The sequence below is a fragment of the Ahaetulla prasina genome, chromosome 1, assembly GCF_028640845.1.
Source record: "Ahaetulla prasina isolate Xishuangbanna chromosome 1, ASM2864084v1, whole genome shotgun sequence".
NCBI classification, from domain to species: Eukaryota; Metazoa; Chordata; class Lepidosauria; order Squamata; family Colubridae; genus Ahaetulla; species Ahaetulla prasina.
Window position 1 is genome coordinate 321,451,077 of NC_080539.1, and position 144,179 is coordinate 321,595,255.

General features: G+C 40.3%; 1 protein-coding gene and 1 long non-coding RNA gene across 8 annotated transcripts; one reads left to right on the top strand and one right to left on the bottom strand.

Annotated features, from left to right (window-relative positions):
• Nucleotides 1-28,651: 28,651 nt before the first annotated feature.
• Nucleotides 28,652-31,407, bottom strand: LOC131190254 (uncharacterized). Its single transcript, XR_009153274.1, has 3 exons — nucleotides 30,639-31,407; nucleotides 30,465-30,527; nucleotides 28,652-29,052 (listed from the first exon to the last, which is right to left on the bottom strand). It is a non-coding gene; the product is annotated as an uncharacterized LOC131190254 (long non-coding RNA).
• Nucleotides 31,408-31,588: 181 nt separating this feature from the next.
• On the top strand, nucleotides 31,589-78,787 carry GPATCH2L (G-patch domain containing 2 like). Of its 7 annotated transcripts, none has more exons than XM_058162416.1 (10): nucleotides 31,589-31,747; nucleotides 33,030-33,695; nucleotides 41,767-41,831; nucleotides 43,050-43,226; nucleotides 43,824-43,903; nucleotides 51,246-51,313; nucleotides 52,953-52,992; nucleotides 54,995-55,080; nucleotides 63,678-63,775; nucleotides 71,260-78,787. In XM_058162416.1, exons 2-10 carry the CDS (start codon nucleotides 33,040-33,042, stop codon nucleotides 71,319-71,321), a joined length of 1,332 nt encoding a protein of 443 aa, XP_058018399.1. In that variant the 5' UTR covers nucleotides 31,589-31,747; nucleotides 33,030-33,039; the 3' UTR covers nucleotides 71,322-78,787. The 7 variants fall into 7 exon arrangements, 6 of the variants coding, with proteins under 6 accessions (XP_058018399.1, XP_058018397.1, XP_058018398.1 ...); XM_058162414.1 differs by lacking the exon at nucleotides 52,953-52,992 and adding an exon at nucleotides 53,044-53,098; XM_058162415.1 differs by lacking the exon at nucleotides 52,953-52,992 and adding an exon at nucleotides 53,044-53,098 and having other exon boundaries at nucleotides 71,263-78,787.
• Nucleotides 78,788-144,179: the final 65,392 nt, after the last annotated feature.

A 144,179-nucleotide genomic window follows, 5' to 3' on the forward strand; every position in this document is an offset into this window, starting at 1 on the left:
AAAATTCAGATGTTTGGCATCTGACTCATATTTTTGACGATTCCAGGATCATGTGATCACCCTTTATGACAAGCAAAATTAATGGAGAACTCAGATTCACTTAGCATCCAGGTTACTCATTTAACAACTGCAGGGATTCACTTAACAATTGTAGCAAGAATAGTCGTAAAATGGGGCAAAATTAACTTAACAACTGTCTCAGCAACAGAAAATTTGGGTCAACTGTCATAAGTTGAGAACTACCTGTATTTACCTCATTTTTCTATAATCCAGTGTTTTATACAAAAAGTAAACTTATAGCATAGCTATTCAGGTTGTAAAAATGCCTGGGATTGTTGGAGTCACTGTGGAAATGTGGCAAGCCAAAAAAAATCTAGCAGTTTCAAGTAAAAAGCACATTTCTCTATCTTAGCAAAGAAGTGATTTTCCTTCTGTCAATTCAGGATTACCCAACATGGTGATTGTGCTGAGATTCATCTTCAGAATAGATCAGGATGTCATTCAAGTACGCTTGGTTCGCCAGTTGCGTCCCTTCCTTGACCGGGATGCCTTATGCACAGTCACTCACGCTCTGGTCACTTCTCGTTTGGATTATTGCAATGCTCTCTACATGGGGCTGCCCTTGAGATGCACCCGGAGGCTGCAGTTAGTCCAGAATGCGGCTGCGTGAGTAGTAACGGGAGCCACTCGTTGCTCCCACGTAACACCACTGCTACGCAGTCTGCACTGGCTTCCTGTAGTCTTTCGGGTGCGCTTCAAGATTTTGGTTACCACCTTTAAAGCGCTCCATGGCTTAGGACCCGGGTACTTACGGGACCGCCTGCTGTTACCTTATGCCTCCCACCGACCCGTACGCTCACACAGAGAGGGTCTTCTCAGGGTGCCGTCCACCAAACAATGTCGGCTGGGGCAGGGCCTTCTCTGTTGGAGCTCCTACACTCTGGAACGAACTTCCCCCTGGCCTATGCCAAGTGCCTGATCTTCGGACCTTTCGCCGTGAGCTAAAAACATACTTATTTATTCAAGCAGGACTGGCTTAATAGTTTTAATAGTTTTATTAATTTTAATTGGGGTTTTATTGTGTTAGGGTTTTTAAAATTTTTAAATTTTTAAATTTTTAATGTCGGCCTTTTTGTAATATGCTCTGTTTTAAATTTTTGTTTTAATTGTATATATATTGAGTTTTTATCTTTTTGGCTGTACACCGCCCTGAGTCCTTCGGGAGAAGGGCGGTATAAAAATCTAATAAATAAAATAAGAAATAAAATTCAGAAAGAGCACGACAAATTTAGCAATGACATCAGAAAAATATGATTCATAAATCTGGAAAACATTGCTCCATAGCTGATCCAATCCATACAGAATTAAAGTATGCTCAAACTTGCCATACCTGGTATCAAATGCAGTTAAGTACTCATAACGTTCCTTGATTCTACTGAGATTGTATGCGCTATGAAGATTCAACTAGGTAAAAATGCATGCAGTTTGTAATGTGTATAGTAGTTGATGGTGTCTCACAGTCACAGATTTGAGAATCTTAAAGTTGTGTACACATGGAAACCTCCCTGTTTGCACTGCTTGGATTTTGTTTTTTGGGGACAAAAATGGTTATTGCTGAGGTTCAAAAGTCTAATAAAGCCCTTCTATTAAGTTAGAGTCCAAATATTGCTTTAAAAGTGCTATCTCCTTAGTTGACATGACCAACTGGAATATTGTTGCTGACATATTTCCCACCTCCTGGTGCCAGAGAAGTGTGTCCATCCCAGTATTGTCAGCTGCTGCTCCAGCCTTTGCGTCCAATGCCATCCTGTGTTTTGGGAGTTGACTAAATTAATGTCAGGCACAAAGGATGAGGACCACATGTTAAACTGCAACTCAGAAGTATTTATTAGTCAAGCCTATACACAAGAAACTAGCCAATTAAGTTTCAAATCTGAATCAGTATCAGATAAGGGTCAATGGAATTTGAAGGGGGGGCTGGACTTGTTTAATTCCCCTCCTCCCAGCTCTGCCTGCTCTTCTTTGAAGGACAGGTCTGCAATTAGAAGATTAAAATAGTCTTTTGAAGATTACAAATCTCCTGTTGAGGTGGATCCTGACACTTACTTTTGTATTCTTTTTCTTTTGGTATTAGCTTCATCCCTTTGGTCTCCAATGAGTCTGAGGTAGTTGGGAAAAATCACATCACCAAATATCTGTGAATTACCGTATATACTCGAGTATAAGCCGAGTTTTTCAGCACGTTTTTTGTGCTGAAAAGCGCCCCCTCGGCTTATACTCGAGTCTACGTCTCGATGTACTTCGGGAACCCCGCACAGGAGACGCCAGAGGCGGCGAGATCGTCCGGCGGGATTTGTCCAAGGCTGAGCAGTTCGCCGCGCGGACCTGAGCCAAGCCGGTCCCAGTCCAGCCGAACGGTGAAAGCGACATGCGGCGCCGCTCGCTTTCACCATTCGGCTGGACTGGGACCGCTTGGCTCGGGTCCGCAGTAACTCCGCCAGGCTGTGCGCGAAGAAACCATTTAAAAGCCCCGCCAGGGCTTTCTTTCTTCTCCTCCGTGCTTCAGAAGTTGGGCTTTTAAATGGTTTCTTGGCGGCACAGCCTGGCGGGAGTTACTGCGGACCCGAGCCAAGCGGTCCCAGTCAGCGAGCGGTGAAAGCGACATGCGGCGCCGCTCGCTTTCACCGTTCGGCTGGACTGGGACCGGCTTCTTCGCAATAACTCCGCCAGGCTGTGCGCGAAGAAACCATTTAAAAGCCCAACTTCTGAAGCACGGAGGAGAAGAGAAAGCCCTGGCGGGGCTTTTAAATGGTTTCTTCGCGGCACAGCCTGGCGGGAGTTACTGCGGACCCGAGCCAAGCGGTCCCAGTCAGCGAGCGGTGGCGGGCGGCGCTTGGCATGTCGCTTTCACCGTTCGGCTGGACTGGGACCGGCTTGGCTCGGGTCCCCGCGGCGGGGCGGGGGAGCCGACTTTGGCCCTTTAGCAAGGAGGAAGGTGGGAGGGAAGCGGAGCTGCCGGCTGTGGCGCTCCGCTCGGAGCCGCCGCCGCCGCCGCCTGGAAGAGGGAGGAGGTGACCTTCACGCGGGGAGAGGGTGAGGGATGGGGGTTGAGGCGTGCAAGAGGCGGCGTGGAGGAAGAGGAGGAGGCGACGGCCCCGCTGAGACAGCGCGGCTTCTAAGACCAGCCCACGCTCCGAAGAGGGAAAGGGAGTGAGTTGGTGGGTGGCTGGGACGAGACCCCCACCACAAACACACACACAGCCGGTCGGACGGCGCGGTTCCATTCTCTACTCTCTCTCGCTCTGCGTCAAGGCGCTGGAAGGGGGCGGAGAGCGCGAAACAGCAGCAGGAGCAGCCGGCGCTCGCCTTCGCTTCCTCCTCCTCCTCCTCCTCCTTTCGTGGCGGGCTGCTTCCAAGTCTGGAAATCTGTTTTGGGAAGTGGTGGTGCAGCGCGGCAGTTCAGCCCTGTCGGCCGGGGGAAGGAGGCGGTGGATCGGATTCTCGCGCCACACCGAAGTCGGCTGGAAAGCTTGCTGCTGCTTCTTCTTTTTTGCTTCTCTCCCCCCACCCACTCTTTTCTGCTCTCTTGCAACGTTGCTGCAGCTCCTCGGCTCCTTTTCCCGGCGCCCCAGAAGGCTCGAGCCTCTGCTGCCGATTGAATACTAAAATAAAATAAAAGAGCGGAGAAGAGCAGGCGCCGCTTTTGGTGTCCGCGTCCCTGTCGCCGCCCGGCAGGCAGCGTTTAAAAAAGGCGGGGAGTTGAAAAGAGGCTGCCTCTTGGGTTACCTCAACATCCATTCCAGAGCCGCTAAAGAGCGGCTGCTTGGCCCGCCCTGGTTGGGAGCAGGCACAAAAAGGTCCCTGGTGACCCAGATTTCATCCTAGCCCCATTGACTGGCCTTTGACTCGATAGGATTTAGCTGGCGGGATTGTTAAACAGCGCTCGCACCTTTCTTCTGGGAGAAGTCACTCTAATAAATATTGGGAGGTGTTTTCAAGGAAACATAGGGGTCCACCTTCTGCCCACAAGAAATGTGAAATGCCACCATTCCCAGCCTTCTGAGCACATCAGCTTATCCTGGCAGAGGATGAGGAAAGTCGCATTTCAAAGCCTTTGGAAATCACCAGCTTGGAAAAAGCTAAATTATGTAGGGCTATTCAGCTACAACCGTGTTTAAGTTTTGTCTTTTGAAGCGAGATAATGATAGCTAGCTAGCTAGCTAATTAGATAGATAGATAGATAGATAGATAGATAGATAGATAGATAGATAGATAGATAGATAGATAGATAGATAGATTAGAAAGAAAACAGAACAAAAAAACAGAATAATAGAGTTGGAAGGGACCTTGGAGGTCTTCTAGTCTAACCCCTGCTTACGCAGGAAACCTTATACCACTTCAAATGCTTATCCAATATCTTCTTAAAAACTTCCAGTGTTAGAGCATTCACAACTTCTGGAGGCAAGTTGTTCCACTGGTTAATTGTTCTAACTGTCAGGAAATTTCTCCTTAGTTCTAGGTTGCTTCTCTCCTTGATTAGTTTCCACCCATGCTTCTTGTCCTGCCCTCAGGTGCTTTGGAGAATAGTTTGATTCCCCCTTCTTTGTGGCAGCCCGAGATATTGGAATGTTCCTATCATGTCACCCCTAAACTAGACATACCCAGTTCACATGCCCCGTGAGACGTCTTGCTTGCATGTCACACACACGCACCGCTCGCTGGGAAAAAAAAAAAGGATGGATGGATGGATGGAAGGAAGGAAGGAAGGATGGATTGATGGATGGGCGACCGCTTTGAAGCGCAACCCTTCTCCCGCAACTAAGGGGGGGGTCAATGTTTTCCCCAATCCTAGGGTGTGGTGAAACAGTCATTCTTTCTTCCCCCCTAGTCTCTCCCGAGATCGCACTGCAGCGCCCATCATCCCCAGCCGGCAATCTGAGCTCGTGCCATCGATGTGGTCCTTGAACTTCCCCTCCTTGTTTCTAACCCAGCCTAGGATGGCGGCGTGGAGGGTATGGTGGTGGTAAAGCGACCAGGAGAAAGCTTTCGCTCTTTTCGAGAGGTCCTCTTGGAAGGCTGCCTTGGAAAGGAAAGTGGGAGGGGCAGAGATTTCTCCTCAAGGTCCCCTTGGAAGGCTGGGTTGGAAAGGGAAAGTGGGAGGGGCAGAGATTTCTTCCTCTCGGGTCCCCTTGGAAGGCTGGGTTGGAAAGGGAAAGTGGGAGGGGCAGAGATTTCTTCCTCGGGTCCTTCTAGAGTCCTTGAGAAACTGATATCATACAAGGTTAATAAATTATACTCCTCCTCCTCATTGATGAGTTTTCATCCTGAAATTGATTGAAACATTGTACCATCATATGCTGCCATAGTATAGTGTTAACAACATCTGTAAAGATGATATATGAGCATGACACTAAGTTTTTCTATATTTCCCCTTTATTGAAAAACTTCCATCATGCTTCTTTCTGAAAACAAAGGTCATTATAATATACCTCATTATATATTTGATTTGATGATATTTCAGTTAATAAATACCATTTAAGGTGTTAAGCTTCCTTTCTTTTTCAGCAGCAAAGTGAATTACAACTTTAAAGAACTTTATTACTTTATATTCATTTATTTTAAGTATAGATTTTAGATTTTTAAACAAATATGTTTAGAGCTTTTATATCTTTCAAGTTATTCAAATTATCCCCTCAGCAGGTATATAATGGCATCCAATTCCAATATCATGTTGGGGCTTTTGAGCAAGGGAGGGGGAACGCGAGCACCGCCTTTCGCGCTGGCATTCCGGGATTTCCCTTTGTTTAGAGCTGGGAATCTTCCTTCCCCCTTTTGCACTTTTATTGTTTTTCGTTCAAATAAATATTCATGTTATTTTACTTGGCTCTATCTTTATTTTTTACATTGACCAGTAGCTGCCTCATTTCCCACCCTCGGCTTATACTCGAGTCAATAGTTTTTCCCAGTTTTTTGTGGTAAAATTAGGTGCCTCGGCTTATATTCGGGTCGGCTTATACTCGAGTATATACGGTAGATGAAAACTCTTTATTAATTTCAAATTTAATTTTTTATTATATTTTTATACTATACATACATTCTTTGAAATGAATGTTGAAATGAAAATGAAAAATAAACATAGTGCTGGGGAAACTTACTACCTGTCATTTTCATATTTGTAAACAAAATAATCCTCATTCCCATTCCCAAGGTCATGAGAAAAAAAGAAGAATTTGGAAAGAAAGCCATAACAGCTAAAGTGATGAACGACACACTTCCTTGCATGATTGAAAAATAATATATGAAAAGCTAGAAGATTCAAAATGAACTTCAGATTGAATGCATTGATTCACAAGTAACACAGACATAGAGAGAAAGGTTGAAATGCCCTGCTTCCTATATGGCAGGGGTCTCCAACCTTGGTCCCTTTAAGACTTTTGGACTTCAACTCCCAGAGTCCCTCAGCCAGCAAAGCTGCAAAGCAGCAAAGGGAGTTAAAGTCCACAAGTCTTAAAGGGACCAAGGTTGGAGACCCCTGCTATAAGGCTTTCAAAGCCAGAGATGAGCTATGACTTCCAAGCAATCCTGTAGCTCTGGTGGTCAGCTGGACTAAGGACAGGAGAAATCAGCTATGAGGTGAAATAGCTGGTCCTCCCCAGATTCCTCAGCATTCTCCTGCTCAGCCTGATAGCTCCTTCAAGTTCTTTAATCACCTTCCTGCTGTAATGAGTCTCTCATCTTGCTGATGGAAATCAGGGTATTTGGTTATGAAAGGGACACTGTTAATAACACGATCTCCCTCCTTCTCTACCCCCTCCCTGTTTTTCACACAATTCTCTCAATTAACGATAGGCAGAAATTAATTTTTCCTTGGGACTGGAACAATTGCCTAGTGGAGGATTGCCAGTGCTGATCCAGATAGGAACCTTTCCCAGCAGAGTCTAGAGAAAAGAGGAGAGACCAAGGCGATAAGTGGGGGCCCTATCAGCAACCACAGGACACCGTAATACAAATGTTATCCTTAGAAATGTATTTAAAGAGGATATGTTTATAATTCGGAAGAGATTGTCAAACTCCTCTCTGCCCCTCCCAGCAGCAACTCTGTCCTGCTGCAGCTCAGCTCTTTCGTCTTCCATGCTGCAGCTTTTTCTAGCCTTCATGGAGCTTGGCCATGGCAGTGGCCAATAAATAGGTCCCTTTGACCTACCCTAAATGGAAAGGATGAATAGCATATGCCTAAGGCATAAAAAGGGCACAGAGGCAACTCAATATCTTTCTGCTTACAAATCCTGATAAACTGAGGAAGAAGCTAGCCAGATGGCTTCACAATGAAACTGAGTGGAGTTCCCCTGTAGGTGGTCCTTGTAGGGTTTTAAACAGAAGTGGCATCAGGGTTGAGGAGAGTCACTTTTGAGAAACTGAGTCTGGCAACATTAGAAGTGGGTGTCTATTTTTGGTTGAGTTCCAGTCAGTTGATTCCCACAGGCAGCAGGATAGCTACTCTGGATTTTAGTACTCAGCCAGGAAGGGAAGTAGAAGTCGCTTATGTTGTGCCATGACTGTGAGGGTGTTGCAAAGCTCTTTAATGAGGGAGAATAAAAACTGGCCTTAATGTGGAGATAGCAGCTGGCTTTGCTCAGATTGTGCTTCAGGGGTCAGTTTCAATCTATCTGGAGAGTCTTCCAGAGCTTTGCTGATGCTGGTTGAATATGAGTTCTCTCAAATGCCTTCTCTCCTTTTCCTTCACATGACACCTTTCTCCTCAGGAGCCACTCATGGCTGAAGAGGTTGAAGTCTATAAATATATCACGAAACCTCAGAGCTGCCTTAAGAGTTTCTGACCCTCCAAATTCCAAAGTATCATCATGAAATCTCTTTAGGGAGGTGAGGAAGGACACAGTTGTAATTCTGCCCAATGTCTGCTCCTTCCTTCCTTCCTTCCTTCCTTCCTTCCTTCCTTCCTTCCTTCCTTCCTTCCTCTCTGTCCTTCTCAATACCAAGGAAAGATTAACTCTTCTCCTGTACCAGAGAAAGTTATTATCATTAATGAAGAATTAAAAGAGAGTGATTAATAAAAGGGCCTTATCTGGTAACGAGGAGGAGTCTGGACAATGGGAGGAAGATGGAGAAAATGAAAAACAATAAATACGGAGTGTAAAAGGAGGCGAGTGCTGCTCCCGCTTGCTGCTCGTTAGATCCCAGCTGCATCTCCTGAGGGGGGAAGGCTCCAAATTGCTAATTACTGCCTCTGAAAAGACCTCGCTCTGATATGTTTGCTGCTGAAAGGCTCCTATTAATGAAGCAGCAATGATGCCGTTTCCCTTTGACTTGCCTTCAATTCCCTCTCGGAGCTTCCTCCCAAGCCGGGAACAATGAGGCCCGAGGAGCTGGTGGCTCCCACAGGCCTTGCAGAGAGCAGGCCAGGGGCAGCCGAGAGAGTGGAGCTGAGCTGGTTGTGAAATATGGAGGGGGGAGATAAGGCAAAGACAGAGGAAAGAGGCTCACTCCCAGGAGCCCAGGGAAAATTTGCAGTTATTATGAAGGAGATGAGACAGATTAAAAGCCCTTGTGTTCTGCACTGCCCTTTTATTTAGTAGCTTCATCTCTGAGATGAAAGAAGTTGGAAATGACTTTCTCTGCATTTTGCTGGGAGAAGCTTCACGGCACATTTTTTGACTTTATTCCTCTCTTTGTCTCTTGTCCCGTCTATCTTGTTCTTTAACCCCTGAAAGGGTTAGCGGAGAAGCAGCAGGCCTTTTTCCAAAGCGATAGTTGAGGGAGAGCAAAACATCCCTAATAAAAGTTGGACCATAGCTGAGCAAAACCAAGAAGATGGTATATTGTTGGAAATTATCCCCTTCATTTTATTGATATGGTAACTTGCATACGCCAAATGAAAATAAAAATGCCTTCCAAATTTAGCACAAACGCAAATTATTATTGCAGGTCCAATCCGGGTCGGTCACTGGGACCAGAGAATTTGTCTTCTAAGCTTTTGGACTCATGCTGGATCCCATCCAAATTATTATCATTACAGTTCATCAGAGAGTCAGCCAGATGTTTAGACTGAATTTGTCTCCATTTATGGTGTCCAGAGCTGCTTTATGGGCCATAAAACACCCATTTTATAGTCCTCATAATTTTGGTCATAAAACAACTGGTTGTTAAGAAAGGACTACCTGTAGGCTGTTCCAGGTAAAACTGTCTTTTGTAATTGATTGATGGTGCATCTTCAAGTGGTACTCCAGATATTTTGGAATTGCACCCAAGGTATATATTACTATTGTTACTTATCTTTATTTTCTTTTGCCACAGCCATTCTACTTCTATTTGCTTCTACTTTATATTTTGTGATTTTCTCCGATTCTTGCTCTTCCATTCTGCTGTCTCCAGGTATTGCAATGTCCATTAGCCAGACTTTTATTATTATTATTATGGACATTTAACATTATCAGGTTTCACAATCATGTATAAAGATCAATCAATATAATAATATGTTTCCTACAGACAAAATCAGGGTCAAAGATTTGGTTTCTAGGTATGAGTAAAATTTATTTGTCTAGCTCACAAAAGGAAATTTTTCCAAATATGTGGATGTTCTTAAACAGGATACTTACACAATTCTGTAACTAAGGAAACATAGGGCCTGCTCTTTTTTCTTTCTGTCTCCTACATATTTCCTCATCCATCTCTCCTGCTCTTTTTTTCTTAAACAGCAATGATTCATAATGGTTACTTCTTCAAACTGTAATCCTGTAAACTTCAATGATTATTGAGAAAAATCAGTTTAAATATAAAATATTCAAGATTCTAACTGGAATAATTGGAGAAATGGGAAAAATTATGGGAAATAAATATTAAATTGACCCTATCAACGGCTTTCAAAGAAAATCAGCTAAAAATGTTCTACAAATGGTATTTTACACAAATATGGCTTGCTAAAATGTTTCCTAATAATTCTCCAGATTGTTGGAAATGCAAAAAAGTTCCCGGAACATATTATCACCTCTGGTGGACATGTCCTAAGGCGAAAAAATATTGGTCCAGAATTAGAAATTGGATAGAAGAGATAAGTGGACAGAAGGTGGACTTGAAACCAGAGACATTTTTACTAGGGATATTAAACAGAGCTTACAGTAAAGAAACTCAATATTTGATATTACACATAATCACTGCTGCAAGGATTGTCTATGCACAGTTCTGGAAAAATGAAAAGGTACCAACAGAGGAAGAAATAATCAAGAAAAGTCTGGACTGTGCAGAGATGGATAAATTAACGAAAGAACTAAAAGAAAAGGAAGAGACAGAATCCTATCAAGTATGGACTAAGTGGTATGATTAGTTAGGGAATAGGAAAAGTAAATATGAATAAATGATGGCAAAGAGAAGGTGATAAATGTATAAAATATTGTAAATGAATAAAACTAAAATCCTACGGCATCTCACGATCCCTCCACAATTGCATAACAGCTTTCCTATCAAACAGACAACAAGTGGTCAAAATTGGCAATGCTCTATCAAATCCTGTTCCTGTCAAAAGTGGCATTCCCCAAGGCAGCGTTCTTGGACCAACACTCTTCATGTTATACATTAATGATCTCTGTGACCATATTACAAGTACCGTATATACTCGAGTATAAGCCGAGTTTTTCGGCACGTTTTTTGTGCTGAAAAACGCCCCCTCGGCTTATACTCGAGTCTACCCTTGCAGAGCCGACCCAGGGAGAGGGTTTTTTGCCCTCGGGAACAGCTGGGCCGGCAGGACGAGCCCAAATGCTGCCGGCATGCTTTGCCAGCTCGGCCGGCTCGTTTTGGGGCGGCGGCTGGCCTCCGGCGTTTTCTTCCGCCGCTTTTTGATGGCGGCGGCGGCGGTGGTCGGCGGAGAGGGCGGGGGGCGGAGGGGGCGTTCGACATTTTCGCCCCCCTCTCACTCGTCCTCCTCTTGCCCGCGGTGGGGGCGTTTGTCACCCTCGCCCTCCTCTCCGAAAAGCCGAAATTGAGTGCGGCGGCAGTGGGGGTGGGTGGGTGGGGAGGCCGCCGTGAAGTGCCGGCTGGGGGCCGGGGCCAATCCCGGGCCCCCCCAGCCGGCACTTCACGGCGGCCTCCCCCCACCCACCCACCCCCACTGCCGCTTCGCACTCAATTTCGGCTTTTCGGAGAGGAGGGCGAGGGTGACAAACAAATAAAGAGAGTTCTTCTCGCCCCTTGGCGTTTGTCACCCTCGCCCTCCTCTCCAGCCGAAATTGAGTGCGGCGGCAGTGGGGGTGGGGAGGCCGCCGTGAAGTGCCGGCTGGGGGCCGGGATTGGCTCCTGGGCTCCCCAGCCGGCACTTCACGGCGGCCTCCCCTGCCGCCGCACTCAATTTCGGCGAGAGGAGGCGAGGGTGACAACGCCCCTCCGCCCCCACCGCGGGCAAGAGGAGGCAGTGAGAGGCGAAATGTCGAACGCCCCTCCGCCCCTCCGCCGACCACCGCCGCCGCCGCCATCAAAAGCGGCGGAAGCGCCGGAGGCCAGCCGCCGCCCCAAACGAGCCGGCCGAGCTGGCAAAGCATGCCGGCACTTCAATCCCGGCTCCCCAGCCGGCACTTCACGGCGGCCTCCCCCCCCCCTGCCGCTTCGCACTCAATTTCGGCTTTTCAGAGAGGACGGCGAGTGTGTCAAACGCCAAGGGGCGAGAAGAACTCTCTTTATTTGTTTGTCACTCTCGCCCTCCTCTTACTCGTCCTCCTCTCGCCCTCGGAGGCGGAGGCGTTGTCCTGAATACATCCCAATAAAATGCAAAGGTTTCAAAGCATGTTTTGGAAAAGCAGCGAGGGATGGGAGGAGAATGCTGCCTTGAATGTGAAAGAAACGTGGAAAACTCCAACTACAGTATAAAAAAAAAACATTTGCACTCAGTACTTTTTATTTTATTTTATTTTTTGCCAAGTTTTCCCCAGGGTTTTCCCCTATGGAAATTGGGGAGGTGGGGAGAAAGAGGTGAAAAGAAAAGCCTCTTGGAAAGCGGAGAAATACGGCAAGAACAAACAATTTCTCCCCGAGAGAGCAGGAGGAGGAGGAGGAGGAGATGGGGGCATTGCAAGCTAGGGTGGGAAGAAGGAGGAGGAAGAAGAAGGAGGCAAAAGAAACCGACCCTCGCGCAGATCAGCAAATTAGCTTTCCTTCTCCAAACCAATTTTTTAAAAAAAAACCCGTTCTACCCAGAGCAAATGGCAAATAAGCAGCCCGTTTTGAGTCTGATTATTGTTTCGGTGGTTGCCCTCTCTGATCTCCTTGTACATGACAAGGCACCTCTAACCCAGCGCTTTGTGTTTGTTATTGGTAATTCTCCTCTCCTTCTTCCATTGGAGTCCTCTCCCTTCCTTTCGAGCAGGCGGGCGATTTACCTTCTCTGCCTCTTTTTATTTTCCTGGAGGTGGAGGTGTATTCCTAAGGATGCCTTCAGTGCTGGGAAGGAGCCGATCCATGGAGGGAGGGGCGGCGCTGCCGAGCCGCTGCTTACAGAGGCGAAAGAGCCAGGAGACCTTGGCATGGGTGGGCGGCTGGTGTAAGGCAGGGCAGAACCTTCGACCCGCAAGGATCCCGGGAGGTGGGGGCGAAGAGAGGCAGAGAAGGAGGGAGGGAGGGAAGGAAAAGAAAAGAAAAGGGGGAGTGAAAATAAGAGCAGTCCGAGCAATAAATAAATATTGCTGGGCTGCTTTCCAAAAATCCTCAGCACGGAACTAAAAGTTGCAAGTGTTTTGTGAGTTCAAACAGTCCCTTCCAGACTAACACGTTTCATTAAAAGATACAAAGTTTGGTAAACTGAAGCTCGCTCTGTCCAATGCAAAAAAATCATCATCATCATATAATAATAATAATAATAATGATAATAATAATAATAATAATGATGATGATAATAATGATAATGATAATAATAATAATAATAATAATAATAATGATGATGATAATGATAATAATGATAATGATAATAATAATAATAATAATGATGATGATGATAATGATAATAATGATAATGATAATAATAATAATAATAATAATAATGATGATGATGATAATGATAATAATGATAATGATAATAATAATAATAATAATAATGATGATGATGATGATAATGATAATAATAATAATAATAATAATAATAATAATAATAATAATAATAATAATAATAATAATAATAATAATAATAATAATAATAATAATAATAATAATATTCAGCCGTGCTTTGATGGCAGCCTGACGTAAAATGGGGGCAGGGGATACATACAGGGTTAGGGAAAAATAACAAAACAATGTTTTGGGCTCAATTGCAGTCTTAAATTGAGGACTACCGGTACTTGCAATTTGAACCTTATTGGACACTTCATTCCTGGAGGGTTTTTAAAGAACAGACTGGACAATCCTTTGTCTGAAACAGTATAGGATCTCTTGCTTGAGGAGTGGGGACTGGACTAGAAGATCACTGTTAGTTTGGGATATGTTCAGGGCCCACACATCTGATGACATAAAAATTGGCAAAGTCATCTCAAGTCACTTTGGCCGTTATTCCAGGTGGGCTTACATCTGTATTGCAGCCCCTAGATGTCAGTTTAAATAAACCTTTCAAGGACCATGTGCGAAGGATGTGGCATGAATGGATGACATCTGGTCAAGCTCGTCTGACAAAAGTTGGAAATCTGAGAAAGCCAGACATAGAACTAATAGCACAGTGGGTTCGTGATGCATGGGAAGATATTCCAGAGGACATGGTGCAACGTGCCTTCAAGAAATGTGGCATTAGTAATGCTATGGATGGCAGTGAAGACAGCGCATTGTATGAGAGTGACAGCAGTGATGATGGCGACTGTGAACTCAGTGATGACGACAACGTATATGCGGATAACATCACAGAAGCTGAAGTAGCTGAAGCTCTGTTTGGACAAACAGATGATGAGGAGGAGAACTCCAGTTTTGAGGGATTTTAGCTCTCGTTAGCTTGGTTGCTGTTACTTTTAAAGATACTGTATTTTTGATACCATATTCTTTTTGGGGACCCCCTTTTGCACTTTTATTGTTTTTCGTTCAAATAAATATTCATGTTATTTTACTTGGCTCTATCTTTATTTTTTACATTGACCAGTAGCTGCCTCATTTCCCACCCTCGGCTTATACTCGAGTCAATAGTTTTTCCCAGTTTTTGTGGTAAAATTAGGTACCTCGGCTTATATTCGGATCGGCTTATACTCGAGTATATACGGTAATTGTGTTCTCTTTGCTGACAATGTCAAACTATTTAACACCACCAACAATACAGCTACTCTTCAAAAAGACCTTGACTTTGTATCTGAATGGTCTAAAACTTGCAACTCCAAATCTCAACCAGCAAATGCTCAGTCTTACATATTGGAAAAAAGAACCTAAACACTAAGTACAAGCTTGATGGACATTACCTTACTGATGACCCCCACCCTGTTAAAGACCTTGGAGTTTTCATATCTAAGTGCCAAAGCCCACTGTAACTACATCGCAAAAAAGGCCTTAAGAGTTATAAACCTAATCTTACGTCACTTCTTCTCCAAAAACACTACACTACTAACCAGAGCATATAAAACATTTGCTAGACCAATTCTTGAATACAGCTCAATTGTTTGGAACCCATACCACATTTTTGACATCAATACAATTGAACGTGTCCAGAAATATTTTACAAGAAGAGATCTCCACTCCTCTGAATAAACAAAATACCTTATGCCACCAGCCTTGAAATCCTGGGTTTAGAAAATTTAGAACTACGCCGTCTTCGACATGACCTGTGTTTAACTCATAGAATCATCTATTAAATGTCCTTCCTGTCAAAGACCACTTCAGCTTCAATTACAACAATACACGAGCACACAATAGATTTAAGCTTAATGTTAACCGCTCCAATCTTGATTGCAGAAAATATAACTTCAGTAACAAGAGTTGTTAATGCTTGGAATACGCTACCTGACTCTGTGGTCTCTTCCCAAAATCCCCAAAGCTTCAACCAAAAACTGTCTACTATTGACCTCACCCCATTCCTAAGAGGTCTGTAAGTGGCATGCATAAGAGCACAAACGTGCCTACCGTTCTTGTCCTATTGTTTCCTTTCGTTATATCCAATTAATATAGTTATTACATACTCATACTTATATATATGCTTATATATTGTATAGTTATTTCATGCTTATGCTTATAGATACTGTGTGACAAAAATAAATAAATAAATAAAATAAAAATAAATAAAACTAGATATAAAGGGACAATAAAGATAAGAAAAGAGGGGAAAAATGGGGAATACATAAAGCAGAAAGTATGTGGAATGAAACTGACATGTAAATAAAAAACACATATTATGTGTTTGTGTTATATATGTTTGTGTTGTGTTGTTGTAGTATAATCAATAAAAATTTTGGATAAAATTCCAGAAGAAAAAAAAGATTCTAACACGGGAAGCAAGAATAGTGAAATAAATGATGGTCAGAGTGAAATAGTGGATAAAGGTTAGACTAGGAATGAGGATACCCAAACTGATGCCTGCCTTCAGTCACGAAACTTACCTGGGTGATTTTGAGCCAATGACTCTTTCTCCCACAGCCCAGTCTAGCCTCACTTTGTTGCTGACAGGAGAAAAACTGGAGGAAGGAGTTCTATGTAGTCTACCTGAAGCTTCTGGAGGAAAGCTGTGTCTAACAATAAGATAAAAGTGGTTGTGCAGCCTTAAAACGTATCTACACTCTTCGTTTATAGATACTTTCATTAGAATTATGAAAAGGATTATGCAAAGATCAATTAACCTGTGAGAATCTTTATACCTTTTTAAATAAAAGGAGTTCAAGCTCTTCCCCCATCCTTTTTACAGAACTAGTGCAAAGCAGAAATAGAGCAAGGAAGTCTCTGTGTAAAGTAGTAGTAAACAGTTATGAGGGTCTTCATCCCAAAGTGCATAGCTAAATATTTATGGAGATTTTCAGTCATCCAGGTCACCATTGTCCCAAAGATGCATTTTTTCCAAAAGGCAACTGGACTTTGTTTGTTCTTGAAGACATTCTGCTTCTCATCCAAGAAGCTTCTTCAGTTCTCAATTGGACTGAAACAGTCTAGTTGCCTTTTGAAAAAAATAACCTTTGGGATAGTAGAAAGTTACCTTGTTAAGAGTTATTTGTGACATAGTGATGGTGCATACCTGTGCAAATGGGAAACATAAAGCTAAATATCACTGAGGAGATATTTTGTCTAATTCATAACTGAATTACAAGGAAAGGAAGAAATCTTATTCAACTGACATTTAGTTAAAAATCATGCAGTTAAATATTTTAAAATGGCAAGGAATAATATTTAAGTATGAAAACTGAACATGTAAATTTTATTTAGAAAGCTTTTGAGCATGTGGTAGGAAAATAGAGAATTTCAAGCTGAATATTCACTTATGGTGAAAATTGAATAGATTAAAAAAATTAGAAGTTAGAGAGGATTGAATCATGGAATATCAGGTTATACGGACCTTAAAGCAGGGGTGAAATGCTCCCGGTTCGCACCGGCTTGCCCGATTAGGTAGCGATGGCAGCTGGTGGTTCGGAGGACCGGTAGCAAAAATCCCTGGCCCCGCCCCCCTGCCTCTGCTGAGCCACACCATCAGCAAAGGTTTTTTTTTTTATTTTTAAAAGTTTTTCTTCAGCCGAAACATGCCTTTAAAAGTAAAAAAAAAAAAAAAAACCTCTGATGATCGCAGGGCTGAGCAGAGATCATCAAAACCCTTTAAAAGTTTTTTTTTTAAAAAAACCTCTTCAGCCGAAGGGGAAAAAAAACAAGAAAAAAAACCACGAGGTTTTAAAAGCCTCCTCTGAGAATCCCAGAGGAGTTTCCTGATCCTCACAGGCTTTTAAACTCACTTTTTAACAGCCCCCACTTACAAGAGCCCCCACCCATGCCCAGCCAATTCCCCCTCCTCACTTACCTATAATTACTGCTCTTTCAGGCTGGCAACGCCATGCTTTATCAGCTACTGAAGAAAAAAAAAAAGCTTGCTTTGACTTCCTGCATTGCTGGCTAAGGAACTCTGGGATTTGAAGTCCACAATAAAATAAAATAAAATAAAATAATAAAATAAAATATTTGTGCAGCTTTCTAAGATTTGGTATGTTTCTGTAGTGTTTCACTCTAACTACACAAACACACAAATCTCAGAAAGCTGTATGTGGCATGTATGTGTGTGTGTGTATGTGTGTGTATGAGGTGTGTGCGTGTAAAGTGTGAAAGTTGGTTTTTTTTGTTTTGTTTTTGTTTACATTTATACCCCGCCCTTCTCCGAAGACTCAGGGCGGCTTACAATGTATAAGGCAATAGTCTCATTCTATTTGTATATTTTTTACAAAGTCAACTTATTGCCCCCCCAACAATCTGGGTCCTCATTTTACCTACCTTATAAAGGGTGGAAGGCTGAGTCAACCTTGGGCCGGGCTCGAACCTGCAGTAATTGCAGGCTTTGTGTTCTAATAACAGGCTTCTCTATTGCCTGAGCTATCCCGGCCCAAGCTATCCCGGCCTGAGCTTTTTGTGGCTGTGTGAAGTGTGAAGTGCAGCTGCTTTTACATTGTGTGTGAGTCAGTTGTGTTGTGTGTGTGTAAAGTGTGAAAGTTGGTTTTTGATACCTCTTATTGTTTTTTATACTTTGTTTATTATTTTTATTATTGTTATTGGCCATGCCCACCCAGTCATCTGGCCACCAAGCCACGCCCACCAATTAAGCCACGCCCACAGAACTGGTAGGGAAAATTTTTAGATTTCACCCCTGCCTTAAAGGTCTTCTAGTCCAACATTCTGTCCAAGGCAGGAATTGTCGTGTCCCACTCCTCCGCTGACGGCCGGGTCAGGGAAATCCGAATCAGGCTTGCCTCTGCAGCTCTGCCCAAAGTCCTAGCAAAGTCCTCAGAGCAGGCAGGAGACCAGAAAGTGACTTCAGCAAGATAAGTTCGACTTTGCCTGACTCAGAGACTGCCAGAAAGCAGATCCTTTATATAGGCCATGGGGTGTGGCTCCATGACTCAGCACTCATTAAGGCCTGCCCCTCCCTTCCTTCTGTTGCCTCCGCCTCTCCAGTCTTCTGATGCGAGGGTCACTCCAATCAGCTGTTGGAAGTAAACTTTCCTCAGGCTCACATGCTGTGGAGGAGGGGGAGGGGTCTAGCTGCTCCGTTTGCCTGGGCATGGAGCGAGGGCTGGGGCCGGGGGATGCTCCCTCCTCTGCAGCCTGCTTGGGCATGGAGCCAGGGCTGGGACCGGGAGGTGCCCCCTCCTCTGCAGCTTGTCTGGGCATGGAGCCAGGACTGGGGCCGGGAGGCATACATTCCTCCGTGTTCGGGAGCAGATAAGCAGACCCCGGCTGCGGTGAGAGCGGACAAGACACAACAGGAATCCTCATACCATTCCAGGCAAATGGCTGCCCAGCTTTTGTTTGAAAATATAGTGATGGGGCCTGCACAGGAAGCAGGCTATTCTACTGCTTAATGGCTATCATGGTTCGGAAATTCCTTTTTATTTTTGCTTTGGATGACCTTATTTAGAGCTTCTACTTGTAGGTTCTTGTCCTATCTTGAGGAGCTATAGAGAATAAATCCCTAGTTCTACACTTCCTGTGACAGCACTTCAGATATTACTGCCTTCCCATAGCCTTCTGTCAATGGAGTAATAGTTATACTATATTCTGCATTGATCAGAGCATATGTTGTGTCTTGCCCGCCCTCAGAGCAGCCGGGGCCTTCTTACCTGCTCCCGAACACTGAGGAATGTATGCTTCCCGGCCCAAGTCCTGGCTCCATGCCCACACAAACTGCAGAAGAAGGAGCATCTCCCGGCCCCAGCCCTGACTCCATGCCCAGGCAAACGGAGCAGCTAGACCCCTCCCCCTCCTCCACAGCAGGTGAGCCTGAGGAGGGTTTACTCCCAACAACAGCTGATTGGAGTGACCCTCGCATCAGAAGATTGGAGAGGCGGAGGCAACAGAAGGGAGGGGCAGGCCTTAATGAGTGCTGAGTCATGGAGCCACACCCCATGGCCTATATAAAGGATCTACTTTCTGGCAGTCTCTGAGTCAGGCAAAAGTCGAACTTATCTTGCTGAAGTCACTTTCTGGTCTCCTGCCTACTCTGAGGACTTTGCTAGGACTTTGGGCAGAGCTGCAGAGGCAAGCCTGATTCGGATTTCCCTGACCCAGCCGTCAGCGGAGGAGTGGGACACGACAGCATACCACAAGTTCTGTGTCTGTAAATGTCAGTTAAATAACATGAGGTACAGGAAATAAACAGGATTGAGATAAACAGATAAGAAAGATGTAAAAGAAAAAAGACAGAAAGTAATGGAAAATTAGTAAAATAATTTATATCAAAAGATATTGGAGGAAATTACATATCTACTTTTCTTGTAGTATCTGAAGAACTATATTTAACAGCGGTGACAAATATGCAGCTCTAAAATTTAATGTTAATTGAAAACATGAGAAGTCAGCATATGTTGGGGCATTTTCTGATGTGACAAGTCTGTGTAACATAATCTGTTTGTATTAAAAGTAGAAATCCTCTGGCAATCTAAATGAATTGATTTGTTAATTTAAACATGTATCTTCCTAGATACTCAGTTTGGTATATTCTTCATGCTAAGTCACAATGTGGCTTATTTTCTAATTAGCAAGGTGAATGAAACCTGCCACTGTGTAATATTAAAAAAAAGGAATTATGAATTAATGTAAAATGTGAGTTCAGCCATGACTCCTAAATTAGAGTATTATCTTTAGGTAACACTTATCTTTTATAATTTTCTGCCAACCTAGCAGTTCAAAAACATGTAAAAAATGCAAGTAGAAAAATAGGGACCACCTTCGGTGGGAAAGTAACAGTGTTCCATGCGCCTTTGGGGTTTAGTCATGCCGGTCACATGACCACAGAGATGTCTTCGGACAGCGTTGCTCTTTGCTTTGAAACAGAGATAAGCACCACCTAGGGGTGGGCTCTATTTATCTTTACTATCGGTTCGCAATGGGGCTGCGCGTACACAAGCTTCTGCGCATGTGCAGAAGCTTCCTGATTATGTCCGGGTCAGTAGGAGGAGCCTCCCGCTGGTTTTACTACCGGTTCTTGCGAACCAGTCCGAACCAGGGGCAACCCACCACTGGCACCGCCCCCCTAGAGTCGGGAATGATTAGCACATATGTGTGAGGGGAACCTTTACCTTTACCTATCTTTTATAATACTGAGGTAAACCAAGGTTGCTATTGGTAGATTCCATTAATTACTATTACAAATATTAAAAGTTGTGTTATGAATAACTAAATAGATATTTAATGCTTTTTATTTCATTAAGGAGTTTCTGTAATCCAGTCATTTTGATTTTGAATTAGTTAATGGTGATTTAAACCAGTGGTCACCAACCGGTGGTCCATGAGAAAATGTTGGTGGTCTGTGGCGCACCCGGGTGGAGGAACTGCTCCAGGATGAGCAATGGCCAATCCTGTGGCTAGAGGTCTGGAATATGGGGCTGGCCAGGCAGCTCATGGTGGGGCTGGAAATCTCAGGGTTTTTTTTTTGGAATTATATCAATTTTATTTGAATTTATTTGCACCACAGCCCTCGCCAGCCAGAATGAGGTAATGGTGCAAGTAGGGGGGGAGGATGGCGGTGCAGGCGGGCCGAAGCAACGGGTGGCGGGAACCCCGGGCTGTTTCTTCCCTCTGCTGTAGCTTCCTGTCAGCTGAACCCACCAGTGGCTGTCCCTGCGCCCCTCGCCCTCCCTTCCTAGTCACTCCTCGCCTGGCAAGGGGAGGGGAGGGGGGGAAATGGAAATTCGCTCCATATTCACTCCAAATTCGCGGGAGCGAAGCTTCATCTCTTGCTGGATCTCGCTGGCCCTTGTTGATGCTCCGTGCACTTCGGTTTCTCAGGGAGATGCTTGACTTCCTCTCAGCCCCAAGACACTGGCTGGCCCATTAGATGAGAGAGAGAAAGAGAATGAGAGGGGGGAGACAGAGAAAGAGAGAAAGAGAGGGGGAGAGAAAGAGAGAGAGAAGGAGACAGAATGAGAGAGAGAGAGAGAGAAAGAGACAGAATGAGAGAGAGAGAGAAAGAAAGAGACAGAGGGAATCAGAGAAAGAATGAGAGAGAATGAGTGGGAGAGAGAGGGGTGGGGAGAGAGAGAGAAAGTGAGAGGGGAGAGAGAGAGAGAAAGAGGAGGGAGAGTGCCTGAAGGACCCCATCTCATCACTGGGAGTCCAGGGGTTTCAGCAAGTGGCGCACTGGATTTGTATTAGTGGTCCGCAGGATTTAAAATTATGAACTTTGTGGTCCCTGAGGTCCAAAAGGTTGGGGAACCCTGATTTAAACTGTTTGATTTTAAAAAAAAGTTGTAACTCACAAGCGCCCTTTTTGCAGAAAGATGGAATATAACAAAAGCAACCATCACCACAATAATTGTAGATGTACCATAGCTATTTTGGAGATATCCTTAATGAAAATAAAATATTTTTTAAATGCAAAGAACAATCTACTGTTTGGATTTATTCTGAATCAAGACTTCATTTTCAAATACATTACTTTGTGGAAAGTTTAATAATGCATCATTTCATATTTATCTGATGCACTGCGGAAGAATACAATGTGAAAGATTGAAACAACATCTCTGAAATATTATGCAACCATTAAAACAACCTCTAGGCATTTGCTGCTCTGCACTAAGCCAGTATTATTCCTGTATGAATTTCTGTTCTTATGGAACAGACAATCTCTTTGAGTGAACCTGAACACATTGTATATTAACACGTGAAGCCAAGCCAGAAGACCAATGGAATATATACAGTATATTAAGAGAGTAAGAAGCTGATACAAATACAGGCCTGAATTCCTAATGTGGATTTTAAAACAAAGCTTGTTAAGCCAATCTGATTATTTTCTTTGACTAATACTCCCAAATTAGTAGATGAATAAAAAGCTGTGTTTTTAATATTTAACATCTAAAAAACAGATTGATGCAATGCCTCATATATTGTTAACCACCCTCCACTCTTATCATGAATTGATATTGCTTGCTACTATTACATGGATTAAAAGTTAACAGAAGGGTCATAAAGAAGAATGAGAAAGCAGATATTTTAAAAATTTATTTCAATTTGTATGGCCACCTATCACAATGTCATGACTCTGAGTGACTAGAATATTGAACTGCAGTGAAAATAGTCAATGCCTGGAATGCACTACCTGACTCTGTGGTTTCATCCCGAAACCCCCAAAATTTTAACCTTAGACTTCCTACTGTTGATCTCACCCCATTCCAAGAGGTCTGTAAGGGGCGTGCATAAGAGCACCAGTGTGCTTACTGTCTCTGTCCTAATATTCCCTTTAATGTATTCATTTTATGTATTCAATTCATGCTTATACTTATATAAATTATCTAATATGTACTTGACAAAATAAAATAAATAAATAACTAAAATAAAATAAATAAAAATGAATAAAGCAGAAGAGGATGCACAAAACTCATTTTATTTGACATTTCAGATAATCTGAATGGATTAGATCAAATAAATTTGTAGATAAAAGAGGAATTGAAAGAGGGAGTTGCAAGTATTGTTGCGCAATAGGAGAAGGCATAGCTAGACATAAGAGCAGAAAAAATACAACTATAATTATATTACGCAGGCATGGCAGCCAAGTGGTTAAGATGGCTGGGCTTGTTGGCAGTTCAAGATCTAAATACTGCATGACAGAGTGAGTTTCATTACTTACTCCCACTCCTAGCAACCTAGCAAAAGCATGTAAATACAAGTAGATAAATGGGTACCACTTTGGTGAGAAATTAACAGCATTCCATATTTTGCATATAGTCATGCTACCCACATGGCCACGAAAGCATCTTCAGTCAACATTGGCTCTATGGCTGTGAATAAGTGTTTATCAAATGTGATAAGCACTGCCTTGTAGAGTCGGACATGACTGGCAGGGGAAACCTTTACCTTTATTTTTATTTATTTATTTATTTATTTATTTATTTATTTATTTATTCAAATTTATATACCGCCCTATCTCCCGAAGGACTCAGGGCGGTGTACAGGCATTTAAAAGACATATAAATACAATATAAAACAATTAAAAAACTGATTCTAACAAGCCCGTAAATTTAGAATTAAAATATCAAATAAAACCCAATTTAAAACCAATAATTTAAAATCTAGCTCAGCCCTGCACAATTAAATAAATACGTTTTAAGCCCGCGGCGGAAGGTCCGGAGGTCCGAAAGCTGACGAAGTCCGGGGGGTAGTTCATTCCAGAGGGTGGGGGCCCCCACAGAGAAGGCCCTTCCCTGGGCGTCGCCAGGCGACATTGCCGCGCCGACGGCACCCTGAGAGACCCTCTCTGTGAGAGCGCACGGGTCGGTGAGAGATATTCGGTAGCAGTAGGCGGTCCCGTAAGTAGCCCGGCCCAATGCCATGGGCGCTTTAAAGGTGGTCACCAAAACCTTGAAGCGCACCGGAAAGCCACAGGTAGCCAGTGCAGCCTGCGCAGGATGGGTGTTATCACGGGAGCCACGAGGGCTCCATCTATCACCAGCGCAGCCGCATTCTGGACTAACTGTAGCCTCCGGATGCCCTTCAAGGGAGCCCCATGTAGAGCATTGCAGTAATCCAGGCGAGGCGTCACGAGTGCGTGGTGACCGTGCATAGGGCATCCCGGTCCAGAAAGGGGCGCAACTGGCGTACCAGGCGAACCTGGTAGAACGCTCTCCTGGAGACGGCCGTCAAATGGTCTTCTAGAGACAGCCGTTCATCCAGGAGGGCGCCTAAGTTGCGGACCCTTTCCATCGGGGCCAATGACTCGCCACCGATGGTCAGCCGCGGATTTAGCTGACTGTATCGGGATGCCGGCATCCACAGCCACTCTGTCTTGGAGGGATTGAGCTTGAGCCTATTTCTCCCCATCCAGACCCGTACGGCCTCCAGGCACCGGGACAGCACTTCGATAGCTTCGTTGGGGGGGTCCGGTGTAGGAAAGTACAGCTGGGTGTCATCCGCATACAGCTGGTACTTCACACCGAAACCACTGATGATCTCACCCAGCGGCTTCATGTAGATGTTAAACAGAAGGGGCGAGAGGATCGACCCCTGCGGCACCCCACAAGTGAGGCGCCTCGGGGCCGACCTCTGCCCCCCCGTCAACACCGACTGCGACCGGTCGGGGAGATAGGAGGAGAACCACCGATAAACGGTGCCTCCCACTCCCAATCCCTCCAACCGGCGCAGCAGGATACCATGGTCGATGGTATCGAAAGCCGCTGAGAGGTCTAATAGGACCAGGGCAGAGGAACAACCCCTGTCCCTGGCCCTCCAGAGATCATCCACCAACGCGACCAAAGCCGTCTCCGTGCTGTAACCGGGCCGAAAACCGGACTGGAACGGGTCTAGATAGACAGTTTCATCCAGGTGCAAGGGAAATTGATATGCCACCATACTCTCTACAACCTTCGCCGTGAAGCGAAGGTTGGAGACCGGACGATAATTACCTAAAACAGCCGGGTCCAAGGACGGCTTCTTAAGGAGGGGCCTCACCACCGCCTCTTTCAAGGCGGCCGGGAAGACACCCTCCACCAAAGAAGCGGTCGTAATCGCCTGGAGCCAGCCTCGTGTCACCTCTCGAGTGGCCAGCACCAGCCAAGAGGGGCACGGGTCCAGTAAACACGTGGTGGCATTCAACCTACCCAACAACCTGTCCGTGTCCTCGGGAGCCACAGGGTCAAACTCATCCCACACAATGTCACCAAGACCGCCCTCACACATCTCGCCCGTATCACTGCAATCTTGGTCCAGACCATCCCGAAGCTGAACGATTTTATCGTATAGATAACCGTTAAACTCCTCAGCACGTCCCTGCAACGGGTCATCCCGCTCCCCCTGGTGTAAGAGGGAGCGAGTCACCCGAAACAGGGCGGCTGGGCGGTTATCTGCCGATGCAATGAGGGAGGAGGCGTAGCTACGCCTCGCTTCCCTCAATGCCACTAGGTAAGTCCTAGTATAGGACTTCACTAGTGTCCGATCAGCTTCCGAACGGCTAGACCTCCAAAGACTCTCCAGGCGTCTTCTCCGGCGCTTCATCCCTCTCAGCTCCTCGGAGAACCAAGGAGCCGGTTGGGGGCTGGGCCGGGTCAGAGGCCGCAAAGGCACGACACGGTCCAAGGCCCCCGCCGCGGCCTGTTCCCAGGCCGCAACAAGTTCCTCAGTCGAGCCGTGAGCCAGACCCTCAGGAAATGGCCCAAGCTCCGTCCGGAACCCATCCGGGTCCATCAGGCGCCTGGGACGGAACCAACGTGTCGGCTCCGTCTCCCTGCGGTGGTGAATGGCGGTCAGAAAGTCCAGGCGAAGAAGAGAGTGATCTGACCATGACAAAGGTTCAATGACTAATTCCTTTAAGTCCAGATCTCTCAACCACTGACCAGAGAGAAAAATCAGGTCCAGGGTGCCACCCCCAATGTGAGTAGGGCCATCAACTACTTGGGTCATGTCCAAGGCCGTCATGGAAGCCATGAACTCCCGAGCTGCCGTCGATGACGAGCCGGACGATGGCAAGTTAAAGTCCCCCATGACTAAAAGTCTGGGGGTCTCAACTGCCACCCCAGCCAGCACCTCCAGGAGCTCGGGCAGGGCAGCTGTCACGCAGCAAGGAGCCAGGTACGTGATCAGCATACCCATCTGACACCTATGACCCCATCTCACAAAGAGGATTCGCACCCGCAATCTGAGGTACAGTGGTCTCCTCGGCTCTAGACTCTCTAATCACAACCGCCACCCCCACCCCTACCCTGGGCCTCGGCTGATGGAATGCACGGAAACCCGGCGGGCACAACTCAACCAGGGGCACGCCCCCTTCAGTGCCCAACCAGGTCTCCGTAATGCCCATAAGGTCCGCGGAACCCCCCTGTATAAGGTCACAAACGAGGGGGGCTTTATTCACCACGGACCGAGCATTGCACAACATCAGCCGGAGGCCCAAGCTCTGAGGATCCTGACCATCCGGGAAACGGGGGAAGTCAAGGGGTCGGAGCGCGTGATCGCTTTCAAACATCGAGCACGCGCTCCCGGAACTTGATATGACCCCTCGCTTCCGCCATATCTGCCTCTCCCACTTACCGTGTCAATAGAACCACCCTCACAGATAGGAACACACTCTCCCCCCATAACCTCTGGACCTAATAAAGAAAAAACGCCGCGAGCATGTGCAGGAACTGGCCCCCTACCCGACGGGTTACCCCATTACCCGCCCTTACCCTCCCACCCTTAAAATTCCCTTTCTAAAAACCCCATAAACCCTTCTTTTAGCATGCCACCTCTGTGGGTCCCAAGACCCGTCATAGAGGCCGGCCCTCGATAGTGTGGTGGGCCATTCCTGCGGCGGGGCACCTGCAGGCGCAAGAGTTCCTGTTGCGAATAACGATAGAATCAACCATCAGCTGACTATGTCCCATTTGGCAGCCGAGATGTTATACTGGGATGTCATTCTGGAGTCCGGTAACGGATGGAAAAAAAGAGATGGAAAAAAGAGACAGGCAGTCCGTCCTAAAAAGATGTAAAGTCCATTTATATCCTGATGGATTAGCAGACAAAAGATCGTAAACCGTCTCAGCCCATCCACCAGGTAGATGTTCCGCTGGACCGGAGTATGCCGTCTGCGTGAGAGATGTTCCAGCAGTCCAGGAAGGAGGTCCGGGGGTGGGGGTAGAGGGTAGCCACAGTATCAGCTGAAGAATACACCTTCCTGCCCCACGCCTCAACATGGTCATCATGTCCATCACTTGCCCCCATCCACAGTGGGAGAGATGATCTAACAAGCTGGAAACCAGAAGCCCAAGGAGGCGGAGTCCAGGGGTGCAAACAAGGCGCAGCTGAATAAGCGCCATCTCAGCTGAAAAACATGCAGCCCCCTCCCCCCATCTCCACAAGGCCGCCTTCACCAGTCCGCCAAGCCTCCACCGCCGATGGAAAAGACGTTTTGAAGAAGCGAGGGCCAAAATGCTGAGCCACACAACCCGGGCGTCGCGGCGAAGCTGGCATCCGCCGCCCCCCCCACACCTCCACATGGCCGTTCGTCTCCCACCGCTCACCCTGTAACCAACAGGGAGATGACAACAAGAGCGGGGGAGCCGGGTCCATGCGGCTTAGTCCAGGGTGGGTGTCGCCTGATGGAAGCGGTAGCGGCGCTAGAAACCCATGCCGCTCACCGCCAAACAGCTGAGAACAGCTGAGGGTCGGCCAGCCGCCCACGCACCTCCGCAGGGCCGCCATCTTCATCCGCCCCGTCTCCGGTTCCTCTGGCCTCCAGCGCAGCAACCGCGGGTTCAAAGAGGTCCAAAGACCTCACCCGCGATTGCTGAGATGTACTATTCACCGGGCCGGGGGGAGCCAGCGGCATAGGCGACCGCAAACCATCGCCATCAGCCAGGGATCCATCAGCCGATGATCCGGCGTTTCAGTAAGCCGCCATCTTGCGCATGCGTAGAAGGATTGATTATAAAAGAAACAGAAGTTTGTGGAGAAACTATCGTATTGAGTGAGATATTAATCATGAAATTGTAGCAGAGGAGTGGGAGTGCTATCACTGCATTCAATCAAATGTACTTAATATGCTGAAAAATGAGCTTTGAAAAAACACCCTTCAAATTTCAATTATAAGTTATTATTCTAGAGCCCAAAGACATCACTAAGGATCTTTATTTAGGAGTAATTTTACACTTTTACAAATTCCCTATTTTACAATTAACTTGATTCATTAATGATATATGCATGATTTCATGTGACACTTCAAGCAATTAAAATTAGGCAAACAGCCTGAAGCAGGAGGAAAGACTGGTGGCTAAATGCTCATTTAGTTTCCTTGTATGCACAATGGATATAATTGGATTTCTTGAAAGCCACTGCCTTATTTATATTTACTTATTAGTGGAACTGTCTGACTGCCCAATGCACTGCAAAAACTCCGAATGGCTAGCAGTATATAAAAATATTAAACAAATAAATAATAAAGAATATGTGCAATCCCAGATTCATAACACATACCTAAATGGACATTTTCTGACCATGACTTTTAAAAAAAATTAACACTATTTCCTTCCTGGTAGACTCATACCCAATATAGACAAAATTAGCCCTATTTGATGTAAGAGAGATTTCTTTCTTGTGAGTGCAAGATAAACACAAACACATACGGAGTAAGCAACTCAAAACAAAAACAACACATATTGTGTAAGTCACATGAATCTTATGATAAAGAAGGCAACAACTTTCATGAGTAACTTGCCAAGAATGAAAGATAAATTCCAATAGAAAGTATAAATTTTAAATGAATACACACATGACATAATTTCAATATGGAGAAATGTTACTTAATTTATATAAAGGCTAGAGGTTAGTGAACTTCTCACTGGTAATTTTGTAAGTAAGAATTTCATATCCTGAAGCAAGTGAATGTACACAACAATAAATCAGGTAGGTGACATGAAATTTAGGAACATAGTAATGTTTTGCCAAGAGTCAGGCAGTGGCCAGGTGCCAGACAATTAGTTCTTTGAGGATTCAGAGACAATGAAACCAGTGAATCAGGAAAATGTAAGCTTTATTAATAACTTTAGTAGGCAGATTTTAACAGGAATATAAAACATAACATACCAAGCAAGATGCTCTCCCTTCAGCTGTTGAGAGCCCCCTTTGACAACAACAGAGATATTCCAAAGGCCCAGGATGCACAGCTCTGAGTGCTCAATCTTAATTTTGTTGTTGTTAGTTGCGAAGTCGTGTCCGACCCATCGCGACCCCATGGACAATGTTCCTCCAGGCCTTCCTATCCTCTACCATCCTCTGGAATCCATTTAAACTCATGCCTACTGCTTCAGTGACTCCATCCAGCCACCTCATTCTCTGCCGTTCTTCTTTTGCTCTCAGTCTTTCCCAGCATTAGGCTCTTCTCCAATGAGTCCTTCCTTCTCATTAGGTGGCCAAAGTATTTCAGTTTCATCTTCAGGATCTGGCCTTCTAAAGAGCAGCAAGCTTAATTAGTGTAATGCAATTAGTACCAAAATGTGAATAGTCACTCTTCATGCCAATGATAGGGTTGCGGTGTCCTTTACCCTCACTACAAATCTTTATAACTCCTTTATCCAACAATGGCTTGGACTCTTTAGAAATGGCCACTGAACGGGCATTTTTTCCCATGGACATGTTATAATCTTAATAATCTTCAGAAAAATATATTCATTTAGATGTCAACAAATAACATTTTTTAGAAGGCATCTGAATATCTACCCCAAAGAAGTGTAACATCAGATTAAATTCCCATATGGAAATCTGATTGATGTTCTAGGAATGGGCTGATTTTATTTATTAAATTTATATGCCGTCCATCTCACCAATAAGGTGCATCTAATTAAACCTTGTTAAAAAATTAAAAGTAGCAAACTCTGTCCTATCTTTATAGTGGCTGTATTTGTATGACAGAATGAATCATGATTATTAAACTGCACTTTATTTTAAATGTTGTGTAGCCTTAGCCTGATTCATTGTTTTGTGCAAATTCAGACCTAGACTGAGTAAATCATAGTAAAAATAATTGGATATTTCATATGAACATGGCCAGTAGTTCAGGAATTATGGACACAAATGTTAACGCAACTTTGTAAATAAGCCCATAGAAGCTTAAACATGTGCTGACTAAAATGGTGAGGACAGAACATGGTAATTTTTTCAGACACCAGATAATAATAATTAATCATAATAGCTAAAACATTGTGAGACCACAACATTTTGTATTATTTTGGCAATCTTATCCTCAACATCTTAGGTTCTTACACGATGTTAATGTCATCCAAAACCAAGATTCTGCAAGATGTCAGACATTTTCAACTGAAATCTGTGTTTATATCTGAATATTAAAAACTTGTGAGATCTTGTCTTTAATATTTGATAAAACAAGATACTGGGAATATGTGTGAATAAATCCTTTTATTTTCCAAGACCATGTTTAGAGGGATACTCCTAGTTGTATTAATGGATTAATTCAGGAACTCCTAGGATTTATGTGTGCTCTAAAATCAGCATTTCAAATTTCAATTTAACAAGACAGAGTGGCAAAAAGACTGAGAGCTACTCAATGGTCACCCAGTGAATTTCATGAAGGAACTTGAATTGTCCCTAAAGTAGTCATTTCATTACAGGCTTAATAGGGTTTTTTTAAAATATGGATTTTATTGGGGTTTATTTTATGTTTTGTATTGTATTTTAAATTTAGGATATTAGAATAAGTTTTTTAAATAGTGTTTTTATTGAAATGTATCGTATTATTTTATTTGCCTGTTCACTGCCCTGAGTCCTTCGGAAGAAGGGCGGTATAAAAATTAAATAATAATAATAATAATAATAATAATAATAATAATAATTATTATTATTACAGTATCACACCAGCTTCATTTATGGTTTAAGGAGGCAGCAATCTATTTGAAAGGTCCTTTTTTCTGATTGGAGAAAAACATACAATTGAAATGCGTACATAGTACATGAAAATGTTTGTTACTTAAAATAAACACCCAAGTTTGATAGGTAATAGTTGTATACTTAAGTCCTACCTAAAAAAGAGCATCATGTATGAATATATTCCACTGGCGAATGATCCATCTGTGATAGATAAAAAATAAATACTTAAAAGAATGATTGGATACCTGAAGGCTTCAAGGCCAAATGCATCCAACAGGGTGTTTTGTTGTTGTTTCTGGCAGTGGTAGGTAAGTGATTTACTATTGCCTACTCCTAGGGTGTTTACAGTGGGACACAGTAGAACAACTCAGGAGTAAATAGCCATCATCACTTAAAAGGAAGGGGGTGGGGAGAGATATACAGCACCTACTGAAGCCAAGTTGGTTTGGTTATTTAGTGCCTAAACCAGAGATTGCTCTGTATCTAGAGAAGGACTTGACATGAGTCTGCAGCGGCAAAAACACGAGTAGGCGAGTGGCTTTTGTGCCTGCAACGCCCTTCAGGTTGAGGCACGGCCACCCCTCAGCACAAATACACGTGTCACTTCAGTAACTGTGAAAGGGGCGCCCGTGTGTTTTAACGCCATCGGACAGCATGGAATATTGTCAGGGGCAAAAGCGGGCTACGGGTCTTCTTCAGAAACGACTGTGGCGCCCCAGTTCTTGAGAGATCACGAAGGCGCCTTTCCGGACGCGACTGCCGAGGCTTCCCCACGGAGCGCCCGAGGGTTGGTCTCACTTATGCAAAATCGCCGTTTCTCAAATGTAAATCCCGCCGGATTCAGCAGCTCCCCGCGGCGAGAAGCGGAGTGATCAAGCGAGAGTCCTTCCCTAACAGGGAAAAAGTCGCCGGGGCGGCAGAGCAGCGTTCCTTCCTCCCTCCCTCCCCCGCCCGCACAGCAAAGCCTGGCCTCGTGCCGAGCGCCGGCACGAGAGAGCCCGCGTGACCCTCCAGGCCGCTGGTACCGAGGCGAGGAGTGGCGTCATTGTTTCAGGAAGTGGAGGACATGCCTCCTCCCTCCCCCCATCCCAGGACCGGAAGTGGTGTGTTTTTTTTTTTTGGCGCTGCCTCCTCGCCGAGCCGGGAAGGCCTAGAGTGGCGGCTATGGTGAAGGAGTTGGGGAGGTTGTTACGGGAGCCGATGCGCGAAGGGGGGGAGCGTCCGATGTCGAGCGTCGGTGGCCTAGCCGCGGAAACGAAAGGTGCGGGGAACTGGCGGGGTGGGTCGTTTCGCCCTCTGGGGGGAAGCGGGAGTTTGGGGGGGAGGGACCGGTGTTTTGGGAAGGTCGGTAGCTCAGGAAACCAGCGGTGGCGCCGTGAGTTGGGCGGGGGGGGGGGGCGGTGAGATTTGTGTGAGAGAGTCGGGGGCGGAGGTAGAACAGGCGCCCCGCTGGATCGGACGAAAGACCCTTGTCGTCCGGTGGCAGAAGACCGCTCGATGCTTTCGGCTATTCCTCTCCTCCAGCAGCAGCAGCAGCAGCAGGTGATGACCCGCGCCTCCCCCGTGTGTTTGGGGAGGAGAAGGTGGGTGGGTGGACTGGATCGCCATTTGTTTAACCTCTCGGCGCTGTCTAGAACCGGTTTCCCCCAGTTTCAGCCAAGGTTGCTTGTTTTGCAACAGCCTCTGGCGGATCGACATAAATAGAATAGGGAGAGAGAGTCGCTTTTATCACAGCGGCGATCTTTTGATAAGGTAACTAATTCGGACGCCAGTTGGCTAATCGTTTGATTACAGAAAGGAAATAAGGTGCCATTTCCGTACAACCATTCTCTCTCAATTTGCCAAGGCAAGTTGTCAGTTGACTAGAATGGCTATAGAACAGGAAGATGCTTGTTCTTGGAGAAAGTAGATGCTATTGTATTAAGTTATGCACTCCCCCCCCTTGTAATAATAGCTCTTTTCCATTTGTCTACATTGCCTATTTTAAACATGGTCCCTTCCATTATTGTTGTTTTCTTCCAATGATTACATCATGGATTTTAGGCCAATGCCTACATTTTAGGTCTCTTTCTTTCTTTTTTAATTCTGTAAAGCAGTTTAGCCTGAGAGACACTTATAAACCAATAGGTATTACTGTTGTATATTACATCTAAGTGATTTTCCACAGAAATGGAACACACAGAGTTTGGGTTATTAGTCTGCAGTGGATTTTAGAGCCATTCTCGCAGTTCTCCATCACCTCAAAAAGACTAAGCAAAAGACCTATCTTCAGGATCTGCATTTGTTTTTCTTTAAGTTTCTTTTCTCTATAAAAAGAAGTCATTGAAGAATATGATACAGTGGCCATGTTAACACCTGTATTAACTATTAAGATAGTACTGTAAATAGTAACATAATATAGATTAACTATATCTTCCTCCTTTTATTCTTTCCTTCTTTAAAAAGTAAAGCTAACCCAAAGTAATTTTTTGAAAAATATATTATGTCACTTGGAAATGACATGCAAAATGGCTGCTTTAATTGTGTCCTTTTTACTTTGGTAGATATTGCTTGATGGATGAGCTAGTACATGATTTGGCCTCAGCTCTTGAGCAGACCTCTGAACAGAACAAGCTGGATGAATTATGGGAAGAAATGACTCTGAGTCCAAGGCAGCAGCGTCGGCAGCTTCGTAAGAGACGGGGACGCAAGCGGCGTTCAGACCTTACACACCAAGCGGAACATGCTTGCTGCTATAGTGGGGCCTCAGAATCCAGCCTAGAAGAAGTTGTGGAGGACTGCCGGGAAGTGCTAACTGCTTACTTTAGTGATTCTGATGACATGGCAGTAGCCAAACATCCAACTCTCAGCACAGCTCTCAAGAATAAACAACACTCGTGGCATGAATCAGACTCCTTCACTGAGAATGCACCTTGTCGACCCTTAAGGCGCCGTCGAAAAGTTAAGCGTGTGACATCAGAAGTGGCAGCTAGCCTTCAGCAGAAACTCCGAGTATCAGAATGGACTTATGAGAAGGGCTGCAGATTCAAATCGGCTAAAAAGCAGCGTCTGTCCCGTTGGAAGGAGAATGCTCCCTGGACATCAACCGGCCGGGGACTTTGTGAGTCTGCAGAGACCAGGGCCTTCCTCAGCAAAGGGGGAAGGAATGAAAGGATGGAGTGTGAAGCAGATGAACAGAAACAAGGTTCTGATGAAAACATGTCAGAATGGTGAGATGTCCAGGCCTTTCTTCTCTTACCTGAGGCTCCAATATTTTACTTTATTTCTTCGCAAGTAGTATCTTTCCTTTAGGTAGTTCCCTTTTTAACTAGACTAACTAGATCCAGTCTTCTCAGATAATTTATGGAAAGCTGTTTTGCAGGGTGTACTTGTATCGACCAGTATTTTGTGTGAGACTAATTTCCAGGGTTAAATGTTATTTATTTTCTGAAAATAAATGGATGATGTTGAAATGGAGATGTTGCAAGAGCAATGCTACTATTCTGATTTTTGTGAAACAAGTGTCAGTTGAAGTGGTATAATTCATGCTGATGATTGAGTAGAACATTAAGCACCATAGTGTAATTAAAGGATGTTGAATGAGAACATATAATGCTCTCCATTGCTGGTCATTCTCAAGGCATATAACTTGCACCTTCATTTTAGATGAATTGCATTTGGTTCTGAATAATGTGCTCTAGATCAGGGGTGTCAAACTCGTGGCCCATGGGCTGGGTTTGTCACACGCTGGCTATGCCCATGCTCGGTTTAATGAAGGGGAAAAAAGTTGCGATACATCACACCACGATTCCGAGACAATGCAAGTTTGGCTCCTGTGTTTTAGATGGAGTTTAACAACTTGTAATATTAAGTCAAGGTTCATGTAATTGATGGCCTATTTCATGCACCCTTGCAAGTGAATTTTCTTCACTTGTAGGAAGATTGAGAGAAGAAATGGTCCTGCATGCATTCCTGAAACCATTTACCTCCAACAATGTGCAATTTTTAATTGAACAGTTTCTTGTCATCAGTTAAAAAGATGTAAGCAATTGATTGAGACTTAGAATGAAGCAAATTTGTTTAGAAGAAGAGGCCCAGTTGATTCTTCCATTATGTCCTTAGTTCCTAAGGTTTTGGAAGATGTTGTAGATTTTGGAGTATTGCCTGAGTGTAGTTAAGAAAATTTATTTGGCTACACTTTTATTCAGACTTCATTGAATGCTGATCTATTTCAAAAATATTTTGTTACATTTTGATTGGCTATGTGAATGGTATGATATTGTAGTTAGATATGATGAGTAAAATACCTTTCTTAATAATCTATACATTTGATATTTAAGTAATGGAAGAATTTTTGATAGAACTAAAAGAGGGTAGTCATTAGGATACTGAGGAGTAGAAGTGTTTTCCATGGCTTGTAGGATGAATTTTGAATTATTTGATAGAACTCTATAAAAGGATTGTCACCTGGAGTTAATCTTTGAATTTATTTTAATGATTGGTTTTCAATATGTATTAGAAATAGTAATTCAGGAAAAACATACTAGTACCATATTTAAACAGCTTCTGGGTAAAGAGAATAATCTACTAGTCATTATATCCTGTAAAGCAGGGCTCACCAACCTTTCGGACCTCAGGGACCACTAAATTCATAATTTTAAATCCTGTGGACCACTAATATGATCTGCTTAATGACTGACTGGGTGGGTGTGGCCAACTTGGTGTCACTCACATCGAGGAGGGCCTCGCCAGCCTCTATTCACCCCTTCCTTCCCAGCCACTCCTCCCCTGCCCGCCCAGGCTCCTTAGGACCCCAACAGGGACCAGTTGTTGGAGCTAAGCAGTCACCACCACGAGAAAGAGTTGGTAAAACAGCTGGCTCAAAGTTCAAATTGGATCTGGCCAAGAAGGTGGTTCAGCAGAAGCACTTCACTTAGGACTAGGAGCATAGGCTTTCCAAGCAGAGGGAAGACCTGCGGGAGTCCAAGGCCAGGTACTGGCGCCTGGAGGCTCAGCAGGCTGAGATGGGCAGTCAGTTCCAGGCCATGATGCAGTCCCACTGGAATGAGGCCCTCCGGCTCTTTGCCACCAGAGGTGCTTCCCTCCAAACTCTGCCCAAAGCCCCACACCAGGAGGCTGAAGCAGACCCCAGATTGGAATTTCTGCCCCCCTCCGACCCACACAAAAAGACCCTGAAGGGGGAGACTCTATGCAGTAACATAAGCATTCATTGCACGTATCCGGTGTGCACATGTATCACCTCTCCTGCGGGAGCTGCATTGGTTGCCGATTTGCTTCCGGGTGCAATTCAAGGTGCTGGTTTAGGACCAGCACCTTCATGATTTAGGACCAGGTTACCTGAGGAACCGTCTCTTGCCAGTCACATCTACCCAATCCATCAGAGCAGGGAGGCACGGAATGTTGCAGGTCCCATCCTCGAGGGAGATACACTTGGTGGGATCCAGCAGAAGGGCCTTCTCCGTGGTGACTCCCTCTCTCTGGCGCCTCATTCCCGCAGAGATTAGAATGGCCCCCATTCCAGTACTCTTCCGGAAGGTGCTGAAGATCTGGTTCTGGCCTGGGGAACCCAGAACAGGATGGAGCCCATTAAATGTCTCGTGTGATCTGCTGTCGCCGGGGTGGGCTGGGTGAGAAGTGGGAGGTGATTTTGTTATATTGTACTGTATTAATTTATTTGATTCTTTTTGTTAGTTTTTATTATTTCAAATGTGGTTTTATATTCTGTAAACTGCCTTGGGTCGCCATGGGCAAATAGGCAGCAATATAATTTCAGTCAATCAATCAATCAATCAATCAATAAGCTGAAATGGCTACTTTAGAACTTGGGTAAAGAGGTATGAATGCTTGCTTGCTTGCTTGGTGACAGAGCAAGTGACAGAGATGGAGTGTTTAGCCTCCCCCTCCTTCTTCAGCCTAGCCTGACCTTTTGCACCCCCGCTATGCCTCTTGTTTTCTTATTTTTATAGAAAATCAATACTCTTCTTGACACAAACAATAGCTCAGAAGCATAAGTGAGTGGGGCAGAGCTGAGATCTGTCCATCACCTCTCACTTTAACTCTTCTGAACTATTTAATTACAGGCGTGCTTCGGTCCAGGTGTTGGCAATTGTGCAATTGCTAAATGAAGACCGTTTTAGCCAAAGATTGGGTGATCAATAACTCTATAGCAGTAGCTTGTTGGATCAATAGCATTCATTATTTTCTGGTTAAGGCAAGTGGCCTTTTTTGTAACTGGAGGTCATTAATCAGTGCTTACTGGACTGTATGGCCTGTACTAAAGGACTGTGAACTTTCCAGTAAGAATTTAATGTAAAAATAACCTAGTTGCTATGATCATTTGGGTGAGAAATGAGGCTTAGTTACTTTGCTATTTTTGTTTCATTCTATTTGAGGATTTGGTAGTACTTCCAAAACAAATATATGTCAAAACCACAGACCTTTATACCCTAAATTTGGTTGCCAATTACCTAAAACTGTCTTGTCCTGCTACCTCCTCTCTACTTAAGACTTGTAAGTAGATGTATGATAGAATTTATTTATAAGACAACATGTTACCATTTTGTTCTGCTCACTTCTTTTATTGAGAAATGAGAGCAAGAATCACTGTGAGTTTACATTTAACAGTGAAATAATTGTACAAATTAAGATAAAATAGCTAAAATGAGGTAACTTTATGGTCATTTTTTTTACTGTGAGCACACGGGCCCATGTTAAAAATGAAATTCTGTTGCCTGCTCTCAAGAGAAAGTATATATCTACCCAAACAGATACATAACACAGATATACACATACTATATACATACATAAATATGTACCTGCACATATACAGATTACAGATTAACAAGAGTTGGAAGGGACCTTGTATGTCATCTAGTCCAACCCGTCACCCAAGCAGGAGATCCTACCCCCCCCCCCATTATCACTGTCCATTTTGAACACAGAGGAAACTTTATTTTATTTTTATTTATTTATTTACATTTATATCCCGCCCTTCTCCGAAGACTCAGGGCGGCTTACAGTGTGTAAGGCAATAATCTCATTCTATTTGTATATTTACAAAGTCAACTTATTGCCCCCCCAACAATCTGGGTCCTCATTTTACCTACCTTATAAAGGATGGAAGGCTGAGTCAACCTTGGGCCTGGTGGGACTAGAACCTGCAGTAATTGCAGGCAGCTGTGTTTTAATAACAGGCTATCTTACAGCCTGAGCCACCACAGCCCTTGAGAGTTCACAAGGTTGATGCCATATGGAACAGAACTGACTGAATCTAGATGTTCTGCTTCAGGTACCACAAAGCCTCCTCCCAGAAGGTAACAAGGAAAACAAGTTGTGAAGAGAATATGTAGAGTCCCAGACAATCCTGTGGACTCTGCTCAAGCAGCGCTTAGATGCCATGTCCTGGATAGAAGGAAGTGAACTTCCAATGATCTTTTCTGCCATCCTCACCACTCTCTGCACCACCTTCCTGTCTGAAGCAGCAATGCTTCCAAACCAGACAGTAATGCAATATTTTATTTTATTTTATTTTATTTATTTTGTCACACAGTATATATGAGCATAAGCATGAAATAATTGTACTATATATAAGCATACATATGAGTATAAGTATGTAATGACTATATATTGGATATAACGAAAGGAAACAATAGGACAGGAATGGTAGGCATGTTTGTGCTCTTATGCACGCCCCTTACAGACCTGGATGCTCTTGATTGTCCCTCTGTAGAAAGTGGTAAGGACAGGGGAAGGAAGATGAACTTTTCTCATGCAACACAGAAAATTATATGCTATAATATTACAATTTCACTGCTGTCCCTCAGTCATTTTTCAGACATTTTTACATAGCTTTATTCCTCTTTATAGTGCCGTGCCTGACATGCAATTTAAAGATAGAGGTGATCCTTATAACTCCAACTGTGCTAGCAAGTTGTGCAACCCTGATGTTAACAAAAGAGAAATGTATGATCTTGGCCAATTTTAGAGAAGCTACTGGTGTCTGCTGCCATATACAGCTAGTCCTCCATTTATGACCACAATGGAGTCCAAAATTTCTGTTGTTAAATGAGACATTTGTTAAGTGAGTTTTGCCCCATTTTACGACCTTTCATGCCACAGTTGTTAAGTGAATCACTGCAGTTGATAAGTTAGTAACCTGGTTGTTAAGTGAATCAAGTTTTCCCATTGACTTTGCTTGTCAGACTATCATAAAAGGTGATCCCCGAATCTTAGGACAGAGCAAAGGTCATAAATATAAACCAATTGCCAAGCATCTGAATTTTAATCACATGATTATGGGGATTCTGCAATGGTTGTAACTGTGAAAAACGGTCCATAAGTCACTTTTTTCAACTGCTGTATAACTGAATAGTCACTAAATGAACTATTGTAAGTCAAGGACGACCGTGTTAAGTCTCCCATCCTTATTAATATTTGTATTTTTCAGTAATTATGAAAGCATCTCCCTATGCTTTTATTTTTTAACATAACCATTTAATTCTGAGATATAGAGGAATGTGGGAGCTGATTATTATGGGATCTCTTAGTGTCTTTCTAATGGCATTGACAAAGATACCCCACATAAGTAAATAAAATCACATGCTATCATACATACCTGATCCTCAAATAATTGTCAGATACACTTGGCATTTGTAACTACAGTATATAAACAGAAGAAATCTTGGAGTATGTTCTTTTGTTTAAAGAAATTCAAAGGCACCTAATTTTCTTGCTTTGTTTTTATTTACAAAATATGAAGCGGACCACAAATCATAATAATTAGTAGAGAAATGATTATCCAAGTATTTGGAATGCTGGCTGTTGATTTGAGAGGCATGTGTTATCCAGGGAGATCTATCATTTTTGCAGAAACAAGATTTAGCTTCCTTTCTAGTGAAATAAATAGAGAAGATATTCACATGTAATATAAGCACAATGTTATACTGCAAATTGTTTTGCTTTCTACTCCTCCTCCCAAATACTATTTTAAAAAATGTCTATTTATTAGTGTATGCTATTTTTGTTCCTTTATTCTAGTTAAAAATCTGATGACTGGCCATTAAAGCAACGTTTCTCAACTTTGATAACTTTAAGATGTGTGGGCTTCAATTGGCTGGAGAATTATGGGAGTTGAAGTCCACACATCTTAAACATTGCCAAAGTTAAGAAACACTAAGTTGAAGCAGTTTAATGAATAAACGTAACAAAATAATTGTGAGGTTGAGAAAATCTGTAATGTTGCCTTTGCTTGTACAGTGTGCCTCATGTCATCATTCATTCATCTGTGTAGATGCCCAATCAGTTGTGCTCATTTTCTCTTATTATCCACTAATAGATATGTTATTTTCTTCTAACAATACCGGTATGTGATTATTCCTTACAATTATTTTTTAGATATGTTCTTTATATGTTCATTGTACAATGCTGAATAACTTAAAGAATTGTTGCTTACTTTTTGTCTGTTGTAACTGGAATTGTCTTGGAGAGTTCATGGAAACTATAGTTACTAGCTGGATGTAATTTACTAAAAAGAGACAGTTTAGTATAATAGTTAAGATACCATGCTAGAAATTATGAGACAATGATTCTAATCCTGCCTTAGGCACAAAGTCAACTGGATGACTAGGCCGGTCCCCTTTGTTTCACTCTAGGAAGAAAGCAATGGCAAACTGCTTCAAAAATCTTGGCAAGAAAACTGTGATGATTTGTCCAGACAGTGGTCAGGGATCAATATGACTCTAAGGCAGTGATGGCTAACCTTTTCCGGACTGAGTGCCCAAAACGTGCCTGCATCCGAACCCCTAAAATGCAATACATGTGCACCCCCCTCATGCGCCCTGCATACTCCCCCCACGCATGCGCGGCAGAGGCCTGAAGATCAGCTGGTCGACGGGAGGAGTGCACGCATGCGCAACAGAGCTGAACTGGGGCGATGGCTTGCGTGCCCACAGAGAGGGTGCTGCATGCCACCTCTGGCACACGTGCCATAGGTTCATCATCACGGTTCTAAGGCGTAAGCATCCCCCCCCCCAATCACTAGACTGCCTGTTTCAGATGCTCTGGAAGGCCAAGCTTAGATCCCTGTCGTGTCCCACTCCTCCGCTGACGGCTGGGTCAGGGAAATCCGAATCAGGCTTGCCTCTGCAGCTCTGCCCAAAGTCCTAGCAAAGTCCTCAGAGCAGGCAGGAGACCAGAAAGTGACTTCAGCAAGATAAGTTCGACTTTGCCTGACTCAGAGACTGCCAGAAAGCAGATCCTTTATATAGGCCATGGGGTGTGGCTCCATGACTCAGCACTCATTAAGGCCTGCCCCTCCCTTCCTTCTGTTACCTCCGCCTATCCAGTCTTCTGATGCGAGGGTCACTCCAATCAGCAGCTGTTGGAAATAAACTTTCCTCAGGCTCACATGCTGTGGAGGAGGGGGAGGGGTCTAGCTGCTCCGTTTGCCTGGGCACGGAGCCAGGGCTGGGGCCGGGGGGGTGCTCCCTCCTCTGCAGCCTGCTTGGGCATGGAGCCAGGGCTGGGGCTGGGAGATGCCCCCTCCTCAGCCTGTCTGGGCATGGAGCCAGGGCTGGGGCCGGGAGGACATTCTTCAGCGTTCGGAAGCAGATAAGCAGACCCCGGCTGCGGTGAGAGCGGGCAAGACACAACAATCCCTCTGTTTCTATACCCACCCATATGATTGGCTAAACCTTATATTCTCCATCATGTCTCTGTCTCCCCATAAAAACTTTAATGTCAGGTGAGCTGCAGTCAGTGAGATGACGTTCAGCAGCTTTGCTGTATCTCTAGAATGCTCATTTGAAGGCTATTTTTACACCAGCTTTATTCTGTTATGTGGATTCCCTCCCCTTTCTACCTGCATATGACCCCAACTGAGATTGCTGGGATTGCAGTTGCTAAGCAACGCAGCCACATGACATTGCACTTTACGGCCATATTCCTTAGTGATAGAAATTTGTTTCCCAGTTCTGGTCGTAAATCAAGGACTATGTGTAAAACTCAATGATATTAATTCATGTGTTTTTCCCTTAGTCCCCTTTTTTAGATAATTGCATATTTTCCCAACTTATTTTTCATTCCATATATTTTATATTCACCCATCCAGTTTTTGGGGCACCCATGTCAGGATTAATCAAATTGCTGAGATAAATAAAGCAATACCACTATTATTTGTTGTGCTGAAAGTTTGTGAGAAGTTTCCTTGCAGTGAAGGATTTATTGTTAAAAAAAGGATGTATGTAATGCATCTATAGTTAATCCTTCGTTTTCCCTTTCCAGTGAAACCAGCAGTGTTTGCAGCAGCAGTGACACTGGCCTTTTCACCAACGATGAAGGTCGCCAAGGTAAGAATAGGTCATGTCCCTATTTCTTCTATAATTTAGTGCTTTGAATGGTAAATCAGACTTAGACTTAAAATAAGTTTATTGTCGCTTTAAAAAATGTACACTAATTGGCTTACGTTAAGATGAAATTGATATCAGGCACAGGTAATTGTGACCAATCTGTATAGGGGAAGAAGAAAAGAAGGAAAATTTAAAGTATTATTTTTAGGCTGAATTCTGATTCTTCCTTGAGCTGTAACAAGTCATTTGCATCGTCCTGTTGCAATGGTGGCCATGCCTCTCCTCGGTCCGAGCCCTCCTTGAGATGGTAGACCAGAAGCTGCTCCAGACATTGCCTCAGCTTTCCAGAAACCCTGTGGAACTCTTTTAGATATTCTTTTGCCAGCCGGCCCTTCTGCTTCAGATCCTGGATCTCCACCTCAGCTTGTAGGGCCTGGGACTTATTCTCAAATCTGGCCCTTAGCTTCTCCAGGAAAGCATCAATGTTCCCCAGCTCCAGTGCATCCTCATTGTGGAGTCTTGTCACTCATTCCATGGCTTCTCCCTTGAGATTAGCAGCCACCATGTTCACCATCACCACCTCTGTCAGATTGCTCTGCAGGCTTTGGACGGGTTTTTTTTGTTTTTTTGTTTTTGCTTGTTGCAATTCTTTTGCAGTTCTAGCAGTTGCATACCTGCCAGATGGTATAAAACTGTGTTTTTTGGTCTGTGTTGTGGCGCTATAGCTTTATGCCTTAAAAAATAATGTGGATTTCAGTGATCACTTGTGGCAAGGCTGTCTCCATTTTACAACCCATGCCATTTATTAAAGCAAAGATAAACATGTTGTGGCCGTTCATATTTTGCTGAACTGTAAATTTTAATTGATATATCACAAAAGATGTCAAGATTTGTGGTATGCAACTGTAGGCAAAATAGCAAAGGCCAGGATAAATTTTGACAGCCCTCCAGCTTTGCCTCTTTACATTAAAAGAAGTCAAAAGTGGTCCCAGATTGTCTGGCCATACCGCAGCTGGTAGACCTCTGAGTGAGTTTTGACAGTGCTCCTACTTTGCCTGTCCAAACCTGTAGGTAAAAAAAAAAGGTTGTGACTACCTTTAAATTGTCCTCTACTCACAGCTTCATAACTTTTGCCGGTTCAGTGGTTATGATGTGGTTCAGCGTATAAGGAGATTCACAGTAAGAATATATTTGAATAGCTTTTTATTTCCTTCCTAGGTGATGATGAACAGAGTGATTGGTTCTACGAGGGCGAATGTGTCTCAGGATTCACAGTCCCCAACCTTTTGCCCAAGTGGGGACCTGACCGCCCGTCTGATATGGAACGAATGGATTCGAGCCTTGAAAAAATCTCAGAGCCAACATTCCTTCTGCCTTCTCGGCCTGTTACAAGAGGTGAGATTCTTTATGTGAATACTTGTTTATTGTGGATATATTGTAGCTCAAATCAGATATGTGATAGGCATGTGCAACTTTCAGAGTATAGGTGAGAATAAAATAGCAGCTTGGATTATAGTGTAATGTAGAAACTAGGGTTCGTAGCATATACCTGAGAAACCAATATGAATTTGCATAGATATGAACTGATGTAATGGTGATATGTTCTGATTCCATTTTGTGCACCTTAATTAATTTCAGTTCTTTGACAATAAGGAATTGACTTGCTTAACAATGAAATAGACCCTATACCACAGGTGTCGAACTCACAGTGTCACATTGCTGTCGCGATGTTTTTCCCCTTCGTGGCACTGTGGTGGGCTTGGCGTGCGTGTGACGCATCCAGCCCATGGTCTGGCAGGTTGACACCCCTGCCCTATACTCTATAACAGGGGTCTCCAACCTTGGCAACTTTAAGACTTGTGGACTTCAAATCCCAGAGTTCCTCAGCCAGCAAAGCAGAAGCTGGTCTAGATTCTTGTTCTTTATTTCAGCTGATTCTGTCTGTTTTTTTTTTTTTCCACGTTTCTTCATTATACTTTTCTTTCTTTTTAGGATTTCACCCTCGCTTGAACCGTCTTCCCAGTGTTGCTACCCGTTGTCTTAGGAAGGGACGTAGAAGGCTGGTTAGCAAGGTATTGCTTTATAAGGGACGATAATTTGTTTAGCACATAATGTCAAGAAATATACCAATAGGTGAAATGTGCCATGTGGTTCATTCTTAACAGTTTCAACTGTGTATTCATATACAAACTCTAGTTATGTATAGATGTCTTGATAATTTTTAAAAATGGCAATAAGATTCTGTCGGAAAATAATATATTGTTATGAAAAGGAGGCTGACTAAATATGAATGTGTGCAGTGCAGTGCAAAAAAAAATCTGCAAAAAGAAGAAAGAATGTTGGTACCAAGCAGAGGTACCTGGGATGAGGAAAGCTGTTTTGATAGTTGGGATGGAGGAAATATTGATTGACATAGTAGTGTGGTTCTGTATTACAGTAGATTTAAATGCTGAGAGTTGTGCCTGTCATTTGCAAGTCATTTCATTCTTTATGATATATATATATATATATATATGTTTTCTGAGGTTTTCACGGGTGTTTGTATATAGGTCTTTGGTTGTTCGGGTTTTCTCCCGTGTAAAATTGGAAGTGTCTTGGCGACGTTTTGAAGTCTCATTAAATCATCTTCAGGCTTCAGCTTCGTGCTTCTGAGCAATGTGTGATCGCAGCTGTTTCTTCCTTCCTTCCTTAAAAGGAAGAAACAGCTGCGATCACACATTGCTCCCAGAAGCACGAAGCTGAAGCCTGAAGATGACGAATGAGACTTCGTCGAAACGTCGCCAAGACACTTCCAATTTTACACGGGAGAAAACCCGAACAACCAAAGACTACATACAAACACCCGCGAAAACCTCAGAAAACACACACACACACACATATATAAATATAAAAATATCCAAGCATTTCTTACCGTTCTTGGAATCCTTTTGTGTGTGAAGCTGGAATTCTGCAATCTCATTCTCCCACATATTAAGCAGAAAATTGTTTGGGGAGTTTAATTTGCAAGCATCTGTAAAGGTAGTTAGATTCTCTATGCAGTTTATTTAAGAGCCATGGTGGTGCAGTGGTTAGAGTGCAGTGTTGCAGCTTGTTCTGCTGACTGTCGGCTACCAGCAGTTTGGCAGTTTGAGTCTTATCAGCTCAAGGTTGACTCAGCCTTCCATCCTTCCGAGGTGGGTAAAATGAAGACCCAGATTGTTGGGGCAGTATGCTGACTCTGTAAACTGCTTAGAGTGGGCTGTAAAGCACCATGAAGAGGTATATAAGTCTAGGTGCTATTGCTATTTTAGGAATTTCATTTGTGCCTAGAAAGAAAAACCTTATTTGTTAAAAAAGTTTGACTCATCAGTTAATTAGCTTAATGTGTGAATGGCTGCTCCTTTATTTTAATGTGTTTCTTCCATCTTCAACAAATTCTTCAAGCCCTTTCTCTCTACTTACCATATCAAGTTAAAGAGTCAAAATATGTTTTTAGTTATAGTGAATATTATGTCTTGTATGGGCAAGGACTATTAGGCCATTGGTAAAGGCCTAGAGTCCTAGGCTTTTTAAAGGTTCCTCTAATGAGAAAAATAATATTTACTTGTTTAATTCATCTTCATCACCTTAAAGGGATCTATGTCATTCGCAGTGGAGGTCACTGCTTCCCCTCCTCTCTTCTCTTCTAAATTGTAATAATAAATAATGAGTTTCATTCAAAGCTCCCTGCCAGCAAGCTGCTAATTACCCAAAGTATCGCTTGTAATTTACACAGTAATAAACTGTAAATTTAAACATTACGGCAGTTTAAGTTAATAATTTCTCTACTGTAACAAATAGCTCATCTTTCATCCCCGCTGTTGCCTTCACACAAGCCTTTCATTTGATGATGTTTTGTGTTTCTGGATACCAACTCACATTTTTATTGATAATGAAATCCTAGTTTTCAGGCAGTTTATTTATATAGAACTCATATGAATATATACAATGATACATGCTACAGTATATGAACATAAATGTTACTTTATTTTCTTGCACAATGGTTCTGAAATAGTTTGACCCAATTTCCCCCTTTCCTGGTCTTGAACAATGTCATTGCCCCCATAAAAATGCAAAGTATTGTTTTACATAAGGGTCTTGGCAGTGGCAGTCCCAAAGTGGATCCTAGACTCAAAGAAGCAATTACAAATTGCTCCATTATTTCCAGGATATGCACAAACTACCACTTTGGGAATAATTAACCCCAGTTTTAAGAACTATTTAAGTATGATATTACATACCTTTAAGACCAATTCAGTTGAAAGAAAAACTTTTATGGAACTCTTGGTTGTAAGAAATTGCTGAAAGTAGAATAGCCTTGCAACAGAAACGGCTAATAATTGTCTAGGAATCATGTTCCAATTAAAGGAGATATTTGTTTAAGTAACTTGTTTCTTAGACTTGGACTTAGTCTTTGATACAGTACTGTATGCTATGTAATATATACAGTTAGGAATAAGCTAATGAGCTTTCATATGAGAATTCTGCAGTTAACTCAAAGTACTTACCATATTTTCCAGACTATAAGACACATCTACCTTTTTTGGTGAGGAAAACAAGAAAAAAAACCCTGCCTCTCAGCAATTTTGCCTCCTTGCAGCAAACAGCCTGCTTTACTTTCATTTTCATTTTCAGCATAGCTTGATTAGCACAAGAAAAAAAAATCTGCTCCCAGCAATTTACCTCCTTGCAGCAAGCAGCAGAGGCCTGCGCAGCAATAGGCAATGGCAATCCTTGCAGCCTGAAACAGCTGAGCTGGGAACAATCAACTTGTGCTAATTAGGCTGTGCTGAAGCTGAAATGGGCTGTTTCTTCTTGCTGCTTGCTGCAAGGAGGTAAATTGCTGGGAGGCAGAGGCCAAAGGGTGGGGGCCAGTGGGTGGGAGAGGCTACATTCAGTGTATAAAACGCACCCAGATTTTTACCCCCTTTTAGGTGGGGAAAAAGTGCCTCATACTCCGAAAAATAGGCAATACGGTAATCGTTATTAACAAGGTTAGGATCTGAATAGCCATGTATGTGCACCTTCTTTAAAAAAAATGCAAACAAAGCTCTTCAACTTTCATCATTTCATTGGGGGAATAATATGATGCTAAATACATCATTAGAATCTATGTCAGTTTTTTATTTGGTAACATGCTTTCTCTAAGGCTGATACACACAGAGGGGTAATTTTCATTGGAACAGGACGAAAGAAGGAAGGGTTTAATTTGTCTCTAACACTAGATCTAAAATTAGAAGGAAGAGTATACCATTTAAAAGGATGTGTTCAATTTTTGTGTACTTTAATTAATACGATGAATAGAAATTATGGGTATATAGTTGATGGTAATCTTCTCCCCCTAACTTTCATATAATCCATAGCCCAATAATTGTCATAAATGTTCCCAACTTGATTCCTTGAATGGAATAAAAAATATAGGTAGCCCTTTCTTATTGTCTCCAATGATCATTCAGAATTAGGATTGGGATAAGTAATTGCTGAAAAAAATAACTTTATGCGACCAATATCTGCATGTATGACCTTCGCAACATTACTCAGTTATTTGATTGCAATCAGTTATACATCAGTTACACATCTTCCATTTTTCTGTTGCTTTTACAAGAAAGAAATGCTGTGGTGTCAACATCCCTAAACGTTCTCAGGGCTGGGAGTTGTGAACATGCTAACAAACAACTTGGTGTATACCTCATTGTGTGTCTCTCCAATCTGCATCAGGCTGGAAACCAGGAGGCTGCGAGTCCTACCTTAGACATGAAAGCAAGCTGGGTGACTTTGAGCCAGTCACTCTCTCTCAGCCCTACTCACCTTACAGGGATGTTATTGTGGGGAAAAGAGTAAAAGGAAGGGGTAGGAGGTATGTTAACTGCTTTGAGTTATTTATAAAAATAACACAAGCAGAATAAAAATAAATAAATCTTTTCTTGTGAGAGGGAAAAAGGAAAAAAAGGATCATACATAGGAAAGATTGCTTATAGAAATTGCTTATTTAGCTCCACCCCTCCCTTCTCCACAGTAAAATGGAGACCTTTGAGAGGAAGGATTTACAAGACAGTACAATATGCAGTTGTCTGGGGGAGGGTCACAGAGGGTGCATGAGGGTACGGTGTGGGTCAGGGATGGGATGAGGGTGTAAGTGAGAGTCATGGTTCAGGGAGAGTGTGAGAGAATGCACAAGAGGTGTAGTGCAGAAAGTGTGTGTGAGGGGGTATAGCGTGAGTTAGGGAGAATGTGTGGATGTGTGGTGCACATTGGGAAGGGGGCGTGAGGATATGCAATTGGCCAGTGCAGCTCAACCTTAGAGAGGCTGGAGAAAGGTTCATGGGTAGCAGAGATTTATCCCAATGATCCGTGACCATCCCTTGATTTTCTGAAGAAGCTGGCAGGGAGGGCCACAAATAGCTATGGCAGGGGTTTGGGACTGTCAGCACTATGAAGTCTGGTTGTAATCACCATTCATTCAGCATCATGGATGGACTAGAAGACCTCCAAGGCCACTTTCAGCTCTGGTGTTCTGTTATCATCATAAATTTGAGCAGTTGCTGAATGAATGGTCTAGCTCAAGGACTCCTTCCTCCCTCTCTAGTGAATGTAAATACAAAAAATAATACTCATCTTGCCAATTATAGGAGGGAGAATTAGGAGGCAAACAAAGGCAGAAGGTGTGAAACAGCACAGGAGTGGACATTTCAAAGGGAAGTGGATTGAGAAGAGGAAATTCCTGATCATTATTTCTCACTTAGTGTCTGCATTGTTTAACAACAGAGGTAGAATATGAAAAAAAGGTATGATTTACAGTTAAATACAGCACAGATGAGTTGGTACTGAGATTTAATCTTAGCTTGGAACTCAGGACAAGGAGCCTGACAAACATGGCAGATTGTGGCTCATCTTAAATGAAATAATATGAAACATGAATAAGTGTAGTTTTTATGCCAACCTCAGTAGAAGTAAATTATAGTTCAGACATTCTAAACTGCTTGTTGTTTCATTCTGTTTTTTTCAGTAAAGTTGGAAACTAAATCCTTATAGGGAATATTATCCTTGTAATCTAGATAATTATAGAGCATTGTGATATAATTTTTTAAGTAAGTTCCATTGAACTCAACAGGAGAAAGTTCATAGACTGCATTTTTCAATCAGATTGTGGTTGAGCTTTTTGTGTGGTCTTGAGATTGCCTCTTCTTAGACCACTCAAAGTCAATCAGATTCAAGCCGAATTATTACTATCTTGGGACTATTACTTATAAGCAGAATAATATCAGCTAAGACACTATTGGGCTGAGCTGGAATCTTGATGGCTGTATAGATATGTCTACATAATTTTCTTGGCAGAATATAGAAGGGTTTTTTCCCGCCTTCTGTTTTTTCCCATCTTCCCAGTTAACTTTCAGTCTGGAGATTTGTTGTAATCTCTCGTCTAAATATTAACCAGGATTCAATCTCCTTAATTTTTTGATATCACTAAGGTGTTGCTCCTTGATCAAACTTAAACAAAGCAGTGCTTGTGTTGTTGGTGATGTTTTTAGTTGTTTTTGTTATTGTAGTTTGTCTGCAAGAGCCACGGTGGCACAGTGGCTAGAGTGCAGTACTGCAGTGCACTTCTGCTGATCAGCAGTTTGGCAGATCAAATCTCACCATCCTCAAGGTTGACTCAGTCTTCCATCCTTCTGAGGTTGGTAAAATGAGGACCCAGCTTGTGGGAGCAATAAGCTGACTCTAAACTGCTTAGAGAGGGCTGTAAAGCACTATGAAGCGGTATATAAATCTAAGTGCTATTGCTAATTTTCTTGGCAATTTTTTTTAGTTTGCCACTGCCACCTTCTTCCCAAGAAAGAGTAATTAGCCCAAAGTCACCTATCTGCCTTCAGGTAAAGCAGGGCTAGAACTTGTGATGACCTGGTTTCTTGCCTAGTACCTTAATCACTACATCAAACTGGGTCTCTCTGTATGCTTTAGGTAAAATGATTCCATTGAGCATGAACGTTAACATGTAAGATTGTTTCACTATATTCCTTAATTTCTCAGAGGTTGATTTCATACCATGTAAATATGAACGTAGAATTGGTTTGTAAGGGAAGACTGTGATTTGGGGAGTAAGACTGTCTGAAATTCAAACAAAATAGAATCAGAGAGTAGGAAGGATCATTTTGCCATTGAGTCTGATTCCATTCTCAAAGCAGAAATCAAGTAAAAGCAACCAAGAGAGGATAAAACTGAGCCAACCACAATCATATTTAATGTGAGGATTGAAGGCCATGTTATAGGGAAGAGGACATATGGATGAATGTGGTTTACTTTTTGAACTTCGCTTCTTGTTACTTCCAATTTTGTATTAGATCTTGCTTGAAAAATGTTATGTGATATACTCAGTAATATGTGTGCTAGCAGTTTTCTTCTGAAGTTCCTCATGATTGTCCCTCTTCCTAAAAATCTAAAAAATTACTATAGCTAAATACTATTTTAAATTACATTTTCCTTCTCTAATTTACCATTCGTTAGTTTCTGAAATTCAAGGCAGTAGATGATTACTTCCTTTGGCTCAGGAAGTAAACAGTATCTTAAAACTATCCGTTATGATTGCAGCCTCAATTTGCTGGCCAACTTAGCACACCTTCTTTGGAGGAGAATGTGATGGAATGTCCAATATACCTTGGGAAGTGAAGGAGGAGTTGCAAAAAGAGACACCTCAACTCAGGAGAGTGGAGAAGCTTAAGAAAGAGACACAAAGCAACTGTGCTTTACTTATGCTAGGTATAATTTGAGCAAGATAATTTTTCTGGTAGGCTTTCCTGATTTTGTTATATCACCCTGTTAGCAATATTGATCTTTCCAGAAACCAAGTGGTTCTTGTAGCTCTTCTACTCTCGCACCTTCATTCTTCCTACTGCTGTTGCCTCATTTTAAGCTATTCCTCCCTGGAGATGGGTGATGCTGAAGCAAGCCTTATGGCCTTTGTTTTCTTCCCAGAAAGGAATCAGAGAACCTTACTTTGCTATGTATTTTTTTAGGGTTTTTTTGTGGGATTGGATTGGAGGAAAACAACAATGTTATTGTGTTAATTGAATTCATTTTTAAAAATGTCCACATATTTATGGCACTTGTTTTATATCATTAATGCCATTTTTGTGGCAGCCATTTTGAAACTGTGCTCTGATACTGAAAAAGCTGAAAATGGTTTCTTGTCCCACAAAAGACTATACCACTTAATACACACTTTTCCTTCCTTTCTCCTTTTCTTCTTCCGCTGCCCAAAAAGTCTTGCATGCTCTTTTTGGATCAAAACAGCACTTTTACCCCACTCTACTTGTAGTTAGTTGAGGCTGACTTAGGTTTCAGTAAATGAGTCAGTGTAGTTTTAGCCTTAGTCTTTCCCCCTCTTACTTTGTGTTTCAGGAGACCATCATGAATGCAATGGGTACTGAGAGGATTAGCCACATCATTGGTGATTCCTGCCAAAAAGAGTAAGCATCTGGGCATAGTAGCTAAAGATCTAGAACTTTGGGGTTGGGCAGGAAGCAAATATTCATTAAGTTTAAGTTTACTATAATTGTATGTCATAGATCAAATATGAAAGTCTGTCCATGGAGGCATCCATAGGGATTGTTGGGGAAGGGGGGCAAATGATGAACGCAGTAGCACACTGCAAGCTCCAACCCTTTATCATAGCACTGCTGAAAGCATCAGATCCTATGGGTGCTTCTTCTCATAAAAAAGAATTAGATTTGTTTTTCACTTTATAGGATTGCTGAAGGAAATTGTTTCAGCATATTTCAGCAAACAATGGCTATGTTTGTTTGGCTACCCACCCACCCCAATTTGTTTGGACTCATTCCTGTTCAAAAAGAAGGTGGCAACATGGCCAAGAAGGCCTTTACATAAGTACTTCCAGGGAGCCCTTCAGACAGCCACTCGCATCTCGTTTACTCTTGATTGGGCCACTGTAATGGGACTGTCCTTGAAAACCTCTCAGAAGCTAAAATGACCCAGATAGCAGTGCAGTGGAATGTAGTAATTGCGGTCCACACACGTGCCCCTGTTGCTTTTGAGCTGCACTGGCTGTCAGTGGGCAATTCAAGATGCTGGTTATTGCCTCTTCATGTCATATAGTCTGGCTCCTTGAGGGACCACTTGTCTCCTGCCTGTTCAGTGAGATCAGCTAGTGAGGCTACATTTTGGGTCCTATTGATTAAGCAGTGTCATCTTGCAGGACCTAGGAGGCATACCTTCTTGGTGATAGCTCCTGTTATCCTATGACATCCCCCCAGATATCCAGACTATTCTAAACCTTTAGCTTTTCTGCAGATTCTTAAAGGCCTGATTGTCCTCCCAAGCCTAGGATTAAGATGTGGTTGAGTCCCTTTGGTTTTTGATTCTGTCTTCTAATCAGTTAGATTCTTTTTCTTAGATATATGCTGTTCTCATTGGTAAGCTACCCAGAGTTGTTGCGAAATCTGGCAGTCTCAAAATTTAAACAAATAATAGGGAGCTGCCACTTGAAGAAGTGATAATGTATTTGCCCTTCTGTATTGACATGGTATTCCTGTCCCCCCCCCCCCCCGTCCTTTTAATAATGGCTATTGGACTACTCCCCATTAGTTGAATCATATACTTTAGCTTTTTTAAATGCGCATATATAAAAAACACAAAATCCCAACACAAGCAAACAAAAGGGATGTCAATGCTAAATAGCATAGCCACTTAGTTGTAATAGAAAGGATACCTTAGTAGTAAAAATGTCACCATTTTTGAAATTATATTTTCCTGGCTTTAGCTCATATTTTTTGATAGGCAATATACTGAAATTTCTCTTTCTAAAAGGAAATCAGGGTATTTGTAATAACCTAATGCCCTCATCTTGGGTGAGTGTTAAAGATAATGTGGCTTCCTGTGGATGTGCTCCATTGGGTTGAATTTTCTGTCTTCCATTAATATTTAGATTAATTCCTATTGTCTTATAACTAACTTTAGCAAATCTGCCTAACATGGATGTTTAATCTTTTTCTCTTCTTCTTTATGCATCATCTTTTTTTGTTTCCTCATTTCTTCCAACTCGATTCTCCTGCTCCTTTCAACTTCATCTCTCCTACCATCTCTCTCTAGTTTCTGGTTGCCATCAATGGGAATGAGAGATCGCAACCAGGTAAGCTGGCTCTACTTTGTATATTCTCTCATTTGATTTCTATCTCTCTAGAAAGAACAAAGTGCTGGCTTCCAATTTCTTCCACATTGCAGCCTGGGTCCACGAGGTAAGGCAGCCCCATTTTTTGGTCCAGCAGACCACTATGGCTCCTTGTACCAAATAGAACCCCAGAATGTTAGCTTTCTACAATTTTCTTTGGAGCTGCAAATGTTATTTGCATGTTTCTGTCAGTTCTTCTGTATTTATGACTTTTCAGTCTCTATGCAGCATCCTAATTTTTCACTCTCTTACCATATTTTATAGCTATATTTTCAGTCACGCTAGTATGTACTTACATACAATTGTGAAGCAGAGAAACAGGAATTTTAGTTATGATATTGTTTTATAAACATATAGTGTTTACGTTGATGCCCACTGATGTTGAAATCTCAACGAAATTATGCCTGTGTGTTTAATTCCTGAGGGTGTAGATTAGTTCATGTACCACTTATGCTAATAAAATGAAATCATATTTCATCTTTTAATGGAAAAGCAGCTCTCATTTTCAGTTTTGAATCAACAGTGCTTATCCCTGTTCAGTACCAGCCTCTGTTTTGTTTCACTCTAAATAATATTAAAATTTCACCAACCACTCTTTTTCCGAACTCACTTTTGTATTGCATACCTAGAACTGTTGAAAGTCAGCTACTACAATCAGACCTTTTTTGGGTGAATTTGTACTTTCTAGACAGAGAGACAGACAGATGCAAAGGAAAGGAGAGTTCCTTTATGAATCTGAGGGAATTGTCCTCTTTACCATATGTTTGGATATTAGAATCTGTGATCAAATACTTAATTTAATGGGATTGTTTAATTATAGTAGGTTTGAGCATATAGTTTTGTAGTTGTTTTTGTTACAATTTATGCTTCCTTGGTAGAAAGATCTTGTAATAATTGAAAAATATTGTCTTCAAAGTTAAAACAGGTGTTGTTGTTGTTTTTTGAAAAAAGTTAAATGTTGACAGAGTTAAATAGGAAAGAGATAGAAAAAGGCATTAATATTAACATTCGCAGGACTAATGAAGATGGAGTTTGTAATATGATCTTGTTCTATTGCAGTTTATGTTTTTCCTCACTGTCTTTTGTCAGAAAGCATTTCTGAGGATTGAGTTGATCTAAAAATTAAGGAAGGCAGTTGGAAATTGCATATTTGAATGATTGCCAATCTTGAAATCTCCAAACGAATATGCAAATTTGACTTATCAAATAGAAATATCTAAGGTAACCAGCTTCTAATAGACACACACAGAAAGTTTTTAACATACAAAAATATGCTACTTTATTGCCTCTTCTCTAAGGAGGGCTGTGCCACTTACTTTGCTTAATGTTTGAACAGCTCACAGCTTTTAAAAGAACCTCAGTCACTGCCTTGTGTTCAAGAAGAAAATCTGTCTGTGAATAAGTGTTGGTATTCCAATAGCTCATATACAGTAAATGAATAATAAATCGAGTATGCCTTTTTAATTGTTTCTGATAAATAATTTATTCTGCTGGTAAAGCTAATAGATTCTGTTCCTTATGTCATTCTTAATAACAGCTTCCGCTGTTACGTTATGTCACTATGTCAGTTGTCTGTTTGTAATATTAAAGAGGCATTTATGAGTTTCCAAGCTGTCAGGGTTCATGACAAGGTTGTTAACCGATACATAAGAAACCATGTACAAATGAGAATAGGCTTGATAGCCAAATAAATAATATTTTCCAATACTTTGGCGATGGTTGTGAAGATAAATCCCAATTCCTTATGTATCTTAAAACAGGAGAAAAACATTTGGTTCTCAACTAGTTCTCAGTTTGGGCTGGTATGTTAGACATACAATTGGTAGATGTGGGATTGGCTCAGAGTTCCCTATACTGGATGATACCATAAATGGTCATACACTGTGTAGGATTGAATTCAAGCATCTTTTTTCAGATAATATAACTTGGCATGTTATTAACTGCCTGTATTTTAAATTTATAGTTCAGTCCATTATCTCCACTGTATTCCTTGGATGTTCTTGCTGATGCTTCACACCGAAGATGCTCACCAGCACGATGCTCAGCCAGGTAATCACATGCTTTGTTTTCATATCACATAGAATGAGTCTTTTTTTTTTGTTGGTTTTGGAACAACTAAGTATGAAAACATACTGTAAGTTTGTCCAAAATTTCATTTCTATCATTTCTAAATTATTCCAAGATGAATAATAATCATGACAGTAAATAAAAGGATTAACAAGAATTTTATAAAAGTAAAAGAGCTTTGTATAAGAAAGCATTAAAAGTACTCACTATAATGAAACAAAATTATATTCATAGCCATTACTGTATGGCAGGGGTGTCAAACTCGATCCCATCGTGGGCCGTATTAGGATTTAGTTTGCTCTTGGGGGGGCTGGGGTAGTCATGGTCTAGTTATCATGGCTGACTGGAAGGGCAGGGGTGGGCTGGGAGTGGGCTGGCACGGGTCAGTCCCTCGCCATCTCTGGGACGGTCCCGCGGGACAATTCTGGGCCTATTGCAGGCTGATCTGGTCCACGGGCCGTGTGTTTGACACCCCTGCTCTATGGGGAGAAAACACCATGGTATGTACCTTTATTAGGACCAACCAAATATTTATAATAATTATTTGATCAAAATGCGTGCAGTTTTAAAGAACAGTTCAATTGGCAAGATGTTACAAAAAACAAGGAATAGGGAAGAAGCAATAAGATTCAAGAATTAGCTTAGCTGTTTTAATTTACAAGGCCTGCAGTATGACTTTTTTGGGAAGAAATGGCAGAAATAAAATGGCTCCATGAAAAGTGGAGCTGATGACCATATGGGAATGAAAAGCCAGCAAGTAGACCAGCTCTTCATAATTCCTTTTCAAACAAGGAGAGGACTTGATATCACCCAGAAGTACTCCAAACAGTTGCTGTTCATGACAAGACTGCAAAGACAGCAGTGCCTAGCCAGTTTAGAGCTGCGAGATGAGGAAATAGCCATCTTGTTCAAAACACAGTTGGCAATGTTAAAAAGACACTAATTTCGTATATCTCCTTTTCTAATCACTTTTAGAAATTACTTGTTAACTGCTTTTCACTTATTAGGATTTCATTTCACTTATTAGGAACTTATTTCACTTATTTAGATCGACAAGCTTTTCAGTACTAAGTGAGTTTTCTTCAGTCCTTAGGAAAATAAGTTTTAAATATATGGACAGGTATTTTTTTTTTAATAAACAGCAAAAGGGTGATTAAAACTTTGATTTTAGAAAGTTACAAATTTAGTAAGGCTCCAGATAAATTTGGGGGAAAAAAAGATTTGGGAATTGATTATAGTAATCTTTCCTGTGGGAAAATGCCTTTGTTTTGAATTTTAAAAAAACTATGAGATTAGACTTTTAAAATTGGACACTAGAGGGAACTAGAAGCAACTAAAGATTACAATCAAATGAGAATATCACTTAAATTTGACTTACAAATACAGAATGAAGCAAAATATTTTAACATTGGACATATTGTAGGATATTTTTGAACATTGGACCCAGAAATTAATTTTAAAATATAGATAGATTATACTTAAAATTTGTTATGGAAGAGGAACAACTTTTATCTGACAAGCTTAAGACTGATTTGAAAATGGATTTAAAAATGGCAGACTACAAGAATGACATGGAAAAAGATACTACACAGAATATACAAAAGAAACCTGCTGATGTCTTAATGATTAAAAGGGATATATACAAATAAGAAATCCAGAAGGTGACCTGGACAATTTTCCTATATTGGATTTTTAAAAGAGGAATTTTGTGAGAAGAGACAAAGAAAAAGTGAAAAGAAATCAAGTTCTAAGGCATTAGTTAAAGGGACTAAAGATCAAGTTGTAGAAAAGGAAAGAATATCAAGTTAGATTACTTGATTAAAATAGACATGTTATCTCTGGTAACTCTTAATGGACTAGATTAGCCAAATTTCAGTCTCCAAATTTGTTGCATCTTACTCATCGCTTCATGTACTATATTCTATTTCTATTTATCTCTCTTACTTTTAATTTTCAATTAAAAGTACAAATTATTCAATTTCCCCTCCAAATAACACTATATTTAGCATAGTCTTTCTCAGTTAAAGAAGTACGTAAATGATTTTTCACTTTCACCAAATGAAAGAAACATGAATAAGTAATTTTCAGAAATCGCAGTTAGTTTTGGTTGCAATTCTCTACCCCACTCCATTTTACCCATTTGTTTCCCTATTTTTTTAGACTGCCATTTTTATTTTATTTTTTGCTAGTTCTGTCTGCCTTTGCAGATATACTATATTACTGGAAGTACTGCTGTCAAGCAGATCCTGGAGGGAGGGAGCCATATATCATAGCCCATATTTTCTTTGCCTCTCAAATGGTTTATGATTCAGTTTATTTTGGTAGCGTAGTGATTACCTGGTAACCCGCTGCTTCATTTAAACAGAGCCGCCAGCTAGAGTGTTGCATACGAGGCCACAAGTGTGCAAGGAGGAGCTCTTTAGTGTCAAGGAGATGGCTTTGTTGAGGTTTCCTTGGAAGATGCAGTTAAAAGACTGTATAAATTGTACTATAGCAAGATTTCTTTTCTAGATTTCTGTCTGTGATGTGTTGAGACTTCTCTCAAAGCATTAGAAGCAGCACTGGGAATTCCACACCCATCATTAGAAGTACTCTGTGTCTGTGTGTTTGGTGGCTGTTATCATTAGTAGTATAATTTTATTTTCCAACGTGAAGAGAGTTTTCTGCATTTTTTTGTCTCTTTCCCTGGAGATGGTTGGTATATTAATTTGCTGTATTGCCTCCTGGCTGTTCCCAGGCTGTTTTTGATTCTACATCATGGAATTTTAATGGCCTGCTGCCTCTCGGGAGGCATGTGACGAAGAGCAACTCAGGGGCTTCTTTTCCTTCTCTTCACATGCCCGTAATTGCTGCTCTTTAAGGGCACAAAGCCTTTACTAATCATGCTTGCCTATCAGAACTTCTGTTTTGACTGTGCTCTGGAATAGAAAACATGAAAAAGTTGGCACTGAGCACTTTTTCTCTGCATTATTTTTGGGTTTTGAAATACATGAACCTCATTGTGAGAGCAGATTTGATTTTTTCCCCCCTCCCCATGATACTGAGCATTGTCTAATAATGGAAAGCCCCCTTTTGAGGGTGATTACAGCTTTCTGTCAGCTTTGGAAGGCTTCTGCGCTGCCACTTTCTAATGTGTGGGAAAGTAGGAGGTGGTTTTTTTGGTGGAAGGGGCCATTAGACATAATAACATTCTTCCTGCCGGTCAAGGTCGGGCCGAGCCTACATCTGGAGAAGGAGTGGCCGGAGTGATGTCTCTGGATGGGACAGTTGGCGATTGGAGCATGTGATCGGAAGAGGGGTCAAGAGGGTGGGGATTTTGAAGTTTGTCTTACTGAGGGAAAATCCGGATCCCCAGATTCGGATTTTATCCAGTCGTGCCAGTTTACCTATGCTAGTAAAAGAACTTTGAAAGATATTTGCTTCGGAGTCTTTTCTGCAGGAGGGGGTTTTCTGGAACGCTGACACTTTCCTTTACACAAATAGTGGGCTAAAGCAGTGGCCCCTAACGTTTGGGCATCAGGGACCTGTTCCACGGAGAGAGGTTTTTCCGTGGACTGGAGAGAGCATGGTTTTACATGCTACCTGCATCCCACAGATAGGGATTTGCTTGTTTCTGCCGCCCTGTTTCTGGCATGCTGCAGACCGGTGACGGTCCTCGGACCAGGGGTTGGGGATCCCTTTGCTAAAGCTCTAATGCAGGGGTCTCCAACCTTGGCAACTTTAAGCCTGGAGGACTTCAATTCCCAGAATGCCCCAGCCAGCTGGGGCATTCTGGGAGTTGGTCCTCCAGGCTTAAAGTTGCCAAGGTTGGAGACCCCTGCTCTAATGAGCCAACACTCATGAGAAGTGAGGTTAGTGCCATCCTTGTTAATGTTCAGGAAGTCCCTTAAGACCTGGCTATGGGAATCCCAAAAGACCACTGAAATGTTTAGATGGCTCCCTCGCTGTGGCTGATGTTTACTCCCTCCCGAGCCATGTGGTTTTTATGTTTAAATAAGGATGGCTTTGTAATTTTAATAATGATTGCTTTTATAAATTCATTATTTTAATAAATTTTTGTATGTCATCCAGAATAATTTTTGGCGAGATAGATGGCCATAATAAATGTAATAAATAAAAAAATAAAAAACACCATGCTTAATGATAAATTCCCAAGCAATCCCTGGGACAATTACCTTTGTACTGAGTCAGACATTAAGTATTTTTCAGTACTCCGGAAAATGTCTCTGGTCCAAAGGAAGATATAAATTCTTTAGCCACTCAGAAAAATTCTTCATTTGTCCCTGCAGGTAGATATTTTAGATGATAGTACTATGATACATGCTGCAAAGGTGGAAGGAATTAATCACATGGGTAATTGTTAATTAATTACCCATACAGTTTGATTATTAGCTTTATATGGCTGAGTTAAGGGGCAGGAGGAAAAAGGAATTTTTGTTTCACTAAGGCATTTTATTTGCCATTCTGGAGTAGACAAGCTTTTGAATTAGATGTAATTTTATACCTGGGCACTTGTCCATGCTGTATAATGAGCTATTTCCTCGATACAGATATGTGATTATTGAATTGATTGGATGAACACTGGTTTCTGTGTGCAGTGTGCAGATCAGACATGGTTGTTCAGCTATCTGGTGTCATTTCAAAGAGGCAGAAGAGCTCTGTTCTCACTATTAACTTTGACCTTTGAAGGCATCAGAAATAGCCCCAGGTGGTACCCCAAGGCTTAGAAAAGGTATCTTTTATGCTGCCTGCTGTGGATGCAATGTGTACAACAGCAATAGCTGAGCTGAATACTGTCAATCCAATACCCTTGATAGGAAGTATTTCTTCTTAATGGTTCCTTTCCATGAAGATAGCTGAATAAGTTGTTTAAAAGACAACCGGTTCTCCTGTATTACACCTTTTTGTAGTGCAATTCCATTAGTACAGTTCATATAATTCAAATTTAAAATATTTCAATTCTGCTTTGGGTGGTTTCTGGTAGAAAATTAAGGTAGAATTATTTTTGTAATGTCTAACATTCTGCTTTTTGCTTGTGAGTTAATTATAGACCTTTCATTTCTATGCATTTGTATGCATGTAGATTTAAAGGATGTATATCTTGGATCTTTTGAAAACTTGCTCAGGTTCAATATTTCATTATGAAAGCACTTATTTCTTGCTTCCAATGGAATATTTTGTGTGATTATCATTTTGAGTACTGTATTTGCAACTAAACGTAACTTCTAAATTATTCTTATAGTTTAGAGATGTTGATATTCTGGCCCAATGCTAGGGCTTTATTTGTTTTTCCTGCAATTGGCAGTGTGCTAATTCACTTGAGTAGCATAAGAATGCAGTTAATTATCAGAACAGTGAATATGTTCAGTGGTGGATATATCTATTTCTCTTCAGCCCATCTATTAGAATAGAATTTTATTGGCCAAGTGTGATTGGACACACAAGGAATTTGTCTTGGTGCATATGCTCTCAGTGTACATAAAAGAAAAGATACGTTCATCAAGGTACAACATTTACAACACAATTGATGATCAATATATCAATATAAATCATAAGGATTGCCAGCAACAAGTTACAGTCATACAGTCATAAGTGGAAAGAGATTGGTGATGGGAACTATGAAACGATTAATAGTAGTGCAGATTCAGTAAATAGTCTGACAGTGTTGAGGGAATTATTTGTTTAGCAGAGTGATGGCCTTCGGGAAAAAACTGTTCTTGTGTCTAGTTGTTCTGGTGTGCAGTGCTCTATAGCGTCGTTTTGAGGGTAGGAGTTGAAACAGTTTATGTCCAGGATGCGAGGGATCTGCAAATATTTTCACGGCCCTCTTCTTGATTCGTGCAGTATACAGGTCCTCAATGGAAGGCAAGTTGGTAGCAATTATTTTTTCTGCAGTTCTAATTATCCTCTGAAGTCTGTGTTTTTCTTGTTGGGTTGCAGAACCGAACCAGACAGTTATAGAGGTGCAAATGACAGACTCAATAATTCCTCTGTAGAATTGGATCAGCAGCTCCTTGGGCAGTTTGAGCTTACTGAGTTGGCGCAGAAAGAACATTCTTTGTTGTCCTTTTTTAATGATGTTTTTGATGTTAGCTGTCCATTTGAGATCTTGCGATATGATAGAACCCAGAAATTTGAAGGTTTCTACTGTTGATACTGTGTTGTCAAGTATTGTGAGAGGTGGAAGTATATTAATAGACCAAATATGCTTAAATCTAATAGAAATGATTTTGTCAAGGTTCCAACTAACAAGCCCAAGCAAATCAGAACTCCGAAACTCAGATCTCTCTCAGATAACTTCTTTATTGGGCACATCATATTGGCACGATTAAATGTAAAATCAACTCTGAATATTTCCCTCAGTTTCAATAGTTAAAATAGTAAATGATCCCCTCCCCAAGTGTCACAGGTCACATTGTCCAATTAGGTTCATTGGTGGGCTCCCTAGGCACTCCTCTTCGATCTCATTGGACACCTGTGGAGAACACCTTGGATCCCATGAGATAGAGTGGTGTTGCATCTGGCAGTGTATTCCTGCCCCCTCCCCTCCAAAATACTGTGTGGCAAAACTGTGAACCAACAAAATGGCTTCTGCCAGGTTTGGTTTGAAGTTGACAGTTTTATTGTATTTTTCCTCTGCTAAATATCTAGACTCCTTCCTTACAGTTGAAAGCAGGACATCTGAATTGAGACTATGTTTGCTGTCAATAGCCATTGCTGCTGTTATTACTTTGAGGATAGCAAAAGTAGTCGAGAGAGCATAGGCTGGAGACTGTGCATTAATTTTCTACACTGTAAACCTGAGATACAATCTGTCATACCGAGGACACTTGGGATGCGGGCCAGAAGTGCAATAAGCCTTGTGTTTCTCTGTGTAGTGCAATGCTTGAATTAAACACTGAACACATTGTTAGTCCAAGCCGGAGAGCAATAGACTTTTGATTTATTAGCCAGAAAGAAAACAATAAATAAATAAATAGCTACAAAATTTATAATCCGCTGTATCTATGTTTACTTCACTAGTTACTTTTTTTTGTTTCAGCAAAATATTTTTAGCATTATCTCATCTTACACATTTAAACTTCACTTTCCTTTGTTGATAATTGTTATAACTGTATGTTAATATTCCTAGGACTTCCTTAGTATCATTTTGCCACCTACAAAGGAGGCAAAACACTGTACATTGAATGACCATATTTAAAGTCGATTAGCTGAATTTATGATTATTTCCCCTCCATTGCTTTTAATAGGACTACTATAAATCTATAAGTTGCATCAAAATCAGTGTCTTGTTTAAGAGGGATATACATTTCTATCAGTCATAGTACTGTTTTATTTTTTGATGTCAGGACTAAGCCAGGCATGAATAATAATTATCTGGTCTAACAGGGAAAATATATAGGGCAGATGCTTCTGTATTACCACAAAAGAGCATAATTAAAAACTTCAGCACACTGCCTTTTGCATCACAGAACTTAATATGTGGAGTAAGGGCGCCACTTGTGAAACAAATTGATTTCTGTCTAGCTGTTTCATTTGCACTCTCAATGTGCATTGAGTACAATGTGCTTAAAACGGAGAGCACAGCTGTAACACAAGGCAGTGGGTACTTGAAGTAAAAGGGCTTGAATGTGCCGTTGTCAAAAATTTTAAATCTGCATTTGTTGTGGATTAGCCTATGATGTTGCCCTATAGCAGTTCCTTTGGGTCAGGCCATTGCATCAGGAAAGGGTCTGGTCTTTTCTAATACTTCGTAATTCTGTCAATCATTTACTTATTGTTTGATTCTAATAGATAAATCAGTGAAGGCTATTTCTTTCCTTTCCTTTCTGAAGCCCTTGTCCTAGCCCTTTATCTCTAGTTAAACATATGTAACTCTTCTGCATTCTTTGAGCTTACGCATTTTCCCCCTTAAGTTACCTTTAGCATAAATGTGGAAGAACATTTTCCAAGCCAGATAATTTAACTATAAATATTCAATCTAGTGTTCTTTTCTAACAAAAATCATTAATTGTTTTTTCATAGGATAGGAAATGTATCTCTGCTCTTTGGAAGAGTGTTACATTCCCTGTAAGTTTGCTTTTGGTTCCTGCTCCCTCAGGAATGTAGAATATCTGTCAAGTCCCCTTTCTTTGACAGGGTTTTGCAGGGTTTATACTGTATACTGTTAGCATTATTAGATTGTTATCCCAAAGGTGATTTTTCAAGAGGTAACAGGACTTTCTTGTTTTTCTTTAAAGATGTTTCGCTTCTCACCCAAAAAACTTCTTCAGCTCTGAGAACTGAATGACCTGGATGACTGAGAATCTCCATACACATAATTAAATTATTAGTTTTCATCTATGTTTTTGATTTTTTTTAAAAGCTTTTAAAATTTTGTTCACTGCATTTACTGCTCAGCAGAGAACCAGAGTATAAATCAGATCAATCAATAAATAGAATTGTTCATATATTATAAAAATAATGCAGGGTAAATGCTAATTAAAAATTATCTGGCTGATGCATTTCCTGTTAAAAGACCATCAGTGTGATACTTGTTGGCTTCTTTTTCTAATTGGTATAGTTTATTCATTCTTTAGGCAGACTAATATACATCTGGGACCACCGTGCTCAAGGGACATCAAGAGGAAACGCAAACCAGTCATGGCAACAGCCTCACTTTCCAGCCCCAACTCAGGTAAAACTTTCTTCAGTAGTTAGCGGTATGGACTGTGGCAGATTTGGAGGAGAAATTATTTGAAATTCATGAGAAGATCCACAGTTTAAGAGATCTGCCTTTTGAACTGTTTTTGACCATATTAAAAAGCAGGCATCGTATGGCAATATTATATAAAGTTTTCATTTGTTGTACACAAATGCCAAATTTAATATTGGAAACTGCCCTTTTGGTAGTAACTGTTGGTTTGCAAATGTTTGAGAAGTGCCTGATGAAAACGCAGATGTCAGCAGTAATTGGAGCCTTCTCAGCATGTTATAGCTCACAGGAGCAAATTATTTTGTATGGTAAAAGATATGTAAGTTGTGTGCATGCAAACCTGACTCATTTTATATAATTCAGACTGCACAATGTGATGTTGCTTCCCACAAAATTTGTTTTCCTGTAAGATTACATTATTAACCTGTCCAGCCACCAGTTGGTTCCTTAGAAAGATTTTGATTTAGAAAAATAGGATATTTATAGCTTTTTTATGTTAGTATCTGGGCACTTTGACTGAAGAGCATCATATTGAGTAGGCAAAATTATATTGTGTGTGAAAGTACAGTGCTAGTTCTTACATGCTTGGTACAGGAAGCATGAAGGGATTCTAGGGAAATCTTTCCCAATCTGGTGTCCTCCACATATTTTAGACTTCTGTAATTTATTTTGCATGATGGCTATTTTTTTTTGAAAAAGACCCAATTTAATAAAAAATCATTTTATATTATGAAATACATTATCATCAATTAGCAAATATTTTGAAAGAACTGAGATAAAAAAATAACATATATGAAAAATGCTGGCGAAGTTCCTTTGTGGGACACTACCAAAGAGACTGCAGTATCAAGAAGTCTACATTTTCAGCCATAGAATTTGTTAATGTCCTTACTGTGTTTAGGAGAAGCTTAGCTTTAAAATATTCAGGGTCAGGGATACCCTAAATATATTGTGCAGTGCCATCCCTATGACTCGGATAGGTCAGAAAAAAATTAATAAATAATCATTTATATAATGCAGAGATCTGTTCCCAGTGAAGATATACTTTTTCAGTACTTGTTTAATATAGGGGTACTTCAATTTTTGTTGGATTTTCTGTTCATTCATGCCAAGAAATCTGTGCCAGGTTTACACATTGTACGCAGTTACTGTATGTGATCTATTTCACTTTGGTTAACTATGTTGTGCAATGCCAGCCATTGTGATTTACCAATTATGGATCTGTTAATAGCATAATGTGATTTCAGATGACATCAGAACACAAGCAGAGCAGCCTACAGAAAATTTCAAAAAAGTCTCAAAATGTAATCGTGATTGCAGAATGCTGCAATAAGTCATAAAGGCAAGGTGATTGCCAAGTGCCCGAAGTGTAATCACATGACTATGGGTAGTATGAGAGTTATAACTTTGGGATGGGTCTTATTTTTTTCTGAGGCTGTCATAATTTGAATGTCATTAAGTGATTTATCCATAAGTTGAGGATTATCAGTATCATAGTGCTGAATTGGACAAGGGGCTGAGAAAGAGCAACTGATCCAAAGTTGCTGAGTGAGTTTACATGTCTGAGGATATACTTAAATTTCATATGTATTCATGTTGTATCCAATTTTATAATTCTGCTGATGAAATTCAAACCACCTTCAAAAGCAGCTGAGGAATGGAGAAGGGGAGAGAATCTGACGGAATCCAAGAGAAGTACAGATGTCTAACATTTAATGTAAATCAAAGATTTCTGCTTTTAGGGCAAAAAATGATGATACAGAGGCTGTTATATTTTGATCATGCCAAAATACCTCTAAAGAGCATAGCTTACCTGTAAGGAAGACATTATGGGAAGATGAACTAAAATCTTTCCTGCTGCAGTTTATTTGATTCATATATTACTTAGATTTATATCACTCAATCACAATGACTCAGATGGCTTACAGTATCATGCGTAACATAAAATCAAAATATCCTGTCACTCCCCATAAAACCAGAACCTCATAAATCAGATCCACCCCAACCACAATGAAAACCCTCCCCAATAAAAAAGCAATCTGTCACCATCACTAGTGCCCAAATTCCTGTCAAGACAGGCATCTTTGTATAAGTTTCTAAAGCTACAGCAAGGAGCAGGCCAAATAAGCCAAAAGTGGTAGCTGTAGCAATAGCACTTAGATTTGTACATTGTTCTATAGTGCTTTACAACACATTCTGAACCGTTTACAAATGCCAGCATATTGCCCTCAATAATCTGGCTCTGCATTTTACCGATCTCAGATGAATGGAAGGCTGAGTCAACCTTGAGCCAGTCAGGATTGAACTCCTTGTTGTGTGCAGAGTTAGCCTGCAAGATTGTATTCTAATCAATGCACCATTGTGGCTATTTCAGTAATTGTAAAGTGTTGTACAATTACAGTGTTGTACAAAGTCCATTTTTTAAGTTCCTTATTAGACAGTTTTGGCTGATGTAATCTGCAGTATGTCCAATGTGTTGGATCAGTTCAAATGGGTAGAAACTCTTGGAAAAGACAGTCCTTCAAGTAACCCAGTCCCAAGGGCTTTAAAACCCAGTAGGGCTTTAAAAGTGGCAACCAGCACCTTGAATTGCACCTGGAAACACAACAGCAGCCAGTGTAGCTCATGGACTAGTCGTGTTACATGTGCCATGTAGCCAGCATCTTTTATTACCTTTGTCGTTGATAGCAGTTTTACATCAGTTAAACTTCCCGAATGCTCTTTAAGGCCAGCCCCATGTAGAATGTGTCACAGTAACATATCAAAAAGGTCTTTACCCACTGTCATCAATTCCAATGTAGGTCAATTTACAGTGTATCTCACAGTTTGGCTGAAGACATTAGTCAGGTGCATCAAAGGTAGAATAGAGGTGTAAGTTTCAGGCCTCTGTGGCTCAGACTGCTAATGCAATCTGTTATTAACAGGAGCTGCCTGCAATTACTGCAGGTTCTAGTCCCACCAGGCCCAAGGTTGACTCAGCCTTCCATCCTTTATAAGGTAGGTAAAATGAGGACCCAGATTGTTGGGGGCAATAAGTTGACTTTGTATATAAATATACAAATAGGATGAAGACTATTGCTAACATAGTGTAAGCCGCCCTGAGTCTTCGGAGAAGGGCGGGATATAAATGCAAATAAAAAAAAAGATAAACAATAAAATATCAGTAATGCTAATTGAAAAATAGCAAAAATCCATGGACATTTTAATCTTAGTCTAGTAGCACAAATTAAGCGTTCTAGACAAAAATCAAAAGGGAAAGTGGACATCCTTACATAGTGCCTTTATAGAATGAAAAGTAGATTAAAAAACATTTTCTGTGTGTGTGTGTATGAGAGAGAGAGAGAGGAGAGAGAGAGATCACAACTTTTAGTATTTCCCCACCCCCCCCAAATATTGCAAATCACTTTGATGTGCAAACTCTGCCTTTTTTGTTTTGTTTTTACTGATCGGTAAAATCAGTACTAACACTATTGTTAGTACTATTGATAACACTATCAATACTAGCATCATTGTTAGTAGTGTGTATCAACAAGAGAGGGGTGGACGGTAAATTTAACTATAATCCTCACATTTAGTTTAGTCTTCCAAAAGCATGTAATGACAAGATTCAAACAGCGTTAAATCCCTGCAAAGAGACACGGTTACAGATCACTGGAGCAGAGTGCAAGGCAAGAAAGACAGACAAAGACAGAATGTATAAACTCTACCTGAAAACTAATTTGGGGATTTCTTTTGTTTCTGATTTTTTGGGAGGGCATTTTCTATGGTCATAAGTGAATCTCTTTTTTTTTTTAAAAAAGCAAAATACATTTCTGTATTTTGTGTGATGAGCATGCCTAGTTATTGGACAATCCTTCCTTTTCTCTCTCTATACAGCTTGGTTTCAGTCAGCATTCATTGGATAGTTGCTCCGATTAGCTTATGAATGGCAACTTTCTTTCACTGAGGATGCAGTTTTCTTTTGATGAATTCTTGTGTCTTCAGTAAAAGATTGTCATGAATCAGAATTCAGACCCAGGTTTCAGTTCCGGGAGTCTATACAGGCAAGGATGTTCCTTCAGCACAGATCTCCGTCTGAGCTCGATTGCTCTCAAGTCACTTGTTGACCAGGTCCTGCTTCAGTGAACTCCTTTATGCAACCTGAGTGCCCCACAGAGGTGAAGGACACAGCCTGAGCTGGCTCCATCAGTCAGCAGAACAAATGGGCTTGCTCTGCCTAACATCAGGCCATCTCGGATTCCACCTCTTTTATAGAGATGAGTGATGAAGAGAAGCTCGTTCCGCTTTGCTGCTGTATTAATACACATCAGGGGCCAGCTCCCGGCACTAAATCATGCTACTGCATACATCTGTTATCAGACTCCTCACCAATGTGATGAACAAGACTGCAGATAGAGGCTTCCTCATGTCATTCTTTATAGGATTTTCCTAAAAGAATAAATAGCTCAAATCTCTGCCAACACTCTGCCCTGTCATTGTGATGAATTTAGCTTCTTTCTTAAACATGCAGCAACAAATCTTCCTCTGTCATAGGCCCTTTCCCTCCCCCATCTATGGAAAGTTTTGCTGAATTTTGACTGAATTTAGATAGTAATAGTCAGTCTACTGAAGATGCTGCCCTCATTCTGTGGTGGAAGGGAAAGCGTCAATCTACAATTCTCTCTCTTTTAAAACCTTAATTAAATGTAATGGTATACTATTTATTGTATATGGACCTGTCTATTTTTTCCCTTTTTTTAATGTCTTGGATACAGGTAATCCTTTCTTAAAGATGGGTCATTTTACAATCACTTGAAGTTATGATGACCATGGAATGGGTGCTTAATGGCCCATAAAGCATACCTGGCTATCATAAATAATCACATTGCTCCCCGCAGTCACATGACTATACATCAGGCGGGTCAGATTTTTGACTGGTTGCAGCATTCTGTGGTCACATGACCATGAATTAGCAATAATTTTTTACCAGTTTCTGCCATTTTTTGGTGGTTTCCTGCACACACACACACACACACACACACACACACACACACACACACACACACACACACATACATTTAAATAAATGGCTATAGCCATGGGGAAGTAGAAAATTCCGCCATCACCAGATCTGCTGATGAGGTCTAATGCAGGGGTCTCCAACCTTGGCAACTTTAAGACTTGTGGAATTCCCAACTCCCAGAATTCTGGAAGTTGAAGTCCACAAGTCTTAAAGTTGCCAAGGTTAGAGACCCCTGGTCTAATATATGACTACCCATCTTTATCAACTTGAGATTACCTGAGAGAAACTCATGATTGTCATTAAGGCCATGAACTCTCAGACTTTACTGGAGCCAGTTTACAAAGTAGGAGGTTGAAGTCCCTCATCAGAAGATAGTGTTTCTCCACACCAGTCCAGAGACCAGTTCCAGCAGTCTGGTGAGGAAGCCTGCTGGGTAACATGATGGCTGATATATCAGTAAGATTCCAAACTTCTCTGCATTCCAGCATAGGCACTCCCACCTCAGTATCTCGAGAGCAGAATCTTTGGCCACCCCCATCCCTGGCTTTCTTCAAATATAATAAAGGGTTTGTTACATAGCTGATCAGATTTTAGGCCAAAGTGACACTGTTGCCTTCCTCTGACCAGGTTTCAGGAATGTGTGCCCTCAAAGTCTGCTATCTCATTCACCATCAATTTGCGGTTGGCTTTATTGCAAATTGACTTAAACCTTCTGCATGTTGAGACCAAGATTCCCAGCAATCCAGCTTTCTGGCCTTTAAGATGGAGCCATCAGTCTATAAAGATCTGACCAGAAGAGATAGGCTAAGCCCTTCATAGCTTAGGACTGGTTTACTTATGAAACTGTCTGTCCCCAGTTTATGCTTGCCCTACCTGAACAGCAAGAAGGACATGCTATGGGTACTACTGTACCCAGGAGGTATCAGCTGGTAGGGTCCAGAATGATAGTTTATCTAAGTACTTCACAATATTAGACCTAGGAGTTGAGCTTATATTTGTTCATTGTTCAGTGATGTAATTATGAAGACACTGAATTCATACGTGGTCCTTTATTTCTACCTGTATGATCTTGACCTATCTTTGACTTTTCTTCTCAGTGGATTAAAAATAAAGACATTGCTAGTTCTCTCTTTTGATCCCTTTCCTGTGGTATGGATAGGCACCAAGCATGGGTTAGGCTGCCTCACCAACAGCCTGAAGAGTTTCTTCCATCTTGTCTCACTCTCGTGGCAGACAAATTGTTCCATGCTGCCTAGAAGATATTTATGGTCTTCAGTCTGAATCCTATTATACTATTCGTAAAGTAGATTCAACAAGGGACTTATCCTGCTTATTTACATGCACAGTAGATGTTTTTGAACGATCTTTGGAGCAGAGAAGACTGCAGATAGTTCCTCACTGTTTTCATCATAGAATTTTGATTATTTTGGCTACAAAATCCAGTTTTTTCAACTGGGCGCAAAACAAGCACAACCCTGGATATATTAATACATAAAACAGGAAAAACAGATTGACTAAAAGTCTGTAGAGATTCTTAGTCATCCAGGTCATGGTTGTCCCAAAGATGGTTTTTCAGGAGGCAACTGGACTTCCTTGTTTTTTCTTTGAACACATTTCACTTCTCATCCAAGAGCTTCTTGACTGGATGGTGGGGAATTGGAAGGATTTATATTCCTTGCAGACAGCTGGTCATTTGCATCCTTTTAGAGAGTTATTGAAGCACTCGGAGGTTTATCTGTCCTCAGGGTCACCTGAGTAGTGCTAATGGTTCCTGTTGTCTGCAATTTTTCTCTGGAAATACTTTCTTACTCCCACACCATTCAAAGGGTGTTCATCCCAAATTGTATAGCTGAAAGTCTCACTAGTGTGTTTCACTACTACAATGTATAATAACAGGAAAGACTTGCTGTAACTATCAGAGCTCTCTTGTGTGAGTTCAGAAGTGATTTTCAAAAGCTCTAGTGCAGTGTTTCCCAACTCTGCAAGTTTAAGATATGTGGATCTTAAATTCTCCTGGCAGCATGCAGAGGTTGAGAAACACTATTCTAGAGTGAGTTAATTCATAGGAGCTGTAAATGGTTTGATTTTTTTCTTCTTGCATTTTGCAGTCTGGCAAAATGATGTTTTACTGATGTTTGTGTAGTGACTGGCTGGACAGAATATATTGATCAGAAAGCAAAACATATATCAGTGAAGTGTGGTTTGCAAGTACATTTTTTTAAAAAAAAATCAAGCTGGCAATGAAATATTGTTGCAGAAACATAAACTATTTTAGTAGTTTGCCTCAACCCTCATCCCAAACTGGATGAAAAGAAATTAATAGTTGAAAGGAAATTAATTAGTAGCAAGAGGAATGAATAAATCGTGGGGTTTGGCACATAAATCTTGATATTAAAAATAGATTTTTTTTATCTGTTTGGCATTACTTTTCACTGTATTTTCTTCACTCTTTATTGTGTTCTAGCAGCTTTATCTATCCACATAGATGCATCAAACCCTGATCCGCCTGTGACCCACCAGAACTGACTCTGGAACCAGAATTGATCCACCATCCGAAAGAATCATCATGGTCACTCCCAACAGCTTTTTAAAAAATGCCATATGAGACGGTACTAAAAGCAGGCCATTCTTCTATTGGCAACTAGTTCTGTTTTTTAATCGGTTGGACTCCAGAGTATATCACAATTTTTATCAGTTGCCTTGACTGGCAATAAATGTCTCTCAGTATTATGTGACATGTCAATATTATTTGATTACTCGATATATCCTGCAAATCATGTTTATATACAAATGCAAATGTAATCAGTGTTGAGATTTCTATACTAGTAATGTTTCTATTGGTGTGCAAATTAGGTATTGCACACCCTTGCTTCTTTGTTCTCAAAGCAAACAAATATTGTGGATATGTGCAAAATGTTATTGTTTATTGAAAATGCTTACTTTTGTTACTGACCTCTTCATATTTGAAAGTATCCATTGTACTAGAATTTCTGTATTAAACAGGGAAATGTTCTAATTGCAGTATTTTGAAGAAGCAGACTCTGTCATTCCAGCGTGGATGATTTGATTGGAGTGAATACAGTAGATGTTTGGTATGGATTGAGTAACCTGAGTGCTACAGAGCGATCATTTTTCCAACAGTTACTTGTTAGAAAAAAAAATCAAGCACAATACAGGAAATCCTTCAGTTAGATCCCTTCATTTAGTGATTGTTCAGAGTTCGGTACTGAAAAATTGAAAATACGACTGGTCCTCAAGACGTTTTGGCCATTGTACCACCCTTGTCACACGATTGTGATCTGAGCTTCTGGGTGTCTGGCTCGTGATACAATATCACTGGGAGCCATGTTACAAAATTGCTATTTGCAACCTTTCCTGTTGACTTCATAGGGAAGCCAACAGGGAAAGTTCCCAGTTGCTCCAGTAAGTGGCTCCTGCTCTTTCACCATCCTGCAACAGCCCCTGCCCAGTCCCAACTGCCATCATAACCCAAAGATTATCTGTATGCTGGTTAAATCCCTTTTAAGTTGTTCTTTATGTAGACTGATCCTTTCTGATTTTTTCCTTCCAGAATCACTGGGATGTCCCAAACTTGATTTAAATGAGATGCATTTCCCCTTTGATGCATTTCTCGCTTTTCTATTTTCCCTGTGAACGAACAGAATGATCATTTCTGGACTGAATTGTTATGTCAAGAAACTTTGAAATATATAGTATTTTGAGGTGATTGATAATGAAAACGGGCGACCAGCACTCTGAATATTATTTTAATAGACATCTGCTGTATTACCCTGATGTATGTTGCTATATTACAGCCTTTTAGATAAAGTAGTTTGGAGCCCTCAACTTCTGAAAGCCCATGCACACAACTGCTTTTAAATAAAAAGTAGCTAGGATGCATTTGGGTCATTGTGGGACATAGTAGCTATGTTTGCCCTAAAACCCCACTGCCAACTAACCAACTTCCATTTCTGTTTCAAGCTTCTATGGCCTTTTCACAGGGGCTGAGCCATTGCTACCCCAGTCTCCCTTTCCCGCTTGATTTCTACCCTTCTGGCTACTTCATGGTCCTCACTTAAGGTTTATCTTGATGACCATGGCTTTTCATCTTTTACAATCTCTGTCCAGCATAGAACATAAAAAACAGCTCAGACTATCACTCCTCTTGACATACTCCTAAGCACAGCTGCATAAATATTGCTTGGTTTCCTAGACACAAATAAAAAAACTAACATCAACAACAGCAAAACCATCCTGATTTGAGATTTCCACCTTTTAAAAATATTCCATATTTTGGCTTTAACTTTTGTTGTAGTTCTCAGAAGGATGTTCATTTAAACTGAATATCTGTTGGTACAAGTGATAGCACAGATATAAAAGTTTAAAAGGAATGGCTTCCCATTATTCTGAAGTAGCAGGCAATACAGTTGCAATATTTTCCAGGTGAGCTTAATATGGGAGAAGTTTTTAAATTTTATCTTTTGTGAATCACTTGTATATGTGTGTGTATATAGAGTTATATATGTGAATGGCTATTTTTTTGAAGCACTGTTTACTAGTTTGTATTTTTTATTTTGTATGTTTTTCCCTGTTATTCCTATCGTGGTAAAGAGTCATCATATGTGAGCAGGACTTCAAAATAGTCCACATTTCAGGTATCAGCATTCATATTTAGGGGCCTGACAACTAGATGTCCATATAATCAGTCCAGCACGCTTTGCTACACTATATTATATGCCTTTTGGTGCTTTCTTAAATCATCTGCTCTTTTCTGTTAGAAATCGGCTGCATTTAATGTTGACAAGTTGAAAATGATTGAGTGTTGAATAGGACACCACAGTAATACATTTGATGTGTACCCAATATATTAGGGTACAAAAATCAGACTGAATGGGGCTGCAGGCTTGGGTGGATCTTGAAATACAAGTACGCAGCAATTTTCCCTTGTGGCATTTCAGCTAGCAATTGAAATGATGCTTAGGAACAGAGAAAGGATTGGTATATTTCATATGCTTTTGTAATGTGTTATGTCAATTGATAATATTAAAGAATTACATACAGAAATAACGAATGTACTAATTCTATATAAATATTTGAATGCAAACAGGCACTGGTTTTGTTGATAGATTTTGCAAGATGTGGTGATATGGGTTTATCCGGTAACATACTGCAGTTCATGCATGCCTTATTAAAATAGTTAGTGATGCTGTCTCTGTGTCCAAGCCATTAATGCTAACCATGTTTCCCAGGCACAGACTCAGATCTTCATTAGTAGTAGACTCCTTATATTCTCTTAATATACTCCGAAATTGATATATACTCCGAAATTGAAAAGAAAAGCTCCTTTTAATCATATATAAAGGATGCACAAGTCAATTTATTTGAATGCTTTGTGAAGATTTGAGCGGCCTTGGGGAAATCACTATGATAACTGTTGTTTCCAGATTAGTCATTTTATTGTCTCCTGTATAAATTCTCATAGAACTGAATGGAAGCTCCACTATGCCTCAGATCCTATGCTGCATAATATACACTACACATTTAGACATGCTGAAGATCTTGTAAAACTCTCTGTGTTCTCAGATTTAGAGCTGAAATTTCTCAAATAAGGTTAGATTGGGATTTATAATATATACTGTATACTTCAATACAGTTTGATACAAGGGCACTGTTTGCTGTTTCATTAGTTTCTCATCGCTATTGCCCTGTTCTTTCGTAATATCAACTTTGTTCTGCATGTTGGTTGTAAAAAAAAAATGACAAAACATTTGGAGCTGACAGAGTCAAAGGATATACCCTATTTTCCTGAAAATAAGACCTCCCCAGATAATAAGCCCAATTGGGCTTTTGAGCGCATGCACTAAAACAAGCCCTCCCCGAAAATAAGCCCTCCCCGAAAGTATTTAGCCACATGCACAGCCAGTCCCCGCCATTTCCTCTGGTTAGGGTTGGGGAGACAGAGCTGGAAATCAGGTAAGATGGCAAGAGGAGCCCCATCTTGCTCCAGTCACCCCAAAATAATAAGATCTCCCCAAAAAGTGCTTATTTCAGGATTCCAAAGAATATAAGACAGGGTCTTATTTTCGGGGAAACCTGGTAGAAATAAGCCTAGATCTATTGATTTGTTTCTGTATTATGCTAAGGCTAACTTTACTTAAGAATTTAATAAAAGTATTATTTCCACTCATCTTTGGAAAAATGGTTTTCCATAAAAAAGTTTGATATTTACACTTATAGCTGCTATTATATTTGTAGTCAGATAATTTATTTAGTATAGTATAGCACTATATAAATAGGGCCCTATGAATTCCATGCAGAATAAATTTGAAATCTTGGATAAGAAATATACGTCCATTTTTAAACAAGAAACAGTTACCGGAATAAAAACAAACTGTCAGATTTTACTTCTGATTACAGTATTGTGGAGTTCTTTATAATACATAAAGTGATATATGGTATAACAAAGAGAAAGCAGCGGACCCTTGAAGACATATTGTCATGTGAGTGCAGAACTCTTAGGACCCTGACACTTGCAACTTTTAAATGCTCTGTATTAAGCTGTGGCTGCATTCTGATGTCATATTTACTGATCTGTCAAGTTAGAGTTTCTGTATCTATTTCAGTGCTTTTTATTTTAATTTTATAAAACTATTGTGATCCAAAAATCTTATCATCTGTAGAGCACTGCTGCTTATTAGGTTGTTGGGAGTTGGGTGGCTTACAAATTTAATTTAATAATAATAACAATAAATAATACACTTCAGTGATGAAATAAATGAGTTTTAAACTAGACCTTGTGCCAAATCTAATTATTAGTAATTACAGTATCAGAGAACTCCCATTAAAAGAAGTGTGCAACAACTTAATTAAGGCCTGGTTACAGATAATGAACAGGGGAATCTCTCCAGCACCTTCTTGTGCAAAGCTGATACTGTACACAGATGTCTCTTTCTAGATTAAGGTACTGGAATTTTAACACAAATGATATATATATAGATTTACAAAATTACGCCTGGTGTGGAAGGCATAACACAAGGTCATCCCAAGACACAGTGAAATATATAAAAGGAACTAATTTCTTAACATAATACACGATTTATGGGATTTGCTGCCAGATGATATGGTGATACAGTGCTGACCATTAACTTAGATGGCTTCAGTCTGTTATTGGTATTATTTGTACCCAAATATACTCTGCGGAGCCTTCAGCTACAGCTGAAAAGCGGAAGATGCACGGAATATTTCTGACTACAGAGCAAATGTAAGAAAAAGCCATTTTGCTTATAAAACACCCAACTGGCTATTGTGGGGAATGAACAAATCATGAGATCCAGCAGAGCTTTTCTTTGTCGCTCCCTGTTCACACAAAAAAACATGTGAGAAAAATTCTGAAAATCAGATTGGTTCTCAATAGAATGATATAATATAAAGACTGCTCAAAACTGCATGTAGTGACTGATCTGTGAGTACTGTGTATACTTGCTAAGGCTTTGGCTTTCACTGAATGGCCTATTTTAGTTGCCCTAATTATATCCTGATGGCACATAAACAAGCCCACATGGAAAATCAACACCTATGAAATAGCCCGTTCCCTGGGCAGAACCATGTGGACGTGATTTAAAGTGACTCACCTTGAAAAGAAATAGCTCAGAAGCTGCTTCTAGTGTTTTCTATCCCTGAAGGATGCAGCTTGGTATTGCAGATGCACACAGATTATTTCCAGTTGGAACGAGAGACCCTATTTTTTTCTGGAGAAATGTTCAGAAATCTGCAATGCAGGCTGTTGATGCTGAAACCCTTGTTGCCTCTGTATATGAATTGCCTCTACAGAATATCTCTGGGGTGTTCAGAGCATTAGGATTAGATGCACTGAACGTTTCTGCTGATTATCCTAATAATCTCCATACGAATCTCAGTTGAGGCTTCTTGCTTCTTGCTTTTGTTCCATCCTCTGCATGAATAATGCTGTCCAATGTTTTGTAAATAGCAGCCTACCCGGGAGAGACACTCAATGAGTAACATTATTGGATAGAGAAGTATATAGAAGATAGAGGGAGCCCTTTCTTACATTGTTTTTTTTTTAAAATTGTCCAGTTTAATTTGCTGCCCATCTAATTTTTCTCATCTGCCTCAAATGGCAGAATACCGTGTTTCCTTGAAAATATGACCTACCCTGAAAATAAGCCCTAGCCTATTTTTACGTGTGCGCCTAATTTAACCCCGTATCTCAAAAATAAGCCCTGGTGGGCGTGACCTGCATAGCGGCGAGTGTGCGCGGGCCAATGGTGTCTGGCAGCACAGCAGCCCTTACAACATAGGTGAGTTGAGTACTTGTGCAAGTAGCAGGCACAAACAGAGGTGGGGGGGGGAGGCAGGTGATCCAGACATGCTGTGCGTGCTGCAGGAAAGCTGAGTGGTGGCTGGCCATGGGAGACTCACCTGTGCCTCTTGGCTTGCCTGCAGCCATGTGGTGCGTCAGGATCGCCTGCCTTCTGCTCCGTGTCTTCCGCTCTGTGTAGCCCCAGAGTGCGCTGACCAAGGGACTGGCGGGCTGCAGCTGCTGCCTGATACCGTCGTTCCCTGCATGCTTGAAGGTTCTTGTGTGTGCCTTCAGAGTCAGGGGAGGCAGTGCCCAGCCAGGCTGATCACCCTGAAATTGTGTTTCCCAAAAAATAAGTCCTAGTTCTTATTTTGGGGCCCAAAAGAGAATAATTTTCAGGAAAACACTGTATTAATGATACTTCCATCTATTTTGCTTAGGCAAATGGAGTCATAGTGCCAAAATACCTTTTCTCATGGGAACAGGGATCTGCAGGTACTATGGTTAAGCTTTGTGATTTTTACATGATTGATTTGAATATTTTATCCATTAATGTTTACAGATACTCCTCTATTTACGATCACAATTGAGCCCAAAGTTTGTCTTGCTAAGTGAGACATTTGTTAAGTGAATTTTGTCTTTCTTGCTACAGTTGTTAAATGAATCACTGAAGCTCTTAGTAATACATTTGTTAAGTGAGTTTGGCTACCCCATTGACTTTGTCAGGTCACAAAAGGTGATCACATGACTCTGGGATATTCAACTGTCATAAATATGAGTCAGTTGCCAAGCATCTGAATTTTGATTACATGACCATGGTTGCAAGTATAAAAAACGGTCGTAACTCACTTTTTTCAGTCCTGTTGTAACTTTGAATGGTCACTAAGTGAACCGTTGTAAGTCGAGGATTACCTGTACTTTGTAATTATCCAATTATTTTTGAAATCCTGCTGGAGTTGGTGATACGTAAATGCTATGCATCAGGTTAGTTGTTACGTGAGAGATGATGGGATTAAATCATCAAATGAAGGTTTATGCACAAAATTTTGCACATATAAATGCAAATAAATAAATAAAAGCAGGTGTCTTTCCTTCAAACTACAAAATCGAGAGCCTACTTTGTCTATCAAATCTCTATCTCATATTTCTATATTTTCATATAGAAAACTAGCATCCTGGTGGTAGGAGACTAAGCCCACTAGTAATTGTTAGCATAGAGGATTTTTTTTTCCTTTGAGCAAAGTTAATTATTTAAGCTCCTTTTTAAGTCTGCCTAACCCTATAGATAGCTTATACCACCATGATGAAAACTAAGAATCCATGGAACTACTCATGAGTAATCTCTGTGGAAGCTTGTTAACCCAGAGTAGGGATTTTCTGGATTTAAATGAATTGAGATTCTTGCCCAAATCATTAATAAAATAGGTACTTCAATAGGAGTTTGATCATTCACTGTAATCTCTGTAAAACTTCTACTTATGTTTTACATAGAAACAGCTTGCATGTGTATTTTGTTTTGAGCAGGTCCTGGATTCTTGAGGCCTTTACTAGCTTTGTTTAGGGCAAGTACTGTAAAAACATGCTATGTTGCGGTTTGGGAGTTTTATCTTAGAAAATACCTTTCAAAATAGTAATGTGCTTCTGTTGAATAAACGTTTACTGCTAACTGTGATATGGATTTATTTCATTTATTCCTCCTCTTAACATTTCAACTTCCCCTACCAACTGCACTATTAAATGTGAACAGGGTGAAATACATTATACTAAAAGAAGCATTTCAGACATAGATCTCTTAGAAGCAGAATTGGTTCAAAAAGTTTGATGTGCAGTTATCATTTGTATATATTATAATAATTAGGGCTGGGAAGTGGCTCACCAGGCTAATGCAGCCTGTTATTAACACACAGCTGCCTGCAGTTACAATTACTGCAGGCTCGAGTCCCACCAGGCCCAAGGTTGACTCAGCCTTCCATCCTTTATAAGGTAGGTAAAATGAGGACCCAGATTGTTGGGGGGGGCAATAAGTTGACTTTGTATATAAATATACAAATAGGATGAGACTATTGCCTTACACAATGTAAGCCGCCCTGAGTCTTCGGAGAAGGGTGGGATATAAATTCAAATTAAAAAAAAAAATTAGTACTGTGTATCAGGCAACTTGAAGCTAGTTTAACAGACTAATTAAAATAATTGTCTTAAGGTTATATAGGAAGCAGTTATATGTGTGGTGGTCTTCAAGCCTTCAGGGTTTGATGCTGAATACACCTGAGCAGGGATCAAGAGAGTGAGCGTACATTGAATAATTTGGAGCTGGCCTCACTTACAGGAGTGTGAATATTCCTAATCTCTATTTAGCTATCTTGAATGCTTTTTTCAACATTCCTGGTCCTAGACATAACTTTTTAATGTGAAGCAATTGTTTATGTTTTGGTATAAGGGTACATGATTGGTCTGTCAAGAAGTGAAATTAGTAGGTTTTGGGAGGGGGAATGGAAAAAAAAAGAATTATGCTTACATTAGTCCTTAAGTATTCAAATAGCCACCAAAAGTCTATTGTCAGCGTTCCAGAAAACCCTTCCTGCAGAAAAGACTCTGAACCCAACATCTTTCCAAGCTCAGGTGTATTCATAGGTAAACTGGCACAGTTGGATGAAAACCGAAACTGGGGATTCGGGTTCCTCCCTCAGTAATACAAACTCCAAAATCTCCACCCTCATGACCCCTCTGCCGGTCACATGCTCCAATCCTCAACCATCCCATGTTGAAGCATCACTCTGGCCACTCCTCCAGATGCGAGCCCAGCCTGACCTTGACCGGCAGGAAAAATGTTGTTATGTCTAATAGTCCCTTGTACCCTCACCCCCCTCTCCCACTTTCCCACACCGGAGAAAGTAGCAGCTTGTGGAAGCCTTTGGCCTAGTATGGCTTCCAAAGCTTACATCTATTTGGATTGCAGCAGTATATATATACAATAAACCAGGGGTGTCAAACTCAAGGCCTGCAGGGTGGTTAGATCTGGCCTGCAGGGCCAGTTGAAAATAGCAAAGGACCAGCTCATGGGGGGCCCTCACGCAGCCCCTGCACCCCATTTTGGCAGGCAGAATGCTTCAGGAGGCATCTGTCCCATTCCCCCCCCCAGCTGGCCCTTGGAGAACAACTACAATACTGATCTGGCCCTCGAAGAAATCCAGTTTGACACCCCTGCAATAAACCAATATTTATCAACTTTAGATTTAAGTAACACAAGGCTCAAAACATGTTTGATTCCTCAACAATCAACCAAGATAAAATAATCCTTCCTATGTAAATTTACAGTTCAGACATTATAATAATAACAACAGAGTTGGAAGGGACCTTGGAGGCCTTCTAGTCCAACCCCCTGCCCAGGCAGGAAACCCTACATCATCTCAGACAGATGGTTATCCAACATTTTCTTAAAAATTTCCAGTGTTGGAGCATTCACAACTTCTGCAGGCAAGTCGTTCCACTTATTAATTGTTCTGTCAGGAAATTTCTCCTTAGTTCTAAGTTGCTTCTTTCCTTGATCAGTTTCCACCCATTGCTTCTTGTTCTACTCTCAGGTGCTTTGGAGAACAGCCCAACTCCCACTTCTCTGTGGCAGCCCCTGAGATATTGGAACACTGCTATCATGTCTCCCCTAGTCCTTCTTTTTGTTAAACTAGACATACCCAGTTCCTGCAATCGTTCTTCATATGTTTTAGCCTCCAGTCCCCTAATCATCTTTGTTGCTCTTCTCTGCACTCTTTCTAGAGTCTCAGCATCTTTTTTACATCGTGGCGACCAAAACTGAATGCAGTATTCCAAGTGTGGCCTTACCAAGGCATTATAAAGTGGTATTAACACTTCACGTGATCTTGATTCTATCCCTCTGTTTATGCAGCCCAGAACTGTGTTGGCTTTTTTAGCAGCTGCTGCACACTGCTGGCTCATATCTAAATGGTTGTCCACTAGGACTCCAAGATCCCTCTCACAGGTACTACTATTGAGCAAGGTACCACATATATGGTATCTGTACATTTTTTTTTTGCCTAAATGTAGAACCTTACTTTTTTCACTGTTGAATTTCATTTTGTTAGATAGCGCCCAATGTTAAAGTCTGTCAAGATCTTTCTGTAATTTGAGCCTATCTTCTGGAGTGTTGGCTATTCCTGCCAGCTTGGTGTCATCTGCAAATTTGATGAGTTCCCATCTATCCCCTCGTCCAAGTCATTGATGAAGATGTTGAAGAGTACTGGGCCTAAAACAGAGCCTTGGGGTACTCCACTGCATACTTCCTTTCATGTGGATGTAGTTCCGTTGAGGACTACACGTTGAGTGCGGTTGGTCAGCCAGTTACGGATCCATCTGGTGGTGGTGCTGTCTAACCCACATTTTTCTACTTTATCTAGTAGTAGGTTATGATCTACTTTATCAAATGCTTTACTGAAGTCCAAGTAAATTATATCGACATCATTCCTCTGGTCTACTAATTTTGTCACTTTGTCAAAGAATGCAATAAGATTAGTCTGACATGATCTGTTTTTGACAAAGCCATGTTGGCTTTTGGTCGTTACTTTGTTTGCTTCTAGGTGTTCGGTGATTCGTTGCTTGATTATCTTTTCCAGAATCTTCCCCGGTATTGAGGTCAGGCTGATAGGTCTGTAGTTTCCTGGATCTGTTTTTTCCCCTTTTTTGTAGATGGGAACTACATCAGCTCTTTTCCAGTCCTCTGGTAGCTCCCCTGTGCTCCAGGATCTTTGAAAGATATAGTTCAGTGGTTCTGAGATTTCGTCTGCCAGTTCCTTCAGAACCCTGGGGTGTAATCCATCCGGTCCTGGTGATTTGAACTCGTCTAGTGTAGACAAGTGTTCACTTATCATTTTCTTCCCTATTTTAACTTGTGTTTCTAATCTGTTTTTTGTGGTGCTATTTTTGATAGGTTGGATTGTTTTTTTCTTTTGTGTAAAGACAGATGCAAAAAATGAGTTAAGTAGATCTGCTTTCTCCCTGTTGCTTGTCATCTTCTTGCCAATTTCTCCCAGCAATGGGCCAATTGTTTCCTTGACTTTTTTCTTGTTTTTAACATGTTGGAAGAAGCTTTTTTTGTTATTTTTTACTTTTGTCGCTAGCTTTTGTTCATTGTTAGCCTTAGCTTTCCACACTTCATCTTTACAGACTCGGGCTATTTGCTGATATTCTGCCTTAGTTATTTGCCCCTCTTTCCACTTTTTATATTTGTCCTTTTTGTCTTTCAATTTGTCAGATAGTTCTTTATGCATCCATGCTGGTTTCTTTTGAGATCTATTATTTTTCTTCTTCATTGGTATTGTGCTAGACTGGGCTTTAATAATCTCACTTTTCAAAATTTCCCAAGCTTCTTGAGTTGTTTTCCCCCTGAGGATTCTTATCCATGGAATCCTTCTCAAGCTCTCTCTAAGTTTATTGAAATTAGCTCTCTTAAAGTCCAAGACTCTAGTTTGACTTTGTTCTACTACTTGTGTTTGCTTAATGTTGAATTCCAATATTGCATGGTCGCTTGCCCCCAAGGTTCCTGTACCTTCAACACTGTCTATCATTTCATCTCTGTTAGTAAGAATTAAGTCCAGTAAGGCTGATCTCCTTGTTGCCGTCTCTACTTTTTGGGAAACAAAGTTGTCTGCTAGGTTTGTTAGGAACCTGTTGGATCTTCCGCTTGGTGCAGAGTTTGTCTCCCAGTTGATGTCAGGGTAGTTAAAATCCCCCATTACTACTGTGATGTGTTTCCTACATACCTTAGTTAGCTGACTAGCAAAAAGTTCATCTACTTCCTCTGTTTGGTTGGGTGGCCTATAGTATAGACCTATGGCAATATCCTTTTTCATCCCTTTTATATTGACCCAAATACATTCAAGATGATTTTCATCATTGTTGTGCTCTATTTCTGTAGAGATGTAGTTATTTCTTATATATAGTGCAACTCCACCTCCTCTTTTATTTGGTCTATTTCTTTTAAATAATTTATATCCCTCTAGTTGTATGTTCCATTTGTAAGTTTCATCCCACCAAGTTTCCGTAATGGCAATAATATCATATCTGCCCTCATTTACTTGAATTTCTAATTCACCCTGTTTATTCCTCATACTCTGTGCATTGGTGTATAGACATTTGAGTCCATTTGGATTGACCTTGTGTTTACTGTCTACATAACCTGTGTTGTGCCTGACTGCCCCTACTTTCTTGCCACCTGTTGGTTTACTGCACATGGTATGGCACTCACTATTAAATGCTTGGTTTTGCTTGATAGGAGGGCTGATAGTCTTACCCACACAGACATCTATGTTACATGCGCTGATAACCCTTTTAATTTTGGATTGCTGGGGACAGAAATTTTCTGTATCAATTAATTCTCTGTCCCCACTGTTCAGTTTAAATGTTTATCCAGAAAATCTGTGAATTTATTGCTAAGTAATTCAGTCCCTTTCTTTGATGGATGCAATCCATCTCTTTTGTACAGTTTTTCATTGGACCAGTTGCAGACATCGTGACTAATAAGACCAAAGCCTTCCCTTTTACACCACTCCTTTAGCCACACATTAAACTCCACTACACGCTGGCCTTTACCTTTTTGTTCCTTATGTACTGGTAAAACCTCTGAAAAGATAAGCCTACAACCTATACTATTAAGTTCATACCCCAAGCTCTAGAAATCATTCTGCACAGAAAGTACATCCTTTTGGGACAGATCATTTGTGCCAAGATGTATAATAGCATCAACATCAGAATCCTTACTGGCATTCTTGACTATGTTAAGAATACGCCTCTTGTCTTTGCTGGCAGTAGCACCAGGTAGACACCTGACCTCTTTCAAGACCTCCATATCCTTTCCTAAATTTACATCCCTTACAATTGAATCACCAATCAGAAGGTGGCTTCTCTTTTTGGATACCATGCTCTTCTTGTGTGACCAATCTGTAATACTTGATACACACTTTTCCAAAGTAAGTTCTTCATCTCGGACCATAATCCCTTGATTTTTTGAATTATCAGTATCACAACTACCTTGATCTGTCACTTTAGTATTCCTATTAAGGTCAGCAAGGGCACTATATACTGGAATTGGAATTCTAACTATTTTAAAACTAGCAAGATCTGTTCATGTTACCTCGTGTTGATGTTTCCTGGATTGCTGCCTAGCAATTTCCTACAATGCAGTAATTAGGAAGACAACCCATTAAAATATTACCTTGCAATGCAGTTACATAATCGGGATATTCATTTGATTAACAAATTGCAAAACTTTGGCTTAAAGTATAGATTGGGGAAAAGAAGAAATTGTAGGAAGTGGCTCATGTGTGAATTGAGTTTCTGATTGCACTTTAAAAATTCAGTGCACGCTTCTGTTTCTAGACCGGTGTATGTTAATCATTTGAGAGCCTTCTCATATATGATAGGCATAAAAAGAGAGGAAGGTTCATATAGGTTCTGCTCCATACTAATACTCTACTACAGATAATTAATTATTGTTAATTTATTCCTCTTGAGATTATTTTGATTCATGTGTGGTAATATAACAATAAAAATATGCAAATGAGATATATATCCTTATAGTTTGATAAAACTTCATGTCATGTTTACTCATTAAATGGATGCCTGGAGATGATAATGAAAACAATAAAAATATACAAATTAAATACATAGCAATGAAATCACAGATATGCAAATAAAAGGAAATGGAGGCCATTTAGTTAATATCCACCTCATTAGCTGTCATCCCTTCAAGGTAGGCCAGGTTAGGAAATAGATCACATCATGAAATATTAGAAGTTTATTAGTTTATAGCAAGCATCTTGAAAGCCTGACAATGTTTCCTCTTGTCTCCTTCACTCCAGAGAGAGTTTAGTTTCCTTTTTGCATTTTCTTGTTCTTGTGGACTAAGTTCAGGTTTTACAGTTGACACTGCATATTTTCTTCAAAGTTACTTCTATTCTGTAATAAACAAATGTATGTTTTTTTAAAACGTATATAATACTGTAGTAATAGGCTTACATAGATTCAAGGGGGAGACATGGCAATGTGTTTGGATCCAGGTGTAGGACTGCCTCTTTTAAGGCTTTGTACGCCTTGCCTTCATTAATGAAACATCTGCAAGAAAACAAGCAAGCTTGGAGAGCATCAAGGACCCCTCATTTCAACCCTGAGCTACAAATATTCTCCTTTTTAGTATCATTTACTGGAAAATGGAAATGCTTGCTTGTGACTTAGCAGCTCTGGCTAACAACAATCTTTTGTTCCTTGGGCTCTGTCCAGAGTGCTGAAACATTTCTCTTCCTTCAAGGTTCCTAGCTTTGATATCCATCTGCTTTTTCCCCCTGTTTTTCCTTCTGCATTTGTAACTCCTTCTAACACAGCCCACGATATGAGCTGTGCCTTGTGTTCTAGTAGCTAATGAGTCGGATTATCAGCACAATTACTGAAAACAATGCAGCAAAATACTTCCACGGCTTGGACCATTGCTGTTTTTCATAAGCCTTCCTTTCAAGTTAGCATGAATATCACATCATTGTTTCGGTAAAAAATTTTCAGCCAACCCATTTACAAATGGGTATTGAAATATACAGTACATAGTAATTGAAAGGACTTGCAACCTTTAGGGTTATATTTGAAGTAGACAACTGTCACCTTAGGCCTCTAATAGAAAAAAATAGCAAAAGTTTTTTTTCCCTTGCAGTTAGATGGAGGGCTTATCCTGAGAAGAGATGATTTTGACAAAAGAAGAACCAAAAGCAAATGGATTTTCCTTCTTGGGTGCCAGATACTGCTCTTGTTATTCCCTTTCCCCATTTTCCTGTTATGGATTGGGGAAGCATTAACTTGGAATAATCAATGTAACTTCCTGGAGAGCCCTTTGAGTTAAAAGCTTGTCATGTTTCTTCATTTAGTGGAACAGATGGGGGCTTGGTATCAAGAGGCTAGGTTTGGTCCCCTTACAGATGGATGTTCCAACTTAACAAAGTGCTTTCTGCAGGCTGATTGGTCACATTCTATCAGCACACCAATTTTTCTCTTTCAAGTTCTGGGATTCAGGGATAAAGCCGCTGAGAGGAATTAGTGCTGCTGTGAATGCTAAGATCCTAAAGCAGTTTCTTGAACATGTGTCCTAGAAACATTTGAGTCAACAGTAACACCATTTCAGTCTTTGTTCCAAGTGAAACAGATTTATTCACATCTAATTTATTCACACTTCTTCTAAACAACAGCAATATCCTGTTTTCCCAAAAATAAGACCTCCCCGGATAATAAGCCCAATCGGGCTTTTGAGCGCATGCGGTAAAACAAGCCCTCCCCGAAAATAAGCTCTCCCTGAAAATATTTAAACACATGTGCAGCCAATCCCCACCATTTCTTCGGGTTGGGGTTAGGGAGACAGAAATGGAAATCAGGTAAGACGGCAAGAGTAGCCCCGTCTTGCTCCACCTGTCCCAAAATAATAAGACCTCCCCCAAAAATAAGGCCAAGTGCTTATTTTGCTGTTCAAAAAAAAAATAAGACAGGGTCTTATTGGGGAAACATGGTACTATTATTGGCCACCCTGGCTTTCTCCCCATGATTCTTGGAGGGTTACAGTAAAATCATATTCTGAAATCAGAATCTGCAGGTCCACACATGGTAATAGTACAACATGAAGCAAGAACAGGTTTCTTAAAACCTGGGAGTCACTAGGCAGCATTATGATCAGTATTCTTCATGAACAGAATATTTACGCTTCGTACCCTATTTCTCAGTTTAAAAATCAGCATCAAGAAAACAGCAGAAAGAGGAGAATGGGATAGAAATAAAAGATCATATAATTATTTCAGTGGCATGACGTTTGTTTTGAAAAGTGCACTAGGATTCAAAGCTGTACTGTTTCCAAACCTCTTCCAAAAAAGTGAGATTTGAGGAGTTATTTGAATGACATCACAGAAACAGCAGCAGGAAACTGAGAAGATGCCAGTTAAAAGAAGCAACAAGGACAAAAGGCGAAGTTTTAACAGGAAGTAGAAGAGATTTGGATGAGTGCAGCAGGTGTATATAGCTAAGCAAAACTAATGGCTGGGTTATAACAGACCTGACCGGTAGTGAGAGAATAGAATAGAATAACTGGGTTGGAAAGGACCTTAAAGGTCTTCTAGTCCAACCCCTGCTCAGGCAGGAAACCCTATTTCATTTCAGACAAATGGTTGTCCAATCTCTTCTTAAAAAATTCCAGTGTTGGAGCACCCACAATTTCTGGAGGCAACCTGTTCCGCTGATTAATTGTTCTAACATTCTGGGGTGTTTGCTAGTGTCCACCTCTAGCCATCTGTGTTCCCCTCTCGACACTGGGAGAAAATAAGTTCCAAAGACAAACTCCCAAAACGTCATTTCTCCTGGAAACAAAAGGAAGGCCATGAACCATTCCAATAGGAATTTTAAAGCAAAGCTTTTCAGGGTTCACAGGCAAAGAGGAAGCCAAGGCAGTGGAGATTGAAGAAACTGGGGAAGGAGAAAAAGTCAGTGTAATACAACAATTAAGATACTAGACAGGGACCAGTGAAGGTTTCAGCCAACCATCTCATTCTGTAATTTTGGACCAATCACTATTTCTCACTATTTCACAGGATTGTTATTGTGAAAGCAAAACGAGGGAAGATTCCCGTAGTGAATCACAGAGAACAATTAAAAATAAAGAAACCATTAGAGAGCATTTCACCGAGGCAGCCTTTGTCGGCGCCATCTTGGAAGCGGGGAAAAAAATGAGAAGATTCCCATGTATGGTGCTTTGAGCTTCCAGAAGAAGGATGTGACATAAACATTTCTCTATCTGATTTCTCCGAGTTCTTTGTTCAGAAGCTCAAAAAAACATACATAGCATTTTCACTCTATTTTGCACTATTAGGAGACAGAGAGAGGAGAGAGAAGGGAGAGAGAGCCAATGAATTGTTGTAGCTGAGGTTGGACTTTTCAGTACCTGTACCTGTTTCAACCCCTTAACTTGGCACTCTGACTCTCATATCAGTTAAAACACATAAAGCCAAGCAAGGTGATCAATGACTACCAAAGGAAATAGGAGGCAACAATTCTAGTTGTAAGAAGAGACAATAAAGAGAGGAATTACATACCTACCAGTCAAGTGACTAGTCTGTATTGGTTGTGAGAACAATCCTCACCCTGAAGCCAAGCTGTATTAGTCAGCTTTAAATATAGTTATGGTCTTTCTGCCATTCCTTGCATGTTTGTTTCCATGTTTCTGTGGCTTTCTAGATATTATTGGGTCACATCATCATCTCTGCCTGAAAGACATGGTGGAGAATGGTGTTCATAGGGTAAGGAATAAATTAGCTTCTGCAAGGTCTGATCTCAATCATTCCCAACCCACATTCTATGAAAGCATTTTGTGTTAAGAATTTCTAAAAGCATTTTGTGTTAAGAATTTCAAGCATTTTGTGTTAAGAATTTCTAAGAAATGGGCAGACATCTGCACTTTGTAACCGCCCAACATGTAATGCTTGGTTGATGGTCAGGGATGGATTGTGTAGTCAATTCAACATGTATGTCTTTTCTCCCAGGTATTAAGATTCACTCTGTTTTCATTACTGTTCAGTCTTTGGGACACTTGTATCCTACTGTGTGAATTCCTGGATGGAGAAATATCCCATCTCACTTGTGTTTAAGTACCGGGATGGAGCAGGCAAACTTGTTCAAAGTGCATCAGCCTTTGAAAGGAAACCCACAACTGATTGTGAACTAAATCCTGCTTCCAGGATAAATATTATTTTCCTCCTCTCCCCGCACCTTAGAGGAGAGAGCTTAAGGGAAATCAAGTATTATCTTTCGTAAATTTGCTATCCCCCTCCTCATTCTTTCTGTCTTCAGTTCTCATCCCCTTCCATGATCTCCTTATGTTCTGATCAGGTTCTTTAAAGGCACCCATTGTCAGCATTTATCACTGACCTTTTTTTAAAAACTGTATAAAAAAGAGAGAATGGCAGAGAAAGCAGGAAGCAATGGCAACAGCAGAGCAATTGCAGATGAATAATGGAAAGATTCATCACAGCCATACCAGGACGTATATAAGTATTTAGAATAACACTGTCAACTTGCTGTCTGTCCATGACTGACTATAGATACAATAAGAAGGTTAAAAGTTGAAGTATCTGAAAGGGCCGCAGATTGATGACGGTTGCTTTAGAGCAGGGGTGTCAAACCTGATTTCATTGAGGGATGCATCAGGATTGTGTTTGACCTTGCGGAGGCCAGAGCTCCATTTTCAGCCGTGATGGCCTCCTGCAGCCCTCTCTCAGCGAAAATGGAGCTCGGGTGGGCTGCACCCCTCCTGGCCATGCCCCCCTGGTCGGCAGACCAGATCTGGCCCATGGGGCTGCCCTGGAAACAGTGAAGGACCGGCCCACAGTGCCTCTGCCACTGAAAACGGAGCTTGAGAGGGTCCATTTTCGCTGGCAGAGACACTGCAGGCCGGTCCTTCACTGTTTCCAGGGCAGCCCCATGGACCAGATCTAAGCACCCGGGCCTATGGGCAGGGGTGAAATGGTACTGGTTCGGGCCGGTTCACCCGAACCAGTAGTAAAAAATTCTATTGGTTCGCTGAACCGGTAGTAAAAAAAAAAGTTCTGATGATTGCATGGCGCTCAGCTGATCATCAAAACTTTTTTTAAAAAAACTTTTTAGGCATTTTTTTACTACCGGTTTGGGTGAATAGGTAGTAAAAAATACTTTTAAAAAATCAAAAAAAGGCTCCGACGATCGCATGTCACAGCTGTTCATACCCCCTGTGCTGTTCTACTTACCTTCCCAAGCCTCTTTTTGGCGCACACTGCGCATGCGTACACAGCTCACATACACTGGTAGTAAACCGGTTCAGATTTCACCACTGCCAGTGGGCCTTGAGTTTGACACCCCTGCTTTAGAGTATGGATAGGAATTTGGAAAATCAATAGGCACATATGATAGGCTATTCAGAAAAAATGGCTACTATGGAAGAATTACCTACTGAGAAAAGGTCCTGACCATTTACAAGTAAACATTTTGTTAAATGGCCTCTCCCAAAGATTTTAGAAAGTAATTTGATGTTAAAAGCTGTTATTCTGCATCATGTCAGATTCTTATTTAATATTTTATAACTGCTGTTTTCTTTTTTAAAATATTACTTGGCTGCCAGCACAATAGAATAACACTTTTAAAAATTAAGAGTTTTGTTTTTGTTTTAATTTTTGCATTTAGCTGCAGGGTAAACTATATTTGGGGCTTTCTCTTCTCTTTACTCTTATTCATATATGCTTACTACAAACTGGATTGGGTCACATAAAAGTATAGAGGCATTGTAGAATTTCTTACAAAGTTAATCTTGGAAATATTTTACTGAAGGCTTGATTTCTCTTTCTTTTTCATGTTTTCAACAATTTGTAAAATAATGCATCTGAGAAAACCATTGCATTTACTGACTTGGACAAGAGGATAGATAGGGAACTCATGAAATTTGCAGATGACACCAAGCTGGCAGGAATAGCCAACACTCCAAAGATAGGCTCAAGTTACAGAAGGATCTTGATGGACTAGAACATTGGGCCCTATCTAACAAAATGAAATTAAACAGTGAAAAAAGTAAGGTTCTACATTTAGGCCAAAAAAACAAAATGCACAGGTACCGGATACGTGGTACCTTGCTCAATAGTAGTAACTATGAGAGGGATCTTGGAGCCAGCAGTGTGCAGCAGCTGCTAAAAAAGTCAACACAGTTCTGGGCTGCATAAAAAGAGGGATAGAATCAAGATCACGTGAAGTGTTAATACCACTTTATAATGCCTTGGTAAGACCACACTTGGAATACTGCATTCAGTTTTGGTTGCTGTGATGCAAAAAAGATGCTGAGACTCTAGAAAGAGTGCAGAGAAGAGCAACAAAGATGATTAGGGGACTGGAGGCTAAAATATATGAAGAACGATTGCAGGAACTGGGTATGTCTAGTTTAATAAAAAGAAGGACTAGGAGAGATATGATAGCACTCTTCCAATATCTCAGGGATTGCCACAAAGAAGAGGGAGTTGGGCTGTTCTCCAAAGCACCTCAGGGTAGAACAAGAAGCAATGAGTGGAAACTGATCAAAGAAAGAAGCAACTTAGAACTAAGGAGAAATTTCCTGACAGAACAATTAATAAATGGAACGACTTGCCTGCAGAAGTTGTAAATGCTCCAACACTGGAAATTTTAAAGAAAATATTGGATAACCATCTGTCTGAGATGGTGTAGGGTTTCCTGCCTGTTCAGGGGGTTGGACTAGAAGGCCTACAAGGTCCCTTCCAACTCTGTTATTATTATTATTATTAGATCCATATAGGCACAGAAGCAGCAAAGCTAGTTCTGAGATTTTGGCATAAGTGCAATATAATAAAACCCGTGGTGAAATCCATTTTTTTTTTACTACCGGTGCTGTGTGGCACCGGCTTGGTGGGCATGGCGTGGTTTGGTGGGTGTGGCTTGGTGGGCGTGGCAGGGGAAGGATACTGCAAAATCCCCATTCCCTCCCCACTCCTGGGGGAAGGATATTGCAAAGTCCTTCCCCACTCTGGGGCCAGCCAGAGGTGGTATTTGCCGGTTCTCCAAACTATTCAAAATTTCCGCTACCAGTTCTCCAAACTGCTCAAAATTTCCACTTCTGAGTCTCCAGAACCTTCTGGATTTCACCCCTGAATAACAACCCCTTTTTCTTGTCCCGGTCCACCTTGTGTCCTCTCTCTTCCAATCCAGGTTAAGCATTTTATTTTGGAAAAAGAGTCTGTGCCTGTCAAAAGTCTTCAGCTCACAACCTTGGAGTTGCAAGATTTTCTCAGGCTCAAACGGCTCACGTAGATTCCTTTCTCTCCTTCCTGGCTTCTCCCATATTCTAATCACACCGCTCCCCCCACACACTTAATTTCTTTGTCATGCTGTGAGCAGAAAGTGGTGATTTGCGAGTTTTGCAAGTCAGCCTTGACAGCTGCCAAGAGTCAGAGACTTTATTTTTTATTCAAGTATTATAATACAAATGAAGAACAATATATATCATATTACAGCAGGGTTTCTCAAATGTGTGGTCTTCAAGTCACACAATTCCCTAGCCTGCATGCTTTGCTGGAGAATTCTGGGAGTTGAAGTCCAGACACCTTAAAAATTATTGAGATTGAGAAGCACCGTATCACAGCAAGGATGAGAAACTGTTTTATATTACAGAGTATATTTTGGCACATCAGAGAATGTGGAGGTGGAGCCAGTAGACTGGGACACTCATTATTTTTTTCTCTTTCTTTTTGCCTTCTCTTCTGTGTCATTGGCAATAGAAGAGAGATCCTATTTACCAGGAGACAGATGAAGAAGACTTGCGAAATAAAATTGAAAATGGCTTGCTCTTTAGTTCATTTCATCCCTAAAAATAGTAGTAGCAGTAACAACAGCAGCAGCAGCAATAGTTGTTGTTGTAGTAGTAGTAGTAGTAGTGTAGTAGTAGTTGTTATTGTTACCAAATTGACAAAGGTGCTTTTTCAAGAGGCAATGGATCTTTTGGGTTTTGAAGATGTTTCACTTCTCATCCAAGAAGCTTCTTCGGCTCCTCGTCTTCAAAGAAAAACCAGAAAATCTAGTTACCCCTTTGAAAAAGCACATTTGGGACAACTCTGACCTGGATGTCTGAGAATCTCCATAGAGCAAATTGACAAAGTTCTTGAACATGAGCAAGTCAAGATCCTGTGGGACTTTCAGATCCAAACAGACAGACATCTGGCCCACAACACACCTGACATCACTTTTGTGGAAAAGAAAAAAAAAAAGGTCCGGTTCATTGATATTGCAATAACAGGTGATGCATGAATTGAAGAGATACAGCTAGAAAACAACAAAATATTGTGATTTGCAAATTGAAGTTGAGTGACTGTGCAGGAAGAAATCAATGGTTGTACCAATAGTAATAGGAGCCCTTGGAGCAATACCCAAAGGGTTGCCTAGATGCATGGAAATTTTGAGCTTATTAAACCTGAATATTCCGACTTTGCAAAACCCACCTTATTCGGAACCGCCTATATACTCAGATGTTACCTTAACAGCTTTTAGATTGTTGATTAGGAATTGAACTGTTAAGTTTTAACCAGTTCCAGACTGTGAATTGAATTGAGGATTAAATCTTTAATAACAACAATAATAGCATTTTTCCACCATCAGAATGATTAATTGCAATTTACTGATTTTCTCAAGCCAACGTACCTTCATTCCATTTACTACCACAGTGGTGTTAAACAATGTAATGGTTCAAGATCAATATTGCCGCTGCACATGTTTGTGTGTGGTTTGATTTCCTGTTTCTCCGGCTGTGCCGACCCACCTCACTGTCTCTATGGAATCCTTGGAAATCCAACTAGAAAATTTAGATCTGTCAACAGATCTGAACTCCATGTGCTTATACGTTAAACCAGGGTTCGCCAACCTGTGGACCACGGTGCACTAGTCGGTCATGAGGGATTTGCAACTAGGTCATGAAAATGGCCAGCAAGCACACACGTGCATGAATGCGCATCCTCACTTGCGTGAGCAGCGGACGAGCATGTGCATTCATGCTCCATTTGTGTGAACAGCAGGTGCATGTGCATGCCACTTGTGGAAATGGAGCTGTGGGCATGTATGCACACCTGCCAGTCACTTGCACGAACCATTCCCCCCCCCCCAGTCCACAAAGCTGGAAATGTTGGGGAACTCTGCATTAAGCCATGTATTGCCTCAGTACTGTATACAGTTATATAGAAGTTGGGGAAATACCTGTAACTCCTAATCCAATTTTTCCTCAAACTTGTTGGGCCATAACAGAAATGACAAATGGTTAGCCTCCATTTTGACGAAGTGCTTTGCCTCTGAATATCAACTTCGTCTTCCTTGCCAGAGAATTGTAGTGAAACATACTGGTTCCAAAAGCAGCTAAGAAGACTGCCCTGTGTATATATTAATCTCAAGATTTAAATTTTTGTGTTCCCTCTATCCTTGTTTTAAAGTAAAAAAACACTTAAATGATTGTTTTTTGCTCTTGAAGATTTCTTCTCTCTGTCTCTTGTTTAAAAAATGTTTTTCTCCATTGTGAGAATCAGAGATTCCTCCTTTGCCAATCCTTCAAAATATGTGGATTGAGAATAGGTGTAAGCATAGTTCAATTTTGCACATATGCAGAAATCCACTTCTACAATTCTCAACTATTGTCTTGCTGGTTGGGGACTCTTGCAATGCCCAGAACATCAGAAGTCGGTAGTCATCCAGGTGTAAATAGTAAGGCTGCCACCTCCTTCCCTCCCAACTATAAAACCTGAGAGGGAATTCCCAGCACTGTGGTCCCAATACACCAGGCTGAGCGAGTTCATTACAAAGGAAGTAAACTTTGGTGGGTGGGGGCATACAGAGAAAAACTCAATCTCAAAAACTAAAAAATCAATACGAGGTAGCCGGAATGAATTTCTCTTAGTGTAATTTTTCTGAAAATTCTGAAGTTTTCCATGGAAAAGTTTTGTTTTGTTCTGAAGTTCTGGGGAGAACTCCTGCCCTGACTATTGAAAAGGCTTTGTGTGACAATTCCACTTTCTCCATTTTTGATGGATTTTTTTTTTTTGGAGGGAGAAAGACATAATGTAGTGGGGAAAAATTGGAAGGTCATAAGTGAAAAACTCAGCATCTAAACTTTGATGTAAAATTCTGTGAATGGACGACCGCATGACAAAATCTAGAAACAATGATTTTTAAGCAAAGGAGAAAAGTACCTTACTCCTTTTCACTGGAGAGTACCAAAAAGGGAATTTTTATTTGTGGAATGTGCCACATTATAGCATTCTCGGGCCACAATATAGCTACCAGCAAGCTGGTTTTATACAAAAAACATTCAGGATCTCACCCATTTTTGTATCTAGTCACTCTAGCAATCTTTACTTTGCTGTATATCTACTGTACTAGTACGTTTATACTGGTAGTATATCTACTACCAGTACTTTTACATGAAGATGTATTTAGTGTGCTAGGTGCTGGGCTGTCGGATTTTCATACTTCTCTCCTTCAATGTATATTGTTGTGGGAGGAGAGAGTATATCCCAGCAGCTGATTTGACCTTGTGCTTTGTTTTTGTTTAATTCTCTTTGCACATGTCTCTAATTGATCTTGAAAAGAAGGGACAGTTAAAGAAGACGTTAAGGTGAAATGAAGCCATAACTGTGACTGGAGACTTTTATTAAGTGTGGCAAAGTTCCCTGGGCTGCGTTGAAATTGTTTATTGATTTTGGTACGGCTGGGTGCTTCAGAGTAATCGCCCGCAGAACCACCGGAGGTGAGTTGGGGAGGGAGCACAGAATTAAAGCACTTCACCTCTGCTGCAATTGGTCTCTGCTTCTTCCTCCTGCATATTCTCAGCATTTTCTCCTCACCTGTAAATAAGCATTGGAGGCCACCGCTAGTTAACTGTCTTCGCCGTTTGAGGTCCCCCGTTCCTCTATTGTAAAAAAGAGGAAAGTTTGGGAAATATTTCAGCACAAAAAGCTTTTCTTTCAAATGCTTCTATATGCATCTCATCAGGATTAGGGTGAGGCCGTTAGGGTTAGAGTTGTCTATGTTTATAGCAAGCCTTAAAAGTGTCATAGTAGACTTGGAAGGAATGCAAAAAAGAGCAAACTGTATTCTCAAGGGGGTGGAGTTTCTCCTTTGTGAGGAAAGAATATGAAATTAGGAGCTGTTCAGAATAAGGTAAAGGTAAAGGTTCCCCTCGCACATATGTGCTAATCATTCCCAACTCTAGGGGGCAGTGCTCATCTCTGTTTCAAAGCCGAAGGGCCAGCGCTGTCTCCATGGTCATGTGGCCAGCATGACTAAATGCCAAAGGCGTACGAAACGCTGTTATCTTCCCTATTTTACTACTTGCATTTTTTATGTGCTTTCGAACTGCTAGGTTGGCAGAAGCTGGGACAAGTAAAGGGAGCTCACCCTGTTACGCGGCACTAGGGATTCGAACCATTGAACTGCCAACCTTTCGATCGACAAGCTCAACATCTTAGCCACTGAGCCACCACATCCTCCTATTTAGAATAAAAGTGAGCAAAAGCAGGAGGGATATGATAGAATGACCGCTATGTGGGAAATGGCCATTTCTATGAAGCCAGTTAGCCATGGTTGCAGTGGCCCCATTTCAGGCTGACACGCTAATAAAGAAGCCATTGCTTTCCCTGAGGGCAAACAGCAGACCTAAAAGAATACTGGTAGTCCTCATTTAGGGACTGCAATTTGCTCCAGTGAAATGTTCACTAATTGACTTGGTTGCAAAGTGAACCATATAACAGAGAGGGATGCTGCAAAGATTGCTGGGTGCTGCTGTCTTGTTCAGGTAAAGTTGGCTCATCCAGGGTCCTGTGTCTAATCCATTTTGTTTTCCCTTTTTGGCCCCTTGCAGGGTGGAGAGATCCCTTAAAGGAGTGATCTCTTCCTGAGCTGCTATTCTCTGCATCACAGTGGGTCTCTCGAAAGTGCTAAGGCAAGTTAACAAGCTCAGCTTAATTAGCTGCTTAGATCCCTTCTGCTGGCATGCAAAGGATGTCTGAAATAGAACAGGTCTGTCGTGTCCCACTCCTCCGCTGACGGCCGGGTCAGGGAAATCCGAATCAGGCTTGCCTCTGCAGCTCTGCCCAAAGTCCTAGCAAAGTCCTCAGAGCAGGCAGGAGACCAGTAAGTGACTTCAGCAAGATAAGTTCGACTTTGCCTGACTCAGAGAATGCCAGAAAGCAGATCCTTTATATAGGCCATGGGGTGTGGCTCCATGACTCAGCACTCATTAAGGCCTGCCTCTCCCTTCCTTCTGTTGCCTCCGCCTATCCAATCTTCTGATGCGAGGGTCACTCCAATCAGCTGTTGTTGGAAGTAAACTTTCCTCAGGCTCACATGCTGTGGAGGAGGGGGAGGGGTCTAGCTGCTCCGTTTGCCTGGGCATGGAGCCAGGGCTGGGGCCGGGAGATTCTCCTTCTTCTGCAGTTTGTGTGGGCATGGAGCCAGGGCTGGGACCGGGAGGTGCCCCCTCCTCTGCAGCTTGTCTGGGCATGGAGCCAGGACTGGGGCCGGGAGGCATACATTCCTCCGTGTTCGGGAGCAGATAAGCAGACCCCGGCTGCGGTGAGAGCGGACAAGACACAACAAGGTCTTACTCCATTTCCCACTTCAGGCTTTTGTTGTCCTAAATGCAGGCACAATCCCTTGTAATTGCAAATGGTCGCAGATTGGGGCAATCGCTAAATGAGGACTACTTATATTTTTTTCAAAAAGAAAATTTTGTAACGGCAGCATGACAGCAAAGAGCAAACCAGGGACTTCTTCATCTTAATAGCCCTAACAATAGCAAAACAGAGATAATCAAGAGGAAGGCCCAATGTTAGCAAGTAGGTGAAACAGTTTGAAGTGGGTTTTCTGCTAATCAAACAGATTGTGAGAAAGCAGTGTGTGTCTACAGTACAGTGCCATTGCTCCGAAGCAGGCATGATGAACCTTCCACCCATGAAGTCCGAGGATCTATATTAGATGACTTGGCCCTTTGCTTATCTAGGCTGCTTTGAGAATTGCAAATAGAAATCATATTCAGTAGTAATGAGATAGGCTTAGTTGGTTTATGCTTAATTAACATTAAGTAACAAGATCAAAAGCAGCACCATGCACACCATGCCCTTGGAAATGGGCTAACAACAAACAGAATTATTTTGGAAAATAAGTGACTGTATTTCTTGCCAGTCTATCCACATCTCTACATAGGTGACAACTGCAGTTTCTGAATAACATTCAAAGGCAGTCTCTTGGGTAGGATTTTACTGTCTTATTCATACTGAAAGTCATAACATTCAAGTAATTAGTTATTCAATATTAGAAATAAGATTTATAGATAAAGAGCAACAATACATGCAGCAAAATCTGACTCTCTTAACACACACATATTTTCTGTGGATTGTGCTATAACTGTAAAATATTAAAAGAAATACAGGAATGCTCATTCCAGAAGTTTTATATGTTATTCTGAATTGTGGCACTTTCGTAACACTTTGCAGTTTGTGTTTTTATACGAGTCAGCTATTGATTGTTGTATAGTCTCCATGAGGTGGGGAGGGGGGCTGGGTGGATTTCAACGTTTCTCCATTCTGACAACTCAGACTGTAAAAGTTATTTTTAATTCATCTTCACCCCTGCTTCAACAAGAATAAAATAGGAATTGGGTGGAATGTGATAGAAATCAATAGGTTATCCCAACAGATGTGATCTTTGGGGTACACTTTCCCTAGAACACTTGCTACACTAACAAAGATAAATGGTGATTTGTTAACATTGTGATCTAGAGCCAGGGATGGCTCCGTAGATCATGCAGTGACCTTTAACGTGTTGGACTTAGAGGTGTGTGTGACAGAAAATAAGAGGGGGAGGGATAACTTTGTAATCAGATGGAAGAAGCACACAGCTTAGAGTCCTGTATCTTATGTACAGTGCTACTCAAATTAAAATTATTTGTCCTGGCCAAACACAAGCAGTGAGATTCAGTCCAATTCAATTCGGTCCAATTCAACTAGGTGGAGTTGTGCTTAAGGCCCTCCCATCCACACCTGCCATTTGCTCATCAGGTAGGTATTGTGAGTTCAAGAACCCCAGATTTCTCACCAGCCTTGAATGGGAAAATGCAGATCCAGCGATCTTAATATCCACAGCTACTCAGTCTTACTTGGATTGAGTCAGATGGTCTTCATCTGTACTGATTTCAATACATAGACCATACATATTTTATAGACGGAGCTACAGGAAAATAAACTGGGTTAGCAACTGCATTAGGAAGAAGTACAAATCCATCAACACCATCTAGTCTAAGATTAGCTACTGGAACCACTGTCAAATACTTTCATAAGACAACCAGGAGTGTGTTGGCAAAGTTTTCATGTGTCAGGAAATTATTTTTTTCTCCTAGTTTTGTTTGCTCTACTGTAGTTCAGGAGGGAATCAGTGGTGGGTTGCCCCCAGTTCTGACCGGTTCTATAGAGCCGGTAGTAAAACCGGTGGGAGGCTCCGCCCACTGACCCAAACATCATCAAAAGTGATCTGCGTATGCGTAGAAGCTTCTGCGCATATGCAGAAGAGTGCGTGTGCACGTGAGCGGAACAAATGCACATACACGGGCACGATGCGAACCAGTAGTAAAGGTAAGTAAAACCCGCCGCTGGAGGGAATGTTTATTAGATTTACCCAAACACACCGACACACACGCAGACACACACCGATTGTTCAGTTGCAGGTGAGCAATGATTGGCTTATGGTGTGTCCCAAATGTGGCAGAAGCGAAGGTAATCACAGTCAGCTTCAAGAATGGTATGAAAGTGCTTTGAAACACACTTTGATTGAAACAACAACTTCCATTTCACAGGGATCAACGAGTCCTGGCCATCTCCAGGCATCTTCTGACCCCACAACTCTGTTGCGCAACTTGTCAGCACTGTGCTTTACAATCAACCTGCTGCTTAAGCAGAATAATTGTAACCAAAGCTGCAGAGTTCCTCTGGATGTTGAGAGCAATCTGAGGGTACTTCCTCCTTGTAAGAAGTGCCGAGAGATAATTCCATCATTGGCCTGATAAGGATGAGACCGGAGAGAGAAAAAGACAGGAGGAAGAGTAGGCTAATGGGAGAGTCTTTTGTTCTAGGACTGGCCTGAGGGTAAGTCAAGTAGGTTTCATGTGGGTGTCAGATGTTGCTTTGTTTTGTCAGTTCAGTTGTCAACACTCAAGTGCTCTGGCCTCAAGCCTTTGCTGCTCTGAGTCGCAGTTTTGTGCATTCTCTTTTGGGGAGTTATGCATGGATATACGTCCTTATACCATAATTGTATGCTTCATGGAAGGGGCTTTATTTATGAATTGGCTAGGTTGCAGTTGCCACAATTTTGGTAGGAATTGTAGGGATAAACCAGCAAGGTTAGTTCCTTTGTTAGGGCTTGGTATAGATCAGTCATATTTGTATAATGCCTTATGCCTTGTGCATTATGTATACATATACAGATGTATAAGAAGTAGGTAGCCCAACAAATATTATTGGACATACCTGTAAAAAGTCCATCATTATATCAGCTCCTATCTGATCTGCTTTGCAGCTATGATGGTATTTTATGAAAACAAAGACTTCAGAATGCTAAAAGTTCACATCATAGCTAAAAAAATGAGCATGGATGCTGCCAGAGAAAAGCATGGCAGCTGTTATGAGTGTTGTGGTGGGTTCAGGGGTGAAATCCAGCAGGTTCTGACAGGTTCTGGAGAACCAGCAGAGGAAATTTTGAGTAGTTGAGAGAACCGGCAAATACCACTTCTGGCTGGTCCCAGAGTGGGGTGGGAATGGAGATTTTGCAATATTCTTCCCCCAAGAATGGGGAGGGAATGGGTATTTTGCAGTATCCTTCCCCTGCCATGCCCACCAACCTACATCCACCAAGCCACACCCACAGAACTGGTAGTAAAAAAAAATTGAATTTCACTACTGGGTAGGTTGTTTTGTTATTAACCACGTTGGGCCAGAAATAAACATTATGGAATTTTGATTTTGGGAGAAATGATGGTGGAAGCTACCATTGCAATTGCAACAGGGGGAACATTCTTATAGAAGGGGGAGAGAAAAACACCTTATTTGTGTTCCCCCTCCCCAAAATTCTGGAAATAGTCTTGAGAAGCAAACATTAAGCCTGCGAGCGATTGTATTTCAAAAGCAGCTTCAGTCCAGGACTGCTTCTCTTTTCAGAATCAGCATGGCGACATTTTTAGCTAGTTTCAAGTGCAGAAGAGACTTTTCTCTTACAGCCTTACATTAACACGTACATATAAAGTCATTGTGCAAAGGCTGTGACTTACATATTTGCATCAGATTCAAAGATGTAATAGTATTTGTACAACAATGTCATTTTTGTGTTATTCACTTAGCAAACACACATGAAAAAGTTTGGTTTAATGTCTGAACCAGATTGTAATCAATCCAGGAATTGAAAATTCTACACAAGCCACTGTTTTGCAGAAATTCAGAAATTACTGACTTGGTTTGGTTAAATCTCTTGCTGTACCTCAAGTGGCTGCTGAACTATGGAATGGAAACAATCTCATTCATTCATTCATCCATTCATTCGTGTCCTATGGCTGCCTATCTCAGCCAATAACTCTGGGTGGCTTACAATTCAGAAAATATATTACAATTAAAATTTAAAAAAACATCTTAAAACAGTAAAACAGTAAACTACTAAAAATATTAAAAACATTGAATTCAACGTACACAAGAGCAAAAGATTTTGGCCAGTTAATTATATAGACAGGAAATGGAGCCCTTGGCAAATTCAGTGCCCCTGGTTCAGGAACACAGCCAAGTTACAGTTCTTTATGAAAGAATTAGTGATTCAGATAGAAAGAAAAGATAACAAATATCTATAAATTAAGACTTTTTTATTTTCATGAAGAAGTTCACACGACGGATTGCCCTGCAAAACTATGTGGTCTTAGATAATACTTAAATAATATTTTCCTCATCATTTGCGTGATGAAAACATGTGATTTACCTTACTGTTAATCAAGAATATATTTTCTATCTATAAAAATCATGGTCATTGGTAGGGGCACTTGACATTACTATACTATACAAATGCTACACTTTTGTGTAAACAGTAAATCAAAATATTCCTTATATACGTGTGTGTGTGCATGAAGTAGCAGAAAGAAACACCATGTTTTTTTATGCTGTATCTGGAAGTGTAGTTTACATAATTTATTAGCATTAAATGGTCTCTTGATGAAAGGATTGCTATGAAGATCGAAACTTTGCCCAAGATAGCAAATCTTGAAAAATAATTCTTCAGACAAGTAATGGAAAGGATATTTGCAAGATTCCTGCTGTCCTCTTAGTTATAAAAAAAATAATTGAGATGGCTGGGGGGGGTGAGGGGGGAGTGTAATCCAGTAAGAGGAGAAAGCATCCATGTTAGGTCTAGTGTGATTAATCCTCTTCATTAGTGCTCTAGAAGAGGAGGTAAACAGTCCATTAATTAAATTTGCAGACATACTTAATTGGGAGTGTTCCAAACACAAGTGAGTGAGGAAATAGCAATAATGCAGACGGCCTTGAGTAGATTAAAAATGAGGAAGAAATAAAATTGCACTGTGTTTGGATACAACAACAATCTATGGTGGAGGACAAATGTAAACACTGTTGTCAAGCCAAGATGTTTGATGAAGTGGAGGAAAAAAGTACAGAATGAAAAGATGGAAAAGAGGGATAGCTGGGAGGGGGGAGAGGGGGGACAACCACAAGTCAAATACTTCAACAGAACATACAAGATGATCTAATCGAGAGCCTTCCCGGCAGTCAGAGAGGTTTATGTGTTTTTGTCAAACATCCAACTTTCTTTGTATGAACTGTATTCAGTGACTATCTTTATGTAAACTGGCCAAATTACCATTATTCTGATTGCAGCAATCTAAGATGGATGTAAATGGCAAAGCTCTGATACGGTCAAGAAGTAGAGAAGGCTATAAAAAGAAGGATTAGGACTTTATGTAGTATTAATGCAGGTCCATATCACATGAGGGATATTTCTTCGTACTTTTAACATGTATATGAGGCACTACTCTTATAACCTCAGCAGAAGGAGGTGCTAAAGCAGGGGTGTCAAACTTATGGCCCGTGGGCTGAATGTGTCACTCGCTGGCCACGCCCACCCTCATTTTATCGAAGGGGGGGAAAGTAACGATACGTCACGTGACGAAAACGTGACGCTGCGAGTTTGACACCCCTGTGCTAGAGACTTCCCTTCTATACTTGGAGCAACGAAGAGCAGTACATCTCCAAGCTACAGTCTTGTGTTTCATTTCTTTAAGACCATGTTTGTCTTTGCATAAACCATCAGGTTCAAATTATCTTTCCTTCTTTCTTGTATATGTTTTTTTAAAAAGAAATCAAGTATTTGGCAACCCTTAATACCTTAGGAAAAGCAGAAACCAGAGCATTTTCTTCATTTCTTGGCAATCCTTGAAGAATAATTTCCTCTTTGATAATTTCTATACCCTGATTTTTATCAACAAATCTGATCTTAATTCTTTCTGCTAAGTTTCACAGTGCCTGGCTTGATTTCTCTTATACAAATCAAGTGCACCTAGCAGAATCCCACCAATAAACCTGATGGATTAGGAACTGTAAGGCACATAGTACACGGCAATTTATGAATTCTAAGATTAGCAATTTCAAGGTAAATAGTACATGGGAGTTTATGAATTCTAACTTTATAATTAGTCATTATCTGAAAGACCTGTCATCTCAAGAGAGAAGATCAGGTCCAAAGGAAGAATTGAAATATATACTGTGTATTTTGTGACAGTAGTTCAGTTGATGTACTACTGGAAAATCACATTTGAATGTGGTCCTTGAAAAAACACCCCATAAAATTGTCAATTCAGCAACACAAAAACACTAGTCTGACACGTCCAACTTGAATCAAATATTAAGAGCATATTTTTTATAATGCAGTGTAGCCGCAAAGATATGGGACCCAGTTCCCAGGTTACAGAGCATAACATACTGTGATTGATTTACTCATTCACTTATAACATTTTAACCAGGATTTATTGAATAATTAATAGTGGTTTGATTCACACATAATGCTAAGTTGAAAGCACACTTCATAAGCTACAATGGCTGACTTCACATACTGGGCTACATTAAGACAACTCTTCTCCATTATTTTGGTTTACCATGATCTGGGGAACTATCCACCATCTGGTGGATGCTGAAATAAATGACCAATTGCCACGATGCATCTCCTAAAAATGTGGAAGGAAAGTAAATATTGGATTGAATGTAAATGTGCATGTACGTTGCAGTTACATACATACTTGGGTAGTATGTAATGTATGGATTTTTTTTTTTCTGTATTATTTCTCATTTCCAAATCAGGGGTATAGTGCTATATTTCTATAACAATGTTTTAAACATACAAATGAACCAAGGATTTAATATTTCTGCTGGCTGATCAAGATTTTTTTTTTTAAGCTCTAACAGATTGATTTTTTTTGGCCGTGTGTGCCCAAACCCCAAAATGCAATGTGCGTGCAGCCCCCATGCATGTGCCCCACCCCGTGCATGCCCATGCCCCCACACATGCACCCTGCCCCCACGCATGAGCATGCGCCCCCACACATGCCCTACCCTCACACGTTTGTGCCCCTCAGATGTGCCCTGCCCCCTGCATGCACATGTGCCCCCACATGCTCCCTGCCCCTCCGCGCATGAGCATGCGCCCCCACACATGCCCTACCCCCACACATGTGTGTGCCCCCCACATGTGCCCTGCCCCCTGCATGCACATGTGCCCCCACATGCCCCCTGCCCCTCCGCGCATGCGCAGTAGAGACACAAAGACCAGCTGGCTGGCAGGAGGCATGCGTGCATGTGTGGCAGAGCTGAACTGAGGTGATGGCTCGCATGTGCACAGAGAGGGCACGGCATGCCACCTCTAGCACACATGCCATCGGTTCACCATCATGGCTCTAGGGAATTTAACACAACTTTTTCCCCCTTGAGGTTGCTTCCTTTAGTTGAATTTTAGGCAGATATGGGTGCCAAAAACTTCTTCCTCCTCATTTATCAGCACTTGTGTTTTGATTTCCCTTTGGATATAAAGGAGGGACCTTGTGCTACATCTCCATTTACAATATTCTTGCTATTCTCTGTTGCTTGGGACATCCTTTCCAGGTGTTTATGCCTACAGAGTTTAGCCTTGGAGGCCAACCCTTTGCTGACAGCTCCCTGGCTCCTCATCAAAGGCTCTATAGACTGGCTGCTCAGCAGACAGAAAGCTGCAGTGTTAGACCCCGAAATCTGACCCAGAGAAACCTACTATTTTTCAGAAGATCCTTGACAGCCCTTCAGTTCATGTCTGTCAGCCCCCCATGCCAGGTACATAAGTTCACTTCCATCTGAAAAAAAAGGGAAAAAGAAAAGGCATTTCACTAGGCAGGGGGCCTACTAGCAGATGATGAGATAAGACCAAGGCCAGTGACAGCCAAAATCTCCAGCGGATATTGCGTTGCTTAGGGTTGATAAGTTGGAAACACACCTGAGGCAAGTTTCATTCCTTCCAGAAAGCTCGCAGTGACAATTCAGATGGTAGAACTTGGGGTGAGGGGACAAGATTTAGTTTTAACTGTGCATGCTACCTTCAGCTAGGACTGTTGTCCAGAATCAATAAAGTTAATGGGACCTGTAGTCCAACATTCCCAGAAGATTAATGAAGGCTCAAGTAGGGTTTGGAAGTTATATCAGCTAAGCTGATGTCAGAAACATCTCAGAGTCATTGACTTCCTGTTTCAATTTGCCAGTAAAAAGGGAATAAAATATTATTTGCCATCTCTCTCCCTCCCTCTTTCCCTCCCTCCCTCCCTCTTTCCCTCCCTCCCTCTCTCCTCCCTCCCTCTCTCTTTCTCTCTCTCTTGGTTTATGTGTGTGTGTTTACTGGTCAATTGACATTTTGCATATTCAGAACAGTGTTTTTTTTTTAATTTAGATCACAGAACTGAGAAATTATTAGAATCTCTTAAGTAAATGGTGACAAATCCTATTAAATATTCTTATGGATTTTCTGCACTCTTGTCCCAAATGCTTTAGAAACTAAACCTGATGTTTAATCAGATAGGACACTATTTTCAAGATTAAATAAATGTCACTTCAAATAAATAATGCGATTCCTATGCTAATGCTGAACTATTGTTATGGAACACAATCACATTCATTATATTTATTTATTTGTTAGACATATATCTTGCTTTTTGTCTAGAAATCTTGTGAGATCAGCTGGATTGAGAAAGGGAGAGAGATAAATAAAATGGGCCAAATTCACCCAGCAAGCTCCATGGCTAAGATTGAACTTGAGCTTGGGTTTATCGTGTCCTAATATAATACCTAAACCACATACTACCCTGGTTCCCTTATTTGTTTACTCAGCTAAGCAAGTCACACATAGTCTTACTACCATGTTATCAAGGGTGAAATGCTCCTGGTTCAGACCGGATTGGCTAATCCGGTAGCGATGGCAGTGGATGGTTCAGAGAACCGGTAGCAAAAATCCCTGGCCCCTCCACCCATGCCCCCCACAATCGCCTGGTCGCCCACTTGCCTGCTTGCCGCTTCTTTCTAGCTCGCTCACTTTTCCTGCCCAAATGGTAGGAATAGGTTGTAAAAAATGTTTTTTAAAGTAAAAAAAGGCTCTGACAATCACAACTGAGCCACACAATCGTCAGAGTCTTTTTTTTACTTTTAAAAACATTTTTACTACCTATTCACCCAAATCGGTAGTAAAAAAATGCTTTAAAAAAAGTTTTTAAAAAGGCTCCAATGATTGCGTGCCACAGCTGATAACTCCCCTCCCTGCATGTGCTGTTCCTCTTATCTTCCTTCCCATGCCTCCTTTTGATGTGCACTCTGCATGCGTGTGCGTAGTGCACATTTGGCGCGCAGAGCACATGCGCAGCCACCGAACTAGTAGTAAACCGTTCAGATTTCGCCACTGCATGTTATATATGTGTGATACTGCAACCATAGAGTACAGTTCTAAGCATGCCTACTGAAAAACAAAGCCCAATGAATTCAATCTGATTTGCCCTTAAATATAGGATTGCTGCCTTAATCATCATTTAAATAACTGTATGTATATTTAAATAAAAGTATGTATGTTTGCTACAATTTCCTCTTCAGACAAATTGTCCTCATTGTCACTAAAGAAAATGTAGCCCAAAGCTATTGTTTCAAAGTTAGAATTTCAATATCCTAATATCCCAGTAATTTCTGCTACCATTTTTTTAAAAAAAGGTTCCCTTTTCCCTCTCCTAAGGAATAGCTTCTTCTTTTATTTTTTCAATGAGAAATCAATATATGCATGCAGCAAAATTAATACAGATAGTAAAGCATTGTCGCTACTTCTACTTTCATGCGGGACATCTCCAAACTCAATGTCTATCATCCATTCTAAATTGCTATTTATATGGAGAAATGAAATAATTCTTCTGTTTTCCTCTTTGTAATGTACTTCTTCAATATTGCTATTGCCTAGACAATTTGCACTTGGCACAATATTGCCATTACAAAAGTATTAATCTGTGGTCATTTTCATTTTAAAATAATCCCAGATTGGATCAAAGTGACACCAATCTCTACTTTGGAGTGGAACTCATTTTTTCAAATGTAGAGGCAGATTTCAGAAAAAGTGAGGGGAACCCCCCACCACCACTTCACTCAGGAAAACGTAGCCCAAAGTGATTGTTTTATTGTTAGAATATGGATTGTCCTTGCTTTTCAGCTCTTGTTAACCTTTAATGTATTTCACTATCTCCTACTCAAAAGTATTTTTCCCCAAGGCCCTTAAAAGCCGTTGCCACCATATTTGGAAGCTGTTTGACTGTATCTATTTGTTGTTTTCTCAGCTTGTTCTTTGTCCAGTTGTGTCTGTGTCTGTGCCTGCCTGTGCGTCTTGCTTTCTTCTACCTGTAGCAGTGGCTGTTTCTATTCCAACAGGAAGGTTAATAAAGACCTACAGCCTGTTTACCTCAGGCTTTTCTGGAAAAAAATATATACAAATAGCATGTAAGCAACATTTATTACTGTGCACTGGCCTCTCTCGCTGTTGGTTGGATACACAACCCCCCCTCTTCCTGGCATCTCTCTCCTTTTAATATGTTTTTTTTAATTTGTTTTGATGAATGAGTGACAACTCTGACACCTGATTCGCTGAGATTAATAGAAACGACACAATATTTACGTCGCGCCGACGAGCAATTATCCTGCCATCTATCTTTGAGATTATCTTTCTGATTGAAAACTACTCATCCGTGTAATCGGAATTATTTGGAATTAGAAGGGAATTTATGGCCCCTCTCTCTCCCCTTCTTTTACCTACTCCTCCGTCTCCATCTTTCTCTTACCTTCCTTTAAATTCCCCCTTAATTCCTTTCCTTGGCCTTTTCTCCATTCATTATGGACAGAGCCTTATGCAGTAGATGAAGGACTTCATCCTGTGATGAATACATTGTGTACTGTGAGATGAGGCACAATATGATAGGTGGATGGGAAAAAGAAGGGAGAAGAGAAACCAGGGCAGCGATTAAAGGGAATGTGGATGATGAAAGAAGAAGAAGAAAAGAGGGGTCCTTGGTACTCTCTGAGCTTGCTTGTTTTCCTGCAGAAATTTCATTGCCAAACAAGGCGACGTCATCAGTGCAGCCTTTCAACCCTAAGCTACAAATATTCTCCTATATTGGCAGAAGAAGAAAAAGAAAACAAAGAGATGCTAAAAAGGGGAGCCCCAAAAGTAAGGGACCAAGTTTGATAGGCAATGAAATGAGGTCATTGTGTGTGTATATATATGGGTAGATGGATGGATGGAAGGAAGGAAGGGGGAGTGGTATAGCTCAGTGATGGGATTCAGCCAGTTCGTACCACTTCGGGAGAACCGGTTGTTAACTTTCTGAGCAATTGGTAAACTGGTTGTTGGAAGAAATCATTAGGGCAGAGAACCGGTTGTTAAATTACTTGAATCCCACCACTGGTATAGCTCTTTGTATTTTGTAATGCTTCAAGGTAAAATGCTCTATAATCTGTCCTAAAATGGTCCTTGTCTGAACTTCCAGTTGGCAAGCTGGCTAACTATGATGCTGAACCAGAGCTCTTGAGTGCTACAAATAGAGTTGCTGATGCCATGAGATAGAGGGCCTTTGACACAGAAAAAGAAGCCAACTAAAAAAAAAAAAAAAAGCACCCCCCCCAAATGTTAAAGTATTTTGATCCAGAGATGCAGTGCTTTTAACAAAGGATAAGTATACTTATGCTGCTTTCAAATAACCTGGCTTCAGAAGTCCTCAGTTCCCAGTGCCTAGAATTGTAGCAATATTTATTACTTTAGGTGTGCATTGGAACTAGCTAATGAGACAGACTGGGGTAACTTGAAACAGTGTTTGATTTATTTGGGATAACATGGACAAGTCTGATCCTGCTCCATTCCAATTGTACTAATGTCTATTCTACTAAAGCTTCCTTACAGATTTGTCTCTTCTATCTCCATTGTATTGTAAGGCATTAAAAAACAAATTAATGTAACTGTCTAGATTACACAAAAAGAAGTATTGGATTCAATAACCAAATCAGAATTGGCCCTTAAACCCAATGATCTTTGCAGTTGGGACATCAATGATTGCCTCTGTTCACAATGTGTGCTTGTGATATGTGATTCTCACAAGGATGTGAGAATAACCTTGGGAGATGGGAGAAAGATCCACAGTTTGGGAGCTTCATCACTTGAGACTTTCAAGAAAAGATTGGACTGCCATTGGTCAGAAATGGTGTAGGGTCTCCTGCTTGGGCGGGGGGTTGGACTAGATGACCTATAAGGTCCTTTCCAACTCTGTTAATCTGTGATAAGCGAAGTCTAGATCCAACAGATAGATTGGAATGAAGAGTGTGTCAGAGGGGATCTTCCCTAAGTTTTCTGTAAAGTAAAGACAGGGATTGGGGGAAATGCTTTTAGATTTGCAAAATTATGTTCCTGTAACCTTACAATGAAGGCAATATTAGTGCTCATGGTTTTGGTTTCCTGTCAAAGGGCTAACACAAAGGCTATATTCATACAACATGCTAAACTACAGGCCCCCACAACATTCACTTAGCATGTTGTTCAAAGCCACCCAATATAATAAGGTCATGTTAATTCATGTTTCAGTGCCTCTTGCATACTCAGGCAATTTGTTTAATTGTGTAAACTGCACTCAGTGGGAAGATTCATAAGCTTATAATTTGTTCCATGTCCTCATTGACCTGTCTTTCAGTTTAAGTGGTTGCATGATACTATTTTGTGTATTAGCTAGCTAGTGTGGTTGAGCATCCAATTTATTTTACAGAAAGGACCCGTAAGGTCTAACTCAACCCTCAACATTCAGCTCTACTCCATACGTTTGACATTTTACAGAGATTGTTATCACTGCGGTTTAATTTCAGTTTGACTCCCAAAACTAGGTTTGCTTATTTATTTGTTAGTCAGAATTCTAAGATGCTAAACAGCATGCAGTCCATATCCATAACAAGGGTTTAAATCAGGGGTGTCAAATTTGTGACAACACGTCGTCATGTGACGTATGGCAGCTTCCCCCCCCCTTTTGCTAAACTGGGCATGGATGTGGCCAGCACATGTCGAATCTGGCCTGCAGGCCGCGAGTTTGACAGCCCTGGTTTAAACATTTGACTCAGTAGTACATGATAAACTTCTCCTAAAACTAAAATCCTACGGCATTTCAGGACCTTTTCACAATTGAGTAACTGCTTTCCTATCAAACAGACAACAAGTGGTCAAAATTGGCAATGCTCTATCAAATCCTGTTCCTGTCAAAAGTGGCATTCCTCAAGGCAGCGTTCTTGGACCAACACTCTTCATACTATACATAAATGATTTCTGTGACCTTATCTCAAGTTATTGTGTTCTCTTTGCTGACAATGTCAAACTATTTAACTCCACTAACAATACTACTACCCTTCAAAAAGACCTTGACTTTGTATCCGATTGGTCTAAAACTTGGCAACTCCAAATCTCAACCAGCTCAGTCTTACATATTGGAAAAAAGAACCCAAACACTAAGTACAAGCTTGATGGACATTACCTTAAAGATGACCCCCACCCTGTTAAAGACCTTGGAGTTTTCATATCAAATGATCTAAGTGCCAAAGCCCACCGCAACTACATAGCAAAAAAGGCTCTAAGAGTTGTAAACCTAATTTTGCGTAGCTTCTTTTCCAAAAACTCTACACTACTAACCAGAGCATACAAAACATTTGCTAGACCTAGTCTTGAATACAGCTCACCTGTCTGAAACCCATACCACATCTCTGACATTAATACAATTGAACACATCCAGAAATATTTTACAAGAAGAGTTCTCCGCTCCTCTGAAAACAACAAAATACCTTATACCACCAGACTTGAAATCCTAGGATTAGAAAATTTAGAACTCCGCTGACTCCGACAAGACCTGTATTTAACACACAGAATCATCTATTGCAATGTCCTTCCTGTTAAAGACTACTTCAGCTTCAATCACAATAATACAAGAGCAAACAACAGATTTAAACTTAATGTTAACCGCTTCAATCTTGATTGCAGAAAATATGACTTCTGTAACAGAGTTGTTAACGCTTGGAACATACTACCTGACTGTAGTCTCTTCTCAAAACCCCAAAAACTTCAACCAAAAACTGTCTACTATTGACCTCACCCCATTCCTAAGAGGACTATAAGGGGTGTGCATAAGAGCAGAAAAGTGCTCACCGCTCCTGTCCTATTGTTTCCTTTCATTATATCAAATTAATATAGTTATTGCATACTTTTGCTTATATATATATATATATGCTTATATGATGTGTTGTTGTTTTATGTTGATGCTTGTGTATACTGTTGTGACAAAATAAAAAAAACCAATAATGAAGAATAATCAATTATATTGTGCCAAGAGCCAATTTGATGTAATGGTTAAAGCACCAGAAACCAGAAGATTGTGCCTTCTAGCCCTGGTGCACAAAGCAGCTGGGTCACTTTGGGCTAGTGTCAGGCCCAAACAATAGATCAATATGTTGATCTAGTTCAAATTGACTACTTTATTACAATTTTATCCAAACGCAGGAACTTCCTCAGGCTGCTTGACGTGCCTTGGGAACACATAGAGTTTGGGGAGGGGACAATCTTAGATCTCTTGCGACTGTGCAGCAATTTAGAAATATATATTTATTTTGGCTTCTTTTCCTATAAACTACATTGCTAAGATCTTGACATACAATTGGATTTGACTGGAAAGAAAGACTATCTAAGAGTAATCCTTTCTTGGTTCCAGCCTTACTATATGTAAGCGATCCCAGCCATTCCCAGTCCCACAAGGGATATAAGAAATATAATTGTTACTGTGAAATTCTCCTGTATTCACTGCCTTTTTATCTATTTTTATAAATGTCATCATCAACATATTAATATATGCAGCAAAACCAAAGAATTCCATAGAAAGGGAATAGACAGTAATGAATTCTTTGCACTATTTTCTTTCCTTTTTGTATTCCAAATGTGGTGCTGCCAGATTTGGGCTAAAAAATACAAACAACCACTAGAGGGCACCAAAGAGCTAGAGCTTTCTGTACTTCAGTGTGCCATCTTGATTTTTGCAAATTACTTTGATAGCTCTGCAATTACCTGAATTTACCAAAAAATAAAATTAAAAAAAATCTATACCTTAACCCCAGATGTCCCAGTAATCAATCAGTACAATTTAGGCTAAGTTTGACCCCCTCTTACTTTGTCTTCTTCAATTGAAAGGTAGAAGACCTTCAGGCCATTTTTTGAAAATACTTCAGCCAATCTGAGCTTGCCCCTCTATTGCACTTTTTCTTCTTCTTCTTGACGTCTCTAAAAGTGTGACAAGGGAAAATTCCTGGAGATGACTTTGTGGGAAATAGGCAAGGATAAAAGCAAAGAGGGCTGAAACATTCCATGCCCTAGGCAACAAGCTAGTATTTGGAAGAGACTTACACACAGTATATAGACGGGAGGTAAAGCGGAAGCAGACTTGCAAGACTGAGATCAGGAAACAGAATCTACTGGAAAAATGGAATCATTGAGATAGAGTATAGCAGAGGTGTCAAACTCAAGGCCCATGGGCTGGATCCAGCCTGCGGGATGCTTAGATTTGGCCCATGGGGCCACCCTGGAAACAGTGAAGGACCAGCCCGCAGTGCCTCTGCCAGCAAAAACAGAGCTCAGGAGCCACCGGTAGGGGAAAAATGTTTAATTTCACCCCTGCCAAAGTGTCAGTGTCTTTTGGAGCTCATGTGTAGACCTGAACCATGACTGAGATCCATATAGTATAATCCTGTTCTCTATAGCTGCAAAACCATCACTTGCTTAATATTGAGACTAGATAATCATTGTCAATATTAGCCAGATCCATGGAGAACTTCATAAGTAGGGGGGAATATCACAATCTCCTTTAAGCAGGCTTGCTGATACTCTGTCCCAAAGAAAGGCATTCACAATCTCTCAGATCCAGCTCACTACAACCCCCAGGTCTATATAGGAATCAGGAGGGGCATGGATCAAGTCAAAATCCCCCTTTTGATTTCATTGGAGTCGAAAGCACAAAAAGATTACCAGAAAAGACAGCTAAGGCTGTGGGGGTTTTATACCATTACTAGTAATCTATACATTCTTGATGAAAAAGAGGAGGGAAAGGGAAATATTTGGAAAAAATTAAGTGTGTCTAAATCAGAAATAATTTCACAAAAGAGGCAACAACTTAGCAAGTGGGTTACCTAAAAATATAAATGCAGAATTTCCCAAAGGAAGGAAGTATATGCAATTTGGCCCAGTTCTGTAGATCTGGTTTCTTGAAATGCTTTAACATATTGCATAGAATTTTCATTTTTGGAAAAAATATGTTAAAGGGGGACAATGTTTTTTTGATCATTGCCATCTCTTATTGTGGAAGAGATTTACTCCTCAAAATTCATCTACAAACATTGCATCAAGCAAGGGCTTTCCAATTACAAATCTCACATTTTAATAGGGATGAGGAGGAAACCAATTATCCATGTTGTGCTTTCAAAGATGAACCAGAATACTATTTTAAGTTCATTGTCCATGGGCTTCCTAATATAACTAAGCTGTTCACTAGTTGCATAAAAATGTTTATGTTAAAACAATGTGCATAGAAATCACATTGCATTATGGGAAAATGGTTGCAAGAATGATTAGATTATGGAAAAGTGTAAAAAAACTGTTTTACTGCAAGTAATGTAAATCAACTTGCATTAAAATAATACAAATATTTGAACACTTTCTAAAAAATACTATAGAAACCGAATGGGTTGATTTTAAGGATGAAAAAATAATGAGGAAATGGGCTAAATCCAGCTTGGGATACTTGTCTTCTCTACTTACTGGTCAGTTGATACACCTTGATTTCAGTGGTGGGATTTAGCCAGTTTGCACCACTTCAGGAGAACCAGTTGTTAACTTTCTGAGCAGTTTGGCAACTGGTTGTTGGAAGAAATCATTAGGGCAGGGAACCGGTTGTTAAATTACTTGAATCCCACCACTGCTTGATTTGTTCTATAAAGGATATTACACCATTCCAGTCTTCCTTTGAAATGTTTCTTAAGTAGCTGACCACCCAAGGATCTTTTGGAATCAGCAAGGTCCATTTAACTCCAATAATCCTTTGGGCTTCTTCAAGTTACTTTGCGAACAAAATAAAATAGGACATTTTAGAGTTAAATCTGTTGTTTGATATAAAGTAGTTCCGCATAATGGCTGAATGAGGGGTGAAATCCAGCAGGTTCTGTCAGGTTCTGGAGAACCGGTAGCGGAAATTTTGAGCAGTTTGGAGAACCGGCAAATACTGCCTCTAGCTAGCCCCAGAGTGGGCTGGGAATGGAGATTTTGCAATATCCTTCCCCCAGGAGTGGGGAGGGAATGGAGATTTTACAATATCCTTCCCCAACCATGCCCACCAAGCCACACCATGCCCATCAAGCCATGGCCACAGAACCAGTAGAAAAAAAATTGGATTTCACTACTGGCTAAACCCATGTTCAATATTTTTTCATAGGGAATTTGAAAAAATCTTTAAGAAAAATGTGCTGGCAGTTTCATATTTTTTTTTAAAAAAAATCTCACCTTTATCACTTTTATAAGTAACTCAAGGTGGTGAATATATATATATATATATATATATATATATATATATGTAGGTCTTTGGTTATTCGGGTTTTCTCCCGCGTAAAATTGGAAGTGTCTTGGCGATGTTTCGACGAAGTCTCATTCGTCATCTTCAGGCTTTCTCCCAGAAGCACGAAACACGTCATCTTCAGGCTTGCTCCCAGAAGCATGAAGTTGAAGCCTGAAGATGACGAATGAGACTTCGTCGAAACGTCGCCAAGATACTTCCAATTTTACGCGGGAGAAAACCCGAATAACCAAAAACCTACATACAAACACCCGCGAAAACCTCAGAAAATTTATATATATATATATATATATATATATATATATATATATATATATATATATATATATATATATATATATATATATATATTCTTTCCTAAGCTTATTTTTCCCAGAACAAGAATCCTGTGTGGTAGGTTGGGCTAACAGAGAGTAACTGGCCCAAACTGAACTGGCTTTCATGCCTAAAGTGCGACTGGAACTCACAGTGTCCTGGTTTCTAGGCCAGCCGCTCAACCACACCAAATAGTTCCGCATAGAATAGAATAGAATTTTTATTGGCCAAGTGTGATTGGACACACAAGGAATTTGTCTTGGTGCATATGCTCTCAGTGTACATAAAAGAAAAGATACGTTCATCAAGGTACAACATTTACAACACAATTGATGATCAATATATCAATATAAATCATAAGGATTGCCAGCAACAAGTTATAGTCATACAGTCTATACAAACTAACTCTAAATTATACATACAAACTAACTCTAAATTAACATTACATTAAATTAAAATGGCTTTTCATTAGTTTAGCCTCAAAATCAGTTTACTTTTTGGTCTCTGTTTCCTTTGCCTTTTCTTTGTTAGGAGAGTTTGTGCGTATCATACCGATGTAAATTTTGCTTTAAGAGAGAAAAGCCATCCAAGATACACTCATTTCCTCCTTCCCCACATCTTCAAAGTCATTAAGAACATGAAATCAGATCCCTATTTGGAGCCTGACCTTAAATGCATCTTAGATACTCGTTGGAAAACTGCTGCTGGGATGCTTTTGGTGTAGAATAACAAAAGATCTTGAATGTGCTCAAGTCAGATGGTTGCAAAACAAATTATTTTAAAGTAACATACACTGAGGATGACTAAAGATTTTGTTTCTTAGAGTTTTCAATTGTTGCAGGTAACTGGACCAAAGTGGAACTTTGAGTGTCACCATATTAGTACTGAGGTGACATATATTTTGGAATGTTGATGGAATTTGTAGGACAATTTTTCCCAGGCTGCCATCCTTCAAATATGTTGGAGCTGAAATGCCCAGAATTCTTATTTTAGTTTGCTGAAATAGAATGCCAAATTGGTAAAAGATGCTATGGGAGATTATTTTAAGGCATTCCAGTGAAATGTGAGTCAATGTGGATGCAACCTTTTGTTTCCATTTTGTTAGAGCTATCTCAGAACAAGTTTAGGCTGAAAGTTGTATTTGACTTTAGAGAGGCATGCCAGAGACTGCACTTCAAAACAAATATGGAATTCTGAGAAAGAGCTGGGTGGCACCAAGCCTACAACTAGATTTGTTTTAATTTGCCTTTTAACTTTTTTCAAATTAATCAATGTTGCTGTGTACCATGTATTTAATCTTTTTTCCCATTCTAGCATATTAAAAAGTACAATTTGTTGATTACTCTTTAAGGGGTGTTAAGGGCCACATCTAGTTCCTAGGGCCTCAAGTAGTGCACTTTGATCCATATAGATGAAGGTTATATTTTTTTAGGAGGAAGAGAAAGATCTACCTGGTTGAATTATTTTGGACTCTTACTGCAGTTTCTATTGTCTTTAAGGTCTCATGAGCCATGCCCCTCTTGTAACTGGCTGTTTTATTTGGTTAGGAGCCAGGGGAAAAAGAATGCCAGAGGAGTCATCTGGTCTTATTCAGGCAGAAGATAGGAAAATTCCAGTGATACTTGGAGTCATACTCTACTGAAGCCATTGTAACCTCTTCTTGTTTTGTCCAAAACTTCAGATGGTCTTCCCAACCCGATGCCCTCCAAATGGATTGCACCCATCAGTAATTCCTTATCAGACTGAAGGAGACAGATTAAAAATATAATCACTCCCAAAAGCAGGAGGATCGTATGGATATAGAATCTTGCAAGTCTGAAAGTTTTTTTCCCGTCCTCTTCTTCTACTCTTTGGAAAACAAGAGAAGATCCCTTCTGAAACACTTCTTACACCACCACCTCTTCCTTCTATGGACTAAGATATCTTTTACATGATGCTTTCCCCCATCTTCAAGGTCATTCCCACATACCATTACAATTGCATTGCAAAATACCATGAGTATTGATTGATTAGTCTTCTGTAGTCAACATTTTGTGTTCCTTGATATGTACCTTTTCTTCTTATTCTAACAAGAAAAAGAGCATAAGAGTTGTATGTTGAAGAATATATTATACAAATGCAATGACCTTTGACTAACTTTACTATATTAATGCTACAATATTAAATGTTGTACAGTTCTATTTTGTGGATTTAGGCCTGTATTCTTAATGTGTCAAATATACACAATATTTACTGTGTAGACACCAATATGGGCCCTTATTCAGTTTAGTTGCATGCATGGCAGGAACACAGCTACAGGCTTGTCTCTTGAATCTCTGAAATCTGTACACAGTGAACAAAATGTGCTATCTGATATCTTGATCATAACTTTATGTTTTTATTTACAAGAATAATGAGTTCATTATTAACATTTCTGCTATTCATTCTTGGAAAATCACATCCTTGATATTCAGTAATAAGTAAAATGTAAACCTCACATAATTATAGTTAAATTATACTTTCTAATCTGAAACCTGGCTTAGTTTTTTAATGTACAGTAAGTGCCACCATCCAAATGGATTATTTTTTCAGGCTTCACCAGCTACAAGTTAAACTATGTTAATTAAAGGTTAGCTAACAGTTCATTGCTGATAATCTACAATGTTCATCTTGCACCAAATACTGTAGTTATATTTCTACATTGTAATTGGCTGCAAGTTTGCAAGAATGTCATCAGGCTAATATGCTGAGAGGCAAACTGTTCACTTTTTACATATAGGATTTCCATTCTGTTGCTGATTCTATCTACTTTTGTAGCTTGTTAGTTGTGGAGCTGGCATCCTCTGAAAGGAAGCAATCAACAGGAGAGATTCAGGCTATTTCCTGCATTGTAGTTTGCTTCTTGACTGACGACAAGGCAAATAAAGTGGAAGTAGAGAAAGAACAGTATTCAAGACTGATTTGATGATAGCTGTTTTTTTAGAGTTGGCCCTCAGCGCCTTTGAATGACAAATAAAATAGTAAACCTTCCTTCCTTCCCTATTGCCCCTTGTATTTATTTATTTACTGCTGGAATTACCCATCTTTTTAGTTACTATTATTGTCATGTACCTTTGTTTGCTATTTTATAAATGGGGTTACATTTGATATATGGCTAGTCCCAGTCCTGTTGTCTTTTAGAAAGGCAATAAAAACCTTGGCTTTTTCCTTGGGCCTCAGGGCCACAATAATCGGAGTTTCCATGTGGAAAGAAGTATTTCCACGTTGTGGAAGGGAGTAAGAATCTGAGCTTCTGGTTTCTTATTAATGTTTGGCTGAATTTTTATTGGAATGTCTTATCTGTTTATCTGTTGCTTTTGAGTAATCTGTTGCATAGCACCTGATGTTCCAATATTCAAGCTCAGTAGCCATATAAATTAAGTAAAACTAAAACTAAAACTAAAACAGTAAAAATTAAAAGGTTTGTACCTTTCTTCTTTTTTTGGGGGGGGGAGGCGGACAAATTAATAGTAAACAGAAATAAAGTCTATAATGTAGTTATATTACAGATGTAATCCCAAATCTGCCACCATGTGTATGCCCAATTTACAATGGAATCAGTAAGTGTTGCCTGATATGTATCCTGTACAGTGGTGGGATTCAAGTAATTTAACAACTGGTTCTCTGTCCTAATGATTTCTTCCAACAACCAGTTTACAAACTGCTCAGAAAGTTAACAACCGGTTCTCCCAAAGTGGTGCGAACTGCTGAATCCCACCACTGATCCTGTATAAAGCTACATATTTACTTGTTCAAATTTGAGAATTTAGAAGATGTCAAATCAGTTCTTTGGTGTTGCATAGACATGCGAATCTTATCTCTGTCAGATGCACCCAGCATGATCAGCGCAGCAGTAGAATTGTTCCCAATGAGTCAGAACAGCCTGTTTTCAATGTGAAGGTATAGATTTGAATTCAGAAAATTTCCAATGGAGACGGAAGGTCCCTAACTATGATCTGAATATTGTAATGGTGAAAACTCCTAATACTTTTGGCTTGATTTCCCTTAATCGTTGAAAGAAAGTTTCAGTTTTTCCTTCCAGGTATACATACACTTTGAATATTTTTCTGCTTGTTGCTGCATACTCAACAGTGACTTTTTTCATTCTTTAATATTTAATGTTTAATAAAGACCTAGCTCTCTTAGCAGGCCCAGGGCCATTGGATTTGTGAACTCACTACCATGCTATGGCTGTTTTAATTTTGTATTCTCTGGATGGTTCTTCGCCATTTGGTTCTTTTTCTATATTGTAGTTTTAATTTGTCTTGTATCCTACCTTGAGTAGTTTGATAATTAGGTAACCTTACAAATTCAATAAAATAACTGCATTAATAAATATAGCATAGACGAACAGTTTACAGTACAGTGAAATCTTATTCGTGGAGATAAAACTGCTTTTTCCTTCCAAAGGACCGAGCCATTTTCTTTTAACTTTCTGGATTATAGATTGTTCATTTGGGCAAAGCAGCAAATTCTCTTAAAATTCTCAGAAACAGAATATAGCATAGCAATAGCATCTAGACTTGTATACCACTTCACAGTGCTTTACAGCCCTCTCTAATATGCTTTATAAAGTTAAATAGCATCAAGCTCTGAGAGAAATGGCTCACCTCTATGACTGAACTAGGATGGTCTGATACTGTCCTTTGCAAAGGTTAGTTCTAGACCAGTGATGGCGAACCTTTTCAGCACGAAGTGCCCAAACTGGAATGTACGTGCATGTGAATGCATGTGTGTGTGCTGGAGCACCGGAAACCAGGGGTGAAATGTAAAATGTTTTACTACTGGTTCTGTGGGTATGGCTTGGTGTGTGTGGGGTAATGTGACTGGGTGGACGTGGCCAACTTTTTTTTTTTTAAACTTTTAAAAGTATTCTTTCTACAGCCTCTTCGGCCGAAGACCTTTTAGAAAAAATGCTTTGAAAGATTCTGACGATCCCAGGTGAGTTGCCTGATCGCCAGAACCCTTCAAACGCTTTTTTTAAACAGCCTCTTTGGCCGAAGAGCCTGTAGATAAAATGCTTTGAAAGGGTTCTGACAATCCCAGCTGAGCCACATGATCATCAGAGGCTTTTTTTTTTTAACTTTTAAAAGCATTTTTTCGGCTGAAGAAAAAATGCTTTTAAAAGTTAAAAAAACCTCTGATGATCGTGCGGCTCAGCTGGGCATGCGGGGGGAGGGAAAGGGGGGGGCAGGGATTTTTGCTACCGGTTCTCCGAACCACCTGCCACCATCGCTACCGGATCGGGTGATCTGGGCCGAACCGGGAGCATTTCACCCCTGCCGGAAACCCAAAGATCAGCTGGCCAGTGCACGCATGCATGTTTTTTGGGTGTCTTTCAGGCCATTTTCAGGCCATTTTTTGGGCCATTTTCAGGCCGTTTTCCAGTGCTCTGCCGCCCACAAAGACCAGCTGGCTGGCGCTCATGTGCACACCAGAAACCAAAAGAGTAGCTGGCGACAGCGTGCATGCCCACAGAGAGGGCTCTTTGTGCCACCTCTGGCACGTGTGCCATAGATTCGCCATCACGGTCCTAGACTAAAAGATGTCCTCTCTGAAGATCTATGCAATTCAATCCAAAAAAGATTAAAGGAGGACAGTAAGTTGAAGTTGCTCCCCAGTATCTGCAGGCTTAACTCAGAAAGCAGGTCAGTTATTACTTGTAGGGTTCATTGCTGGACTAAAATGCATTTCCATATTATTGTATATATTTGAAAATGTATATCATAAAATTATTGAAGACAAAAGGAGAAGAGGATGACAGAGGATGAGATGGTTAGATAGTGTCATTGACATGAATTTGGGCGAACTCTGGGAGACAGTGGAAGATGGGGGCGAGGGGGGCTCACATGCTTTGATCCATGGGGTCAAGAAGAGTAGTACATGACTTAGCAACTGAACAACAGCAATCATAAATTTGGTACATATACATGTAAATCTGCAGTTACATTTCAATGATGCATTTCCTCTTTTTTGGCCACATGCATGGGCAACTCTCAGAGTTAATGGGATACTGGAGTTCCTCACAACATACAATTTTGGAGACTGGAGATAGGTGAAGAACCCTTCCTGGACCAATCTGAAGTGTTGTGAATTAGAAAACTTGCAGAGCTGGATAATGGAAGACAACTAGCACTGTCAGCTTCCTACATTGATTATGTAGCTATGTATCAACATATTTATGTAACAAAAATATACATTTGTGGGTATTAGAAACTCCTTCACTCATGCTATTTAAACAGGCTGAATTACCATTTATCAGGCTGTTGCAGAAGATTAATAGCATATTCATGCACTTGGCAAAAGATCAGACCAGATGATCCTCAAGGTCTCTTCCATTGCTTACTATAAAAATACTAAATCCATAACATGTAACAATAGCATATAACAACAGAAACTTCAATGATAATGAAATACAGAGTGAGCTACTCTCACAGACAGGAATGGTTAAAATTAAAAGAGGCAGGGAAAATGCAGAACAACTTTGATAGAAATAAATAAAACGTTTTGGGATTGGCAAAGAAGACTAAATAAACAGCCTCCATTTCACTGAACAGCATTCAAATAAAAGTAATGAAATGTTTTGAGAGGAAACTGGAATGAGAGACTGCTGGAAGTGTATTTTAGACACCTGTGTTTAAATGATAGCGATCTGTTGAGTTGTAGAAATGAAACAGGTAATATAATTTTAATGACCAAAATAAAAGGATTACATGGAAGTATCAATACTGTAAGAATGTTGACAAAAGGAAAGGCTGCAGGTGTAGATGATATAGTTGAAGAAATGCTCCAGTAAGGTTTCTATGTGTCATATTTAACATTTAGGTAAACACTGCCACTGTGCCTGGAAAATGCATTTTTTTTTGTTCCAGGAAACAAAGAGAAAGGTAGCAACAGAGTATGCAAAAACTGCAGGGGGTTAGCTTGTTAATTATGCCTGGAAGGGGGATTGGCATAATTCTATCAAATTGTATGAGAGGTGGTAATGAGCAAAATTTAGGAAATGAATGGTGGAGCATGCATTTAGGAGTAAGAGAAGAATACATGATGTCCCTTTGGTTATTTAAGGTGTTTATTTACAGGCAAATTTTAAAGAACGCTTGTGGTGACAGCAGAGGTGTGTTGGTTGGGGATATGAATGCAGATACACTTTTGTTTGCAGACAATGCCATGTTGTTGTCTGAGAAGCAGGGTGATCTGTAGCAAATATTAGATTGCATGATGCAACAAAGGGCATGGATTTGACAATTAATGAATCAAAGACCAAGGTAGTTATGTGTAATGGAAAAGAAGAATGAATGACTGCATATCCTAGTAAGTGGTGAAAAACTACACCACAAGTCACATAGTGTGCCTTGATAAAATGTGGATAAATGGATAGGGAAATTTCAAGATGTGTAACACTAGTAAAAAAAGCTATGGATAATATGAAATCTGTTGTGGAGGGTTATGTTGATTAAAAAGGAAAACTAATTACATATAAGAGTTGTGTACAAGCCTATCCACTTGCTTAGATAGAAGTGAGAGTTGGGTATGTCAGAAGACATGTAAAATTAATTTGAACACAATGAGAAGGCATACTTAAGGAGTGTTTGTGATTAAGCAGAAAGAGATAAGGCCAAGAATCAATGGGTAGAGAATGGCTGTGGGTAGAATACAAAAATAAGAGATCAATACAAAAGAAGTATGTTGAGGCAGCTTGGTTATATAGAAAGAATTACTACTATTACTTACTTACTGAAGATCAAATAAAAAATAAATATATGAAGGAAAAGTGAAGGGGACACAGAGGGAGATGCAAGATTGAGTTAGTCTTGAATGAGATTGATAAGATACTCAAAAAGAGGGAATACGGTATATGGAGCGGTATATGGACATAATAGAAACAAAGACGGTTTGCAAGGATAGATATGAAGAAGTGTATATACGGTAAATCCTGTATAAACTGGATTTAACTACATTCCTTTCCTTTTTGGGTTTTTTTTTGGGGAGAAAATGAGGACACACATTTTGTTGCTGGAAAAGCATGGGGTAGAATGTTAAACAGCAGAATTCACAATGCAATTTTTTAATGTCGCTTTCAGTGGTCTTATAATGAAATAGTGCCCTATTATGACAACCTGATATGATCCCAACTCACTTTCCCCACATCTACTATCCATCTGCATATACTTTGCTAAAAAATTGTTTCCTACACTCAAAGTGAGTGCAAGTATACATTTTTTGTAATTAATAATTACACATCATAAGCTGTTTGCATTGAAATTCAATAACTGTATTGTTTTTATGTTTTAATACCTGAGAAGTCTGTGAGGTGATTTGTTGTGCCATAAAATAAAATATAAACAAATAGATAAACATTTAAGAGCAATACTGTGAAAAAAATGATATTCTGTCAGGCAGCATAAAATAGGTTTCCATATTTTGTTAACATTTTCAAGTTAAACTATGAACTTAATAGCATCAGTTTAGCTTCTGGGTTGCCATTAAAACTATTTCTTGTTGGTCGTATTACATATTTTACTACAATTTATCTTAAAAAGGCTAATTAAGATTTATTGTTCATACTATTTCTCACCACTCCTTTTTACAACAGATAAACTGGTTCATTCTACAATATTGCAAAGATTCCCCAAACTTCCAGGTGAGCGATTATGGAAATGCAACCTGTGGTTCTTCTTCCACCCTGATTGCAATTGTGGATCAACCTAAAATGATTTCTTTAAAAATGAAATACAGCATCACAGAACCCAAAGTCCATTTTTTTAGTATAGGTAGTCCTCAACTTACAACAGTTTATTTAGTGACTATTGAAAGTTACAACAATACTGAAAAAAGTGGCTTATGTTCATTTTTCAGTTACAACCTTTGTAGCATCTCCACGATCATGTAATGAACATTCAGATGCTTGGCAACTGGTTCATATTTATCACTATTGTTGTGTCCCGGGGTCATGTGATCACCTTTTGCAACCTTTTGACAAGCAAAGTCAATGGGGAAGCCAGATTCACTTAACAAACAAGTTACTAACTTATCAACTGCAGTGATTCATTTAACAACTGTAGCAAGAGAATGATTGTAAAATGGAGCAAAACTCACTTAACAAATGTTTCACTTAACAACAGAAATGTTGGGCTCAACTGTGGTCATAAATCAAGGACTACCTGTATTATATTTTCTGCTCTTCTCCTCTCCTTGCCACCAGTTTGCCATTTCAGCCTAAATCTCCAGCAGTTTCTAAGTTGTCCATAGCAGATTTGGGGAGTGTAAGGTAAGGGAATACTTTTTCAACATTATCAGTCTGTGGAGGAAAATATTAGGTGTTGCTGCATCACCACTAGATCCAGGTTCCATGGACTGAGAAAGAACACGGTGAAATGTGGCAAGTTGATGACTAGCACCTTGGAAAGCTCCAAGGGGGGCAGAAGTCTGGAAGCTGGAGAAATTGGCTTGGATGTAGTTCCACCTCCAGCATTTAGTGTCTGAAAATTAAGTACTCTAGCAATTCAGTTTCCCTTCATAGGAAGTTTCATTTCCTTGCTGAATGAGATCTGTTAAGACATTGGTTAAAATAGAAGCTGTTTTATTATGAGGATATTGAGATGTCTTGCAAAGTACTCATGGTTTCAGTGCTAGAAGTAAAGTGCTAAATAGTAACACAATTTTTCAAGATACAGGAAACAACTCTCTGGTGTTTAGGGAAACTCTCTGTTTGAGGATGCTTGTGAAGCCAAATGTACAAAGGTTGATAGCTGAAATCTCTTTGCCTGAGCTTCCCTGCCCCATTCTACTAGTAATAACTATTCTGACAGGTGCAAAACTTCACTGAAGTTCCACAAAGTGGAAACATCTGGAGTGCGTCAGATTCTGAACTACCCACACAAATGCAGAAGCATATATGACCATATGGTAAACTGTAACATTGAGGAGTATGGTAGCCAATCTGTTGCAGATGTGAAGTTTATCAGATTGCAGCAGTGCTGAAAGGACAACAGACCCCATATGGTTTGACTGATCGCCACTGCTGTTTTATTTTTGCTACAATGCATGGGCCCCAATGTTTGTAGGACAAAACTGGCGCATGTTAGTCTTTCTGGGCCAATGTTACAGTCAGCCAATAAAAAGATCTGGATCGGGGGAAAAAGTCATGGTCAGGACATAAACTGTAATTAAAATTAATAACATTCATAAAATATCTCCTCATATATTTAATATTTTTGCCCTTTGGAGATAACTTCTGAACAACTGCTGGGGGATACTTCACAAAGTTTCACAGGGAGTGAAATGTCCCAAAGATTTAGTCACTGGATGTTTTCCATAAATCTGCATGGGCTTCCACTTTTATATAAAAAAAATTATCAGTATTCTGTCCCTTCTCCCAAGTGTACTTCAAGCTACTATTTTTTCCCCTATTTTGCAATATGTATGCAACTAACTTGTATACAATCAATAAAATCAGGGAATGACAAAAGTTCATTCAACTTTGCTCATTCAACTTTGTCTTGACTCCAAAATTACCAATGGTTACCAATGAGTTCTATTCTATGGCTCTTTAATTGAAAGACATTCTCTTGGGAGTTTTCAAAAAATATTTGAAAATTATTTTTTGTTTAAAAAAACAGATCTCCATTCTTCCAAATTTGCTAGAGCTGTTTGAGTACAGATTTGCTATAACCAAAAGCAAAACACGTGGGACGATTAATCGTTGTTGGGAAATGCCTTGAGCTAGGACGGACAATATTCTTCAGGAGAAACTCCTGGCTGTAAGTGATCAACAGGTACCTTAATAAGAGACCGCTCAGCTGTTTTCCTTTCAAGCCTCTGTCAAAGAAAACTGCTTGAGCCAGCCAAGGTGTAAATCTGCTTTGGAAAGAAAAAGTATATTTGAGACCTGGCAAGTCTGTTTCTGAAGACACAGAGATCTGAGACTGGCTAGCAGTTTGCATTTTTCATGAATCAGATATTGTTCATTTTGCTTTCATTGCTCCCATTCCCTGCAATGCTGCTGAGGAAGTAATTGCTTTGCACTTTTTCCTTTCTTGAGCCCACCTAGGACCTCGGGTGGGTGGGGGGAATTCCTTCCCGGATGCAGTGTGAAGTCAGAACCCAGCATTTGCTGCTTTGCCTAAGACCTACTTATTATTAATTTTTTTTCTTTGTCAGCTGCCTGTTATATCAATCACGGAGCTGGGATCTATTTATAGGTTGGGACTCAGAGTGCTGTGTCCTCAGTTACAAAGAGAGCCAGAGACACAGAAGGGACTCCTGATCTGTGCAAGCAGAACTGAAAGATACTCAGCAACACCTGAGAGAAAAAGTCTCCCCTACCTTGAGGGTCTCTCAGCCCAAAGTATGTAAGTATCTTGGGTGTGTGTGTGTGTCTAGTTTCTTTTCCTCAGCTATATTTGCTCTTTTATCTGAATTTGAAATTATGGATGCATACCCTTTCAAACACAGAACTGAAGAAGGAGATAGGATTCTCATCCAGTCAGTTGCTTTTTAAAAGGAAGCTCACAGAAGAGAATTTCAGAACTTTTAACAATGTATAAAATAGTTTTAGGTTTCCTTTTTATTTTAAACTATGCCGGGGAAAGTTTGTGCCAGATGCTATTAATTGGGAAATGCAAACAGATTGCCAGCATTCCACATGGCAACAAGGAAGGGAACTTGGCTTAAGGGCTTATCAAGGACAGGTAATCAATTTTCCAGCAGCCTTGTAAAATCTGAAAAGGAAAAAAAAAACTTTAGCATTAAAGATCTTGCAAGAAATGTACATCTCAATATTGGTAACTGGAAACACTTGTAAAAATGTATTGAAATCATGTGAAAAGGGGATATTTTTTTAATTTTTGAAGCTCTATGTGCATGTGTACTTGATTGATATATGATGTCCCAAGAGTGGAAACCATTTAGAGATTATCTTTGTGAGTTTGATATTGAATATACAAAAATAATTTTTGTGATGTGCCTGTTATACAAGCAAAATTGCAGATAATTGCCAATTGAAAATGCAAAGAACATCAGTAATTACTGTTTATAGGTATATATATATTTATATAGTGAGAATAATTTGTATTGATTCAATAGCTATCACTCAGAGTTTTGTAAATTTCTAATTAAATTCCTTTTTAGTTCATTTTATTGAATAGGAAATAAATTCTTATTGGATGCTTTTTAAAAGCTGCAAATTTTATTTTTTTCCTCTTAATTCTCCTATTCAAATTCTTTTCCATTTGCTTTAAAGTAATCTCAAAATTAATCTGTCCAATTTGTAAAGATACCTCTATTTTTTCAAGAGCGTGAATGAACTTAATGGAACAGCAACAAACAATGCCTTTTCATTAATTGGACAAATATATATTTTATATTAAAATATGTGAAGAAAATGTTATGAAATAGCTGAGGATAGTTAACATGTGAATAATTGATAAATATCTTAAATACATTTTCACTATAACCAATTCGTCATTTGTGTTGAACTCAAAATTTACAGTTAACACGTTATTCCTTCACACATACTTTATATAGTTTACTTTATTGTGCTATATTTATTCTTAGAAAAAATTAAGGGAGCCCTATAAATGTCTGTGTTGGTGTAATACAACAGGGGCTGTAAGTTTATTTAATGAAATTTAACATAAATCAAGAATGATTCATATTTCTGTAGAAACCAAGTTAAGGAAGGTAACCTAGAATCCTGAAAAATCTAGCAATTTAATCAAGTATTCTTTTTACTTATTTGTTATTCAAATACAAAATTAAATGTATTTATTCTGTCCCAAGCCATTGAATAATAATAATAATAATAATAATAATAATAATAATAATAATAATAATAATAATGATGATGATGATGATGATGATGATGATGATGTTGGTTTTACATAAAATCATCACTAGACTTTTTCCTTGTTTCATTCTTCATGTTCAAGAATGATGGCCTGAATTTTTCCATGAAGACAAATGCACAAATGTGATTTTACCTAGCAGCTAAAATAAAAGTTTTTCCCCCTCCAATAAGATTAAAAACATAGGCTATGCTCAAGAACTCCTTTCTTTAGACTTGTTTTTGCTACATTTATTACTTCTAAAAAACGAATACTATTTGCAGGTTCAAGTAACCCCCTTTTCTTCACTAACAAACAAGAAGAAATCCCTATTGATATGCCATCTCAGTATTCTCACTTATTAAAAATGCTGGCCTTTGGGTAATTGAAGGAAATATTTTAAACTATTTTCTTTTGGCATTTTTGAGGCATCTCTTGGCATGCATAGAGAGGTATGTTTAGTTCTCTGAATGTATGTGTCATCTGCTACCTATTTCCCCTTCTGTTCAGCGAGTAGATTCTTTTTCTTGCTGTTGAAAAACACAAGTCCTTTTCAGGAATATAGGACATTCTTTGCCTTTATGGATACTTAGATAAATGATAAGAACATCCTGAAATATTAATTGGGTACCTTGCTGATTGATATTACTCAATAGCCACTTCTACAGCAATTATTATTTTCAGTCTCGAATCCTGTCCCAGCCCTATCCCATCTGAATTTTCTTCTCAAATACAGTTTTTTAATGAGTCTATTCACGATTCTGAGAAGGAAGCCTTCCCTCTTCTATCTGTTTGCCTTTAAAGTCATGAATAAAGTCATGAGTTATGGCCCTTGACTTGTTTTAGGATGCCTCTTTCTATTGAGTTTCCAATTATGAATATTCTACAACATTTGCATGCAAAGCTGAACCTCACACAGGTGTGTATAATGTACCTGTTGGTTTCCTCTGTGTTTGTAAGCTTGAAATGATGAAATGGACATCTGGAAGGCAAGAAATATCAGCCGGAGAATTACTTAGTTATAAATCATGAAGGCCTCTATCTTTTTTTTAAAAAAAAAAAATAGGAGGACTTGGGAGCCGCACATTTTAAAAAGATTATGCAGCCATCTATTTCACTTTCTTCTGCTATCTCTTCACTTATACCTCACCCTGTCTTTTTATCATATCTCAGTTTTACATTTCATTATGCTTACTCTTTCTATCGCTTCACTTCCCCTGCTGTGCGCACTTTTTTTTTTCCTGGAAAATACATTTCTTTCTGGCACAGAAAATAAACTCAGATTGCTGGTAGTTATGTTAATCTAATTCAATCCTCGGTGGGTTAGAAGTGAAATTCTAATAGTGGAGCTGTTGAGGGCTTTTTTGTTAATGGCTTGGGGATTACATTGAGTTAAATGCTCATTTCCTAATCAAACAGAGAGGGAGAGAGTGACTCCGAATATTTATGAGTCTCCCAGCCTGAGTTAAACATTGAACTCCAAAAGAAAGATCTCAGCACAGTGGAAAGAGTTAAACCCCCTCAGGGCTGCCGTGGAAAAATATTGAAAAGTTAAGCCATCAGCATTTTCAACTGTTGTACAACTTCTCTTCGGTTGGGGTGTGGGAAGTGAAGAAAAAATGAAAACAGCAGTGAGGTATTTAAAATCAAATCAAATGATGCTCCAGAATACTTCTCCTGGAGGTAGCCACATATGGAAAGCAAGGCTGTATAGAGGCCTGGCAGGTGCAATAAATAATCATATAAATAGTGGATATTTTGATGCCAGGAAAAAGGGGTTTCTCCCCCCTATTTCTTTAAAACAGGGTTTATATATTAAAAATTCATTGCATTCAAAAAATGTTGTTTCCCTTTCTTAAATAGTTGAAAGAATATGCACAATTCACCTCATTTGCACACATGTAACCAATTTTGAAGCTACTTCAGAGCAGGGTGGCTTAATGAAATGAGTTTTGTACTGTGGATTTCACCACAATCATGTGATTGGTCTTCCATGCATTATATATCCAATAGATGGGTAGTCCTTGAGTTACAATCATTGCTTTAGTGACTGTTCATAGTTACAACAGCACAGAAAAAAGTGACTTAGAGCCCGTTCTCACATTTTTGAATGGTGTGACAACCCCACGGTCACAGGATTAAAGTTCAGGCACTAGGCCACTGACATATTTTCATAATAATTGCAGCATCTCAAGGACATATGATCACCATTTGCAACCTTCCCAGATGACTTCCAACAAGCAAAGTCAATGGGGAAGTGAGATTCACTTAACAACCATGTGATTCACTTACCAACTGCAGTGATTCACTTAACAATTTGCCAAAAAGGCTATAAAATTGGGTGCAACTCACTTAACAATTGCCTTGTTTAGGAACAGAAATTCTGTTCCCCAATTCTGATTGTAAGTTGAGGACTACCTAACTATGTTCCTTTTTGGCTGGATAGATCAGATTGATTGAAATCTCTCTTAACAGATTGTTTCATTCCAGACATGCCAATGTGGCTAGAAGATAAAAACTGAATTTAATATTAATAACTGGGTTAGAAGATTGGTTAGTTTTTGTCAGTAATTTCTTGAAATGAAATTCAAGTTCAGAATATAGACCTGCTCAGCATTCCTTGAATGTTTCAGTTCAAATATGTTTCAGGAATAAATTCTCATAAATACGCCACTGTTTTCTATTGATATTTATTATCATGTGCATTTGGTTCTTATTTGTGAGGAATACATTTGCATCTTGCATTCAAAAACAGGCAGTAAGATAAAACATGTTTTTACAACCAAAAAAAACCCAAAACACATTTAAACTTTTGTTAAGAATTAACAGAAGCTATTCTTATTAAAGGATTGAATGGATGCACCGATACAAAGGTCTAATAATGAAGACGATTCTTCTGAATAAAGTTAAGGAAATATTACATTGATCTCAGTGCAGTGAACAGCATTTGCTTGGCATTAAAATAATAATAATCCTATATACCTCATCATGGAGTACTCCTAAAGCAGACCCCTCACCTTTATAAAATATATTTTGTATTGTATACAGCTTTACAGATTTCCACAGTCTTTGTCAGGCAGTCTCTTTATTAAGACAGTTTCTCTGAATCCCCAAAGCACTCTGTTACCTCCTTCAGGCTTCATTATTTAGCTAGTCCCTGGGAGGAAATAACTGGAGGTCAAGTCAACCACTGAAAAATGAACACATATGAAAGACATAACGGTCCAGAATGCAGCAGAGTGTACAGCATTAGGTTCCCATAGGTTCACTCCTGTTACATCTTTATTGTGCAAGCTGTACTGGCTCCCAATTTTTTGCAATTCAAGGTGCTGGTTATCACCTTGAAAACCCTACATAACATATGACTTGGTTGTTTTCAGGACGGCCTCTCCTTAAGAATATCTTCCTGTCCCACTAGATTAGACTGGATGAGCTCATGCCAGATCCTCTCCCTGAAATCTTGCCATCTGTGAGCTCAAAAGCATGCCCTTTCCATGGCTGCCCCTACCTTTGGAACACAATCCCACCGTGATTTGACAGGCCCCCCACCCTTCTAGCCTTTTAGAACAGCTTTCTCCAACCTTGGCCACTTTAAGACTTTTGGACTTCAACTCCCAGCTTTGCTGGCTGAGGAAATCTGGGAGTTGAAGTCCAGAAGTCTTAAAGTGGCCAAGGTTGGAGATCCCTGTTTTAGAAGGTCATTAAGACCTGGTTCTTTACTTAGGCACTGGGACAGTATAGATACTGGCAGTAAATACTGTATGGAAAGTGGGCAGTGGGTCTGCTGTGGGGCATCCCAGGAGAGTGATTATGGTGCAATGTTTTTGTTTTAACGTTTCACTGTTTTTATTGTTTTATGATTATTATATTTATTGGTTTTATTATTATTGTGAGTTGCTCAGAGTTATTTAAGATGGGAAGCCAAACAAACAAACAAAATAAATACATATGTAGGGTGATATTTAATTGGGATCTAGAGCAGGCATTTGTATAGGATCCTTTGCAGATATATATTGCATAAGTGCATGATATTCAGTTTAGATATCTAGCATGGCAGTGCATAGGAATCAGTTCCAATGTCTATCAGATAATAAACCCTACATGGGTGAGTTATTTTTATAGTTTTAGTGGGATTATGTATTGGAGTATATGAAAGAAAGAAAGAAAGAAAGAAAGAAAGAAAGAAAGAAAGAAAGAAAGAAAGAAAGAAAGAAATACTCAAGGACTGTATAGCCACATATCTACCACATGTCTGCCCAGAATACATTCCTGCTAGACTCTGCATGATTGTATAGGAACCAGTTCAGATATGTATTGCATCTCTGTAAAGGATTTCTTGCTAGATATGATATGTGCATACTGACTTCTGCATAGCTGTGGATATATCATATTTGTACTGTTTTAAATGTTTCATCTAGCAACCCTCATATATGCAGGGGCTGATAAATCTCCATCTCATCCTAGTCTAATTATTATTACTCTCTGATCATGTATTATACACTGAGGGAACCAAGAGTGGGAACCATTCATGGTTAATATGTGGGGCATATAATTAAGAATATGATGTCCCAAACAATGCCAGGATCTTGACTTTGAGGTCCAGGAGGGATTAAAAAGCCGGGGAATCCACCAATAAAGGGCTGTGGTAAACAAATTGCTGTATAGAACAGGGGTCTCCAATCATGGCAACTTTAAGCCTGGTGGACTTCAACTCCCAGAATTCCCCAGCCAGCAAAGCTCTGTATCAAAATAGAGGAACAGGATGAAAATAGGAGAGGGACTTCTTAAAGCTGTCTGGCAGTTCAAGGCTGCAGAGGAGATAATCCTTGAGAATGCCTTATGGAACCCCTACTTCTCTGCTTAGATGTAAAGCTTTTTTTAAAAAAGTTTCAAGTGTGTACTAGCATCATCATCATCATCATCATCGCTTAGACAACTTAGAACTATGCAGACTTCAATCTGACCTAAGCATAGTACATAAAATTATCTACCACAATGTCCTACCTCAGCTACTTCAGCTTCAACCACAACAATACACTAGCAAATAATAGATGCAAACTCAAGATAAACCACTCCAAACTTGATTGCAGAAAAGATGACTTCAGTAACAGAGTGGTCAATGCCTGGAATGCCCTACCTGACTTTGTAATTTCTTACCCAAACCCCCAAAACTTTAAGCTTAAACTGTCTACTCTTAAACTCACCCCATTCCTAAGGGACGTGCATAAGTGCACCAGCGTGCCTACCGTCCCTGTTCTAATATTTCTTTTTACTCTTACTCTTACTCTTTTCATGTATTCAAATTATGTTTATATTTTACCTGTTATCTTATATATGATTGACAAATAAATAAATAAAATAAATAATATTTCCATCCCTGGAAGTAGCCATCACAATGTACTGGTTAAAAATTGGAGAGATGGCATGGGGGGGGGGGGAAACCAAGGGACTTCTGTAAAGCAGAGGGAATCTGTCCCAGATGTTCCCCCACCAATTGCTCCTACGTTGCATGTTAACTATTGTGTATTATCTGTAATTCATTATAAGATTAAATGTGAATTACCAAGTCTTGACAGATATGGATATCAGTAACTCGCAAATTGTTCTCCAGGTAGAAAAATAGCTGAAAGACATTTGGCTACAATAATAATTTTCCTAGTGAAATGTTCAGTATTTCTATTGGCAATGGGTTATGGTTATGCCCAAAAGCTGGAACAGGATATCCTGTCTGATATATCGCTGCATGTTAACTATTAATCCTGAAAAATACCAAATATAACCTTTATGTGCAGAGTATTATATAGTGCAAAATGTCAATTAGGGAATCAAGTGTTAAAAATCACACATAAGTGGTTGTCTGTCATATATTATATGTATATATCCTATAACTAGACATATATCCTCATAACTAGAAAATATCTGAACTCACAGGATATCTGCTGGACAGCAAAACATGAAAGAAGGATATTTGGAAGCAATTCATTTAAGATTGATCTCAAGGCTAAAGAAGGATTTCAGCTTGTGGGTTTTCTCATCCTGGCCCAATATGGGAAGGGGTCATACAATTAAATCAGGAATGCATAAGCCAGAGAAGATAGGCCTACCTCTGTGAAAACTATATTGTGGACTATGGAGCTTCTCAGTCATCCAGGTCATGGTTGTTCCAGAGGTTTTTTTTTCAAAAAAGTTTTTATTTTTATTTCTCATAAACATATTTAAATGTACAATCTTTTATCCATCATTTTCCATTCATCTTATCTTTTAACTTTCATTTTTAGTTGTTCAGGGCTCCTCTTTTACCATTTACCCTCCTTTATTTTACCACAACTTTTCCTCTTCTCCTCTCCTTCTCCTCTCCTTCTCTTCCTTTCTCCATCTCTTCCTACTTTCTTCATTCTTCCTCTCTTTCTCTTTCCTACTTCCCCTTCTCTTCCCCCAGTCCTCTCTTCTTACTCCCTTTCTAACCCTTCCTCCTACTCCGCTTTCCCCTCCCTTTTCTTCCTCTCCTTTTCCCTCTCTTCTCCCTCTCCCTCTCCTTTCCTCTCTTCTCCCTTCTTCTTTCTCTACTTCTTTCCCTCTTTCTTGTTGCTTCCCTTTTCAATTCAATCTAGAATGGTATTTGAGCAGCCCCGATTATCTATTTGGATCCATCTTCATTTCAAGTTTTCATTTGTTTAATAATTACATCTATTTCATCATTTGTATACACTTTTATAATAATCTCCCTTTTTCCCTTCCCCCCTCCCCCTTTTTCCCTTTACCTAGGCATCCCCTGCGTTTCTATTCTTCTAATTATTTTCCTCTTTTCCATTTTTCCCCTATCTATTTTATCTCCATACCTTTACTCATATTTCTTTTCTAACCAATCATAAAATTCTCCCCATGTCTTGAAATACATCGACTCCTCTTTATCTTTTATTCTCAGTATTAGTCTGTACATTTCTGCACATTCTAAAATTTTCTTTATAATTTCTCCTTCCAATGGGATTTTATCTGCTTTCCAATTCTGTGCAAATACAATTATGGCTGCTGTTATTATATAAATAATCAAATCTAGTCATTAGCACACTTTCTGAGGCCACTTGAAGGTTTACCTGTGCCCTCAGGTCACCTGAATAGTGGGTGTGTGACCTTCTTGGAACTGTTGAAAGGGATTGTATTGTAAACAAGATGATCTGTTGAGAGAGGGCTGGTGTTGTGTCTTGCCCGCCCTCAGAGTGGAGGAGTGGGACACGACAGCTGTTCAATATTAATGTATCGGCCCGGATACAGTACGGAGATGGCTTTGGTCGCGTTGGTGGATGATCTCTGGAGGGCCAAGGATAGGGGTTATTCCTCTGCCCTGGTCCTATTAGACCTCTCAGCGGCTTTTGATACCATCGACCATGGTATCCTGCTGCACCGGTTGGAGAGTTTGGGAGTGGGAGGCACCATTTATCAGTGGTTCTCCTCCTATCTCGCAGACGGTGTTGACAGGGGGGCAGAGATCGACCCCGAGGCGCCTCACTTGTGGGGTGCCACAGGGGTTGATTCTCTCGCCTCTCCTGTTCAACATCTATATGACGCCATTGGATGAAATCATCAGTGGTTTTGGGGTGAGGTACCAACTGTACGCTGATGACACGCAGCTGTACTTTTCCACCCCAGGCCACCCCAATGAAGCTATCGATGTACTGTCCTGGTGTCTGGAAGCCGTACGTGGGGAGAAACAGGCTCAAGCTCAATCCCTCCAAGACGGAGTGGCTGTGGATGCCGGCACCCTGGTACAGTCAGCTGCAATTACGGCTGGCTGTTGGGGGAGAGTCATTGGCCCCGATGGAAAGGGTGCGCAACTTGGGTGTTCTCCTGGATGGACGGTTGTCTTTTGAAGACCATTTGACGACCGTCTCCAGGAGACCTTTTTATCAGGTTTCCCTGATTCGCCAGTTGCACCTCTTCCTTGACCGGGATGCTTTATGCACGGTCACTCATGCTCTGGTTACCTCTCGCTTGGATTACTGCAATGCTCTCTACATGGGGCTCCCCTTGAAGAGTTGGTTCAGAATGCAGCTGTGCGGGTGATAGAGGGAGCCTCTCGTGGCTCCCATGTGACACCACTCCTGCGCAGGCTGCTCTGGCTACCTGTGGTCTTCCGGGTGCACTTCAAGGTGTTGATTACTACCTTTACCATGGCTTAGGGCCGGGCTACTTACGGGACTGCCTACTGCCACTGATTGCCTCTCACCGACCTGTGCGCTCTCACAGAGATGGACTCCTCAGGGTGCCGTCCGCCAGACAATGTCGGCTGGCGGCCCCCAGAAGTAGGGCCTTCTCTGTGGGGGCTCCCACCCTATGGAATGAACTTCCCCCAGGACTTTGCCAACTTCCGGACCTTTGAACCTTCCGCCGCGAGCTGAAAACATATTTGTTCATCCGCGCAGGGCTGGCATAGGGTTTTAGTTTTTATTTTGGTTTTAATTCGAGTGGGTTTTATTCTTTTAATGATATTTTAATATGGGCCAAATTGAATCAGTTTTTTAGCTTGTATTTTATTCTGTATTTATTTTGTTTGGTGTTTTTATCTGGCTGTAAACCGCCCTGAGTCCTTCGGGAGAAGGGCGGTATAAAAATTTGATAAATAAATAAATAAAATGTAGATGGCCTCTTTAACCACTGTTTCAAACCAGTGGTCCTCTCTGTCCAGAATGTGAACAATATTGTGGATAAAATGTTGGTATTTCCCTCCAAATATAGCATCATCATTTTACCAATCTTGGCTGGTCTTGAAAAAAAAAATGCTCAGATTTTGACTTTAATGGGAGAACACCAGCAAATCTGAAGACTGTAGGCGAGATTGGGAAATAATCAAATAAACACATCTTGGAAGAAGCCGGTGTCAAACTACCTATAATGTTGCCAAGAAAAGTATAAAAACATGCCCATTTTGTCACTGGGAGTTAAGCTTGATTAAAGGAGGCTATCTTTTTTTTTAGATTGTTTAATTATATGTTTTGTTGAATTCATTTCACTATGTGGATTGATCCTAAACCTGTTCCCAATCTCTTTGTATTTGAAATATCAGCTTGCTTTTAAAGTTGAGCTTTGATTATTCCTTTGATAAATCTTTCCATTGGTCTCCATATTTGTTGGAATATATTAATCATATTTTCAATTCTGTGTTACCCCAATCTGGACAACTCCTTTCCCTGCACTAGTCCTTGTATTGGAAGAGAAAAGGACGTTGTGCTATTTGAGACTTTCCTTCCTGCACAAATGGCAAAAATGTTTGGGGAAAGGGGGAGTGACTGTAATGGAGAAATTAATAATATCTGGACTGGGCTCCCTACATTTGCTATTTATTTTGAGAGGAGCCCTTCATGCAAGCACTAATTGAATTAAAGATAGCCCGTCTAATCATCTAATCGGGGCTTGAGGTGAGGAAGGGCTGTGTGGTCTATCAAATCAACATACATCTTCCTGATATTAAATCACAACATTAGGCACTGTTAAATATATGCATCCTAGTAATCAATAAAGATTGTGAATTAGTATTGTCCTCCCCCTAGCCTTCTCTCTCACCAGCTATAAATGCAGCAGCAGCCTTATCTAATCTTGCTAGCATAGCTTTCTCCATAGCTGATCTCAATGGAGCTTTATATGGGCTGTATATGCCATTTTCTTTTTCTCTTGCTACTTTCATGAGTACTACTTCCTGGATTTTCTTAAATGTCAAGATTAGGTTTCTGGTGCTGGGCTATAAAATGAATCCACATTCTCTGTTACTGTCTACCAAGTATGCCATTTTCCAAAATCTGATCTTTCCCTTGAGAGTAGACAACAGTAAGATTTTCCTGTATAGACATCTCTCCTTTCAAATGGAACTAAGCTCTCATTTATTGAAAGATCATTCCTGAAATGGAGAGAAGAAAAAGTCATCTAACCCAGCTATCATCTTGGCATCTGTTTGTCTATATAATGTTACTCTAAATTTCTGCTTCTCTTGTGCAGTTTCAGAATGCTAAAAACTGTAAATTAGAATAAGTTAAATACGTGTATTAAGTAAGTTAAATAAGTTAAATACAACTTATTGTACCTATTGTTCACTGTTACTTTGGATTACTTCCTGTTGTATTGTTCTAGGTCTTGTGGCAGCTTTGTCCCTTCTTCTCTTCGGTGTGCCTCGGTAACATTTCTTAAGGCAAAAATATGCCATGGTGCCCCTGCATTTTGATTTCCACCCCAGCCCAACGATCAAATGGTTCAGAGTCAGGAAAACTCATCATCACATGATGGTATATCATGCAACCTTTTCTTGCTAAACATAATGAGAGAAAGAGAGAGCAAGCAGAGACAGACCTGGCTGCTATTTTCAGCACTCATTGTAACAGCCAAACTATAAATCATCCTTTGGTACAACATCCTATAAAATGCCAGAAAGCCACAAAATCAGGGTAGTAATGTTCAAGCAGAAGGGAAGTGGGAAAACCCCCCCCCCATGTGGACAGACTGTGAGACACTGGGGAGATTGGCTTTCTTATGATCTTTATCTCACTTTCCTTTTGGGGGGGGAGTTTTAAAAGTTTTTATTAAATATATAAAAAATCAATTTCTGAATAAACAGTGTGTTGTCTGCATATTTATCTCACTTTCCTAATCTATTACCAAATCTGGGTATCCCATGAGCAACTTGGCATCCTAAATAGCTTTTCCGTGAACCTTTAAGAGCTTCAATCTGATTTCGGAAGTTCTTCTACAACCTTCACGTGGTATACTGTCACACTGTATTATGAATCAGAGGGACAGTCTGTAAAGAAATCAATTGACAGTTGCTTTCATATACTGTAATCCTTTCTGTTTATAAGGAGCTTTACACACCGAGAGATCACAGCTAGAATTATTTATGTAATTGGAAGTTTTGCTGACAAGAGGAATTTTGCACATGGAACATTGTTTTTGGATGTTCCCTAAATTTTTCCTCATCTTGGCTCTCTCTGGCACCAACTCATTTGCTTATATTATTCCTTTTCTCTTTCCACTCCAAATTTGACACTTTCTGCTTGCTCTTCCCTATGTCTACAGTATGTTGTTGGTACCTGCCAGATGTTTAGGATTCCAACTCCCTGAATTCCCAAACAGCAAGTGATAAGCACCAAACTGTAATGTTGGGAGCTGTAGTCAAAATACTTCTCAAAGCCACAGTATTTAGAAGGCAAATTGTAATAGTATGTGAGAGTGACCTTGGGAGACAGGAGAAAAAGCTGCAAACTAGGCAACGATCATACAAAAGCCCATTGAAGGAAAAGGGGCATGGGAAATGTCTCAGAAGGGATCCTCACTAGTTTTCTGGAAAGTAAAAGTAAAGAAGTGCTTTTGGACTTGTAAAATTGGTATCAACCCTTCAAGGTTTCAGAGTACAGAATAATGGAAAGGACCTTCGAGGACTTCTAATTCACCCCCCTGCTCAAACAGGAGACTATATACCATTCCAGACAAATGATTGTCCAATCTCTTCTTTAAAACCTCCAGTGATTGTGCACCCACAACTTCTGGAGGCAACCACCCATAGAGATAATCCAGACAAGAAGCAGAAACTATGAGCACTAACCCAGATTAAGATAAACACTTGATTTACACATGGTGATTTTTATCTTATTTTAGGCTTTTTTTAAAAAAAAAAGTAAAGAGGTTGTGTGGAAGCTGAATTTCATAGCCAGCATTTTATGTACAGTCTAGGCTTCTGCAACTTTGTTAATCAGCATTACCAATATGTTTCCTTATCACTTGGACAATGTTGCGCATGGATGAGAAAGATATTTTAATCTCAGAACAATGTCTCAAGAACTCTATCCCTCCACTTTTTTACTTTGATTTCGTCTCCACCCTCCTTTTTTCTCATATGCTCAATTTCATTCCATTAGTTTTGGTATATAATATCCACAGTTGGTTGAGGAGATTGAATGAGCACAATATGATTATTGCAAATTAGGATTTACCTCCAAATCATTAATGGAAACAAATTTTGAGGTGGGTTTCTTACTTGTTTTGATGGCAAACCATGTTTTGCAGAAACTATGGATTCCATAATTTGAATGTCACATTAAAATAGATCTGTATTAAACCAGGGAGTAAGGAATGGGATGGAAATATATAGAGACTAAGAGTTTAGAGGAGAACAGCACCATGGTTCAGCTACAACGATTTGCTCAAACTTAATACTAAGCCACAATATGTCTTAGATGCTTTTGGATTTAGTGTAATGTACAAATTTATTATTATGGATTAATATTATATGAGAGCCCAGTATTTCAATATGTTTTGTTCAGCAAACCAGATTTAAAGCTCAGCTTAACTTTACTTAGGAAGTCAGTAGTTACCTATGTGATCTGTGCTGTCCTATTGTGGAGTCCTTGATGTTCTCTGAGCTTGGTTGTTTGCTTGTAGATGTTTGGTTATCATACTAGATAATACCTCCAATGTTAGAATGAAGTGCTGCTTTCTCTCTATTCATATACGGTAGCTTGCCCTGTTTTAGCTATTTTAGCTGTATTGTTATTGGGACTGGAGAAATAGCATAAACAATTATGCATTTTTAATAGCATAGCTCCAATGTTTAAATAATTGGCTGTAGTAGAAACTTGCATCATCAGTAATCCAGATCCTACATTTGGAGAGTGAAACAACTGTCTCATGATGCTAATTCTACATGCTGTGGACAGCATTGAAAATAATCAGGCTCTGCTTTAGTTTCCTAAATGACTTGATCTCCTTAAGTAATACAGGCCTTTACTTGGAAGAAAGAGTGCCATTATCACATTCTCTCAGGGACCAAAGGATATGAGGCCAGCCATGGTGTGTACACAGTAGGAATTGCCCTCATATTTTGTGTTGATGATTAGATGGATTTTTTTTTTACAGCTGTGCAAATCTTTAAAAATGGACTAGATTAATTAAAGTAAACTGGACTTTTGCCTCAAAGTTTGCAAAGAAATTAATCTCTCATACAACAATAATAATCATAATTAGAATGTTAGCTATATATTGTTCTTTGAGTGCTCATCTCAGAGTAACTCCGGAAGTAGCAACATTTGGGGGAAAAAAATCTCAAAAGTTATGTAAAAATACATGATCTTCTGTGCTAGACAAAATGTAATAATAAGTAGAACTAGGAAATACATGGTGATTCAGAGAATTTGGAAGTATTTAATTTTCCAGGACTAGAAGAAGCAAATTATATGAAATTGTTTATGATATAAAATTGTTACTGTAAAAGGAAAGTTTTCAGTGTTCAATTAGGTCACTTTTTGTAGTCTTCTGGAGAAAGCCAGGATTATGTGAGTTGATACTACATAGCTAGAGAGCCGCAGTCTGGACAAGGGTGATTTGCAGCACAGTTAATCTCATGAAAGAAAGTAGTAATTGCACCCATTCACATACCAGTGTTTAATACTGCAGTGGAATCCAGGGTAAATGATGTATTGCTGATTTTCTTGGCCTTCTCCAATTTTATTGTTCTGAGGGCATACAGATCAAATGGAAAATAAGAACAATACAAGCATTTTCCCTGCCTCCGTCCCTCCCTCGCTCCCTTCAGCTCTGTGTTGCACAGTTGGTTCTTAAGTGAGACAAACAGTCCACCAGGTTTTCTACATCTTACGCATTTGATTCAGGAATTTCCTATCATTGAATGATCTTGATAATTGCAATGGAGGAAACGGCAATCCTTTCTGAATAATTACTCGATGTGATAATGATATCATCATCATCATCATCATCATCATCATCATCATCATCAATTTTTTGGCTGCTTCTTTTGTTTTTGCAAGATCTGAAATCCAACAAGGAACAAAAGTAGAAAAGGTGTCTTATTTTGAAAGGGGAAATTAGAATCTGCACACAACTGGCAGATTAAAGAGCCCAGTCTTGACCCATTTCCCGTTTACTTTTGCAATTTCTTATTCCAGGATTGGAACAACATATCTACTAACATAAAAATGAGAGAGGGGGAGAAAGGGGGAGGGGAAGCGTGAAGCAGCATGATTTCAGCAGTGCAACACCCTCTTCCCTGCAGCAAGACACCCTCCCCCAAATGCTGCATCTCCACCAGGAGCCAACTAAGCAACCGTTCTGTGGCGAGTGGAGAATGGATAGTCATCCTAAAGGAAAAATGATAATTGTGGCATCTTTGTTTCAGGACCATGTATACAGTTAAGCCCTTTGGAATCTTCCCTTTAAAAATTACATTGGAATAATATTATCTGGTGCAAGTAGAGGGGGGTGGGAGACACAGACAGAAAGATAGAGTGTGCATTTCAAAGGACACCAATTGGAACCAATTCTGCCTGCACGTGCGTATATTTGGCTGCTGACTTGGGCCAACATTTAACCATATGATAGGCCCTCCCTCCCCTTCCAATAAATTAACCTGTCTTAAAAGGTGAAAAGCCCAATAAAATTGCCTCCCTTATTGTTTAGGATGGCTTGTGTGAATGCACTACCTTACGGAGATATGCAAATTCCTGTCTAGTCTCTCCCTCCCTCCCTCCCTCCCTTCCTGAAACGGACTCTCACTCTGTCCGTTTTGCCATTCTTCCTGCCAGCCGGATCCCAGCAGGGATTCCCTAATTAGCAATCTCTTCATTTCCAATCAAAGCACAAAGCAGCCCCAAAGCCTCCCTTTATGAGGGAACTGAGCAGTGGCTGGGGACAGAGAGCGGGATAATTGCCTTCGCCACTGGCAGCGGTAAGCAGCCGGGCTAATTCATTACCGTAATAACTTTGTTTGTCCTTGGGGAGCGTGGAGGTAAGACCAGAGTGGGAGAACTCAGCCAACCAGTGCTTGCTCGGGACCCAGGGAAGTGGGAGCCCAGCCAGGGTCCGAGGAGGACGGGGAGAATTAGCTGGGAAGGGGAGATCATCCCAGGTGAGTCTTTCTGCTTTCTTCTCTGTGAAAACCACCAGCTCCAGTGATGGCCAACAACCAAGGGTTGAATATTATTAACAAGTTGTAATGTCCCAGCATAGCAGAATAATGAAACTGAAGCTAGACAGAGTGAGAAAACGTTTAAAAAAAATGCTTTTGGCCTTTGATTTGGTAATCAGACACTTGGTCAGAATAAGGCAGTTGATCAATTTCCATGGCTGGTTACCTGGGTATAATATGAGGGAAGAGAAGATTAATTTGGTGACAGGAAATGGCAACTCAAGTATCTCAGGGTTAAAGAGGCATAAGTCCTGCAGGGAATGAATCTGGGTTTCAACATCAGCAGATCATCAGTAGGGTAAAGGCTAGCTAGGACAAAACCCAACTAGTGTTTGTACTTCTCCAAAAAGAAAAAAGAAAAAAAACACCAAAACAAATAAAACAAAAACAAAAGACAGTCCTCTCTTTTGTAAACTTTTTTAAAAAAAATAAACTCAGTCTATTTCAGTGCCAGGCTGTTTTCAACACTTCTATGGAATTGGATAGGTAATTTCTGTACCCACTATTGTATGAGTACAGCGTCACTTTAGGAATCACCCAAAGAAGAGGCCTTGAACACTCTGTAAACTTTTTAAACTTAAAGAACAATCAAAGATACTTCTTTGTCATTATGTACATTTCAGAAAGTAAGTGGAATCTAATCCTTCTTTTAAATTAGTATAAGGTTCAATTATTTTCCCCTTTGCACTACAATCACTTTCTGTATTTTTAGCTGGAATTTGGTCTGGGAAGAGAAATAAACCAAAGCTCTTTGAGAACAAAGCATTCTGGGAAGAATTATAGGGAAATATTTGCTGCCTTTAGAATTTAGAAAACAAATGTTACCAAAGAAATACCATTGCAATCATCAAACTCTAAAAGGCAGGATGCTACCATGCTGTTGAGAAAACTACAAAAAGAAAACAGAAAATATTGGGGATAATATGTATCCCTCTTTTTCTAGCCATTTGGGAAAGTAACTATGACTGTTTTGTGTATCCTTTTTGAAATGAAAAAAATAAATCCCATTTCCACATGGCTAGATTAGTTCCATGTTTACCTACATAGAACTGCCATCACCATAGCTATGTAAAGCAATTTTACTAAGGCATATTTT

Coding starts and splice junctions, on each gene's coding strand:
- GPATCH2L (XM_058162414.1), top strand. CDS start 33,040: ATGGATGAGCTAGTACATGATTTGGCCTCAGCTCTTGAGCAGACCTCT. Junction 53,099..54,994: donor TTGCAGCCTGGGTCCACGAG/GTAAGGCAGCCC, acceptor TTAAATTTATAG/TTCAGTCCATTATCTCCACT. Junction 63,776..71,259: donor ACTTTCCAGCCCCAACTCAG/GTAAAACTTTCT, acceptor ATTGTGTTCTAG/CAGCTTTATCTATCCACATA.